This window comes from Equus caballus, chromosome 5 (assembly GCF_041296265.1).
Source record: "Equus caballus isolate H_3958 breed thoroughbred chromosome 5, TB-T2T, whole genome shotgun sequence".
Taxonomy (NCBI): domain Eukaryota; kingdom Metazoa; phylum Chordata; class Mammalia; order Perissodactyla; family Equidae; genus Equus; species Equus caballus.
Window position 1 is genome coordinate 78,588,928 of NC_091688.1, and position 123,705 is coordinate 78,712,632.

The following is a 123,705-nucleotide window of genomic DNA, read 5'->3' on the forward strand; positions in this document are numbered from 1 at the left end:
TTTCAGATCTGACAGATGAGTTGGATTGACCAAGAAAAGGAGAAGAGGAGGATAAAAAAGACACCTAGGTAGAATATTAATTAACTGCTTCAGAAAATATTTATTGAGAACCTACAATGTGCCAGGTATTCTTCTAGGTCTGGGCTAGAGCAATAAATAAAACAGGCAAAGTTCCTGCTCTCATGGAGCTTGTATTTATGAGACCAAAAAAAATTAATTAATTAATTAATAAACAGGAAATCATTTGATAATAATTTTTAAAGATTTCCGTGCTCTCCAAAACAATCTCCTGATTCACTGCAACGCTAATCAAAATCCTAGGAGTGTTTTTTCGTGGAACTTGACAAACCAGCTCTAAACTTTATATGGAAATACATATAAAAAGAAAATCTTAAAGAAGAATAAAGTTGGAAAACTTTTATTACCAAACACCAAGACTTATTCTAAAGTGATAATTAAGACAGTGTGGTATAGTCACGAGGACAGACAAATAGCCTAATGGAACAGAATAGAGTTCAGAGATGAACTCCCGCTTAGACTATGGCAAAGGCAACACTGCAGAGCAGTGGGAAAAGGATGCTCTTTTCAATAAATAGTGCCAGATCAATTGAATATCCACATAGAAAATCAATACACAGAAATCAGTTCTTGTTCAAACCAAAGTAATAACACTCTTAGAAGATAACATAAGAGAATATCTTTTTTTCCTACTTTTTCTCACCAATTCCCCCCAGTACATGGTTGTATATTTTTAGTTGTGGGTCTTTCTAGTTGTGGCATGTGGGATGCCGCCTCAACATGGCTCGATGCGGTGCCATGTCCGTGCCCAGGAAACCAGCAAAACACTGGGCTGCTGGAGTGGAGCGCACAAACTAAACCACTTGGCCACGGGGCCGGCCCCAAGAGAATATCTTTATGAACTTGAAGTAGGCCAAGATTTCTTAACTTGACACTAACCAAAAAGAGAAATATTGATAAGTTGAATGGCATTAAAATTAAGAACGTCTGTTTATCAAGAGACATTATTAAGATGATGAAAAGGCAAGTCACAGAATGGGAGAAAATATTTGCAACATATGTAGCTAACAAAAGACTCCTGTCTGGAATATATAAAGAATGCCTACAAATCAGTAAGAAAGGGGGATTAAAAACCTGGGACAGGCATTTCACACAGGCAAAAAAGAAAAAAACATTATATAAATGGCCAGTAAACATACGAAAAGTAGCTCAGACTCGTTAGTAGTAAGAGAAATACAAATTAAAACCACAATGGGATAATACTTCCCACCTATCAGAGTTGTTGACATTAAAAAAATTAACAATATCGAGAACTAGCTAGGATGTGGAGCAATTGGAGGGAGTGTAAATTGGTACAATCACTTTGAAAAATGGCTTGGCAGTATCTGCTCAAACCAAACACGTGCATATCGTATGGCCTAGAGATTCCACTCCTGGTTATGTACTAAACAGAGAGAGGTTCATAAGCACACCAAGAGACATGTATATGAATATTCCTAGAAACACTGTTTGTAATAGCTGCAGAATGGAAACAATAAGAATGCCTGTCTGAGTTTGTTCCGACTACTATAACAAAACACCATAGACTGGGTGGCTTGTAAACAACACTTATTTCTTACAGTTGTGGAGGCTGGGAAGTCCAAGATCAAAGTGCGGGCACGTTCGTTGTCTGAGGGTGAGGGCCACTTCCTGGTTCAACATCCGTCAGCAAAACAATCCTTAAATAAGTTTGGCATATTCTTAATGTGGAATACTAGACACCAGTAAAAGTCAACAAATCTACCACATGCAACAGCATGAATGAGTCTCATAGATATAATGTTGAGCAAAAGAAGTCAGTCACATGAGAGTACATATTATATGATTCAATTTATATGAAGTTCCAGTACAGGCAATACTAATCAATGGAAGTTACATTTGAAGGAAGGTAATTATTTTATTTCTCCATCGAGAAGTTGGTAACACACTTTGTGAAACTGTGAAGCAGTACACTGAGGATTTTTGTACTTTTCTGTATGTATGTATGTTATAATTCAATTAAAACATTTACTTAAAAAAGGAATGGAAACTGTCCTAATCTCTTTCTCTCCTCAGTGAGAAGATATTGGTGGTTACAATCTGAATAGCAACCTATGAAGAAAAATTAGTAGTAGAAATTACTAAAGTTAAATGTTTCATAAAAAGTGTTTAAAATTTACCTTTTGTGTGATTTAGTTATGTTCACATAATTATTTTGATTTTAAAGTCTCAAGTAGAGAATATTCAGGTGTGACTAAGGAAAAGTTTCGTGGTGTGATAGGGCAGGCTAAGCAATGACGTAGTAACAATGTTCCCTTCCCTTCCTCCACCCTTAAATTTCAGTGGCTTAAAATAACAAAAGTTTATTTCTTGTTCTTCCCAGTCTAATTAGATGCTTGGCAGGTGTCAAGGACCCAGGTTCCTTCTGTCTTCCAGCTCTACCTTCCTCTGGATCTTGAGTTCTTCCTGGACCCTCTTCATTTGGCCAGCCAAGGAGCCAAAACAAAGAGTGTGGAGAAGGCATACTTTCTTTCAACTGCCTTGGACCCAAGATCCCTTCTAATTGTATAATGAGAATTAGTCCCTCGGTCCTATAAAAGACCATGGGGCTGCGAAATGTAGTCAACTCTATGCTGAGGAAGAGGAAGCCAGTTTAGTCAGCCTGCAGCCATCTCTGACACACTTGGAGCCCAAGACAGACCACACGGTCACTATAGAAGCGCTCAGAAAGGTGCTGCTAGGGAATGGGACTTCTAACAGGAAGAGCTACACAATGGCATCTTAAAAATCCTATTGCATTCAAAGATGTAAAAATGAAATTAGAAAAAGGTCTTTTTATGATTTGAGAGAAAGAAGTTATTGTGAGGAAGGTATTAATCAGAAGAAAAACTGAAATGGAGGCACTACTGTATTGGAGGGAGGGATGTGTCAAAGTTAAGTATTTGAAACAGACTATGGGAAGTTAGTCGATTCATGAGATACTGCACAAGTCAATGAGTCTTTAAGGCAAGACAGACAAGACAGGGAGACAAAGCAGGCAGCACTATGGAATATTTTGCATTCTTTGGCTCTCAAGAGTAAGCTAAGCCAAGGCCCTTGTACAAACTTAATCAAGAAGAGTTAAATTCTCACAGGAAAAGTTGAAACTTACAGCCATCTCCTGATGTCTCTGGCATTGGGATCTGTACTTAATGGTAATAACATTGTAACAGGGAAAAACACATGTAGAAAACAGGAATGAGGCTCTGATGTGAATGCACCTTCTGGAGTTGTTCAAAATGGAGCTCTTGAGCCTCTTAGCTTCACTTTGGGAGAAGTCTGGAGAGAGGTTGGGTGGATTTGTGTCAGAGACAGAGAATGAGGTCCGGAGGGGAAGAATGTGAGTAATTTCAAGATAGTTAATTTTAGCCCTCTCATTTAAGAGAGCTTCTGGGAATGAAGCATACAGTATCTGTTATTTCTTATGTTGACCCTAGTCAAAGTTACTGTAAACAGTAACTTCTATCTACAATGTTCCACTGCCCAATCAACTGATGTAACTGCCTGGAAGGAATCTTATACTTGAAACGACAGGTCCTCTTTTTTCTGGTACCCTGCATTAAAGCACGTGGGGCAGAGCAGTTGTAGAATCTGCAGCTTAGACTGTTCTCTCTGACTGTACTAGAAGAGTTGAGACCAAACCCAGGGCGTATTAATTAGGGTAAGGCTAACCTGCTGAAACAAAGACACTTGACATTAATTCAGTTTCGTAAAGAAGGTAAGGTTTATTCCTCTCTCATGTAATAGTCTGCCATGAGTGTTCCAGGTTGGCAGACAGCCCTTCTGGTTGTGATCATTTAGAGCCCCATGTTCCATCCATCATGTTGCACTATCATCCTGGAGCATTATTGCGATCGGCGTGATCCAAACTGGGTCACTATGGGTAAAGGTTGGTGGGAAGAGAGTGTATCTTAAGGTCTGAGTCAGAAGTGACACACTTCACTTGCACCATATTTATTGGCAGGAACTCAGTCATGTGGCTACACTTAACTGCAAGTGGGAGTCACAAATGTTGTCCCTAGCTAGATAGGCCTAGTTATAACTTTGTTTGTGTGGAAGATAGGAAAAATGGATTTGGGTGAGCATCTAGCTGTATCCATTCAGGGAGAAAAGAGAGAGTGAAACAGACCCATTAAAATTATTTTACATATATTATTAAAACAACATAGAGGTGAACTTTGTTCATATCAGAGTTATGTATATATCATTTGTTGTAAAATATTCTGAACTTTTGAAAATTACAACTTTTTTTTTAAAGATTTTTATTTTTTCCTTTTTCTCCTCAAAGCCCCCCCGGTACCTAGTTGTATATTCTTAGTTGTGGGTGCTTCTAGCTGTGGCATGTGGGACGCCACCTCAGCGTGGCTCGATGAGCAGTGCCGTGTCTGCGCCCAGGATTCGAACTGACAAAACACTGGGCCATCTGGAGCGGGGCGCTCGAACTTAACCACTTGGCCACGGGGCTGGCCCCGAGAATTACAACTTTTTTAAAACTACCAATGTGCACTACAATTTCAGAGTTTTATTCCAAATTCTGTCTTATTTTTATATAGCCAAGATTTCTAAATCTATATGTTTAAGATTTTCTGTCCCCTCCTTTACAAAGTCAAATCATTAGTGATAAATAAGCAAACGCTGAATGTTAGGAGAGGTATAGGTACTCTTAAAAAAATGAAGGTAGCTGTTTATTTTTAGAGTAACTATAATGTAATCATCCTGAAAATTTTGTTTTGAAAATTCATATTAACATACCAAATGTGTAGGAGTGTTAGTACAGAAAGTGAGACTTTTGTGATTTAGAGTACATTAAGTACTGAAAAATAATCTCACTTTCTGTTTTTGAGTTGTCACTAACTATATCCTAAGAAAGTTTTCATACGAATCTTGGTGTATGCAAGAAAAGCACATATTTGAGTCTAATATTTTAATAATATGCATGATTTAAAATGGTAAGTCCTGGTTTGCTTTTGGTATAGAGAAGCTGAGTATCTTCCCACAAATAACAGGGGTAAAACTGGGCAGAATACAGAAAAACACAACTACCTGAGGATTCTGGAGACTGAACAAAGGCAGCCAAATTTTGGAGGCGATACTTGGACCATGTGACTAGAACAAACTTTATTTAGTTCCATTGACATATAACACTGTGTAAGTTTAAAGTGTACAACATGTTGATTTGACACTTTTATATATTGCAAAATGATTACCACCATAGCGTTAGCTAAAACCTCCATCCTGTCACATAATTACCATTTCTTTTTTGTGGTGAAAACATTTAAGATCTACTCTCTTAGCAACAATTACGTATATAATACACTATTATCAGCTATAATCATGATGCTGTACATTAGATCCCCAGAACTTGTTAATTTGGAACTGGAATAAACTCCCCCTACCCCTTTTTTTCTTTCTGATGCTTTGTTCCCATGCAGTCATGGTGGAGGCAGGTAGCATAGAGATGGCTAATACTTCATTAGAAGATCTGCCATCTTTCCGGCTAGAAGACTCAGGGGAAGGATCCTGGGCAACCAGGGCTGCAGTAGAGAAAGGAGGTGTCACAGCCATGAGGATGCGCTTGACAGACAAACTGCTACATCTTGCATCCCCTGCCATACCTACTTCCAACTGAAGGAGATTCTCATTAGATAGAGCATTACAGGCTTATAGTTCTTTTCTTTCAGCACTTGAAAAAATGTTATGACACTTATTTTTGGCCTCCGTGGTTTTTGATGAGAAATCTATTGTCATTCAAATTGTTTTCTACGTATAGATTATGTAACGTTTCTCTCTGTCTGCTTTCAAGATTTTTTTTCTTTGGCTTTAGTTTTCAGAAGTTTGACTATGATCTGACTTGGTGTGGATTTCTTTGGGTTTATCCTATTTAGAATTTTTCTCAGCTTCTTCAATATGTAGGCTTATGTCTTTTGCTAACTTCGAGGATTTTTCAGCCATTATTTTTTATTTTATTTTATTTTTAGTCCTTAGCTAACATCTGCTGCCAATCCTCCTTTTTTTTTTTTTTTTTTTTTTTTGCTGAGGAAGACTGGCCCTGAGTTAACATCTGTGCCCATCTTACTCTACTTTATATGCAGGATGCCTGCCACAGCATGGCTTGCCAAGTGGTGTGTAGGTCTGCACCCGGTACCTGAACTGGTGAATACCAGGCCACTGAAGTGGAACATGCAACCTTAACTGCTGTGCCACCGGGCTGGCCCCTTTTATTTTATGTTTGTTGAGGTTATGATAGTTTACAACATTGTGAAATTTCAATTGTACATTATTATTTGTCAGTCATCTTATAGGTGCACCCCTTAACCCTTTGTGCCCACCCCCTACGCCCCTGGTAACCACTAATTTGTTCTCTTTGTCCATGTGTTTGCTTATCTTCCACATAGGAGTGGAATCATACAGAGTTTGTCTTTCTCTGGCTTATTTTGCTTAACATAATACCCTCAAGGTTCAAATTAAATGAATATCTAATAAATATTTAAATAATCTGAAAGAAGGTAAGAAATGGAGCACAGAGAAGCAAAAAAACTGAGATAACAGAATATTTATAAAATAGTAGGCCTACATCCAACCACATCAATAATTACATTAAATGTACATAGACTAAACACCCCAATGAAGAAAAGAAGATTATGAGAATAGGTTAAAAAGCAGAGCTAACCATCTGCTGGCTACAAGAGATGTACTTTAAATATAAAGATGTGCTTAAAATACAAATATGCAGATAAGATAAAAATATAGATATATACACTAATTACAGAGTCCAAAAATAGAACCATACATATGTGGTCAATTGATTTTCAGCAAAGCTGCCAAGACAATTTAATGGGGAAAGGAAAAATCAACAAACTGCTAGAAAAATTTAGGAAAAAAGGAAAAAAAAGAACATCAACCCTTTCTTCACACAATACCCCAAATTAACTCAAATGCATCACAGACCTAAAAGTAAAAGCCAAAACTATTAGAAAATAAAATAGGAGAAAATCTTTGCCGACTTGGGGTAGGCAAAGATTTCCTGGACAGGACACAATAGGCATGAATCATAAAAGAAAATTTCTAAATTAGACTTTATCAAAATGAAATATTTTCTCTTGAAAGACACTACCATGAAAATGAAAGGGCAAACCACAAAATTGGAGAAAATATTCTCTATCATATATCTGAGAAAGGACTGATTGGTATTCAGAATAGATAAAGATTTCTTCAACTCAGCAATAAGAAGGCAAACAACTCAACAACATCTCAAAATAGATATCTATTATGTGTACATGAAAAGATGTTCAACTCCATTAGTCATCAGGGAAATGCAAAGTAAAACCACAACAAGATACCATGACACCCATTAGAGAGGATGAAATGAAAAAGACTGCCAATAACAATGTTTGTGAGGATGTAGATTAACTGGAACTCTCATACACTGCTGATGGGAATGCAAAATGGTGCAACCACTTTGGAAAACAATATGGAACTTTCTTAAAAAGTTAAACATACAATCTATTAATTCTACTCCTAGGTATACACCCAAGAGAAATAGAGACACATGTCAACATAAAAAGTTTTACACAAATGTTCGTAGCAGCTTTATTCACAATCATCTAAAATTGGAAACAACCCAAATGTCCGTCAACTGGTGAAGGGATAAACAGAATGTGGTGCATCCATACAATGGAATAGTACTCAGCACACAAAGGGAATGAACTACCAATACACAAAACAATAGGGATGAATCTGAAGAATCATTAGACTAAGTAAAAGAAACCAGACACAAAAGAGTACATGATGTATGATTCCATTTATATAAAATGCAAACTACTCTATAAAGATAAAAAGCAGATCAGAGGTTGCCTGTGGCCAAGGGCAGAAGGAGGGATTGACTATAAAGGGAAGGAGGAATCTTGGGGATGCTGGAAATGTTCTGTGTTTTTTATTAAGATTGATTTCATAGATATATGCAACTGTCATAACTCATTGAATTGTATATTTTAAATAGTTGCAGTTTGTGGTACATAAATTATTTATCAATACATTTGATAAGAAAAAATGAGAAGGCCTTTTTCATATTATTCTTCATAGCTGAAATCTATTTCTCAGTCAGTAACAATCCTAATTCTGTGGTCCTGGTTCTGTCCTCTGAAACCATGCCTATAAAAGCATGAAAAAATTATTTGTCGCATTACAAGAGTCTCTCAACTATTTGAAAAGAGCCAGCGTATTCCTCTTAGTCTTTTCTTCTCCATATTAGATATTACCCCTCCCCAACTCCCTGCCTCTTTTTAAAGATATTTCTTAAGTCCTTGCCTCTTTAACTTTTCTGTTTTCCCAGCTTTGAACACACTAGAATTTGTCAACATTTCTTATCAAATGAATCATCCAAAACTGAATGCAATATGCTATATACATTATCTACAAAGTCTTGTTCAAGGGAGATCGTATGGCTTGTAGAAGGAGCAAGGGACCAGGGAAATTTGAGTTCTCTGACTCGACCCGTGAGTGAACTAGCTTTGTGATCTTAAGCAAATTAAGCACTGTAGATTTCTCAGTATAATGAGGAAGCTGGAATTATTTATTTGGCCTAAGATTTCATTCATTTTATTCATCCAGAAATGAAAGCACAGGTAAGAAACCTCTGAGAATCTTTCTCAATTAGGAAATATAAATCAACCGAAACATTCTGCTTATAAAGGACTGAGGCTAAAAAAATGACATTTTGTGACTTGAAAACATTATTTAGTTTTGTATCAGATTTGTGTATGGAGGAGTGTACATTTTTCCATTTGCATGTGGATCAATGACCCCTAACTTCTGAAGTTAGAGATTTTCCAGTCATGTGCTTTAGATCATGCAGGTTTGTGACTTGCTATGCAATCTCTGTGAGTTGGAAAAATTCAAAACATATGGCAGCTCAGATGTTAGATTGGGAGAAATAAAAAATTAAAAATTTTCAGAGTTGTTTAGAAGATGCTTTGCTATATGAATTTTTTATGTGATTTGTGTATATGAATACGCTGGGAAAGATGTCACTTGGGAGTGAAGTCTAAGGAAAGATATATCTTCTTTATACTTTAAGTCCTCTCCAGGTAACAGCAGATGTTGCAAATAAAATAGGAATTTGTTCAAAGGTAGAGATTTTAAAAATATATTTTTTCTAATTGCAACATTTGAACAACAACAACAGAATATACCAGTGACAGCTGCTGTTCAAGAGAAATAGTATGGTTTGTAGACAGAGCTAGGGACTTGGCATAGGGAAATTCAGGCAAAATTACTGTATTAGAAATTAAATACTAATTTCTAGGATATCTCCTGATATGGGGAATATTTCAGCTAAATTGTGTAAATGGAACTTTTATCCAGGAAAAAAAATTTCTAATTCTCCAGTATTATAGATCATAGCCTACAAAACAATTTATTTAGTCAAAACTTCCCCAAATGACTTGTGATACAAAGCATTCTACTGGAAAAAGAAGTTTCTTACTGGTTTTGTGTCCCTTCCTACACATGTGGACGATTCAAAGCCTGAACACAGGCTGTGGGGTTTAGCAGAACTTTTTAGAGATAACACTGTAATTTTCTCCCCTGGGGATGGCATGTCTTAAGTGTTCTGTTAATTAAGGAACACATAAAATAGGTGAATAAAGTTCCTAATGTTCAGGGAGACCTTACAATTTGACGGCTCGTCTACTGCACAGTTATCTGAAATAGTTCTGACAACGCACATGAACTTGTTTCACTTTCATATTAATCACTCTCTTATCTTACTTGTTGTTTCCTGACTTACAGGGTTTTTATTTCCCTCCTAATATTCATCCACTTTCTTAAGTCCACAGTCTTCACCTTTTGGAGTGTGTTCCTAGCCAGAAAGCTTTCACCTGGACTTGCTTTAACCCTCATGACTCTACCTACTAGTGGAAGGACAATATTCCTTCTGCTTACATATATAATTTATTCTCCACACACTCGGTTCCATCTCTCCCCATAACACACACGTACAATGCATCTACTCTCTCACCCCCTCCCCCAGGCACACACACACACACACCATTTGTATGAATTCTCAGACATTTTCCCCACCTGTTAAATGAACAAATGTTTGTAAACTGTAGAGTGCTATATACATTTTGTTCTGACACTGGTGTCTCATAGTCCACTAATCTGAGTCAGACAAAGCAAGGTAACGATGCAGGTAACTCTTTCCCTACCAAAGACAACACAACAAATCATTACTGAAACAGTGCCCTCTAGTTGTTGGAATCCCAGTTTTTCTGACACCCCCCCACCCAACCTGTTTCCCAGCTGAGAGCTGGAGAAAGGGGGTCTATAAACTGTCCTGGCTTCAGCAATCAGTCCTATTAACCACCATGAACAGCATCAACTGTTCATCAGCTAGGCTCACTTTCCCGGCTGATTCCACAGCTCCTGCTTTAGGGCTGCCACTGTGGCCCATATCACTGCCTCCGCCTGGGCAGCGTGTCGTTCTGAGGCCAGCAGACCTCTCCCAAGGCAGGCCCTTTCACTCTGGAAGGGTTAGCGGGGCCGGCCCTGCGAACGTCTGTGAGCCTTGCTTAGCTGCCTCTCCCCCACAGCCTGGGCCCTGCAGCTTCCCTCGCTGCTTCCTGCTGGGTCTGCTGCCCCCTGGATGCCAGTGAGTCTTCCTTAGGGTGCATACCACTGTGGGTGAGGGGACTCAACCTCAGCACGGAGCTACTTCTATTCCTTGTGCACTTCAACGTGCCCACGCGTCCTCCAGAAAGCTAGCTCGTGTTCGCAGGCCTGGCGGGAGCCCTGAACAGCCAGAATTTCTAGAGAACATCTTCAGCTTTAGCCCCTTTCCTTCTCTGGTGATTATTAATGCTGGCAACTGTTTTGAGAAAACTGACGCATCTATTTCTCTTTGTGATGGCTTCAGACTCTGGACGGACATGGATACAGCACTCCCAACTTTGTTCCAGGGATCATCAAAAATGTTAAAATATATGCTGTTATATGTACTGTGCTTTTTCAATGCTTTGACATGTTTAAACATGAGATAACCCATGCTTAAATGCATGCTAACTCAACGTGTATCACAAATGAATGATTATCTGCCAGTTGCAATAGCATCTCTCACGACTCCCTCCGCCTTCTTGGAAAGGATTCTAGGCAGATGCATTATTCCTGTTTCTTCATGGTGTTTCGTATTTCTATTATTCCGTCCATACCCCAATCTGTTCCGGATTTTAACTGGTTACTTGTAAGAGTGCAAATCTTATTATTTACCACAAAATTGTATCACTTCTAGAAACTACCTTATTTCTAAACAACATATAAACAATGTTAATTAATCTTTAATCATATTACTGCAAGATCTTGCCAATGATTTTTTTGTATGTAGATAAAAAACTAAAGAATGCCTATTCTTAAAATCTGTTTTATACTCTGATTCCTGATGTTTAAATATCTTTAAAAATGTCTGTCAGTGGCTTTTAAAAGTTCCTTCAGGGGCTGGCCAGGTGGCACAGCAGTTAAGTTTGCGTGCTCTGCTTCGGTGACCTGGGGTTTGCTGGTCCAGATCCAGGCGTGGACCTAGGCTCCACTGCTCAAGCCATGCTGTGGTAGGCATCCCACATATAAAGCAGGGGAAGATGGGCACAGATGTTGGCTCAGGGCCAGTCTTCCTCAGCAAAAAGAGGAGGATCGGCAGTGGATGTTAGCTCAAGGCTAATCTTCCTCAAAAGAAAAAGTTTCTTCAAATAGCCTTTTTTTTTTGCAGATATAATATATCCCATGTTTCCTTAAGACAGTCTTATACAAGATTATATAAGATTCTGGATGCCAGAATCTTGATTATAGTAGTCAGGTAAAGTCTACTGCATTCAGATACTAACCACCTGAAGGAATGTGTTAGTTCCTATTTACCCAGGGACTTTATAAGAACGGCCGAAGAATTTGCTGAGAATGACTAAACCTAGTATACTCTGTAAGGAGAAGTGGGTACAATTTGTTATACAAATCTAAATACAACTACCCATGGAGAATATACACAGGTTACCAGTCTCCATCTGAAAGAACTGGTATTGATTTTTAATTAGAAAATAATTCTGTTCCAGTGTGAAATACTGCTCTTTGTTCCAAAGTTTCTGTTCTGGGATGTTTGCTTCTTACTTTAGGATTTGTGTTTCCACATTTTATACAATGTGTAATTATGTAACTGCACAAAGAACAGCCATTGACTACTGAATCTCTATCACATGATTTCTATGGAAGGTTTATATTCCTTGTATTAATACACTCTGTATGGCTGTGGCTGTGGGATGCTTTGGTTTTGGGTCTAATTGGAGCCCCGTGTCTGACAGTGCAATTAGAATCAACATTCTTGGCTTTGGAGAACAAGATATTTTAAATTCATTTTGGATAAACGAGTCAATTTCTGCCCGAAAAACAAACAATTTCTGCCAGAAAAACAAACAAACCTAAAATACAGGTAGTAGTCTCTTCTGCATCACCATTAAACAAAGTCCTTAGCGGCTGGAACTCAAGGAATTACTTTTCAATCAATTTATATCTTTCATTTTCTTGGTTACATAGAGACTTACTAAATCTTTTCCTAAAGAACAATTATCCTTTGATTTTCATTCATTCATCCTTTTGCTATTTAAGCATCTACTAAATGCTTAGATAGCATTGGACTCTTCCACACAAAATTCTGCATAACTCTCTAAATTTTTCTTTCCTCTTGAGAATCCCATTATACCAGACTAGATTTCTTTCCTTTCTATTCTCAGACATTAATTCTACAATTTTCAGATTCTTCCAAATGATTTTACTTTTTCTTTTCCAACTCTAACAATAGCATAGAACATTTCTGGCTGTCACCCAGAGAAAAATGGTCCTGAAACTTCAACATCTCTTGGTTATTGCTTCTCTGGAGCCATCAGCACTAACTTTTCAATATCTACTTCTCCCGATCAGAATGTAAAAAGAGTCGAGGTTACAAAGTAGAGAAAATTTTGGTTATATTGAATTTATGAGCCAGAACCCATGGCATCAGTTGTATTAGCAGAAATCTTTCTTGTTCCTATGTCACGAACACCTATTATTTGTCTTTCAAACTCTCCCAGTCTTTCTGGAAACCATATTTCCAACCCTCCTCCCCTCAGTTGAAATAAATACACCTTATTGGTCCATGACAAGCCCCAAATGAATCAAAGACCTAAACTTAAGAGCTAAAACTGTAAAACTCTCAAAAGAAAACATTGGAGAAAATCTTCATGATGTTGGATCTGGCAACGACTTCAAGGACGTGACACCAAAAGCACAGGTGACAAAAGAAAAAATAGAAATTTGGATTTCATCAAAATTAAGAACTTTTGTGCATCAAAGGATACTATCAAGAAAGCAAAAAGACAACCTACTGAATGGGAGAAAATATTTGCAACTCGTATATTTGACAAGGGATTAACATCCAGAATATTTTTTAAAACCTCCCACAACTAAATAACAAAAAGATAAATAATACAAAAAATTGACAAAGGACTTGAGTAGACTTTTCTCCAAATAAGATATTCAAATAGCCATTAAGTACAAGAAAAAACACCAATATCATTAGTCATTAGAGAAACGCAAATCAAAACCACAAGGAGATACCACTTCACGTCTTCTAGGATGTCTATAATTTGGAAAAAATGGAAAATAAGCGTTGGCAAGGATGTGGAGAAATCGGAACCCTCCTGCATTATTAGTGGGAATGCAAAGTGGTACAGTAGCTGTGGAAAAGTTTGGTGGTTTTTCAAAAGATTAAACTTAGAGTTACCATATGACCCAGCAATTCCACTCTTAGGTACACATCTAAAGAAGTAAAAGCAGGCACTGGAGCAGATATTTGTACACCAGTGTTTGCAGCAGCATTATTCACAATAGCCAAAAGGTTGGAAACAACACAAGTGTCTATCCACGGATACTGATAAAGTATGATATATACACACAATGGGATATTTGGCCTTAAAAAAGAATGGAATTCTGATACATGCTACTACATGGATGAAACGTTATGCCTAATAAGTCCTCCACAGAATGCCAAATATTGTATGATTCCGCTTATGTGAGGTACCTGGATAGGCACATTTGTAGAGCCGGAAAGTAGAGTAGAGGTTACTGGGAACTGGGGGGAAGATTAAGAGCTTTATTTAATGAGAATAGGCCACCGTATCCTGCGAGAAATATATTAAAAACTGATTATAAACTTTTGGAGACGAAAAGGAGAGGGGGGAGGGGAGAGATGGGGGGCCCGGCGATCCATTGCTTGGAACTCGGCTGAGCCGGGCTGGGGGCCGCCGAGGGCCGGGTGGATAGGCGCTCGGCGCGGAGCCGCCCCCCGCCCGCCGCGAGGGGAGACCTGCGCGTCCAGACGCCCGGGGGGAAGGTGGGGCCCGGGGCGCGGACGCCTCGCGGGGAGGTGGGGCCGGGAGAACGGGTGCCCGCGCGGAGGTGGGGACGGGGTTGCCCCCGGGGCAGGGGGCCCCTCGGAGCTCGCGGGGGCAGCGGCGAGCAGTCGGGCAGCCGACCCCGGGCCCGCGCGGCTCCTCAGCCGCCGTCCCGTCAGAAGCGCCGCGACGCCTGAGGCGGCCCCGCGGCGGGGCGGCCGGGCTCGGCTGAGGGGCCGGCTGCGGACGGCCGCCGCACAGCCGGCGGAGGGCGCCTTGTCTGGGCGGCTCCGGGGCCGCCGTGTTTCCTCCCGGGTGTGTCTCGCCGCGGGGCCGCCCCCGGGCCCGGGGCTTCGGTCTCGCGCCTGCGAGTGTGGGGCGGGCGGCGGGCTTAGCGTGTTCCTCGGAAAACGCCCTGGGGTCTGTGCTTCAGGCGCCCTTCGCTCCCGCTGGAACCGGCCGGCCCGAGGCCCCGGGGCGGGCGGTGGAGACGGGCCCGGCCGTGGGTAGTTTGCTCCCGTGCTTATCCTCTTATCTTTGTCGAATTCCCTGCGGTCCGTTTGTGATGGTTGGTCTTTCCAGAGGATGTTGGTCTTGGCTTCTTCACTGATTACCGATTTCTGGCAAGTCAGTGTTTTATATCTGGGTTTCTGCACTTTTGAAATGAGTGTATTTGTAAGAGTAAAAATGGTAAGGAGTAACGAATAGATCTGAACATTTCATACAATAAGGGTTATAGAAGGTAGGAAAATGCTCAGTTGTTCGACAGAGAAATTATGGAGTCACGGAAGCAATTTAAGGATTTTAAGAGTGATTAGGGCAGAAGCAAACACTTAAAAAATAAAATAATTTTTTCAATATAATTTTATACCACATGCTGAAACTAAAATTTTGTAAAAAAAAAAAAAAATCTAACGTGGAAACTTACTCAAAAAATCTGACTCTAAACCTAAAACTTAAATTTAATTAATTCAAAAATCTAGGGGCTGGCCCTGTGGTGGAGTGGTAAAGTTTGGGGTTCTGCCTCCCCACAGGAGTTGGAAGGTTCTCGGTGAGGACCTGCACACCACCCATCAAGCCACGCTGTGGAGGCATCCCCCATACAAAATAGAGGAAGTTTGGCAAAGATGTTAGCTCAGGGCCAATCTTCCTCACCAACAGAAACAAAAACAACAAAAAAACTAGCATCTCGTACAACCACAAACTCATATTGTAGCAAGTTAAATGTGGCACGATATCTTGTAGGGTCTGTTTAAAAAAAATATATTTATTTACATAATGAAAGTGCCAAATTCATTGTCTTTTGGAACCTTCATGATTTGATTACTTGAATCCTGAACTAGAAAAAAGTTCACACATTTTTAAACTGAACGTTAAAGATTTGGGGGGTAAAATTTTAAATTTCAGAGTTGATGGAAAATTATTTTTATTTAAAATTATTTTTATAACCCATCATTGCTAGTGCATCTATTCCACAATGAATTCTTATGGACCATCTACTATGTGCCAGGCACTCTTCTGGGTTATTGGACTATATTAGTGAGCAAAAAGTCCCTTCTCACTCTAGAGATAGAAAGATAAGCAACTATAATATGATATATAATACAATATAATATATAATACAACATATAATGTAATGCCAGTTATGAGTTAGTGCTATGAAGAAAAGTAATGCACAATGTGGAGCTGGAGGGTTTTAGATAAGGAGTGTTTTCTTTCATAGGGGTACATCAGAACTAAAATATATACATATTGTTTTTATTCTGAACCCAAACAAGTCATATTCTCATTTATGCCAGAACTAGAAAACGAATCAAAAGTTCTTTCGAAAATATTTTCTGTTTATATGGGAGGTTTTGTTGATTAGTTTATGAAATATTATTTTCCTAAAACAGATTTTTGGTTTTATTTTGCCAAGGAAGATTCACCCTGAGCTAACATCCATGCCAATCTTGCTCTATTTTTTAGTGTGTGAGCCACCAGCACAGCATGGCCACTAACAGAGTGGTGTAGGTCCACGCCAGGGAATCAAACCCAGGCTGCGGAAGTGGAGTGCACTGAACTTAACCACTAGGCCACTGGGGCTGGCCTGAAACAGATATTTTTAATTCATAGTTTTATTGTTTTGTTTGTGACTTCTTTTAGAATAAAGAATTTGAACACATAGATGTTAGTCGTAAGATTTTCTACTTAAATTCTGAGGTAGCAAAGCCGTATGAAAGTGGTCTGGGTTTAATTTTGAAAATTTTTTTGGTTTAAAATTATGTAGTTCTCTGTAACTATTGTTCTCCTAGAAAGGGAATGTTTTATTTGTTACTTTTTGGATAATACAGAAACATGGTTTTTATTTATTCTCTATCAGGTAATTGTTTTCAAGTTCTGAAATTATTTACTTTAACAAATATGTTAAAGACTGCATTAGCATATTTGAGTGACTCCCTTCTGCCTCCAACCCTATTATCCTAGGCTTCTATTGTTTGTATAGTCAAATTGTTTTAGACATTTATAGCACCATGCTAATTTGCTTCAATTTTACTAGTTCTTTTTGTTGGTGACTAAGTAATTAATAAATTGAGAAAAATGAAGAGGGCAATTAAGTGAAACACATGGAAGGGGGAAAAACCCAGTAACTAAAACAATGAAAAACCGCACAACATTCTGGATGAGTAAGAACAGTCCTAGGTTTACACAAGTTTAGCACTGGTATTAGTAGCATTTTGTCAAGGGGTGCGTGCGGAAACGTTCCTCCCTCCCCCACGTAGCCCCACATGTGTCTCATCCCCACATCTGGGAGGACTCAAAGTTGAAGGGACATAATTTGACTTGGGATATGGATTTCTCCACGAGATGGCGCTCATATAGTTTCTTTGATTTTAGTTTCTCTCGTAGGGAAAGATTTGCAATGTGTTAACTATCACAGAATAAATAGAAATGTGATTTATGTTTTATGCTTTGTGCATCTGATTTCATGTTTTGTCATAGAGAATTTTCTATCCTGTTTCAGAATTTAGAAAAGAATTGAGATGTAGTGTTGATGTGCAGGGGGAAGAACTGCAATGTGAGGGGAGCAATGTATGTGTCTGTAGAAACGGTTCTGCTGTCTCATAGCAAATTGGAGGCTTGGTTCTGCCCTAGATTTTTATTTTATTCCCAGGTAGCCAATGCTGAATGTTTTTATCTTTTACATTTAAATAACATCTCTGAATGTAAAAATTACCTTTTAAAAAGGAAAGTAAACATTGATATATATATATATATAATGTAATATGAGCGTAAACATACATATATATGTTCAACTTGTAAATTTTATTATTTTGGAAAAGTTCAAACATACATAAAAAGTAGAACATTATAATGAAGTCCGTGTACCTATCACATAGCTTTAGCAGTTATCAACCATTGCCAAGCTTGTTTCATCAATACCCCTTTGCCTCTCCCCCTTTATTTTGAAGCATATCGCTGCATTACATGGTATATTGTTAGAGACACAAACATTCACAATAAAATGCACTATCCTAACTCAAAAATAATGGTATGAAGAAAATATTATAAGAGCCCCAAAGGAATGATTAATTCTGCCTTGAAGAGGGCAAATTCAGAGAAGCCTTTGAAGAAGAAATGACATTTGAGCTATACCATGAAGGATGGGTAGGAATCTGCCGGGTGGAGAATGGAAGAAAACACATTGTGAGCATTGGTGCAGTATCCAGAGAGGTACAAGTGTGATTATGCGTGAATGAATGGAGAACAGAGAATGATGTATTTGAATATTGAGGCACTTTGGAGGAAGCTGCAGAAGATGCAGTGTAAAGGTAGTCTGTGGTTATTCTGGGAATTGATGATTAGAGTTTATATATCCAGAAATATTTTTCTACATCTTTGTAAATAAAATATAAACCACTTTTTCTGTGTTTTTTTAGATTTATGACAAAGCCAGTTTTTAACAATGCTGAAATCAAATGACTCCTCATTTTCTTTGGATAATTTGTTTTTTGAAAAGCTAGATGACCCTGAAAAGTAAGTATGCCTTCAAGAATGATAATATAGCATATTGTTTTAGGGATTTTTGATTTTTAAGCAGTTTTAATTTTATCTCTGGTAAATATACAAATAAGAATTGAGAGAGCAACACAGTGATGTTTAAGGTCTATATTCAGTAAACACGGAATTCAGATGTAAAGGAGTAACTGAAGTTCAACGTCTTACAATTTTTTTTGTTAGAGGCCTTGATGACACCATTTATTACACATAGTTCATCCTAGATTCATGGGCAACTGAGGTGGCCTTCTGTGTTTGCTAATTGGCTTTATCTAAAGGAAAAATAAACTTCTCCAATTGTTAGGAGAGAGAGAGTTTTGTAACTTGCAGTGAAGCACTGCCAAGTTAGACCACCACTTTCCCACCGCGCCTGGGAGATCAGGCGCTACCTCCCTTGAGGTTTTTTTTTTTTATTGAGTTAATGATAGGTTACAATCTTGTGAAATTTCACTTGTACATTGATGTTTGTCATTCGTGTTGTAGGTGCACCACTTCACCGTTTGTGCCCACCCCCCCCCACCCCACCTTTCCCCTGGTAGCCACTAAACTGTCCTTAGTCCACATTTTTAAATTCCTCATTATGAGTGGAGTCATACACAGATTATCCTTCTCTAGCTGGCTTTTTTCACTTAACATAATTCCCTCAAGGTCCATCCATGTTATTGCAAATGGAATGATTTTGTTCTGTTTTGCAGCTGAGTGGTATTCCATTGTATATATGTACCACATCTTCTTTATCCATTCGTCTGTTGATGGGCACTTAGGTTGCTTCCATGTCTTGGCTATTGTAAATAATGCTGCAATGAACATTGGGGTACATAGGACTTTTGGGATTGCTGACTTCAAGCTCTTTGGATAAATACCCAGTAGTGGGATGGCTGGATCGTATGGTAGTTCTATTTTTAAATTTTTTGAGGAATCTCCACACTGTTTTCCATAGTGGCTGCACCAGTTTGCATTCCCACCAGCAGTGTATGAGGGTTCCTTTTTCTCCACAACCTCTCCAACATTTGTTACTATTAGTTTTAGATATTTTTGTCATTCTACTGGGTGTAAGGTGATATCTTAGCGTAGTTTTGATTTGCATTTCCCTGATGATCAGCGATGATGAGCATCTTTTCATGTGCCTATTGGCCATGTGTATATCTTCTTTGGAGAAATGTCTGTTCATGTCTCCAGCCCATGTTTTGATTGGGTGGTTTGATTTTTTGTTGTTGAGTTGTGAGAGTTCTTTATATATTATGGATATTAAGCCTTTGTCAGATATATGACTTACAAATATTTTTTCCCAGTTAGTGGATTGTTTTTTTGTTTCAATCCTGTTTTCATTTGCCTTGAAGAAGCTCTTTAGTCTGATGAAATCCCATTTGAATGTTCTTCCTATTGTTTCCCTTCTCTGAGAAGGCATGGTGTCCGAAAAGATCCGTTTAATACTGATGTCAAAGAGTGTACTGCCCACGTTTTCTTCTAGAAGCCTTATGGTTTCAGGTCTCACCTTTAGGTCTTTGATCCATTTTGAGTTTATTTTGGTGAATGGTGAAAAAGAATGGTCAATTTTCATTCTTTTACATGTGGCTTTCCAGTTTTCCCAGCACCATTTGTTGAAAAGACTTTCTTTTCTCCATTGTATGCCCTCAGCTCCTTTGTCGAAGATAAGCTGTCCATAGATGTGGGGTTTTATTTCTGGGCTTTCAATTCTGTTCCATTGATCTGTGCACCTGTTTTTGTACCAGTACCATGCTGTTTTGTTTACTGTAGCTTTGTAGTATGTTTTGAAGTCAGGGATTGTGATGCCTCCCATTTTGTTCTTTTTTCTCAGGATTGCTATAGAAATTCGGGGTCTTTTGTTGCCCCATATGAATTTTAGGATTCTTTGTTCTAATTCTGTAAAGAATGTCATTGGGATTCTGATTGGGATGGCGTTGAATCTGTAGATTGCTTTAGGTAGAATGGACATTTTAACTATGTTTATTCTTCCAATCCATGTACATGGAATGTCTTTCTATCTCCTTATGTCGTCCTCCAATTCTCTCAGAAAGGCCTTGTAATTTTCATTATATAGGTCCTTCACTTCCTTAGTTAAATTTACCCCGAGGGATTTTATTTTTGTTGTGATTGTGAATAGTATTGTGTTCTTGAGTTCTTTTTCTGTTAGTTCGTTATTAGAATATAGAAATGCTACTGATTTATGCAAATTGATTTTATACCCTGCAACTTTGCTGTAGTTGTTGATTACTTCTAAGAGTTTTCCAATGGATTCTTTGGGGTTTTCTATATATAAGATCATGTCGTCTGCAAACAGCGAGAGTTTCACTTCTTCCCTCCCTATTTGGATTCCTTTTATTCCTTTTTCTTGCCTGATTGCTCTGGCTAGGACCTCCAGTACTATGTTGAATAAGAGTGGTGATAGAGGGCATCCTTGTCTCGTTCCTGTTTTCAGAAGGATGGCGTTCAGTTTTTACCCATTGAGTATGATGTTGGCTATGGGTTTGTCGTATATGGCCTTTATTATGTTGAGGTAGTTTCCTTCTATGCCCATTTTGTTCAGAGTTTTTATCATAAATGGCTGTTGGATATTGTCACATGCCTTCTCTGCATCTATTGAGATGATCATGTGGTTTTTTTTCCTCAGTTTGTTGATGTGGTGTATCACGTTGATTGATTTGCGGCTGTTGAACCATCCCTGTGTCCCTGGTATGAATCCCACCTGATCATGATGTATGATCCTTTTGATGAATTGCTGAATTCTGGTTGCCAAAATTTTGTTTAGAATTTTTGCATCTATGTTCATCAGTGATATTGGCCTGTAGTTCTCTTTTTTCGTGGTGTCCTTGTCAGGTTTTGGTATCAGCATGATGTTGGCCTCATAGAATGTGTTAGGAAGTGTTCCATCTTCCCTAATTTTTTGGAATAGCTTGAAAAGGATAGGTATTAAATCCTCTCTGAAAGTTTGGTAGAATTCCCCAGGAAAGCCATCTGGTCCTGGGGTTTTATTCTTTGGGATGTTTTTGATTGCTGTTTCTGTCTCTTTCCTTGTGATTGGTCTGTTCAAATTGTCTGTCTCTTCTTGAGTGAGCTTTGGGAGATTGTAGGAGTCCAAGAATTTATCCATTTCCTCTAGGTTATCCATTCTGTTGGCATATAGTTTTTCGTAGTATTCTCTTATAATCCGTTGTATTTCTGCAGAGTATGTTGTTATTTCTCCTCTTTCATTTCTGATTTTGTTTATTTGAGCTTTCTCCCTTTTTTTCTTTGTAAGTCTGGCTAGGGGTTTGTCAATTTTATTTATCTTCTCAAAAAAACAGCTCTTTGTTTCATTGATCCTTTCTACTGCCTTTTTTGTTTCAATAGTATTTATTTCTGCTCTGATTTTTATTATTTCTCTCCTTCTGCTGACTTTGGGCTTTATTTGTTCTTTTTTCTCTAATTCAGTTAGGTGTAGTTTAAGATTACTTATTTGGGATTTTTCTTGTTTGTTAAGATGTGCCTGTATTGCAATGAATTTTCCTCTTAATATAGCTTTTGCTGTGTCCCATATGAGTTGGTATGGCATGCTATCATTTTCATTTGTTTCCAGGTATTTTTTTATTTCTTCTTTAATTTCTTCAATGATCCATTGCTTGTTCAGTAGTGTGTTGTTTAGTCTCCACATCTTTGTGCCTTTCTCAGCTTTTTTCTTGTAATTAATTTCTAGCCTTATAGCATTATGATCAGAGAAGATGCTTGTTATTATTTCAATTTTTTTAAATTTGTAGAGGCTTGCCTTGTTTCCCAACATATGGTCTATCCTTGAGAATGTTCCGTGTGCACTTGAGAAGAATGTGTATTCAGCTCTTTTAGGGTGAAGTGATCTATATATGTCTGTTAAGTCCAATTGTTTTAGTTTTTCATTTAGCTCCACTATTTCCTTGTTGATTTTCTGTCTGGATGATCTGTCCATTGATGTGAGTGGGGTGTTGAGGTCCCCTACTATTATTGTGTTGTTTTTAACATCTTCTTTTAGCTCTGTTAATAGTTGCTTTATGAATCTTGGTGCTCCTGTGTTGGGTGCATAGATATTTATAAGCGTTATTTCTTCTTGATGAAGTGTCCCTTTGATCATTATATATCGTCCCACTGTGTCTCTCTTTACCTGTCTTATTTTGAAATCCACTTTGTCTGATATAAGAATTGCAACACCTGCCTTTTTTTTTTTCCTGCTATTAGCTTGAAGTATTGTCCTCCACCCCTTCACCCTGAGCCTGTGTTTGTCCTTGGGGCTGAAGTGTTTCTTGGAGGCAACAAATTGTTGGATATTGTTCTTTAATCCATTTTGCCACTCTGTGTCTTTTTATTGGAGAGTTCAATCCGTTTACATTGAGAGTGATTATTGATGCATGTGGGCTTAATGCTGTCAATCTGTCGCTCATTATCTTGTTTTCCTGCATTTCTTTTCCTGTGTGCTTTAGCCTACCCATTTAATATTGCAATTTCTTATGCTGGGTTTCTTAGATTTTTTCTTATTTATGATTTGTGACTCTGTTCTGTATTTTATTTTAGTGTCTACCCTGAAGTTTGTATTTAGAATCTCGTGTATAATATAGTCTATTCTCTGGTGGTCTCTTACTTACTTGACCAATACTGATTTAGACCCTTTGCTCTTCCCCTCCTAAATAATTATTTTCATTTCTTATTCCAACTCATGTTATGAATTTGTAGTTAGAGTGATAAGATCATCCTTGCTTTGGTAGTTTCCTTACCTTTACCCTAATTCTATAGTTGAATATTTGCTATCCTGTTCTGGTTCTATCCATCGGTCTCCCTAGTCTGTGGATTGTGACCCCTTTCTCCCTTTTTTCTTTTTTCAGGTATGAGAGCCTTCTTGAGGATTTCTTGTAGTGGAGGGCTTTTAGTTACAAATTCCCTTAACTTTTGTTTGTCTGGAAAAGATTTAATTTCTCCCTCATATCTGAAGGAAATTCTTGCTGGATAGCGTATTCTTGGCTGAAGATTTTTATCTTTAAAGCTTTGAATATGTCACTCCATTCTCTCCTAGCTTGTAAGGTTTCTGTAGAGAAATCCGCTGAAAGTCTGATGGGGCTCCTTTATAGGTTATTCTCTGCTTTTTTCTTACTTCCCTAAGTATTCTTTCTTTATCTTTCCTTCTTGCCAATTGTACTACCATGTGCCTTGTAGTAGATCTTTTTACATTGACAAATCTAGGAGATCTGAAAGCTTCCTCCACACACATTTCTCCGTCAATCCCTAGATTTGGGAAGCTCTCTTCAATAATTTCGTTAAGCACACTTTCTGCTCCATTTTCCTTTTCCACTCAACGTCTTACAATTTTAAAAGGAGCAGATTCTTGCCTATTTGGCTTTCGTTTATTTGTATTTCTGGTTTGTTCAAATTATTTTTGGCAAGGTAAAGACTGGAAGTGATGGTCGGAGAGTAGCTCAGGATGAGGAGTGATGATGGCATCTGTTGGAAACAGAAAGGCTGTGTGCCAAAGGCCAAGTCTGATAGGCAACTTCACTGCAGGCAGAGAGTAGGGGTGGAAATATGTGTCACCAAAGGAAATAGGAATGGAGAATAGATAGTCTGTTAAATACTGGCTTTTATGGATTTTCACATGTGAATTGCTCTCAAGTCTAAGTTTTCTATGTATTTGTTCTATTGTGTTATCCTTTTTTAATGAAGAATTGAGTTAATTATTTTATTGCTTCATTTGTTCTTTCATTCATTCAAATATTCAAATATTTATTGAATGTTGAAAGGGATATAAAAAGGATGAAACAGACTTTTACTTCAAAAAAACTGAAAATCTCCTTGAGGAGATTAACACACATATGGAAAGGTCATTAATAAATAATGTGACCATGTAATTCATCATCTGGACTGGGACACTTTTCTTTTTTTTTAAAGATTGCCACCTAACAACTGTTGCCAGTCTTTTTTTTTTCTGCTTTTTCTCCCCAAATCCCCCCAGTACATAGTTGTATATTTTAGTTGTTGGTCCTTCTAGTTGTGGCATGTGGCATGCCACCTCAGCATGGCATAACGAGTGGTGCCATGTCCTTGCCCAGGATCCGAAGCGGCGAAACCCTGCGCTACCGAAGTGGAGCACGCAAACGTAACCACTCAGCCACGGGGCCAGACCCCAGACTGGGACACTTTTTAGAGTGAAAGGGTACATCCAACTGGGACAATGGGTGTTAATCAGGACTGGCCTGGGCAAATTGGAACATATGGTTGCCCTTGTAACAATGCAAAGTCAAAAAGAAAAAGTACAGAGCAAATGATAAGCATATATTCATGCAGTGAAATTTCAGATTTGGAGGGAGATTTGGGCCGGAGTGATTGGGTCAGGCTTTATGGTAGTAGGAGGAGACTTCAGGAAGCTTTGGTAATTCTGGTAGGCAGAGTGGAACAGCAAGAGAAAAAGAATGGAGATGGGAAAATTCATGGTACTTTTAAGGGATACTGTATAGAGAAGTTTCCTGAAATAAAAGATTCACAAATGAGAAACAATGAGACATAAAGTTAGAAGAGGAAGCTGAGGAAGGATTGTGTTGGATGTTAAATTCCCAGAATAAGTATCTTGGACATGACTCTATGTGTGTTAAAAGCTGTGGAATTGAAACAGCAAACATTTGTTGCGTAATATTCCTAATTATACAATGCACTGTGCTAAGTACTACCAATGTGAATGGAAATAAAAACAAAACCTTAGGTATTTACAATCTGGAGGAGGTAGCAGATCTATCTACCTATCTATCTGTCATCTTTCTATTATCTCTGTATTATTTATCTATAGACATACACACAGACATGCACAATACAAAGAAGACTGAGATAAATATTATAGGTTCAAACTTAAGAAGAGGGAAGAGAAAGAATCTTAGGGAACCTGGGAGATTTCATGAAAGTAGTATTTGAGTTGGATTTTGAATGAATATAAGCTCTAATGCCTAGAACAATGCCTGGCACATAGTGCTCAGTAAATAATTGTTGAACGGATTAATGAATGAATAAAACTGTCCATAGGTGGATATGGAAGTATGGTCGGGTACAGGGCAAGCCGAGTAAAGGAAATATTTTTGAGTAAAGATGAGGAGGGATAGAATGCATTATCTATTCGGTATGTAGTAGTTTATGTTGGTTTGGACTATAAGGTACATGTAGGAGAGTTATAACTGTAAGGCAGCCTATGGCCACTAGGAAGTTTGACATTATGTGGAAGCCACTGAAGGATTTTGAATGGAATAATATGTTGAAAACAAGTCCAAATTAATGTGATAGGAGTGTGTAAGTTACGTTAGAGAGAGAAAGCTTGGAGGCAGTGAGGCCAGTGAAGACACTGTTATTCTCAATCAGTCGTAAGTTGATTAGGATAGTGACAATGGAAATACAAGGAAATGATGAATTCAAGAAGCTTTATAAGGAAGATGCACTAAGACCTGGTATGTATCTGGATATAGCGGGTAAAAGATTATATTATGGTTTGGATTCTGGGTGACTGGGAGAATGATGGCGTTTCTGCAAAATAGGGAAATCGTAAGGAAGGTTTCATTTTATGGGGAGGCTGAATAGTAGAGCTAGATGTATGCTTTTTGAATCTTGTTAACATCTTTCTTGGATTTTCTGGAATAGGCTCTGGGCAGAAAAGAGTTAATATATCAGGCCTAAACTGCTGTCCTTGAAAAGGCCTGCTTGCAAGGTTGACCTTTGGCTAGAGTCTGGGAACTTCAATTTTATGAAGGTTCCCACCACTAGCTGATAAGAGTGGCTCACTGTGTATAAACTGTTTATGCAAATAATATGGTTTATACTGAACATCTGCTTTTCTTCTGGGAATCTGGAATTTAGGTTTGTGCCAGAGAGGGGGTGCCTACGTGATTAGCCCCCCCAAAAACACTGGGCATTGAGTCTCTAATGAACTTCCCTTATTGGCAACATTTCATGTATGTTGTCACAATTCATTGCTGGGGGAATTAAGCATGTCCTGTGTTATGCTACCAAGAGAGGACCTTTGGAAGCTTGTGCCTGGTTTCCCCTGGACTTCACCTCATAGTCATGAGTAGGACTATATGCTGAGTCCTGTGATTCATCTTAGGGAATTACTGACCCTGGGGGTGATCTTGGGGACTCTCCAACATAGCCTTAAATTTCAAAAGCTTTGGCCTATTGTCAGACAATCTGTGAGACTGTCAGATAATGTGTTGTAGATTTTTTATTTGGAAAATATAGCCGTAGTAGCTATGTGTTAGGTGCTATGAGAGGCAGAAAAGTAAGACTGGGTCTCTCACTTTTGAGAGTTTAAAATCTTAAATGAAGTGGCTGGCCTGGTGGTGTAGTGGTTGGGTTTGTGTGCACCACTTCAGCAGCCCGGGGTTCGCAGGTTTGGATTCTGGGTGGGGACATACACACTGCTCATCAAGCCATGCTGTGGCAGCACTCCACATACGAAAAAGAGGAAGATTGGCATAGGTGTTAGCTCAGGGCCAATCTTCCTCACCAAAAAATATATAAATAAATAAATAAATAAATAAATAAATAATCCTTAAATGAAGAGATCAGAAACAAATTGTAAAATCCTTGGGACTTGGCATAGACAGTATATGTGGTATTCTTCTCAACTTTATTTTCTGTCACCTAACACTTACCTTTTATTTCTAATGAAGGACAAGTCAACTTGTCAAAAATCAATCAAAACAGCAAGTCAAAAATCTTATCAATTACCGTAGGTTTACAAATTGATTGTTAGTTTCAACTGGTTTCGTGGATTTTCTGTGGTTTGTAGATGGTTTTGGACCAAGAATATCTGGGTTAAGATGTTAATTTGTGATAATGTTTTAGGAATACTCTAGAATACCAGTAATGGTCTCATGTACACACTGATGACCCATGATTAGTTGTGAGGTGTATCATAAGTAATTTGTTCTTTGTAATGGTTAAGATGCTAAAGTTTCAGGATGATTTACTACTTTTTTTTGTGCTGGGGCAGACTTAAGATTCCAGTCACAAGCATTTGAATTGGAGAAAAGGAGATGGAGTTATAGCCATTATTTAGGTAGCAATTCTCACATAGCAGTGTCATTAGTCCTATAACACACAAGGAGAAAAGTTTGAAAATGCTGCTAAATGGGGATAAATCAAAGTCACCACAGAAAGTTAATTTATAGGATGTTTATCTAAGAGCCTTTAGTTGAGTAATGTTTAATTAATAAATACATAGTTTCTGATGTTATATCTTTATTAACATGTATATTTACATTTTTATATTTTATATAGCTATCCAGACAATGAAAAATCCTTGGATTGGTTTCTCCCACCTGCTCCATTGATTTCGGAAATTCCAGATACTCAGGCATTAGAAGAAGAAATAGAAAGTCATAAACTATTAGGTAAATTATCACATATTTGTTGTGAAGCCAAACCCATGCAGCTTATGTCAACATAAAAAATCTAGTAACACATTGCAGTATTAATTCCTTTATTTTAATGGAATAAAATGAGAGAGACTTCTGGTATTGAAAAGAGTGCTCACCAAGTCTTAAAACCTAAAACATTTTCCCTCTCCATACATACAAATATGTACGTATGCGTATTATGTGCACACAGTACACCATCACACACACCTGTTGTTCTATTGTTGTGTGAATTTGTTTCCTCTTACCCTTAAAACTGTCGCTGCTATTTAGTTTGTGCCTTGCCCTTTGCTAAGGGTAGGATCTGCTGGTTTAGGAAACCACATTCCTGAAGTATATTGAGTGAAAAAAACAAGATGCAGAAGGTTATATATAGTTTAATACGATTTTCATAAAGCTAATAAACAAGCACACTCAAACAGTATATGCGATCTAATGTGATATTGTTGGTAAAAATTTTGGTTTGTAAATTGAATGGTAGGTTCATACATGTACATTTTATTATTAAGCTTCATAAATTTTATGTCCTTTGTATGAAAATATATATTATGTATACTCTTGTACGTACCAAATCATATATAGAATATACAGAATGTATATGGCATAGAGTATATTTTTATATATATACACACATAGATGGTAAATCAAATTTAAGCCCTAATAGGTCTCAAAACTCCTCCTAAACCTCCCAAAGATGCTTGTAAAGTCTCTGTAAAGAAACCTTTGAAATTCTGTCTGGTGAAAGCATTCCTTTATCTTGATTTTAGAAGCAGGATTACAAAGTTAAAAGCATTGTATCATGTATTTTAATACTGAATCATATTCAGTAACATTTTATATGATTGGTTTTTGTATTTCTTTGTAAATTTTTAATATAAATTTTAAAATCTTCGTAATTACTATATATTTATATCATGCATAGAGATAAAATACTTAAATATTACAATTATGGTTATTTCTGTGGGTCAGGAATTAAACCTATTTTATATTGTAGGTTTTATATAAATTTCAAATTTAATTTCAGTAATTCTTATTTAATTTCTGAGTGCCCCTCAGTAATATGATATACCATAAGAGTAACAATTACCTGTGTTTCAAAACCAATATGGTATTACAGATTATCTTGTTATTATATTAATACTTTTCTTTTGGCTTTCATATTTACCTAGTAAACTCTTGAAAATTTTTATTAAATTTTTCCATCATCATTTTGAAAATTTGTTTTCATGGAGAACATGTCGTAATTAATATATTTAATTTTTGTAGGTCAGGAAAAGAGGTCAAAAATGTTAACATCAAATTTGAAGATAACTAATGAAAACACAAATTATATTTCATCAATACAAAAATTCCAATTTGCCTTCCCTTCTAATAAATACAAAGAAGATGATCTAAATTTAGGAGGGGCAGCTAACAATGATTTATCACATGTTGCTGGCAAGCTGACATATGGTTCTTCTCAGAAATACAAAAATCACATTGGCACTGAGAAAGCACCTGAGAAAAATGTTCCAGATGATACAAAATTAGTTGATTCTGCAGAAGATAAAGGAAAGTGTACACCAGCCTTCAGAAAAAGGTAATTAATTAAATGAAATAAATAATATTCAGAGATAAAGTTGAAAATTTATGTGTTTATTTAAAAATAAAGTGTGAAGTATGGTAGAATCTAAGTGAGAAAAACATCAACAACAAACAAAGAGTCTATTGTGTACCAGACACTCTGTAACCTCTGGGGTTCTAGTCATAGGTTCTTGCCTTCAGAGAGCTTACAGTTTAATGGGGGAGAGACAGATGGTAAATAACTAAAAATAATTGATTAGATACTTTGTAGTACAACAATTATTTTAATGAAGTATATGGTTAGAGCAGAGGTTCTTGAACTTTTTGTTGTCTCTTTACATTTAAAAATTATTGAGAATTCCCATAGAGCTTTTGTTTATGTAGGTTATATCTATCAATGTTTAATCATATTAGAAATTAAAACTGAAAAAGCAAAAATTTATTTTCTAATTTATTTAAAAATAATAATAAACCCACTGCTTGTTAATATAAATAATGTATTTTTATTAAAAATAACTATTTTCTAAAACAGAAAATAATTTAGTGAGAAGAGTGGCATTGTTTTATGCTTTTGCAAATCTTTAATTTCTAGCTTAATAACAGATAGTTTGATTCTCATATTTGCTTTTGCATTCAGTCTGTTATGATATCATGTGACTTGGAGCCTCTGGAAAACTCCATGTAAACTAGTGAGAGAATGAGAGAGAAAAAGGCAAACAGTGCCTTAGTAGTATTACAAAAATAGTTTTGATTTTATGAACTCCCTGAAGGACGATCAACCATCCTTTAAGAACTACTGTTAGAACATATAACGTGGGGGCCTAATCTGCTCTGCAGAGCAAGGAAGGCTTTCCTGAAAAGTGATATTTAAGCTTAACCTTAAGGAGGAATAGAATTAAGCTAAGTGCCGATAAAGAAGGAGAGTGTTCTGGTCAGAAGGAATAGTATGTGCAAAAGTATGTGCTAAGTAGCAGAGCTTGGCCTTTCCTGAGAAAATTTCGTTTAGTTTAAAGTAAGAGAGAAAGTGGAGAGGTAAGGTATGGAGGGACCACGTCACTCAGAGTCTTGTAGGCCATGATAAACATTTTGTACTTCTTCTTGAGGGCAATAAAAATGTTTTAAAATTTGATAATAGTGATGGTTGCACAACTCTGTGAATATTCTAAAAACCATCAGTCATACACTTCAAAAGAGTGAATTTTATGATATGTGAATTATATCTTAATAAAGCTGTTATAAAAAAATTCATGGATATCAGCCTTAACTAGACCCTTTATAGTGTCCAACAGTCCTACCATTGTTCTAATTAGATTTCTTTCCCATTGTTATGAATAACAAAAGATGCTTCTGTCAGTCCCATCACACGGGAAATTCCGATGGTTCTAGGAGCTCTGTGCCGGGAACTGGGAACAAAGACCAAATGTATATTTCCTATTATACCACTTAAAGGTTTATTTCTGGACTCTAAATTGTATTCTATTGATCGATATGTGTGTCTTTATGCCTGGCATAAGGATATATCCCACAATATCTTGATTGCTGTAACTTTGTAGTTCTGGATAATGACAAGGTCTAAGGTGAGAGAGTAGGTGACTCAGATCACGTGAGGGAGAAAGCCACTGGAGATGAATGCCTAAAAAACTGAGAGGGTAGGATTTCAATGAGTTGTCTACATGAATGTTGATGCCAACCCAGATGATGGCAGAATTTGGGATTGAGAGGAAAAGATTCTAAAGTGACTAGACGGATATATGCTATGAGGAGAGTTACAGGGTGGTATAGCTAGATAGCACAGATACTTCTGTGAGAGAGTGGAAAAGTAATCTAGATTTGGGTGGAAAAGAAGACACAGACTCTCAACCATCGAGTACATTGGATATGGGAGAATTAGCAGTTACCACTTGAATTTTTAAGGAGCAAGAATTTTCCAGGGTAAAGCAATATTTTTTTAAGACTAGGAAGTAAATATAACAATGAGTGAAGAAGTTGAGGACATAAGGGAATTTGTGAGGTGGGAGTTCTAGAGGACCTAGGAAGAATCTGAGGTCCAGAGAATTTAGGTAACTAGTGTGTGGATAGTATTTTTATAGTTTGAGAAACTTATTTCAAACTCTAACTTTAAAGTTACACAGGTAGGAAGTGGAGGAGCTTTGGATTTATGTCCAGGTTTGTCTGGTTCCAAAGTCTGTGCTTTTAACCAACATCATAGTGTATAGCAAGGAGTCATCCTATGGCATAAGTGTTTTCTTTGTCCTCAATAGTATTTCATAATGGGATTCTACTGTATTATCTAAGATTAACCACCTGCTTTTGAATTTTCTGTCTTCAAAGATAGAACTGCTGGCACTGGAGGATGCAACTCTGCTCTTTGTTCTGAAACAGGTTTCTCTCTCTCTAGTTTTTTTGAAGACTGTTTCTTATATGAAAACATGTCATTACGATTAATAGTAAAAATAAGTTGGAAAATATTCTCTATTTGCGTAATACTTATTTGGGCGTTATTCCTTACAGAATTCTGTAAGACTGATACCTGCTGTCATTCCCATTACTTAGTCTATAAGATGTGAGTGTTATATTAGGAACTTTAATGGTCACTTTATACCTTAGGGCTGTTGTGAACAAGTTACTTTGATGGATTGTCTTTTGATCAGTTAAATATAATAAATTACAATCATAAAGATGGTCTTTCTGTGTTTTCCAGAACTTTGCAAAGAAGTATTTCTTTTTCCTTTCTTCCTTCCTTCCTCCCTTCCTTCCTCCCTCCCTTCCTTCCTTCCTTCCTTCCTTTCTTCCTTCCTTCCTCCCTTCCTTCCTCCCTTCCTTCCCCCCTCCCTCCCTTCCTCCCTCCCTCCCTTCCTTTCTTCCTTCCTTTCTTTCTTTCTTTCTTTCTTGGTAAGGAAGATTGGCCCTGACCTACTATCCATTGCCAATCTTCCTCTTTTTTGCTTGAGGAAGATTGTCAGTGAGCTAACATCTGTGTCAGTCTTCCTCTATTTTGTATGTGGGATGCCACCACAGCATAGCTTGGTGAGTGGTATGTAGGTCCGTGCCTGGGATCCGAACCTGTGAACCCTGGGCTGCCAAAGTGGAATGTGCAAACTTAACCACTATGCCACTGGCTGGCCCCAAAGAAATATTTGTTATACTAAAATGATTATTGGATAGTATCTGGGAAGCTGGTGCTGGTTGCTGACAAGAGGCCTCAGTACCTGTCCACGTGGGCCTTTGAGTGTTCTCATGACATAGTAGCTAGCTCCCCTTGGAGTGAGAGATCCAAGAGACCTTGTGGAAGCAACAGTGTCTTTTATGACCCAGCCCTGGAAGTCATGCACTTGTACTTCCACAGTTCTCCAGTCCTGATTCAAAGTAGGAGCCTACAAAAGGGTGTGAATACGAGGAATCAAGGATCACTGGGGCTATCTTAGGAAAGTGAAGACATAATTCAGTGGTAAACTTAACAAGTCTTATTTTAGGAGAATGATTAGCTTTTGTGTTTGATAAATCATAATCTATGGGTATTTTTAAAGGGACCAATTTTGTGCTAGTTTTTCACATTCTAAACAACCGTTACAAGTGTAAACATGTTTTGTTTTGGGTTTTTTTGCAGATTATTTAAAATATCTGACAATATACATGAGAGTGCTTATTCTAACGACAGTGCAAACTTGGATTCTCATACTGGCTCAGTGAAAATTGTCGAAACAGAAATGAACAAAGGGAAGTCATGGAAATGTAATACTAGGCAGAAACCTCAATATTCAGACATTAACGTGTTTACAGCAAGTGATGCTGTTTCTGCTTCTGAAATCAGAGAAGGCAAAGCACCATCTTTTTCACTTGCATCTCAGCTTCATGAATTTCAAGGGAAGTCCTGGCTTTTTCGGTTGGTTTTGTAAAAGTACAAACTAGTCCGTATTTCTTAGCATATGGAAGAATACAAAAATATAGTAAATTTGAGTAGGTTATCTCTCAATGTATAATTTCTGCATTTCTTTATTATTACATTATTTTTTAACTGTGATCTAATGTTTTTTAACTGTTCTCTCAAAAAGTTATGCACATTTTATTGAAGCAGTTTTTTGGGAAAAGTTTAAAATATATCCATGTAAGTATGTAGGATTTTTTTTTTTAGGAGTAACAGAAAATGGTTTAGATTCCTTGAAAGCTGTCACAGAAATCCGTATCCTTTAAATTATTTTACTACAGCAACTTTATATTTGAAACTCTAAGTTTTAAACATTTTGTTTCATTGTCTCTATTAGTTTATTTTGGTTGACAAAGAAAAAGGGAAAAATGAATCTTTTGGGTTATGTAAGAGACCCACTGTGTGTGATAGGTGGTGCTATTCAAAGTGTGGTCTGCAAGCAGGTGCCAGTTTTTGCACTGTTTGTTACCAGTCTGCAGCAAGATAAGTACAGAAATGAGATTTGTATTGTTGGCTCAACTCTTAGCATATTTACTTACAAATTAATACAGATAATTTCTTATGCTTTGGGTAAGGACAACATATTGGGATAAACATGGGTAGGAGAAATGAATGAGAATGGGATATTCTGTGAATTAGGGACATTTTTACAAATTTAGTATTTTTTGAAAGAACCTAATTGCAGTTTATACCTATAATCTGATTTACATGTCTGGGCAATATTTTGAGTACATATGTGTTCTGGAGGTAACATCCTCTTTGCTTCTTTGATACCCTGCATATGTCTATAATAGTGTACTTATTCTATTTTATTACAATTCATCAGCTGTTTATTTCCCTGTGACCTATGAACTCCTTGAAGGCAAGGACCATGCCTTATTTATCATCCTATCTCCAAATACATTTTGAAAAGCAGGCTAAGTGAGGAAGTTATTCTGGCAAAAGAGTTTCCATGAGCAGTGGTAAGGCTTTGTAAAAAAGTGTGGAATATGTTTGGAAAGAACAAGCATTCCAATTTGGCTGAAATGAAAGTTATGATTAAAGGAATGGTAGGAAATAATGTTGGATAGGTGTCTTAGGATCAGATTATTTAATACCGTGAATTCCAAGGTCAAGAGTTTTTGTTTTCGTTTTTAATGAATTTATTAAGCAGTGACGAGAAACCATACAATATTTTTGAGCAGGTCAAGTTACATCATCAAAACCATGCTTTAGGATTATGGAATTAGTGACTAAAAGCTGAGGAAGGTTCTAGAATCCACAAAAGTTATGGCCTAGTTGGCAAAACAAAAAGTGGATTCTAGGTATTGGGCAGTTGAGCTAGAGGAATTGAGGGGAGAGTAACTCTAATCCTGAGGACTCTGGGGACTGAGATAATTCTGAAGTATGATTAGAAAATATTTGCCTGACCACTTTTGAAAGGTTGCCTCCAATGCAGGTAACTGAACTGAGTTAGAATCGGGTGGGGGGTGGACAATAAGAGGGTTATACATGATGATATAATAACTTCAGACATAGCCAGCCTTTCTTGCTTCTGTTCAGCATAGGTCTCAGTCCTGCTGCACTTCCTTCTTTCTGGTGATCTAAATAGGGTGGGAACATGGGAAATTGGTTAATAGTAAACAGTTAAAGTTCGTTTCATTATCTGTATGATGGGAAATTCTTCTTACTCTTGCTGGAACTTGCCATAATATACACTAACTTTTGAAGAATTTTAAAGGTTTTCATGCTATATTAGCATAGCTGAAATGGTCCTATTGTTTAGGTCTTTTTGTTAGTTAAAATGGGGCCTACTCTTGTGTTCATTGATTTATTGTCCAAAGAGTTCATTTGCTGTCAAACTCACTGAACTGTTACACTTTGTTACCAAGTGTGTATTTAAAGTAGAAGATTGAATGCTGTTCATGGTAATTGGAGAGTTTTGGGATTACTTTGACACAACTTATTTTCTGTTCCTTTCGAATAATTTACTGTATTTGAGTCCTTAGGACAATGAAACTGTGGTTATATTGATTCTGCCACAGTACTCTTGTCATTTTCAGTTCTATAGACATTTTCCTCCCTGCTATTCCATATAATTGCAGTGACACTGCTGAGAGTTTGTTGAATGAAAGGAAAAATTTGATATCAAGGGTTGATATTGATGATAAATGTTGTTAGTAGCTGAGTTTTCTCATGAGCTAGAAAACTGATTCTACATCTGCTGTGAATCAAACATTCATTTCTGTGAATGCAAATTGATGTGAAACTACCTAATGAGAGAAAACTCAGCATGATGGCCCACTTGTGGGCTTGTTACAAATAAATATTTTATAGGAAGGGATGTATTTTGAAGGAAAAATGAGATTACTTCAAAAGCTGATGGATTGTCAAACTCAAAATTACATTTTTGTTTGGGCACAAATACTCTGACACGCTGCACAACTGAAAGTAAAACAGATTTGTAAATTATTTGCTTGATTTACTAAATGCAAACCTGTGTCAATTGAGTATTTACTGTGTGCCAGGCACTATTCTAGGTATTTGGGATATGTCCGTTAAGAAAACAGACAATGAATTCTTGCCCTTGTGGAGTTAACATTGTTGAGATGGGAGGTGGGGAAGAGCATAGATCTGAACAGTTGTAACAGTATATAAAACGTCATATAGTATTTTATTTATTTTTTACTGTGGTAACATTGGCTTATAACATAATTTTGGGTGTACATCATATTTCGATTTGTGTGTAGATTACATCATGTTCACTACCCAAAGACTAATTACAATCCATCACCATACACGTGTACCTAATCACTCCTTTCACCCTCTTCCCTTCGCCTCTGGTAACCACCAATCCAATCTCTGTCTATGTGTTTCTTTGTTGTTGTTTTTATCTTCTATTTATGAGTGAGATCATATGGTATTTAACTTTCTCCCTCTGACTTATTTCACTTAGCATAATACCCTCAAGGTCCATCCATGTTGTCACAAATGGCCAGATTTCATCCTTTTTTGTGGCTGAGTAGTGTTCCATTGTGTGTGTGTGTGTGTGTGTGTGTTAGTGTGTGTGTGTATATGTGTATATATATATATATATATACATATATACACACCACATCTTCTTTATCCGTTCGTCCCTTGATGGGCACCAAGGTTGCTTCCAAGTCTTGGCTATTGTGAATAATGCTGCAGTGAACATAGGAGTGCATATATCTTTATGCATTTGTGTTTTCATGTTCTTTGGATAGATACTCAGCAATGGAATAGGTGAATCATATGGTAGTTCTATTCTTAATTTTTTGAGGACTCTCTTATACTGTTTTCCGTAGTGGCTGCACCAGTTTGCACTCCCACCAGCAGTGTATGAGAGTTCCATTTTCTCTACATCCTCTCCAAAACTTATTATTTCCTGTCTTGTTAATTATAGCCATTTTGATGGGTGTGAGATAATATCTCATTGTAGTTTTGATTTGCATCTCTCTGATAATTAGTGAGGTTGAACATCTTTTCACATGCCTGTTGGCCATCTGTATATCTTCTTTGGGGAAATGTCTATTCAGGTCTTTTGCCCATTTTTTAATTGGGTTGTTAGTTTTTTTGTTGTTGAGATATATGAGTTCTTTGTAAATTTTGGATATTAACCCCTTATAAGATATATGGTTTGCAGGTATCTTCTCCCAATTGTTAGATTGTCTTTTCGTTTTGTTGATGATTTCCTTTGCTGTGCAGAAGATTTTTGGTTTGATATAGTCTCATTTGTTTATTTTTTCTATTGTTTCCCTTGCCCAGTCAGACATAGTACTTGAAAATATGCTGGTAAGACCAATGTTGAGGAGTGTACTGGCTATGTTTTCCTCTAGGAGTTTCATGTCTTACACTCAAGTCTTTAATCCATTCTGAGTTAATTTTTGTGTATGGTGTAAAGTAATGGTCTACTTTCATTCTTTTGCATATGACTGTTCAGTTTTCCCAGCACCGTTGGTTGAAGAGACTTTCCTTTCTCCATTGCATGTTCTTGGCTCTCTTGTCAAAACTTAGCTGTCCATAGATGTTGTAGGTTTATTTTTGGGCTCTCAATTCTGTTCCATTGATCTGTGCATCTGTTTTTGTGCCAGTACCGTGCTGTTTTGATTACTATAGCTTTGTAGTATATTTTGAAGTCTGAAAGTGTGATACCTCCAGCTTTGTTCTTTTTCCTCAGGATTCCTTTGGCTATTCAGAGTCTTTTGTTGTTCTATATAAACTTTAGGATTCTTTGTTCCATTTCTGTGAAAAATGTCCTTGGAACATTTATGGGGATTGCATTGAATCTGTAGTTTGCTTTTAGGGAGTATGGGCATTTTAACTTTGTTAATTCTTCCAACCAAGAGTGTGGAATATCTTTCCGTTTCTTTATGTCTTCTTTTTCTTTCAGCAGTGTTTTATAATTTTCAGTGTACACATCTTTCACCTCTTTGCTTAAATTTACTCCTAGGTATTTTATTCTGTTTGCAATTGTAAATGGGATTATATTCTTAATTTCTCTTTCTGCTACTTTGTTGTTAGTGAATAAAAATGTAACTGATTTTTATATATTGATTTTGTATCCTGCAACTTTACTGTATTCATTTATTATTTCTAAAAGTTTCTTGGTGGATTCTTTAGGATTTTCTAGATATGAAATCAGTGTCATCTGCAAATAGTGACAGTTTCACTTCTTCCTTTCCAATTTGGGTCCCTTTTACTTCTTTTTCTTGCCTGATTGCTCTAGCTAGAACTTCCAATATTGTGTTGAATGAGAGTGGTGAAAGTGGGCATCCTTGTCTGTTTCCTGTTCTTAGAGGGATAGCTTTAAGTTTTTCTCCATTGAGAATGATATTAGCTGTGGGTTTGTCATGTATGGCCTTTATTATGTTGAGGTACTTTCCTTCTATACCAATTTTATTTGGAGTTTTTATCATAAATGGATGATGTATCTTGTCAAATGCTTTCTCTGCAACTATGGAGATGATCATGTGATTTTTATTCTACATTTTGTTAATATGGTATATCATGTTGATTTATTTGCATGTGTTGAACCATCCCTGCATCCTTGGAATAAATTCTACTTGATCATGGTGTATGATCTTTTTAATGTGTTGTATTCGATTTGCTAGTATTTTCTTGAGGATTTCTGCATCAATGTTCGTTAGTGATATTGGCCTGTAATTTTCTTTTTTGTCTTGTCCTTATCTGGTTTTGGTATCAGGGTAATTTTGGCTTCATAGAATGAGTTAGGAAGCTTCCCCTCCTCTTCAATTTTTTGGAAGAGTTTGAAAAGGATAGGTGTTAAGTCTTCTTTGAATGTTTGGTAGAATTCACCAGGGAAGCCCTCTGGTCCTGGACTTTTATTTTCAGGGATTTTTTTTTTTTTTTTTTAAGAGTTGTTTTTTATTTATTTATTTTTTTTAAAGATTTTATTTTTCCTTTTTCTCCCCAAAGCCCCCCAGTACATAGTTGTATATTCTTCGTTGTGGGTCCTTCTAGTTGTGGCATGTGGGACGCTGCCTCAGCGTGGTCTGATGAGCAGTGCCATGTCCGCGCCCAGGATTCGAACCAACGAAACACTGGGCCGCCTGCAGCGGAGCGCGCGAACTTAACCACTCGGCCACGGGGCCAGCCCCTTTCAGGGAGGTTTTTGATTACTGTTTCTATTTCCTTACTGGCAATTGGTCTATTCAGATTGTCTATTTCTTCTTGATTCAGTTTTGGGAGGTTGTGTGATTCTAAGAATTTATCCATTTCTTCTAGATTATCCAATTTGTTGGCATATAGCTTTTCCTAGTATTCTCTTAATAATCTTTTGTGTTTCTGAGGTGTCCATTATAATTTCTCCTCTTTCATTGCTGATTTTATTTATTTGAGCCTTCTCTTTTTTTTCTTAGTGAGTCTAGCTAGAAGCTTGCCAATTTTGTTTATCTGTTCAAAGAACCAGCTCTTAGTTTCATTAATTTTTTTCTGTTTTTTTTTTTAGTCTCTATTTCATTTATTTCTGCTCTGATTTTTATTATTTCCTTCCTTCTCCTAATTTTGGGCTTTGTTTTTTGTTCTTTTTCCAGTTCCTTTAGGTGCACTGTTAGATTGTTTATTTGAAATTTTTCTTGTGTGTTGAGGAAGGCCTGTATTGTTATAAACTTCCCCCTTAGAACCACTTTTGCTGTATCCCATAAATTTTGGCATGTTCTATTTTTATTTTCAGTTTTCTCCAGGTGTTTTTTTAATTTCTCCGTTGGTTTCTTCATTGACCCATTCATTGTTCAGTAGCATTTTGTTTAGTTTCCACATATTTGTGGCTTTTCCGATTTTCTTCCTGTAGTTGATTTCTAGTTTCATACTGTTGTGGTCAGAAAAAATGCTTGGTATTATTTCAGTCTTCTTAAATTTATTGAGACTTGTTTTGTGGCCTAGTGCCTGATCTATCCTGGAGAATGTTCCACATGCATTTGAAAAGAATGTGTATTTTGTGGTTTTTGGATGGAATGTTCTGTGTATAGCTACTGTGTCCATCTGATCTAATGTGTCATTTAAGGCCAATGTTTCCTTATTGATCTTCTGTTTGGATGATCTATCCATTGGTCTAAGCAGAGTGTTAAAGTCCCTTAGTATTATTGTGTTGCTGTCTATTTCTCCTTTTATGTCTGTTAATAATTGCTTTATATATTTAGATGCTCCTCTATTGGGTGCATAGATATTTACAAGTGTTATATCCTCTTGTTGGATTGTTCTCTTTATCATTATGTAGTGCCCTTCTTTGGCTCTTGTTACAGTTTTGTTTTAAAATCTATTTTGTCTGATATAAGTGTTGCTACCCCAGCTTTATTAGCATTGTCATTTGCATGGAGTATCTTTTTCCATCTCTTCACTTTCAGTTTGTGAGTGTCTTTAGGTCTGAAGTGTGTCTCTTGTATGCAGCATATATATGGGTTTTGTTTTTTTATCCAGTTGGCCACCCTGTGCCTTTTGATTGGAGCATTTAGTCTATTGACATTTAAAGTAGCTATTGATAAGAATGTACTTATTGTCATTTTGTTGCTTTTTTTCTGTGTGTTTTAGTAGTTCTTCTCTGTTCCTTTCTTCTTCTCTTACTGTCTTCCCTTGTGGTTTGATGGCTTTCTTTAGTATTATGTTTGAGTTCCTTTCTCTTAGTTTTCTGTGTATTTATTATAGGTTTCTGGTTTTTGACTAACATGTGGTTCATATATAATAACCTACATATATAGCAATCTGTATTAAGTTGATGGTCTCTTTAGTTTGACCTTCTGCTAAATGCTCTACTCTTTTACTCCCATCCTCCCACATTTTTTGTTTTTGATATCATATCTAACCTTTTTTTTGTGCGTGCATATCCATTACCCTCTTATTATCAAAATAGATAATTTTAGTGCTTTTGTCTTTTGACCCTCATATCAAGCTTCACAGGTCATTGATCTGCTATGTTTATTGTATATTTTCCTGTACCACTGATTTTACTGCTTTTTTTAAATGATATTCTTATTCCTGTTTGTGGTCTTCTCTTTTCCACTTAAATAAGTCACTTTAGCACTTCTTGTAAGGCTGGTTTCTTTTTTTTTAAACTTTTTATTAAGATTATGATAGTTTACAACCTTGTGAAATTTCAGTTTTACACTATTGTTAGTCATGTTGTAGGTGCACCACTTCACCCTTTGTGCCCTCCCCCCACTCCCCATTTCCCTGGTAACCATGACCCAGTTCTCTTTGTCTATATGTTTAACTTCCACCTATGAGTGGAGTCATACAGAGTTTGTCTTTCTCTATGTGGCTTATTTCACTTAATATAATACCCTCATGGTCCATCCATTTTGTTGAGAATGGGACGATTTTATCATTTTTTATGGCTAAGTAGTGTTCCATTGTATATATATTCACCATATCTTCTTTATCCAATCATCAGTCGATGGGCACTTAGGTTGGTTCCATGTCTTGGCTATTGTAAATAATGCTGCGATGAACATAGGGGTGCATGGGACTTTTGGAATTACTGATTTCAAGTTCTTTGGATAGATACCCAGTAGTGGAATGGCTGGGTCATAAGGTACTTCTATTTTTAATATTTTGAGAAATCTCCATGCTGTTTTCCATAGTGGCTGCATCAGTTAGCATTCCCACCAACAGTGTATGAGTGCTCCTTTTTCTCCACAACTTCTCCAACATTTGTCACTTTTTGTTTTGAATATTATTGCCATTCTAACAGATGTAAGGTGATATCTTAGTGTAGTTTTGATTTGCATTTCCCTGATGATGAGCATCTTTTCATGTGTCTATTGGCCATCCATATATCTTGTTTGGAGAAATGTCTGTTCATGTCCGCTGCCCATTTTTTGATTGGGTTGTTTGATATTTTGTTGTTGAGCTGTGTGAGTTCTTTATATATTATGGAGATTTACCCTTTGTCAGATAAATAACTTGTAAATATTATTTCCCAACTAGAGGGTTGTTTTTTTGTTTCAATCCTGTTTTCCCTTGTCTTGAAGAAGCTTTTTAGTCTGATGAAGTCCCATTTGTTTATTCTTTCTGTTGTTTCCCTCGTCTGAGGAGTTATGGTGTCCAAAAAGATCCTTTTGATACTGAGTCAAAGAGTGTACTGCCTATGTTCTCTTCTAGAAGACTTATTGTTTCAGGTCTAATCTTTAGGTCTTTGATCCATTTTGAGTTTATTTTTGTGAATGGTGAAAAAGAATGGTCAATTTTCATTCTTTTACATGTGGCTTTCCGGTTTTCCCAGCACCATTTGTTGAAGAGACTTTCTTTTCTCCATTGTAGGCCCTCAGCTTCTTTGTTGAAGATTAGTTGTCCATAGATGTGGGGTTTTATTTCTGGGCTTTCAATTCTGTTCCATTGATCTGTGCACCTGTTTTTGTACCAGTACCATGCTGTTTTGATTATTGTAGCTTTGTAGTATGCTTTGAAGTCAGGGATTGTGATGCCTCTAGCTTTGTTCTTCTTTCTCAGGATTGCTTTAGCAATTCGGGGTCTTTTGTTGCCCCATATGAATTTTAGGATTCTTTGTTCTAATTCTGTAAAGAATGTCATTGGGATTCTGATTGGGATGGCATTGAATCTGTAGATTGCTTTAGGTAGTATGGACATTTTAACTATGTTTATTCTTCCAATTCATGTGCATGGAATTCTTTCCATCTCTTTATGTCATCATCGGTTTCTTTCAGGAAAGTCTTATAGTTTTCGTTGTATAGGTCTTTCACTTTCTTGGTTAAATTTACCCCAAGGTATTTTATTCTTTTTGTTGTGATTGTGAATGGGATTGAGTTCTTGAGTTCTTTTTCTGTTAGTTCGTTGTTAGAGTATAGAAATGCTACTGATTTATGTATGTTGATTTTATATCCTGCAACTTTGCTGTAGCTATTGATTATCTCTAATAGTTTTCCTATGGATTCTTTGGGGTTTTCTATATATAAGATCATGCCGTCTGCAAACAGTGAGAGTTTCACTTCTTCATTGCCTATTTGGATTCCTTTTATTTCTTTTTCCTGCTGAATTTCACTGGCCCAAACCTCCAGTACTATGTTGAATAAGAGTGGTGAGAGTGGACATCCTTGTCTTGTTCCTGTTCTCAGAAGGATGGCTTTCAGTTTTTGCCCATTGAATATGATGTTGGCTGTGGGTTTGTCATATATGGCCTCTGTTATGTTGAGGTACTTTCCTTCTATACCCACTTTATTGAGGGTTTTTATCATAAATGGATGTTGGATCTTGTCAAATGCTTTCTCTGCATCTATTGAGATGATCATGTGGTTTTTGTTTCTCATTTTGCTAATATAGTTTATCACATTGATTGACTTGCGGATGTTGCACCATCCCTGTGTCCGTGGTATAAATCCCACTTGATCATGGTGTATAATCTTTTTAATGTATTGGTGTATTTGGTTTGCCAAAATTCTGTTTAGGATTTTTGCATCTATGTTCATCAGTGATGTTGGCCTGTAGTTTTCCTAGTTTGTGTTGTCCTTGTCAGGTTTTGGAATCAGGGTGATGTTGGCTTCATAGAATGTGTTAGGAAGTGCTCCATCTTCCTCAATTTTCTGGAATAGTTTGAGAAGGATAAGTATTAAATCTTCTTTGACTGTTTGGTAGAATTCTCCAGAGAAGCTGTCTGGTCCTGAACTTTTATTTTTGGGGAAGTTTTTGATTGCTGTTTTGATTTCTTTACTTGTGATTGGTCTATTTAGATTCTCTATTTCTTTCTGCTTCAGTTTTGGGAGGTTGTAAGAGTCTAAGAATTTATCCGTTTCTTCTAGGTTGTCCAGTTTGTTGGCATATAGTTTTTCATAGTATTCTCTTATGATCCTTTGTATTTCTGTGGTATCTATTGTGATTTCTCCTCTCTCATTTCTAATCTTATTTATTTGAGTCTTCTCTCTTTTTTTCTTAGTGAGTCTGGCTAAGGGTTTGTCAATTTTGTTTATTTTTTCGAAGAACCAACTCTTTGTTTCATTGATCCTTTCTACTGTCTTTTTTGTTTCAATATCGTTTATTTCTGCTCTAATTTTTATTATTTCCCTCCTTCTACTGACTTTGGGCTTTGTGTGTTCTTCTTTTTCTAATTCTGTTAGGTGTTGTTTGAGATTGCCTATCTGAGGTTTTTCTTGTTTATTGAGGTGAGCCTGTATTGCAGTGAATTTCCCTCTGAGGACTGCTGTTGCTGTGTCCCAAATGAGTTGGTATGGCGTGTTTTCATTTTCATTTGTCTCCAGATAATATTTGATTTCTTCTTTAATTTCTTCAATAATCCATTGTTTGTTCAGTAGCATGTTGTTTAGTCTCCACATTTTTGCCCCTTTCCCAGCTTTATTCTTGTAGTTAATTTCTAGTTTCATAGCATTGTCATCAGAAAAGATGCTTGATATTATTTCAACCCTCTTGAATTTATTGAGGCTTGCTTTGCTTCCCAAGATATGGTCTATTCTTGAGAATGTTCCTTGTGCACTTGAGAAGAATGTGTAACCTGCTGTTTTTGGATGGAGTGTTCTATATATATCTATTAAGTCCATCTGGTCTAATTTTTCATTTAATTCTATAAGTTCCTTGTTGATTTTCTGTCTGGATGATCTATCCATTGGTGTTAATGAGGTGTTGAGGTCCCCTACTATTGTTGTTGATGTCTCCTTTTAGTTTTGTTAATAGTTGTTTTACAAATTTTGGTGCTCTTGTGTTGGGTGCATATATAAGTGTTATGTTATCTTGGTTGAGTGTCCCTTTTATCATTATAAACTGCCACTCTTTGTCTTTCTTTGTTTGTTTTGCTTTGAAGGCTACTTTGTGTGATATAAGTATGGCAACACCTGCTTTCTTATGTTCATTATTAGTTTGGAGTATTATCTTCCATCCCTTCATTCTGAGTCTGTGTTTGTCTTTGGGGCTAAGGTGTGTTTCCTGGAGGCAGCATATTGTTGGGTCTTGTTCTTTAATCCATCCTGCCACTCTGTGTCTTTTGATTGGAGAGTTCAATCCATTTACATTTAGAGTGATTATTGAAATGTGGGGGCCTAATGCTGCCATTTTATCACTTGTTTTCCGGTTCTCTTGCATTTCCTTTGTTTCTCGTCCCATGATTTTTGGGCTAGTAATTCAGGTAGATAGGTTTCTATATTGACTTTCTTCTTATTTGTAATTTGTGTCTTTATTCTTGTTATTTGTTTAGTGGTTACCAAGTGGTTTGTATAAAACATCTCGTAGATGAGATAGTCCATTTTCTGATAGCCTCTTATCTCCTTAGATTAAGCCGTTCCATCCCTTTCCTCTTCCCCTTCTAGGTTGTTATTGTCAGATTTTTTTTTTTCTCTTCCTTCTTGTGTTGTGAGTTTGTGGTTAAAATGACAAGATTATATTTATTCTTGGTGTTTCCCTTCCTTTTATCTTTAATGTTGTACTTAACTTTTGCTAACCTGTTCTGATGGAGAGCTGCAACTTTCTGATTTTGTCTTTCTACTTATCTCCTTTGCTCTAGGTTTTGTAACCCCTTTCCCTTTTTTGATTTTTCAGGTATGAGTATCTTCCTGAGCATTTCTTGTAGGGGAGGTCTTGTGGCAATGAACTCCCTTAACTTTTGTTTATCTGGGAAAGTTTTTATTTCTCCATCATATTTGAAGGATATTTTTGCTGGATAGAGTATTCTTGGCTGTAAGTTTTTGTCCTTCAGAGTTTTGAATATATCATTCCACTCTCTTCTAGCCTGTAAGGTATCTGCTGAGAAATCTGCTGACAGCCTTATGGGGGTTCCTTTGTAGGTTATTTTCGTCTGCCTTGCTGCCCTTAGTATTTTCTCTTTGTCATTGACTTTTGCAAGCTTCACTACTATATGTCTTGGGGTTGGTCTTTTTACATTGATAAAGTTTGGAGATCTATTGGCTTCTGTCACAGGGAGTTCCATCTCTCTCCCCAGGTTTGGAAAGTTCTCAGCCATTATTTCTTTGAACAGGCTTTCTGCCTCCTTCTCCTTCTCTTCTCCCTCTGAGATACCTATAATCCTTATGTTGCATTTCCTAATTGAGTTGGATAATTCTCGGAGAGTTTCTTCATTTCTTTTTAGTCTTAGTTCTTTCTCCTCCTCTATCTGCAGCATTTCTATATTCCTATCCTCCAAATTGCTAATTCTGTCCTCCATATTATTGACCTTACTGTTCAGAGACTCTAGATTTTTCTTAGTCTCCTCCATTGTGTTCTTCATCTCCAATATCTCTGATTGGTTCTTCTTTATAGTATCAAGCTCTTTTGTGACATAGCTCCTGAACTCATTGAGTTGTCTATCTGTATTCTCTTTTAACTCGTTCTGCTAACTTTGGGCTTATTTTATTCTTCCTTTTCTAGTTCCTTGAGGTGTATAAAGTTAGGTATTTTATTTGTGATCTTTCTTTTTTCTTCATATAGGCATTTGTTGCTATAAATTTGCCTCTTAGAACTGCTTTTCTTTTCTGTTAAGGAAGATTGGCCCTGAGCTTCTGTTGCCAATCTTCCTCTTTTTGCTTGAGGAAGATCGTCCCTGAGCTAACATCTCTGCCAGTCATCCTCTATTTTTTGTATGTGGGATGCCACCACAGCATGGCTTGATGAGCGATGTGTAGGTCTGCACCTGGGGTCTGAACCTGTGAATCTCAGGCTGCCAAAGCAGAACTCGCAAACTTAACCACTACACTATGGTGCCAGCCCCATAACTGCTTTTCTTGCATTCCGTATGTTTTGGTATGTTGTGTCCATTTTCATTTGTCTTGAGACTTGTTTTTAATTTCCCTTTTGATTTCTTCTTTGATCCACTGATTGTTCAGGATCATGTTGTTTAATCTCCACATATTTGTGAATTTTCCAGTTTTCTTCTCGTAATTGATTTCTAGTTTCATGCCATTGTGGTTGGAGAAATGCTTGATGTGATTTCAGTCTTCTTAAATTTATTAAGACTTGTTTTGTGGCCTAACGTATGATCTGTCTTGCAGAATGTTCCATCTGCACTTGAGAAGAATGTATATTCTGCTGTTGTTGGAGGGAATGTTCTGTGTATGTCTGTTGGATCCATCTGGTTTAATGTGTAATTTAAGCTTAATGTTTCCTTCTTGATTTCTCTTTATGGGACCACCTATAATGTATATTAGTCTTCTTGATGGTGTCCCATAAGTCCCTTATGCCTTCTTCACTCTTTGTCATTCTTTTTTCATTTTACTTCTCTGATTACATTAATTCCACTGCCCTGTCTTTGAGTTCACTGATCCTTTCTTTCACTTGATCTTTCTGCTGTTGAACCTCTCTACTGAGTTTTTCAGTTCTTATTGTATTCATCAGCTCTATGATTTCTGCTTGGTACTTTTTAAATATTTTCTATGACTGTTGAAATTCTCACTTTGTTCATGCATTGCTCTCCTGACCTCAGTGAGCATTTTGATGTGTTATTTTGAACTCTCTGTCAGGTAAACCACTTACCTCTGTTTCATTAGGTTTGGTTTCTGGAGATTTATCTTGTTCTTTTGTTTGGAATATATTCCTTTGTTTCTTCATTCTCATTGATTCATTCTCTCTGTTGGTTTCTGCACATTAAATAAAACATGCACCTCCCCAGTCTTGAGAGACTGGTTTCATGTAGGAGATAGACCTTGTCAGTCAGCCAGGCTCAAGCTCCTGGTTGCTTCTCAAACCTTTGTGATAGTCCAAGCCACTGTCTTTGTTCTTAGTGGCTCCCAGGAAGCCACTAAATCCCTTCCAGGGAGAAGCTGGAGATCGGCATTTTTGCCTGCTCTCTGTGCACTGAGCCTGGGTGTATACCTCTGGGGTGGGGGAGCATTTCTGTGCCCATCTAAAAACTGCTTCTTTGTGTGGTATAGTCCTGTGAGACTTGTGAATAGAAGCCCCAGTGGCTTACAGAACAGGGTGTTTTGGGGGCCTGTCCCTCAAGTGGGAGCCTTCAAAGTTGGGGCACTAGAGGTTTGGTCTCCCTCAAGGAGAAGCTGGAAGTTGAGGATTTCTTCCCAACTATGTGGTACTTGCCAGGGAATTTAGGGCGAGAGTTGTCTCTGTGTTTCCTGCTCATTTCGATGTGGGTATTTTCTCATTTGCTCAATGTGTAGGAGTCACTCAGCTAGTTTGGGGATTTCTCTCAGAGGGAATTTGTCTGTGTGTAGCTGTATATTCTGTGGATCTATGGAAAGATGGAAGTTCAGAAGCTTCCTATGTCACCATCTTGGTCTCTCCCACTTTATTTGTTAAGTGCTTTCTTATGATGCCAAAATAACAAATATTAAAGCCTCATCATTAAATATTGTCAGTTAATATTACTTTAACTTAATTTTAAAATTAAAAATAACCAGTTTTTAAAATTCTGAAATATTTGACTCCTTAATGTGATTCTAAGCGGCAAAATTTAGAAGTATTTTCAAAGAATTTCCATATTTCAACTATATACAGTCCAAAGCCTTTGATGATGTAAGTATTTTATTATAATAACTTACTTATCTACCTTTTCTTACTAGGTTGTGTGCTCTCTAAGGGCAGGGACTAGATCACATTCGTCTCTATGTCCCCAGTGCCACTCTTAGTAATTGGTACATTATAGAAGCTTAAAAAATATTTGTTAAGTGACTACATGTGATTTTCATATGTGGGTTGGTTTGTATTTATTAGATTTATAAAAATTTGTCTGGAAGCTGAATAAATGATTTTCTTCTAGGTCTAGCATATTTGACAAATAAAACTAGATGGTAAATTATTAATAGTGTTATTTTTTGAGGGTGGTGGATCTAGAGCATGGTTACAATTTTAATAAGTTTAGAGGTAAAAAATGTGTGAACTATTATTCCATAGAGTCTTCCTAAGGCATATTTTCTGACAAATTGCGAATGTGAATGAAAAATTCTATATATTCCATGATTTCCTAAATTTTATTTTTTAGCTTCTTTACACAGATAGAAACTTTGTGATTTGTGCTCCAACTGGTTCTGGGAAAACTGTAGTATTTGAACTAGCTATAACAAGATTGTTAATGGAAGTACCATTGCCATGGTCGAACATTAAAATTGTTTACAGTAAGTATTACATATTATAATAGTGATAATTAATTATAATAATGAAAAGCCATTGATACAAAAGTAAGAAATAAGTTCAAGTTCAAGCCTTAGAAATTATTATTTGGTTTTTCATGCTTTTTAAAAAAGACATATCACATTTGGTCTTATCTGTTACATTAAATTCAAAACACATTTTCCTAGAGTTATAAATAAGAAGTAATATTTAGAATTTGACCTTTACATGTTTCTTTTTAAAAGGACAGACAAGATGAACAAATAAAATCAAACATTTTATAATTCTAGGAATTTCCGTAGGAACCTCTACTCTTCTTTCTTAGGTATATATTTTTTAAAAATTTTTCATCCAAGTAATTTATGCACACAATTAAAAAAATCAATTATCCCAAAAGGACTTATCATGAAAAGCAATAATCTCCGGCCCTACTTTTCTTCACTCTTGGTTACAATTCCCTGAGCAGTCACTTCTTTTTCTATTTTTAGTTCTATTTGATGATTACCTTTATAGCTCTAAATAATATGCTCATATTGTTAACTTTTAATTTATAAATATTAGGCAGCACCTAGATGTGTATTTAACTAATGTTTGTGAAAATAATTTTTAAATTGTACTGACATTCAAAATAAATATCTTATATTGTTATAGTGGCACCAATAAAAGCCTTGTGTAGTCAGCGTTTCGATGACTGGAAAGAAAAATTTGGACCAATAGGATTGAATTGTAAAGAACTCACAGGAGATACAGTAATGGATGACCTATTTGAGATTCAGCATGCCCATATTATTATGACCACTCCAGTAGGTGTTATTTATACTTTATTGTTTCCCTGGTTTATTAGAAAATATGTTTCTCTTTACCAAGGAAAAAAGTTGAAAGAAAATACAAAGTAGAAGAATATATTTGCAATGGAAAAAAACAAATAAAAAGTACCAGTGTTCAGGATATATAAGGAATACTTACAAATCAATAAGCAAAAGACAAACAACCAAATGGGAAGAATAGGCAAAAGATATGAATAGGCAATGTGTTATTGTGAATAATTCAAAATCGTACTTATTGCTTGTATTCTTTTACCCAAGTTTAGGACCTTTGTAGAGATTAAAAAGGGCAATTAAACTATAATTTTGAATAGTTTTGGTTTAACTTAAAAATAAATGAGGGTTCAGTTTTTTAAACACTTGTAAGACAGTCAAATTCTTAAAAAAATTTTTTAATTGTTAAATCTTTTTCAGGATACTTTTAAGATGTCAACTAAAATATTTCCCATTTGTAACATGTCGTGTTAAAAATTTTATTGTTATCCTAATAATAGTTGTTATAATTCCTTATCATTTTAAACCACTTGCATTTCTTCTCTAGGAAAAATGGGATAGCATGACTAGGAAATGGAGAGACAACTCTTTGGTCCAGCTGGTTCGACTGTTTCTCATTGATGAGGTAGTGAACATATTATTCACTTTTAGAGATAAACATAAAAACATGATTAGAATAGAAGGAAAGAAACAAGACATTTCCAAGCACACTATATGTTTGTTTATTCCTTCAAGTGAAAAATGCTTATTTTCTTAAGAAAGAGTGTTAATATTATTGCACATTTTATTTATTTATTTATTTTTGCTGAGAAAGATTCTCCTTGAGCTAATATCTCCTGCCCATTTTCCCCTTTTTGTATGTGAGCCACCACCACAGCATGGCAACTATGATGTAGGTAGGTAGATGAGTGGTGTAGGTCCGTACCCAGGAACCAAACCCAGGCTGCCAAAGTTTCATGTGCCAAACTTAACCATTAGGACACCAGGGCTGGCCTGCACATTTTAATTGATTAGATAGATTTTTATTTTTATAGCTAATGATTCTTTTTTTGATTTCTTTCTTAGGTGCATATTGTAAAAGATGAAAATCGTGGACCAACTCTTGAAGTTGTAGTCAGTAGAATGAAAACTGTGCAGTCTTTGTCTCATACTTTAGAAAATACCAGCAGTATTATTCCAATGAGATTTGTAGCTGTATCTGCAACAATTCCAAATGCTGAGGATGTAAGTTAGAATTTTAGTCTATCAGATTTATTATGACTAGTGAAATAATTTAGTTATTTCAATGTTAGAGAAAAGTGAGGATTTTTTTTTTTTTACTGTAAATCCTCTAACCAATTTAATAGGAAAGTATGTTGTAGAAAGTTATGGTTAGATTTCATAGGTATGGCAATATTAATGCCATAAAATTTGGTTGATCGGGTTTAATAAAACATTTTTGGTGCAAGTTTGTTGTTTGCTAGTATCTAAAAGTCTTAGTTTTATGGGTTTCAGTTGCCTCATAATAACTTGACTAATAATATGTTATGATTATTGTAACCAGCTGGCTCTAGTTGTATGGCAAAGTATGATGGAGAATAAAAGTAGTTAGATGATTACCACCCTCCTCCCTCAGTTCTTTGTGCCTTGCATTATGGTAAGCACTAATGATAGATGCAAAAATGAAACGTATAGACCCTGCCTTTGAGGAAGATCTCATGGTTAATGGTGTACATGGACATGTAAAGAAGTAATTGTATGCAGTATTATACTTTATATAATGAATATGTCCTAATTTTTTCTTCAATTTTTTGGCAAACTTGAAAAATAGTACAGTCTTACTCTATTTTCTAATTCCTATTTACTTCTCAGCCTACTATGATATGACGTTTTTCCCCTATTACTTCTTAGAAATTGTTTTCACAGATAACTGCTATATTGTCTAATCCAATGGAAAATTTTGGCTTTATCTTTAATTTGGCACAATTAATCATTTTTCTCTTCTTAAAATGGCAACTTGTTTTGTTCATATTCAAGAATAATAGAGAAAATTTTAAAGTATATGTAAACAACAAAAATCCAGTGTTTGTCTTTCCAGATGTGTAGATGGAATCATAATGTACATACACTTTTATGGCTTGCATGTCACCTACAAACGTTTTCATGTTATTAAATATTCTTTAATAGTTTTTGTTGTTTTATTGGAATTTATTTATTTAATACCTTAATGACAGGAGATTATTTCCATTTTTTGCTTTTGTAAATAGTACTGAAATTAACGTACCTTTGAAAACATCACGATTCTTTCCATAGGATGGACTTCTAGAGTAGAATAACTGAGTCAAAGGATATATTAAACTCTAAGGACACAGTGCTTTCAATAAATGTTATATTCATTTATACTTCTACCATCAGCCGTTTCTCTGTATTCTAACACTGGATAGTATAATAATGAAATTATTATTGTTATTATTACTTTTAAATAGTTGTCAAATTTCTTGTGTAAAATGGTATATTTTAAAATTTTGTTTTGATTTCTACTAAAGTAAATATTTTTAATGTATCTATCAATTTCTTTAAGTTCTTTTTTTGCAACTTACCAGGTCATGTCCTTTACCCTTTTTTCACATTGGGATACTAAACTTTTTTGATTGATTTGTAAGTAATTATTAAATATTAACACCCTGTAATTCTTGAAACTCTCATCCTCTGTGATAATGACTACTTTCGTGAGTGCTGTTTCTCTGTCTCTCTTTCTTCAGTTTTCCCCTAAATTAAGGTCATCCTACGCCTTTTGCTCATCTCAAACTGTACATTCTTGTGTGATCTCATCCCTACCCATGATAGCATTGAAAATGTTTTGTTATTTCCTTCCTGTGCAAGTAGAAACTTATCAATCTATCTTCCTGTCAAAGCGTTGGTCAGTTTCATAGCAGGGCATGAAGCCTGATTACTAACCAGGCTATGGGAAGGTAAAGATTGCTCATCACAACTTCAGAAATTAACTAGTGACTCTGGCATTGAGTCTGAAATGTGCTTTTGGCACTACCATCTCTCAAGTGTTTATTTTTTGTTGAAGGATTGTCAACCCTTGCCAATCTAAGCCAACCATTCTTGCTACTCTTCAGGCAGTATTTAGGACAACACAAAAGAAGTGTTAGCCATCTCTAGGCATGGTTCTGAAAAATAGCAAAGAAATTACAATGATAGTGAGAAATTCAATTTCTCTGCTAAGATCAACTTTAATTTTACTTTGGAGTCTTAAAAAAGGAAAATAAAACAAAATAAGAATAATTAATTGGAAGTTTACCAAGGTGAAAAGTGGGTATAACCTTGAAATATTGCTGTTGACATTATTTACCAATGTATCAATAGAACAGTGTCAATGTAATATGTAATATTGAAAAAGACTACAGTAGTCTCCCCTTATCTGTTGTTTAATTTTCTGCAGTTTCCCTTACTCACAGTCAACCACAGTTCAAAAATATTAAATAGGAAATTCCAGAAATAAACAATTCATAATTTTTAAATTATGTGCCGTTCTGAGTAGCATGATGAACTCTCACACCCTTTCGCTCCGTCCCTCCTGGGATGTGAATCATCCCTTTGTTCAGTGTATCCATGCTGTATACACTGCCCACCATTAGTCACTTAGTAGCCATCTCAGTTATTAGATCAACTGTAGCAGTATAGCAGTGCTTGTGATCAAGTAACCCTTATTTTGTTTAGTAACGGCCCCAAAGCATGAGAATAGTGATGCTGATAATTCGGATATGCCAAAGAGAAGCCATAAAATGCTTCCTTTAAGTGAAAAGGTGAATGTTCTTGATTTAATAAGAAAAAAAATTGTATGCTGAGGTGGCTAAGAACTTTTATTACAGTATATTGTTATTTTGTAACTATATTATTTTATTACTGTTATTGTTCTATTTTATTATTGTTAATCTCTTTCTATGCCTAATTTATACATTAAACTTTATTATAGGTATATATGTATAGGAAAAAACATAGTATATATACGATTTCGTACTATCTGTGGTTTCAGACATTCACTGGGGGTCTTGGAACAAATCCCCCTCAGATAAAGGGAGATTATGGTACTTCATTGAATATTTTTATGTCTTGACTTTAAAGTAGTCTATAAATTGGGTTATTTTTAGCCATAAACTTTACTAGAAAAAACTTTTAATGTATATATTTGTGTTATGTAAAGATTGCAGAATGGCTTTCGGATGATACAAGACCTGCTGTATGTCTGAAAATGGATGAGAGACACAGACCTGTTAAACTTCGGAAAGTGGTCCTTGGATTTCCCTGCACTAGTAACCAAACTGAATTTAAGTTTGATTTAAGCCTCAACTACAAAATCTCCACTGTTATACAAACATACTCTGATCAGAAACCTACACTTGTGGTATGGATTATTGGTTGCTTATTTTTTAGTGTAATGTTCAGTTTTTAATATGATTAATACAAATATTGTTCATTCATTTTCAGTTTTGTGCAACAAGGAAAGGTGTGCAACAGGCTGCTTCTGTTCTTGTGAAAGATGCGAAATTTATTATGACTGTGGAACAGAAACAGAGGTATATTTTTTCATTTATTCATGAAGGTAGAAAGACTTTTAAGGATCTTCTAGGTAATATGAGAAAACCAGGTTCGTTCCTTAACCTTTTTAAGTTACTTGACCTCACCAAGCCTCAGTTTCCTCATCTGCAAAATAAGGATAATAGTAATTTGAAGGATTAAGTGAGATAATGAATCTTAATGCAACTATGATCCTGTCTTCATTTCACAGCCATATTTCTTTAAAGGTTATTCATATTGCTGCCTTCATTTTTTTTACCCACTTTCAATCCACCATCTGTTGTAATCTATCACTAAAGCTGATCTTGCTAATTGATCCCTCAGGAGCCTCTAACACATTTGACCACTGCCACCTTATTTAAAAACTCTGGACTCTGTGCTTCCATCATCATCCCCTACCAAGTTTCTTCTTACTTTGCTGGCTGCTCATTCCCAGTCCCCTTTTCACCTCTTCTACCCAGCTCTTAAATGTTAACATTCTAGGGGTTCTATCCAAGGTTTGTTCTTTCTAATTCCATTCTCCTAGGTATTTGTATCTAGCACATGGGTTCAAAGAATATTATCTACACGTATATTTGTATATGTCTGTAAATTCCTAAATTTATAGCTCCAACCCAGACCTCCATTCTGAGCTCTAGGTCTATAGTCCATCTGCCTAATTGACGTCGCCAACTGTTTATCTATGGGCATCTCAAACTCAGTATGTCCAAAATAGAATCTTGGTTCTTTCTCTCAAACCAGCTCCTCCTTTAGTGTTCCCCATCTTAATTATACATCATCGCCCTGGTTTCTTATGGCAGAAACCTATCACTGATATCTCTCTCACATTCCTCTCCATAGGCAATAAATTACCAACTCCTGTTTAGTCTTACTTCTAAATATATCTCAAGTATATCCTTTTATCTCCTTCAGCACTGCCACCTCCCTAGTTCAAGTCACTATTAATCTCTTGCCTTTTATCTGATGACCATACATATACTCTTATCCCACTTTATCTAGTTAGCAGTGTGATTGTGTAAAATTACAAATCTAAATATGTCAGTTTTCTGCCTAAAACCCTTTAATAGTTTCTTTTAATTATTTTATTGGGTTCACCTTTGTTTATAACCCTTTAATAGTTTCTTGTTGTCATTAGGATAAAATCCTAAATCCTTAATAAGGCCTGCAACACCTTGTATAATGGAATGTCTAGCTAATTCTGCAGACTCATCATGACCATGCTATGCCTTTACTCACTATAGTCAAGCCATGTTGTCCTCTCTGTTCTGAGAACATATCAACTGTCACCCTATAAAGGGCTTTCTTGCATCATGTTTTCTTTGTCTGGAATGGTTTTTACCTAACTCTTATTCCTCCATCAAATCTCACCTTTAATGTCAGCTTCTTGGAAAGTTTTTCATGGTCCTCAGTTTCCCCTTAGTTACTTTTATAGGTACCCGGCACTTTTATTTCATAGCCCGTATTATAATTGTAATAAATACTCTTTTGTTTAATTGTTATTTTAATATCCATTTTATTCATTAGATTGTAAAGTTCTTGAGGAGAGGAAGACTTATGGTCATCTTACTTACCATTCCGTCTTGGCAGGTCTCAGCAGAGTGCCAGCACTTTTTACTACTTAATGAATGTTAGCTTATTATTATTAATAACAACTTTTGTGAATCAATAAACATATTTAGTGGTAGACCTCAGACTAAAATTGGATTGAATAATTACATGTGGATATGAGCAGATACTGAATTTTCTGACTCATTTTGTAAGGGGTTGGGGAAGTACTTTTCTCTGCTTTCGGTCAGATCAGCTTTCCAATTACCAGTCTATCCTGTGACTTCCTCCTCCGGTCACTTTGTCAACCAAGGATTTGTACTAAACCTAGAAGATACCAATTTAGTTTTCTGACATTCTTTGGCTTTCTATCCATTAAAAAGATGGATTTCATCCACTCAAAGTAGATGAGGTCTGAAATGTAAACAGAAAGGGAGAAAGTGAAATTAATGCTAACAAGATAACAATAGCATAAATTTCTTTCTACCCACCTCTTTGTTTTATACTCCAGAGAATATTTATCATATATTGCAGTCAGTGTTTTACTAGGAACAATAAATGTTTGAATAGAATCTCATTTGTGTGTTCTGCTTTTGCTTCATTCCCTGAGAAAAGCGTAAGTGAAAAGGAATGGAATGCCATTTTTGGTTGGTGTAGTCTAGGGAAAGAGACTCTGCTTATGTCAGTTCCTCTTGAACCAGTCGCATTCTAGCAACTCCTACAAGACTTATTTTTGCCCATCAAGCCCCAGATTCTGTTGCTAAGGTTTCTAAACGTGTCTAACATGCCAAACTTATTTGTACTCTGGTCTTTTTAGCTTTTTATTAAATAATTTTTCTGTTGTATCATGCATTTAAATAACAGAATACTTCCAGATTTTGACATTTCTTAGTTAACTTTCAGAAGTTAATTGGTGTAGTCTCACAGTAAGAATGCTTCCTGAGACACTGGTTTTAATCAAGAAGACTCCCTGACTATTTGTGGCCAGTGAGCAAGCATATTGGGAGAATGTATGCATCCATTAGGTCATTTTGCTGGCATCATTGATAGTTTTCATACTAGCTGCACTTGGTTTTATAACATTCTTGATTTTTAATTTTCTAAATGTTTTTAATAAAGATGGTGTTTCAAAAACATATTGACCAGCTCACTATAAAACTAGTAATAGAGTAAAGGTAAAACTGGAATTAAAAAAAATTGTGAGTATAGAGTAAAGAGGCTATAAGTAGGTATGAGTAATTTGGAGCTTTCTACTTGTTGGGTGAATAAACTAGTTGATCAAGTTGGGCCATGTGACCTGTAGTCAGAAAGAGATGTGGCTATTAAGTAATAAGACCTGTTTTCTTGCTCATAGACTAACTCTGAAGGAAATTTTTAAAAACTTGGAGAATTCTTAGGGCAATAGTGGCGTCATTCACATAGAATAACTATATAGCCTTCTATGTGAATACTTAATTAGCATTTTTGAGCTGAACCTATCTATATAAGCAAGGAACTGAAATAGATAACATATAAGTACTCTTAAAACTAATATCCATTCCATCCTCTCCGTTTTCCCCTGTTCTCTGCTGCATACAAATAAGCTAATCTTGTTTCAGATAGTCATTTTTTTACACAGAGGTGTCTATCATAATTTCTTTTCTCATTTCCTACTCTTACCTAGTTACTCAAGGAAAATTTCTCTCCTTCGATTCTCTTCTTTCTTCACTCTTTGTCCCTCCTCTTTTCTTTCTTTACGCTCCTTTTTTATTCCTGTTTCTTCAGGAGTAAAATGCTGTTAGGAACAGCATGAAGTTAGAGACCCAGATTTGAATTGTAGTGCTGCCAATTTTACTAGCTGTGTACCATTGGACACATTACTTAGCTTCTCTCAGCTTCAATCTTAATCAGGGTTGGATATTTGGAAATCAACTGTCCATCTCACCATACAATTGTGAGAATTAGATAAGGCAACATTTCAAAGACATCTAAAAGTGTGTAGCACAGAATTTGTGCTTAACACTAACATGTCCTTTCCTCTTGCCTTGTTTTCATTACATTATAAATCCTTAAAAAAAATGTGAATGTTATATTAAATAATGCCTGATACTGTCATATCTGCAACAAGGAAATGGAAAAACACAAATTTGGAGGTTCTTAGACATAATTAAGAACCGACCTACCAACCCAAAATCTTTCAAAGTACCCAGGATTCCTTTTCAAATTGTCAAGAAACTCTCTTAACTTCTTCTTCTCTTTTAACCTAACACAGTTTTCTTTCAGTACCGTACCTCAGAACACAATAGGCAACTTTTCTTATTTCCATCTTTTTTGGTTTACTTACTAGTGTTATAGTAGAGGTTTAAAAATTGTTATTCCTTGTAAATATTTTTCAGGCAAATTATGGGAGTAGGCTTGTGTTCTGACTAATGAACGTAAACATTTATGAAGTTTTTTTTCCTGTGGAAAGCGAGTTTTCCAAATTTCTGGTTTAAAAGTGAGCTTTGATGTTACAGCTAGTAAATAAAGAACTTTTTTTTTTTAAGTTTGTACTCTTTTACCAACCTCTCCCTACTTCCCCCTATCCTCAGCCTCAGCCCCTTGCAACCACTTCACTTTTCTACTGTTTCTGTGAGTTTGACCTTTTTTTTAAAAAAAATTCCAGGTGTAAGTGATACCATGCTGTATTTGTCTTTCTCTGTATGGCCAATTTCACTTCCATAATGCCCTCCAGGTTCATCTATGTTTTCACGAAAGGCAGAATTACCTTCTTTTCTAAGACTGAATAATATTCCATTGTATATATACCACATGGTCTTTATCTAGACCTCTCTCGATGGACAGTTAGGTCGTTTCCATACCTTGGCTATTGTGAACAATGCTGCAGGGAACATGGGAGTGCAGATATCTATTCAGGTCCTTTGCCCAGTTTTTAGTTGGATTATTTATTTTTTTACTGAGTTGTAAAATTAGAGACTTCTGAGTTTGAAAGTTTGATATACTTTACTTCTTGAAGATGGTTTTCAAATAATGATATTGTGAAAATATTTTATCTGTAAGCTTCAAAATAATTAATAAAATAAGAATTTTTTGATGTTAATCAGAAAAACTCTCAGTAATTTTATGGTATTTTTAAATAGGTTACAGAAGTGTGCACATTCCATAAGAGATTCAAAACTGAGAGGTAGGTTTAGAGCTAATTTTTGAATAGCATTTTCAGCTATAGATAAAAGGAGTCAATTATTGATGAAATATTAACAGTACATAGCAGATGATATATTTCTGTTGTAGATATCTTAATACATGGTGTTGCTTATCATCATGCTGGTATGGAACTGTCAGATAGAAAAGTAGTTGAAGGAGCTTTTACTGTTGGAGATCTACCAGTTCTTTGTAAGTAAAACATTCTTATGAATATTAAGATATTTTGGAAAATTATTTTTAAGAGGAAAAAAAGCTCAAGTATTCTTACTTATTTCTACTTTTCTTCCAAGAATCTAAAATTGTGTAACTACACGTGTATATATATATATATGCTACAGTAAACTTTTTGACAGTTTTAGTTCTTTATCATGTTACTGAACATAGTGCAATTTGAAAAGTAAGAATTTGTAGTTTTTTGGTTTTAAGATGTGTTATTTTACATGGAAATGTTCCTTTATTCTTTTTTTCTCTAAATTCCCTATATATGAGTTTTTATTACATTTATAAGAATATATCTTTTATAAGAAAATGTCTACCTGAAGCAATAAAGCTATATGGCTTGAAAGTAATATTCCTTCATCTGATGCAGTTACTACCAGTACTTTAGCTATGGGAGTAAATTTGCCTGCTCACCTAGTAGTTATAAAATCTACAATGCATTATGCTGGAGGAATGTTCGAAGAATACAGTGAAACAGATATTCTTCAGATGATTGGTAGAGCTGGTCGACCTCAAGTAAGTGACAGTATTTTACTTTTTGTAACTTATTTTAAAAACAAGGTAGAAAACAAAAAACTCTTTTTATATATTTTTTGTTAAACAAAAGATTAACATTTCATATTTAGATTAGGTTTAGAAATAAATGTAACTGAGAAAATTGACTTTAATGGAGGAATAGAAGTAAAACAAGTCTTGCCAAAGGGGACATACTCCCCATCTCCCACTGAGCTCACATTGGTTGATGAATGGTTGGGTTTATGAATGTGTACACTGTTAAAGGTTTTTTTGGTTTTGAGTTTTTTTTGTTTTTGTTTTGTTTTTTTTAATTCTGAATGGGGATGCTATTGGCAATTTTGGATGGGACAGTTTTTCATTGTGTAGGACTGTCATGCATTGCAGAACATGTAGGATTCCTGGATCCTAGCACAAAATACCTTTAGTGGTCCCCAGGTATTGTGACAGTTAAAAATCAGCTCATACATATTATAGAACGTGGCCTACTCTGACAAATACTTGGATAAAGATGTCATTAGTATAGGTACTAAAGGAACATTTAGGAAAAAGATCTTTTCAAAGAATGTCAAAATATTATGTTAAGTGAATCCATAATTTTTATAGGATAAATCAGATTGTATGTAAACTACACCAAATCTTACAGCTTTTATCCAGTTACTTAAGTTTGTTTTGATTTTACACTGCCAAAATTATGTTATATTGAAAGCAAAGTGATGTTTTTTACATCTGTGCTCTTGGAAAGATTTTATTTTATTTATTTATTTATTTTTTTTTTGAGGAAGATTAGCCCCGAGCTAACATCTGCTGTCAATCCTCCTCTCTCTTTTTGCTGAGGAAGACTGGCCCTGAGCTAACATCCATGCCTATCTTCCTCTCCTTACTATGTGGGATGCCTACCACAGCATGGTTTGCCAAGCGGTGCCCTGTCTGCACTGGGGATCTGAACCGGCGAACCCTGGGCCGCCGAAGTAGAAAGTGCACACTTAACTGCTGCACCACCAGGCCGGCAGCCCCTGGAAGGATTTTAAATTAAATTTTCAGTTAACATTCAAATTCAGAAGCATTTTTAAAGCCTTTTTGACCTGTTGTTTAAGACAGGGGACTGTTTAATATAAAATTAAGGTCTTGAGTTATTGAAGAGAACTGGTGTCAACATGTGCCCCTCTTTACTAAATTTCCCTCTGTGTGTTTTTTTCCAGTTTGACACTACAGCTACTGCAGTTATTATGACTCGGCTGAGTACAAAAGAGAAGTATATTCAGATGTTAGCTTGTAGTGACACTGTAGAAAGCAGGTAATACAGAAAATATTCCAAAAAGATAATGTTAATATGGCCTATATTTTTTCTTTTAGTATATTAAGAGGAAATTTGGTTAGGGGATTTTCTAAAGCCATTTTCTTAAAACTTTTCGATAATCTTAATTAGAAAATTTGTGTCCTTTCAAGAAATTTAGTAGTTAAAAAAAAGACAATGTAATATTTTTATTCGGCTGTGTTTCTTTGCATATGGTAATGTATCCTTGTTATAAAAGGCCAAATTAGTACATCTCTTTACATTTTAAAAAATTTGTTTAGTGATACAGAGGCAATCTGAAACCTTTTAGTAAAGTATTTGATTATAATACTCTTGGAGAAAATAGGATATAATTCACTCCCCACCCTTTTTTAAAGCAATAATATCTTCTAGAGCCATGGAGTAGAGAGAAATCTATACTCTTTTTAAAAGTTGTACTGACTTATTATGGTTTTCTTATATGTGTGTGTATATATATATACATCTATATATTTTTTTTTGATGAGGAAGATTTGCCCTGAGCTAACATCTGTTGCCAATCTTCCTCTTTTTTGCTTGAGGAAGATTGTCTCTGAGCTAACGTCTGTGCCAGTCTTCCTCTGTTTTGTATGTGGGATGCCACAGCGTGGCCTGATGAGCAGCATGTAGGTCCATGCCCAGGATCCAAATGCGCGAACCCTGGGCCATCAAAGTAGAGTGTGCAAACTCAACCGCTATGTCACCAGGCTGGCCCCTTCTCTTAGATTTTTAAAAATTGTTATCTTTCATGAATTATTAAAGTAGCAATGAGTATATTATTCATTTATATTCACTTACATCATTGAATTATTTAAAATATTATCGACCTTTAAAAAAGTAAGAGTTATGACATTGAAATACATATACTAATGCGAATTTTTTTTTCCATTAGTTTGCACAGACATCTTATTGAGCATTTAAATGCAGAAATAGTATTGCATACCATCACAGATGTGAATATTGCTTTGGAATGGATACGATCAACCTTGCTTTATATTAGAGCCTTGAAAAATCCATCTCATTATGGTTTGTTACTTTGATTTGGAAAAGTAGTAATTTTTTCAAGCCATTTGGGCCTTTATTTATGCTAATAGATAACAGTAGATTAAAGAAACTAATATGTAATGAACAAAAGTAGCAACTTTCACAAATACATTTAGAGGCAAGAGTAGACAAATGTGAGAAATCTTTATCTTTTTTAATTTTAGCTTTTCGGTAAGGTTTAAAATCAGCACTATTAAAAATACACCTTTTACAAAAATATTTAACTCAAAAATAACAAAAATGCCTAAAATTATTTAAAATAAGTTCAAGTAAAAAAAAAAAGCCTTGAATTTTGTGTGAACTGGCGTTCACATCAAAGAATATACTACTACTATTACTGCTAGAATTGTTATCTTGCTTCTAAAGCTAACGCACATCTGGTTATGTTGCTTCTAGAGGCTTCTTTCGTGTGGTGTGGGTTATAAAATAAAAATCCTTGGGATTGCTTAAAATCCAATTATAACCTGACTTGTTGCAATGCCATTCTAATGCACACAGGTTCAAAACTTTCAGCTCTCCAAGAAGGGAAAAATACAGTATTCCTGCTCACTGTTATACAATAAAATGAGGAAAGGCCAATTGATATCAAAAGGATTTTGCAACAGTGGTTATTTTCTGTAGATGTTTAAGCCTTGTTTTAATTTATTAAGCTATTTTCCTATTTAAGATTTAATTAGACTACTCTTTTTCTAGGTAGCTTGGGTATAAACTGAACCTATAAAGATGAATGAAGTCCATTCTATTTTACTTTTTATAATTTTTCATAACTTATGCAGGTTTTGCATCTGGATTGAACAAAGATGGAATCGAAGCAAAATTACAAGGTTAGACGCATTTCCTTCTAAAAAATTATATTCTATAAATTTAATGAAAAACGTCAGTTATTATGAAAGTAAGAATACTCTTTTGTAAATTATTTTTTAGAAAGTAACCTTTTGTTGGCAGAAAAATATAGAATTATTTCTTTTTCACATGTAAATAGAGGTTGGCACATGTACTTTTTTTCCAAATTAATCTGTTTATTAATTCTATCAGAATATCTTCCTTTGTGTAATATATTAACTCAGTTTATTTGTTTTTATTTTTAAAATGACCCTGGTCTTTCAAAATGTTGCCACATATTAATTATTTCCTAGTTAAATTTTACTTGAAAATATAAGCCTAACTTGATTATGGGGTTCTTATCCTAATCTGTGCTAATGAAGTATTCCTGTCAAACCTCAGCTTTATTTTTCATTTAACACTCAGTATTTCATTACCTATCTTTTAAAATATCAAAAGATTGTTGAGCATTTGTTAGAATTAGAAATTGTTCCCTCTTCATTGTTTTGACACTCTCTTCCAGTAAAAGAAAAAATGTTAGATCCACTAAAAATGTTTAGCCAATTTTAATTTGTTCTCTACTTGGATATACACATATGGCAAATAAAAATGCAGAGATAAGGATAAAGCGGTAAAATTGTCTTGCTTAAAGAGTAAATATGTTGTTGAAACATGGTGATAAGCAATACCATATATGCTGCTATTGAGAAACAGATCTATAAAATAGTTGTATTATCCTTTACTTATTGACCAATTTTGTAATAGAGTTTTTAAAGCATATATTTTGATTATAATGATCAAATACACACAATAAATCAGACAGCTCATGAGATATCTTGCTATATTCTGATAACTGTAATGATTTAATTTTTGTTAAATTAGGAGGATCACAGTTCATATTTGCCTTATCTTCTGTCATTATAGGGTAGCTAAGTTTTGCATACGAAGAATAGCCAAATTTATTGTATAACTGAATGTAATGTTTTGGTATCCTTGGAGGTCTGCCTTAAGTCTCTTAGGAAAGGTCGTTAGCATAAAATATGCTGTTTCCTAAATTTGGTTATCCTTTCTTGCTCAGTATCCTCCGATAGCTACCCCATCGCTCTTAGAGTAAAATGCAGACTTTCACCAGAGCCCACCAAGTTCTCCCTGACTTGATATTTCCCTGCCTATTTCTCTGACTTCATCTCTTATCGCTTTCTCTCTCTTTTATTCCACTCTCTCCAGACTGGCCCTTTTGCTATTCCCTAAACACACCAAGCTTGCTCCCACTTCAGGTCCTTGTGTTCTCTGTTCTTTATTCTTGGAACACTTCTCACATATTTTCACATGGCCTGCACCTTCATATCATCCAGGTCTTTGTTCACATATCAACTCCTCAGAGAGACCTTCCTGGGCTACCTTATTTAAACCCATCTTTACAGAGAGGAAGGCAAAATGATTTCCGTGTTGTTATTGCTGTTTTCCTGTTCTGGGAAAAGGTCATATGTTTATGTTGAAAATTAGGATGACTGTATCCTTACTTTATATCAGAAATTATGTAGCTTTATATCAGAAATACACATAAGCTTTAGTTAAAAACTTAAAAAACTATCATTCTTTAGGTTCTTTCTCAACTTTATTTTTCTTCATAGCACCTTTTAATACCTAAAACTATATGATTTACTATTTATTTGTATATTGATTGCTTTCTTCAGTAAAATATTAGTTCTATAGAGGGGGACCCTTGTCTTGCTCACTACTGTGAACCTAAAACTTAGAATAGTGCTCAGCATGTAGTAATCATTCTTCTTCGACTGATTAACTTACTGAATGTTCACTTAATAGTGAGTAATTAAGAAAATTAGCAAAGACTTCAAAAGCATTACTTAACCACACACTTAAAAATGTCAAGCTGCCTAAGCAGTGTTGCTTAAACTAAATTATTTCCCAAAGAACCTTGCCTTCTAAGGACTGTGTGTTTGTGAGGGACTACTCTGAGATTGAACAGATTGTGATATTCTCACTCTCTGCTCTGAACTACTTCCAGTCTCCTGGCTTTATAGCACAGAACAGAGAGAGCACTGTAAGCAGCAAGCTACTACAATTGCTCTTATCCCCATCAATCAGTGAGAGTGAACCTGCACTGCTTCCTAGTCAGAGGTTCCTAGGTAGCAATAGTGGCATATGCAGAGATGCTGGAGTAAATGCTAAATGCATCAGCTAAAATAGTCTTAAGTGGCAAGAGAGTGGCAAACTCGGAGGAGGGGAAAGACTAGTGTTTTTGGCACAATCTTTGTAGAACTATTTGACTCTTTATACTTTTTATATATATATATATCTTTGATAAAAGTTAAAAAAAAAAAGAAAAGAAAAAGAAAACCACTTCCATGTTCAAAGTCACATAGCAAAGTGGTTACTTAAACCAGGAGCAACTTACTTAGCCTCTCTATTTTGTTTCCTAATTTGTATGTGAAATAATATTAATACCTACCTTATTGTGTTATTTTGAGAATTAAATGAGGTAATACAAATATATCATTTTAAAAGCTCCAAGTTGCAAATGTTATTTTATCACTTACTGAGTATTATTTTTATTATTTGTGTTATTATTATTAGAAAATCTTTTTAGCATTTGGTTGGGTTCTTTTATTTAAATGAGTTTTTTCCTACCACTTAAGTAGGGACTACAGTTCTTCCTAGAGCAATTATGTACACAGAAACACAACTTTAGCGTATTTAATAATAAATACTGTTTTCTGCTTCTTCCTTATTTTACTAAAATAAAAATATATTCTCTAATTGAACAGAATTATGTTTGAAGAATCTGAATGACTTATCATCTCTGGACTTGATAAAAATGGATGAAGATGTTAATTTCAAACCAACTGGTAATTTTCCATCCTTGTTACTAAGTTTAATGGTTGCTTACTTAAGACTAAATAAAAAAATTTTTCTACTAAAATTTAGATAATGGTAAAATTAAATTGTGATGTCAGTTCTCAAGAGGGTATCAACATTATTAGCAAGATAAATTTATACAGCAGTCCTATTTATAAAATCATAGAACTTCTTTTTGATAGGCATAGAATTTGTCTTCACCAAATCTAAGTGACTTTTAGCAGAAGATTGAAATGCTCAAATTTCCTGGTTGCTTCAAACCTCTTATAACTCTTGTGGATATTCTTTTGCCACTTCTTAATTATTCAGATTGATTATCTGGATGGTTACTTAGGCTCCTTTTCTCTCTTTCTCTCTCTCTCCTTCCCTCCATCTCACTCTCCCTTACTCCTTCCCTCTCTTTTTCATTCTATTTAGAGTATAATAGAAAAGAGAAAGAATGTTTTGTAGATTTTAGCACTCATGATTGAAAGTTTCTTGGGGGAAAATATTGACTTCATTATTCCAAATTAATCCTTTTAAGAAAGAGTACATTACTGAATAAAAGTTGGGAAGTATAGAAAAGTTTTTTTAAAAAATCAACATTTGACTCTTTGTTAATATTTGGCATGTATTCTTCCATTTTTAATGCATTTTTTTATATACTTGCAACCATACTATAGAAATGTATGCTTTTATATCATGTTTTTATTTGTATTTAATATAAGGTTAAGTTTTTAAGACAATTTACTGCTCTCTCAGCCCTAGATTTATAATGTTTTTTTCCTTTCCCCACGGTCCTTATTCTGGTAAACCTAATTTTGTTTGTAAGAGTTTATCTTCTGTGTATTCTAGGATGTCTCAGTAGAGGGTCATGAGAATCACTAAACGTACCTTATTTATCTGTTCTTTAGATACTTCCACTCTCAAGAATCTTGTTCCCACTATCATTCCTTCACTGTGGAACTTCTTGAATTCACTGATGCCATTCCTTCTGCCTTTAAACATACCTGAGAAGTGTTCTGTTTAACATTTTTTCCTGTTCTCCATTGGTGAATACTCCCTGATTAATTTTCCCCTTCATAACACTCTTTTGTTCTGCTTCTTTTATTAATCTCTTTTTTCTGACCTTTTTTGCTTTACTATAGGTTTCTTAAAGTTTCAGACCTTGGACATTTATTCCCAGTTTATGATCATTTCTTTGAAAGGATGATTTACCTTCACAACTTCAGCTCTAATCATTATGTAAATGAATTCAAAATTGTAGTTTTGATCCTGATTTCTCACCTTTGCTCCAAAATTTCATCCTCAGTTTTCTATTGGGAATTTTTATTTACATATATGACATGAAGCTTGACTCCCAGAAGCATATAACAGTTAATTTGACCTGGAATAATGTGAAATGGAATGAACATAAAATTTGGCTTTCAAATACCTGGATTTCAGTCCCAGCCCTACCACTTGCTAGCTGTCACCTCATGCTTACCGAGCCTTAGTTTATTCATCTGCAAAACAGGAATATATTACATATCCTACTTACCTTATTGGGTTGTTGTGATGATCAAGTGAGATAATAAGTGTAAAAACATTTTACTGTAAACATGAGTTATTTCTCTTTTGTCCAAGGTCAGGAAAATATTTCACTGCTTGCCTGTTATTCTCAATAGCATAACCATTTTGCTAAGCCTAGGATTATAAAATATTTACTATCTTTGGTTTCTATTTCATTTATCAGTCATCCCATGTCCAGGTAGTTGTCAGATACTAAAAGGACAATCCAATCTTAAAGCCGAAAATATTCCTTATCACATACTAGGGTAATGTTTCTTAGAGTGCAGTTGGGTTGACTACTTGCTGTCAAAATCAATTGAGGTTGCTGTTATGTTAAAAATGAAATTAATGAATCCTATTCCAGACCTACAAACCTCAATTTTTAGGAGTCAAATCTAGGAATTTATATTTTAAGGCTGTTTCCAAGATGTTTCTTTTGCACATTAAAATTGAGAACCACTGCCTTGGGATTGACGTTTCAGTAAATGGTATAGTGAAAATCAGTTTAGATCTTCATCCCACACACCAGCTTATCTCAATGAATGTTCTGAGGGAGGAAAAGTTTCCAGAGGAAAATAGTACCCGGTAAAACTATGTTCTCTGTCTTTTCTAGGAGATTCATGGAGTTCAATAACATATTAAATGTGCTGAGAAGAAAAGCAATTAAAAAGAGCCTAAATTGGTTAACTTAGGGCTTTTACATGTTTATTTGCCCACGGAAACCTTTTTAAAGGAAGATTCATTAATACTGCAAAGAACACTAGCATTATAGAGCATGATTTGGGAAATGTTGTGATATACTAAAATGAATACTAAGTAGATTTAATGAAGGTATTTTAAAAATGGAAGACAAATGAAGATGTTTTTAAAATGGAAGAAAATAGAACTTATCTAATCTCTGACTGCAAAAGAGCTTTCCAGGCAACTTGAAAATTTCTACAGCATTTCTTTATTTTTAAAAATTTACATAGATAAAAATTAACTGTTTTTTTTGGTGTACACATTACTAAATGATCATGGGTCAAAGAGGAAATTTCAGAGAAAATAAGAAAATATTTTGAATTGACATTTGTAATTTGTGCCTTCTCTCATTTTCGCTAATCATTCTTTATAGAGTTTTATTAATTTTTTAGTTTTTTCAAAGAAACAACTTCTGGTTTTGCTGATCCTTTCTGTGGAATATTTGTTTCTATGTCATTGATTTCTACTCTAACCTTCCTTCTGCTTTCTTTAGTTTTATTTTGCTGTTCTTTTCCTAACTTGTTAAGATGGATACTTAGCTCTTAGTTTTCAACTTCTCTTCTAATACAATCTGATCTACTACAACATATATTTCAATAACATGAATTAGCTCATATGAAAATGGTAAAAGTGAGACTCATGTCTATGCAGCAAAAAATTTGTACTGATGCTACACCATTTTCCCCAGCACCTCACGTAGTAGCGCTGTTAGTCAGGGTTCTGCAGAGAAACAGAACCAACGGTATGTATATATACATACATATATATATATATATATATGTATATATATATATCTGCAATCAGCAACTTGGAGACCCAGGAGAACCAATGGTGTAGTTCCAGTCTGAGTCTGAAGGCCTGAGAACCAGGAGAGCCAGGGGTATAAGTTCCAGTCCCAAAGCTGGCAGTCTTGAGACCCAGGGAGAGCCCATGATTCAGTTCTAGTTTGAAGGCAGGAAAAGACCCAGTCCTAGCTCAAGACAGCCAGGCAAGAGGAATGCCTTCTTAGGGTCAGTCTTTTTGTTTTATTCAGGCCTTCAACTTATTGGAAGGGGCCACCGACATTAGGAAAGACAATTTGCTTTACTCAGTTGAAATGTTAATTTCATCGAAAAACCGTCCTCGCAGACACACCCAGAATAATATTTGACCAAATATCTGGGCACCCTTTGGCCCAGTTAAGGTGACACGTAAAATTAACCATCACAGCAGCTTAACATAAAATACACAAATCTAACTGAACTTAGCTGAATTCTCAGAGGAATACAGTAGTGAACATAATGCCCTTTTACCTGAACTTCCTCTGGGCCCAGATTGGCCATGTGCTCTGACTTGAAAATACATATTATGCAATGCCCAGTCTTTGAACATTTGTCCTTTGTGTTTATAACTCAGCAGCCTCAACTCTTTTTTCACCCTATACTATGAAGCTACTTAAGAAAAACCACAAAGTATTATATATATGTATATGTGTATGACTTTATGAGGAATTTAACATGTCTTTTTAACTGTGCTAGTATTTATATTAGGACTATTATTTAGGTTAGTGTTATTGTTAGAAGGTTGCATGGATGTTTTTAGTTGTTTGCTTCAACATTTTTTTCCATAAGCTCTGTTATTTTCAGTATGCAGTTTTGCAAAATGCAAGATTTTATAGGAAATTCATATACCGTATATTTACAGGAAATAAGTATTTATGTAAATGTACGAGAGTACTATATATTTATTTAAGGCTAAGAATTTTTGTTGGCTTTGTAGTATTTTCATTATCAATGAGTTTGTTATATTTTCTAATTTCCATTATGATTTCTTCTTTGACTTATGAATTATTTAGAACTATATTTTTTAATTTCTCTACATAGGATTTTCTAGTGAGTTTTCTTTCCTAGCTTTTTCTTGTAGTTGTTCTTGACATTTGATACAGTTGCTTTGTGACCAGATAACATTGTATGATTGCAATCTTGAAATTTATTGAGACTTGTTTGATGTCCCAGTATGTGGTCAGTTTTTGTAAATATTTTGTGTGTGCTTATCCCTTTGAGTTTAACCCCTCTCCCAGATAAAGATCTTGTTAGTTCTTTGATGCTTTATAAGAGACACTTCTTGTGTTTTGGTTAGCTGTTTTAGTTGCCTTTAGCAGAAGGCTTGGTTCATAATTATTTAGCCTGCCATTAATGTAGATGGAAGTTGCTTGCATAATATCTAATTACTTCTTTTTTTATGACTTCTTTTTCCTTGATATTACCAATATTTTCTTTTATCTCTTTGGACATTTGTTTTTTGTTATTTAAATTCTTAGTCTGTATGTTCCAATAATTCTGCTTCATAGAGTTTTTGCTTTTTAAATTTGTGGTCATAATACTCGTGTCTCTAGGTATTTATGTCTGTATGCTTGTATTCTTGCCTAAGTTTTCAGCTATTCTCCTTGGTAATGTGTGTAGGAGAAAGGCTCAAAGGGCCAAGTCTTAGTATATGTGAATTTAATAAGGTTTAACCTTCTGAAAATGGGCAGTAACTGCAAGTGGCTGGGAAAGTCATTAAACTGGAATGCAGATCTTACGTCTGTGAAGGAGAGGGGAGGAGGGAAGGAAGGAGGGAAGGAAGAAGAATTTAAGCCTGTAATGCAGTCTTAGGACCATTTGGCAAAGCTGATGGGGAATCTTCAAGTCAAAGTTGCCCATCTGAGGAGTCCCTTGTCTTACAGTCCTACGTCAGTAATTCTGCTGTGCTGAGTCCTTGGTTTGGAGCATCTCATGAGATGTGTAATCTCCATGTGAACATGGTGATTGCTTCAGAGCATAGCAGTTGGGGCCACCAATCAAAGACACTTCTTGTAGTAGGAGATGTGAGAGGTGCATTCTCATAGCCTCTACCTCCCCCTCCCCTACACCCTCCAACTCTGTGACTTTTTACTTTGAAATATACTGAATTTGCTACTATGAGAATATTCTTCATTCAACAGCTCTATTGATAGTAAGTTGCCTCTTTATTTCCTCTCTGCACTTGCAAATCTTTTTAAATTCTTTCCACTCCCATCTTGATTCACTTTTTTCATGGCTTTCTTTCTAGGTTATTTTTATACCTTACCTAGAAAACCTTCGTCCTTAGAAATAAACCAGCAAGTATCAAGTCTTTTCTCAAAACCTTTCATTTTCTGTAGCAGGGAGATACCCTATATTAATTTATAAACATCTAGGTTAAGAGGAGCATCTTTAAATATACCCTAAAGGTTAACGTACTAGTTCCCTTGGTAACCATATTCTTGATATCTCACACACTGATCTCAGAAGCTCCCTTTTATGAACCACTGCATTACCCACATTTTGGCTGAACATATTCACCAGCCTCCTAATTCAGAAAGTGGCTTTAAGCTGGCCTGCCTGCTTCTCTATTCCTGATTCTTAGTTCTGTCTACTGTACCATGTCCTTGATGCCTATAAGTCTGATGGAATGTCAGATTCTTCCCGTCTTCAACAAAACCTATAGCACAAGGATAAATGTTAGCCTTTCCCTTGAGAAGCAGTATGTCATTTTCCTTTTCCCAGATGTTTTCTGTGTGTGTTCACAAGGCTTGAAATTCTTTATGATGTTTTTGACAACTTATATTTGAAACTAGTAACCTTTTAAATGAATTCCATTTCATCACTTACCCCCACTCTACCTATCTCCCTACCCCCAACCAACTTGATGTTCTATTTCCAAAACAATTTATTTTCAAACTCTAATTTAATTAAAATACTGCTTAAGAATTTTAAGTGGTCCTCTGTTATTTTACAAAACAAATCCAAAATCTAAACTCCCTTAATAGCATTTCAAGACTCTTTCAGGGCTTCCATAGTCTATCATTCATCATGTTTTGATAATAAAAATAGGCAATATTTATTTAATGTTAGGCACTGTGCTAAGTATTGTATGTGTATTATTGCATTTAATCTTCACAACAAACATATGAGATACGTACTTCTCTTGTCCACACATTACATTAAGAAAGTGGTCAAGTAGCTTGCACATGAGCACCTACGTAATAAGTGGTGGAGCGAGGATTCGAAGTAGGTCAATTTGACGTGAACTCATAGTCACTATCAAGCCATATTTCTCATTACAGTATTCTAATGATAGTCTGTTTAACTTTACTTTTTTTTTTTTTTTTTTAAGATTTTATTTTTTCCTTTTTCTCCCCAAAGCCCCCCCGGTACATAGTTGTGTATTCTTCATTGTGGGTTCTTCTAGTTGTGGCATGTGGGACGCTGCCTCAGCGTGGTCTGATGAGCAGTGCCATGTCCGCGCCCAGGATTCGAACTAACGAAACACTGGGCCGCCTGCAGCGGAGCGCGCGAACTTAACCACTCGGCCACGGGGCCAGCCCCTTAACTTTACTTTTTTGATAAGCAAGTCTTGATTGTTCTTGAGGTCATAATGGCTTTATTTCCTTTCTGCCAAGGCATATTAGTTACTTTTAAATCCTGCTCAAGAACCCATTTTCCCTAGTAGGCCATCTGACACTGACCATTCTCTTAGGCTTTATTTCCTCTGTACTTAAGTTGAGTATGTAAATATCATTAACTGGATTTTGTCCTCTAGTCTAGCTATTTCCCATGTGGTTATCTCCCTAGCCAACCTGTAAGTTCTAGAGACTCCGTCTTCTAGATTTTTTGGTGTATCTTTTGTATCTGATGCCATTACAGGCACAGAATAGATGGTAAGGAAATGTTTGTTAAACTGATGAAAAAGCAAATTGTTTCAGCTGAAGGGGTAAATGTTTATTTTTTCTTTTCCTACAGAGGCAGGAAGACTGATGGCTTGGTATTATATTACATTTGAGACAGTGAAGAAATTTTGTACAATAAGTGGAAAAGAAACTTTATCAGATCTGGTAAATTAATTTTCACTAGAAAATAAATAATAATATAAAATAACATTGGGGAAACAACTAATTTGTATATCATATAATTTATGAATGAATGAACAGAAAAGAAAGCATTTCTTTTAGTGCTTGTATCTCCCCCCTTATATACCTTTGATCATGAGATATGGAATATTACTCCTTAGAATATATTTTCAGCTGTATCCCTGTATCTGGACTAAGAAAATTTATATGCATACCCAAAGTAGGGATGGAAGCTACCTTTCAACTTATGTGATAATGCTGATTACCTTGGTAGTGGCTACCAAGTGTAATATGTTGAGAAAGATTCCAAGATGATGGATGTGTCATGATATATTAGGAAAGGCTGCTATGAGTGAAAGACAATGAGGAACATGTGTGTTACGTACTTGCAAATCTTCCCTAAATCTTTTGCATCAGAATAACAATAACAGTAGAAATAGAATAGCATTGGTGATAGACCAGAAAAAAAGAACTGAATGTGGATAAAATGGGAGTTAAAACAGGTTATACTAAGATATCAACACTGGGGGCAGCTTTGCTGCTACAGCAATGAATAGAGCCAAAGTTGTTGGTACCTGGTAACTCTACTGGTCCTTTCTCCCTTTACTGGAGACATGAATATGAAACAAGATATTTATATTTATTCTCAAATTTAAACCATTCATTTTAACTTAAAATATTTAAGTTGATTGTTTGTGATAGGCTTGTTATGCTAAAAATTGCACAAAAATTGATGAAAAGTAAAGGCTGTATGAATTAGAAAAGGTGTTAGTTTCATTTTACAGATGTGAGAAACCAAACCACAGAGAGTGCTTTGCTCAAAGTCATCTGGGAGAACTAGGCTCCAGAATATAAATTTTTATAAATATCTAAAGCATTCTTTCCATTGCAAAACTAGCCTCAATAGGGATAGTGATTTGCAAACTATAGAAGGGTAGATAATAATATAATAGTAGTAATAGTAGTAGTAACAAGAGCTACATTTATGGAGTGATTACTCTGTGGTAGGCACTGGGCTGAATATTTTAAATTTTATCTTATTAATCTTTACAGTCTTATTGGTATAGTCCCAGTGTTTAGCACAATGTCTGGCATATAACAAGTGTTTGTTAACATTTGTTAGTGAATGAATGAATGAATCCTTAAAGAAGCAAAATATATAAGGCAAATTTTTAACTCTATTCTGCTAAATGACAAAACTGTGATGTCCCAAGGCATCATTAAAAATAAATAAATACAGAGAAAGAGAATGAGAGGAAAGAAGTAAAGAGTGGACATAATTAAATGGACAAAGGATGAAATTTTATAGGTCACAATGATAGCCAGCTGCAAGGAATTTCTTGATGTGCAATTGAGGATAAGTGAAAAGAAAACACTGAATACTTTGAACAAAGATCCAAATCGGATAACTATCAGGTACAGAAATTAAATATGTTCTAAATAATTTTTAAATAGTTTTATTTAGTTAAAATAATAATAATAATAAAAGTTTTACCTTGTGTTTTTATTTACAGATTTCCAATGGAAGGAAGAATTAAAACAAGAGAAATGAAAGTAAATTGGTAAAGATAATGAATTCATATTTATGAAGTTTTTTTAGTTTTAAAACTTATCTGATTTGTTTTCCTTAATACAAAAAAGAGCATATTTACATAAAAATAAGGAATCAGAATGTGCATGTGAAATTAATTTCCAAAAACTCTCAGAATTTAATTGAAATAGATAATTTGTGAATTTTTTTTGTCAACAAATATTTATTGAGAGTATGTTCTATTGAGGCAAGGTAGATGACAGAAAGAAGATATGCTTCTCATTATCAGGAGCTTTCAAGTTAGCTTGAAAGAGAACTATGTGTATAAAAATAATGGACAATATGAAAACACATGTAATAAATGTCTAATGAATGATAGTGGTATTCTGGGAGAGACAAATAGTAGAAGCAAAACCATGAGTGAAGGAATGCATATATATCAGTGGGATGACCATTCTGCCAAGAATGGGAAGTTTGTATAGAGGAATAGTCATTGGAAGAGTAAACTAAGGTTACATTGTAACTTCTAGTGACTTTTACCCAGTTTGCAATCACAAATACAATGATATTCTTTTCTGCTGTGCCAAGTGCTTGGTTTTCTGAGTATTTAGGTCTTAGTGTTAAATCTTTTGATTTAGATGATGCGATTTCGGGTGAAAACACTTTTTTATGTGGCTCAATAAAACCAGTTAGTCAAAGAACTTCTTTTTTCCTCCTTAGCTAGAGGAGGTCATTGTTTCTCTGGGATACTTCCTGACATCTCATTGAATTTTATGTCGCAAATACCTTCAAGTCTTGTCTACAACTCATCAGGCAGATCTATAGCTTGGACAACAGAAGTTAACATTCTGTTTCTTTGCTGTGTTTCTCTAGAGATTCAAATATCCTTAGAGATCACAGAGAATTTAGAGATCATCTAGCCCAGTTCTCTCGTTTTACAAATGAAGTAAGTGATGCTCAGATGAGTTGTAACTTGCCCAAGGTTACGTTGCTATACTGGGGACTGAGCTAGAACCAGAACCTAGATTTCTTGATTCTCTCAATGTTTTTTCAAATATATTCTATTGCATCAACTATTGAGTCAAATTAAATCAAGATATTTTTCCATAAGCATCTTTTTGGGAATACTGTATTGCAGTTTTAATGACTCCATTTATCTTGACTTAAATTGTGTCATACATTCTTTTGATTGGGACTGTCAGATTTTAAAATTGAGTGACTTTATAATTGTTTTTATGCATGTCATAATTTAGTTTCCCATTATCACCTCCCATCTTTATGTGTCTACTTGAGCATGGCCAGGAAGAGAGGACATGTGTGCGGTCTTTTTTTCATCCAAAGTATACAGCCTTTTGGTGGGTGATAATGGCTAATAATTACCACTTTCGTGTTTTTCTCATCTCTCTGTTACTCTGCTGAATTTCAGATCTGTTCTTTTTCAAGTAGGTGTTAATCCTCTTAATTTTAAAATTTTATCCTTCAAGTTTCTGCCTTTTAATTTAAGGCTATTTTTTATTTTTCATAACTTTAATTCTCAGGTCTTTCATCTTCAGCGTTAGCTCTGTTTTCTTTAACTCGTATTTTTCAATAAACTCAGGATATATTTCCAAATTAGGGATATCTTTTCTTATACACTTGTTTCTTGTTATTAGATTATATAAGTATGTCATGGATTCGTTTTTAAAGGGTCAAAAATAAGATTTATAAAGCAAAAAGTAGAGTCTCCCTAGACCCCCTTTCTTTCTTCCTCAGAAGTAACTATAATCAGTAGTTTGCATCCTTCCAACTTCCTTTCTGTTTATTTGGTACATGCATATGTGCTAGTAAACATATGTAATGTCTACTAGATAAACAAGATCATACTGTAATTATTGCTCTTGTGATATGTCATGAAGATTCTTTCTATATCAATGCATACACATCAACCTCATTTAGTAGCAATGTATTCTATAGTATGAATATATTATAATTTTTAACCACTCCTTTATTGAAGAAGAGTTAGATGGTTTACAAATTTTTGCTGTTACAAATAGTGCTGAAATGAACTTCCTTGTATTTACACCATATTTTTTGAAGATTTCTGGGTGAAAGGATATATACCTGAAGAGATTTAATAAATAATGCAAAATTGCCTTTGAAAACGTTTCTCTGATTTGTAATCCCTACCCACAATATTAAAAGGTTAACTATTTGCACATATCACCCCCCATGCTTGTTTTGTATTTTGAACTTTTGTCAGTGTAAGGAGTGAAAAGTTGTATTTTAAAATTTGTAAATCCCTGATTATTAGAAGGGAATATACATATTTGGTTTTATACAGAAGTTTTAAGTTGTTATAAAATCATACATATTAGTCTTTTCTTTATGACTTCTAGGTTTTGTGTCTTGTTTAGTAAGGTCTTTCCCATCCTGTATTTCTTAGGATTAGGTTCAACTATATAAAACAGTAATGAAATGAATTAACAATAGCTCAAACAAGATAGGCTACTTTTCTCTCACAGAATAGACAACTCAAGAGTAGATAGGCTAAGGTAGATATGGTGGCTTCGTGGTCATCAGTACTTGGGTTCCTGTCTTCTGTTCTGCCATCCCACATGTGACTTCTGTTTTAAGGTCACCTTATTGTCCAAAATGACTGCCAGAGCTTTAGCCATTACGTTTGAGTATCCTCTGTCTTTTCAGTGGACTTCTTGGAAGTCCAAGATAACACTTTTGCTCCTTGGCTAGAACCTAGACTTTCTGGAAGTTCCAGAGGACACTTTGCACCTAGGTACATGGCTATGCCTAAGTGCAAAGGAGACTGGGAAATGTCTTGGTGATAGTGTGCCTAGATTAAAATTGGGATTCTGCTATTAAGAAGGAAAGAGAATGAATGTTGAGTAGGCAAAGCAGTCTCTGCCACACATCCTAAGATCATAGTACTTTTCTTATCATTTCTTCTAATACTATAAAGTCATTTTATTTTTACCTGTAGACTTTTCAGAAGGCATCTGGAATTAATTTTTGTATATGGTATGAGTTAAGAATTTATTTATATTTTGTCCCCAAAAGATAGTCAAGAGTGTTTGATAAATATGTTGTCTTTTTCTCTTTGCCTTTTGATTTGAAATGCCACCTTCTCATAAAATAAATTCCTAAGGGTCTGTTTCTGGACAGATACTGTTAGTCTATTTATTTTGTTGCTGTGACAATACTGTTGTTTTACTTGCTATTCTTTTATTGCATATTTTGTTTTCTGGTAAAGCAAGTCCCTCCTTATTGTTCTTTAAAAAATGTTTTTGGTTATTCCTGCATTTTTCCTTCCTATGAACTTTAGAATCAGTTCAACAAGATCTATAAAAAGTCCTGTCAAAATTGGCTTTATAGAGGGGCTGGCCCCGTGGCCGAGTGGTTAAGTTCGCGCGCTCTGCTGCAGGCATCCCAGTGTTTCATTAGTTCGAATCCTGGGCGCGGACATGGCACTGCTCATCAGACCACGCTGAGGCAGCGTCCCACATGCCACAACTAGAAGAACCCACAACGAAGAATACACAACTATGTACCGGGGGGCTTTGGGGAGAAAAAGGAAAAAATAAAATCTTAAAAAAAAAAATTGGCTTTATAGATTAGTTTGGGGAAGAATTCTTGTTTTTACAATTCTGAAATCTTTATCTAGGAATATGGTATCTCTCTCCATCTATTCAGATCTTTATATGTCTTTCTGTGATATTTTATAATTCGTCATTTATGTTTTATATTTTTGATAGGTTTATTTATCAGTATTTTATGGAGTTTGATATTGTGAACAGAGTCTTTTTTTAACAATGCATAACGTATTTTATAATCAGTTGGTGGTGGTATATAGGAAGGCTACTAGTTTTTGAATTTTGATGGTTTTCTCCGGCTATCTTGCTGAACTCGCTTAACAGTACTAGTAGTCCTAGTAGTTGGTTTGCTGGGATTTCCTAGATAGACAATCATATTATGTAAAGAGTGATAGTTTTATCTTTTGATTTCTAATAGCTATAACTCTGTTTTCTTTAATTTGTTGTAGATAGAACCTCTAGTATACTGGTCTCTAGCTTCAGAGAGAGCAAACATCCTTGTCTTAGTACTGCTTTTAGTGGTGAAGTTTCCAGTGTTTCACCATCAAGGGATTCCTTACATTTTTTGGATTAGGTTCTGGGATCCATCAACCTTCTTCTCACTTGTTTGTAAAAACAGGTTTGGGTTCAGAATAGAGTGCCAGCAACCTATTTTAGTTCACCATTGTCACTAGATCTGAAAGTTGGGTTTCTCCACAATTTATTTTATGATCTTTGCAGGGTTTCCAACTTTTCTTGAATCAATTTTTGTTTATTTGTATGTTCCTGAGATATCATTTATTTCATCCAGCTTGTCAGTTTTTATGACATAAAGTATTTTGTTTTCTAAGAAGTTAAAAATTTACTCTGAGGGTGCCGGCCTGGTGACGAAGTGGTTAAGTTTATGTGGTCCAATTCGGCAGCCTGGGGTACACAGGTTCGGGTCCTAAATGTGGATCTACACACCGCTCATCAAGCCATGCTGTGGTGATGTCCCACATATAAAGTGGAGGAAGATTGGCACAGGTGTTAGCTCAGGGATAGTCTTCCTCAAGGAAAAAGAGGAGGATTTGCAACCAATGTTAGCTCAGAGCCAATCTTTCTCACCAAAAAGAAAAATTTATTCTGAGTATGTAATGTCTCTTTTCTAATTTCTAATATTATTTGTGTCATCTCTTCTTTTTCTTAATCAGATTTGCCAGAGGTTTTTATATTTTGAGCTTTTCAAGCCATTTATTTTTGACTTATTGATCATGTTTAATAGTTCTGTTCATTTTAAGTTTTTTCTTTTGCTTTCTATGTTTTCTGTTTCATTAATTTCTAACTTTATCTTTATTTTATTCCTTCTACTTTCTTCTTTTTGTAGTCTTTGTAAGTGTATGTTTGCTCCATTTATTTTGTTTTTCTTATATTCTAAAAAATATTTAAGACTACAAATTTTCTAGTAAGTACCACTTTGACATTGTTCTATATATTTTCTAAGTCTATTTTTATTCTTTCTAGTTTATACTTTTTCCTTAAATTTCCTCTTTAAGAATTATTTAAAATCATGTTTTAAAATTTGAAAGTAGTAGTTTTTTTAAAAGTCATCCTTTTATTGTTAATTTCTAATTTTGTTGGATTGTAATTAGAAAATGTGGCCTGTCAGAGTTCTGCTTTATGATATTTTTGTGATTTCACTTGTGGCTTAATGCCTGGTTAATATTTACAGTTGTTCTATGTGAATTGTAAATGAATAAATGAATGATGTGTTTCTTGGGTACTAAGTTGTATATTTTGCCATTAAGAAGAGTTTGCTAATTGTGTTATTTAAAGTGAAATATCACCCATTTTTCATGTAGAGGTTTAATAATAAAAAGAAATTTATTATATTGTAAGAGGAAAATGTATTGAAAACATAGCAAGATTATATGATGGATCTAGAAATATGACATCAGGTAGTTCAAGGGAATATATATCCCACCGCATATTTGGAAAAGCAGAGAAAGAAGGAACAAGTACACAGTAAACAGAAGAGTGATGTATTGTCTAATTAGCTGTGGCTTGTGGGAATGACTATAAAAGTTTGGGAGGGGTTCTGCAATAAATGAAGGAACAGATCACATGGAAATTATCTTCTTAGGATTGTACATAAAAGAGTTGTACTTAACCTGTATGTTTTGGACATTTATTAGGTTTCACAGGTCTGTTGGCCCGTATGTCCATGTCTTTTTTGTTCTGTCTTGCCTTCTCTGTTGCCAGATGGAAGGGCGCTGGTTAGGTGAGTCAACTAACTGTCCTATCAGATGCTTTTTGCTTTTAATTCTGTTTTATCTAATATTAATAATACTCGTTTTACTTAATATATATTTTTTGTTCTTAATGTTTGCCTATTGTCTTATTTTAAATATAATTTATACAGGTAGCATGTAACTAGATTTTTGTCACTTTTTAAATCCGATCTCAGAATTCTTTTAAAAGTGAGGAATTCAGTCCATACACATTTATTATTATTACCAATATGTTTGGACTTACACTTATTGTTTGTTTCCGGTTAGCATGATTATTGCTTATTTCTTTCTTTTTTCCTCACATTCTTTTCTTTTGCCTTTTCTGCCTCTTTTTGGATATATCAAGTTTTCTTTGTTTTTGTTCTTCTAGGAAGCTCTTCCTTTAAAATTTACATTGCGTCTGTGAATTTATATTTTTCTACCAATGTCTATAGAAAATGAACATTTTAAAACATCCCCAAACGAGACAGAAACTTTATCACATTTTCACTTCCTTCCTGCCTCTTGCTCTCTTCCATTTTCAGATCATCCGGGATTGTAAGTGCCAGGTTGTGAATTTTAAAATATTTTACTGTGCATTAAAAATTATAGACTTACCTAAGATTTTTTAACTGATTTTTTTCTTTGCTTACTTCCTGCTTTTTGAAGATCTCTGTCTTCCTTTTCCTTAGATATATAGTTTATTCTTCTGGATACATTCTCCAGTAATTTTCTGGGTCTTTGTAAGCCTGAAATGTATTTTGCCCTCTCATTTGAATGAGTTTGACTAAAGCTTTTTTCAGAACTGTCTCTGATACTGTTCTTCTTGCATCCATTCTTGGTAATCCAATCCTTATCTGTGTTAGGATATTTCCCTGAAGGTCTGGCTGTTGTGTCTTTATTTTTTATTTTGCGTAACACTCTGGGGACTCTCTTGGTATGTAAACTTGTATCTTTCTTCAGCTCTGGAAAATTTTCTTCTATAATTTAATTTATTTCTTCTCTCTCCTCTCTGTTCACTCTTCTGGAACTCTGATTGGTAAATGTTGGAACTTCTGACTCTCCACCACATTTTATACTTTCTCTCATATTTTTTATCTCTTCTTTCTTTTTATTGGCTCTTAGGAGAATATCTTAGCTTATTCATCCATCTCACTAGTTTGCTCTTCAGTTTTATCTGCGTTTTCTCAGTGATAAAATTTTTATTTTACTGGATCTCTGCTTGACTTCTAAAATGTGCATGATATTTCTAATCTTCTGAAAATATTAATTATATAAATTGATTATACTTGGAAACATTTTTTCTGTGCACTGATAACTCCATTTCCTCAATTGTCAATTATTTTATTTATTAAATTGTATTTTTTTATGGTGGTGGTATTTTCTCAAATGTTAGGTAGTTCTTCATTGTTTGCTTTTGTATTTGTAAATATCTTTTTGCCTGCCTATTCTGTTACTTACTATCTCTAATGATTGTGGAGAATTAGTTAATTTGCTGCCATAAAAATGTGGAAATATCTTGTAATCTAAGAATAAAGTTTTCTTATCTCCTGGGGGTTTGGTACCTACCTGGAGCACTGCCCTGCCTCCCTGGCCTCAGTGCCTATAATCCCTGCTTTAGCCTCTCAATACATACCACAGCTGCCTAATGTTTTCCGCAAATGAGAGAGAGTGGCAGGGGCAGACTAACCTAACTGCTCAGAATATGGCCTTCCAGTGAATTGCTCAAATGTCTTAAGACCCTCTCTCCTTCTTGATCTTGATTCTTCTGCATGCATTAGGGATAATCTCTTCCAGTTATGTTTTTCTCATAGATTTGATCTTCTTTATAGATCTGATTTCTAACATTCAACTTTCTCATCCACTAATGGCATACTTTCTTGCTTTCCTGTAGTTTTATGGATGGAGACACACATACATAAGCACACATACATGTAAGTCCATCATTTCGTGGAATTTGAAGAGGGATAAATATATAGAAGACTCCATGTGCCAACTTGATCCTTTCTCTAAGTTGTTTCTTTGAGCATTCTTATGTTTAGTCAGAGAAAATGGCTTCAGAATAACTTTATTCTCCTCTCAAGAGAAAGCTATACAGCTTCATAGTACACCTTTAACTCCTCTTCATTTGAAGGATTTCTACTCTTTCTATACACAGACCTTTTCTGAACAATCCTTCCTTTGCTAAGTTGGCCAGGATACGGAAGTCTTTGGGGGGAGTTCTGGTACCATTTTTATTAGTTTGCTAACTGAGGGAGCTGAGATCAGATCTTAAGTAGCTCAACCAGTGACAACAATAATTAGTAATAACTATTTCTTGAATTTTTGCTGTGTTCCAGGCACTACATTAGATGCTTTACATACCTATGGCAGAAACTGCTAGCTGACTATCCCAGAATCTATTCTTACCTACACAGGAAAAAGTCTACATTTACTAGTCAACTTTGTAACTAGATGTGGCCCTGTAATTAATGAGATGTAGGCAGAACTGTGCTAGTCTTCCTAGATGGCTGCTTAAAGGAAATGGAACCAGGTGATAAACAGGGCATCATTTCTTGTCTCCCTGCCCCCTTCCTCCTACATGCTGTGTGGAGTGTATGTGTAATGACTGGAGCTCTAGCAGTCATCTTAGTCCATGAGGTAGCCTGAGAATGGAAACTGTACATGGCAGAGCAGAAATATAAGAGGATTCTGGGTCTCTGGTGACTTGAAGAACCATTATACCAAGCCCTGGACTGCCTAACTATGAATTCCTTTTACAGAGAGAATAAACCAGTTGTATTTAAGCCTCTATAGTCTGATCATGGTTAAACCTAATCCAAACTGAATCAATACCTTATTTCATTTATTACAATGACCTTGATTTAGTTATTACTTAACTACCATGCAGCTCTGCCCCCATGAGTTGAGGTGGCAGAGATACCACCTCACCTGAGGCTGTGAGACTTCTGTTTCTACTGAGGAGAAGCTCAGGTGGCCTTGCCTGGTGGAGAGACAGACAGCCCTGTCAAAGTTCTGTATCTGCTGGAATAAACCCCTGTCCTCCCTTCGGTTCCTGTTTTATTACTGCTTGTAATAGGGTTTCTGACAACAAAGTAGGATGTTGAAAAGTGTCCTGTTTATTAATAGACATATTGCTGTTAAATGCTACTTCAAAAGTTTTATTTTTACTCTAGCAATTCAGTGTATACCCTGCATTTGTGCTTCCTTGGATAGCTTCACAAGGAGTTTTATTTATCCAGCACTAAAAGCACCCCATCCACATTTTTTCCTTCAGTTTCTTCTTTGTTAATAAACTGTGTTAACTTTACAACCATGTCTTAATAGATGATATAAAATAATTTTCAAAAGAATTTACTATAGCCTAAAGAAGTAGTTAATCTATAGTTTTAGCTATATCCACCCATTCTGAGAAATGAGTTGGTTGCTTCTTTCTGTTTTCACATATCATCTGCTAAAACTAAACCATAAAATATAACTATTTTACAGTTTCTTTTTGTATACCTGACTATTTTTGGTCTTATAAGGAGACCCCCAGGAGAGTAATACATGTCTAATAATTCTATTTGGATCCATAGGGTGATTTGCATATCAGTGTCTGGTTAGGTGAGTAAACAGGCAAAGCAGGTAGAAAAGAACCTGGGATATAGTAGGCACGATGGATGGTAACTCCTTTTCTCCCTTCTTACCCTCCACCCCTCAAATTTTGCAGCCAAGCAACTGCTGGTTTCTGATAATCAACTAATATGCTACCAACCTTCATGTGTTGAACAGAATCCTCAGCACCTAACACTATACTTGTCACTCAGTAGGCACTTAATAAATATTTGTTGATTATACAAATTGTATTGTTTTTCTATAACACCTATACAGAGCCAAAAGGCAGAACTGTTTTGGAGGAGAATATGACAATTTTAGATGTGTTGAGATTAAAGAAACTGTCTAAGTGAAAGTACTCTGTAAGCATTTGACATTTATCAATCTAGAGATTATAATCATAATCTTGAGAAGAAATGAGATTTTTGAGAGAAAGAAAGGTTGAGTGAATAGAGAAGAGTAGAGAAATAAGAACTGGACTTATAGAGGTAGGGAAAAAGAAGTCAACAATGACTTGCAACAATAATGAACAGAATCATCTAGTGTCACAGAAATCAGGGCTGAGAGGAATTTTAAGAAGAGACACTTCAGTCAGTGATGTCAAATACTGTGAGATAATAATTTTTAAAAGGAAATTTAAAATGAAATTTCTTCTTTCCCTCAGTCTTATTCAGGCTCAGCTAGGATGCATTCCCATACAAGACTTTGCTTTGACACAAGACACCTCAAAGATTTTCAGAAATGGCTCACGAATTACAAGATGTATGTTACAGGATTAATGGATTTTTCAATATTTTTCCAGTAAACTAGTATACTAGATTTAACACTGGAAACTTTTGTTTTAGGGTTGTCAGATTTTGTGGCTATTCAAGAAAAGAAGTTTGCTGTACTGTTGAACAGTTTGATTTTAACGAAATGTTTTAGATGTAAACTTTGGGAGAACTCTCTGCATGTATCCAAACAGCTGGAGAAAATCGGTAGGTACTGAATACAGGCAGGCAGTTTGTCAGTGTCTGCGAATCATTTTTTATTTCACTGTTTGGAAAATTATTATATGATTCTTTAAGGAAAAAAATGTTTGTAGGCCTAAATAAGGTACTGTAGTTCTCTTGAAAATCTGATTTTTTTGGCTCCTGCTTAAAGGATTCCATTTGAAATCAATTGGAAAACCTAATAAAAATTAATGCTCTTATTTTAAAATTTGTTCTCAAACCAAGAGTGAAATTTTGTTTTAGTACTTAGGTCACTATGTGTTACTCTCTCTTCCACTTTTATGACTATTTTGTTTTGATCTCAATGACAAGGTACAGAGCTAGCAATCCTGGCCATTCCTAGTTCATTGTAGAAAATTATGTCACTTTATATCTTAACTTTTTCTCTTTATTTCAATAACTAGAGTATTAGTAATGATCTTCATTGAGATTCTACAGACAAAAGATTGTGCCTAAATATTTCCTGTCTATTGGGATTTAGCTAAGGGTTTGAACTGAAAAACTCTAGAGGATGCCAATTACAAAGACTGGAATATGACTAAAGGACTCTGGGGTTTTCCAGTTTGGTGCCTTTGGCTTTATGACCCTACTCCTTCTTAGATGGCTAGAACTCTAAAAGGAGAGTTGTTATCCTATGACTGACAGCCTTTTATCTTTACGATTTTATATGCATCTTGGGGATGTTAAAAAATTACCTAGGGGCCAGCCCTGTGGCTGGGTGGTTGGGTTTTTGTGCTTTGCTTTGGCAGCCCAGTGTTTTCGCTGGTTCAGATCCTGGGTGCAGACATAGCACTGCTCGTCAGGCCATGCTGAGGTGGCATCCCACATAGCACAACCAGGGGCACTCACAACTAGAATATACAACTATGTCCTGGGGGGCTTTGGGGAGAAAAAGGAAAATAAATTCTTTAAAAAAATTATCTAATGGGTCATTAGGGATTGTTTTATTATTCCTTGAATGAAGATCTCCAACTATTTTGTGAGGAAGTCCTACATTTTATTTCCTTTAAGTTTGAACTCAGTGGAGTGGCAGAGGGCTGACCAGTCCTGGGAGCTGGGGTGAAGGTGGGGATTGGCTGGTGAAAGTAAGGTCAAAGTGGAGGAGAGATTTCTGATGTAAAGACTCACCTTGCTACAGAAGTCCTGGCAAAGCAAATGCCACACCCATCCACAAGCACAAGAGTTCTGCATTGGGAAACGCATGTCATACAACATTTAGAAAATAGAAGCTTAGAGAAAATTTTGAAATTAGATTAAATGATTACTAGTAAAAGTTTCATTATACTTGAAAAAGTCAGTCATTCTGACTTTCTAGGATATTGTCAGTCTGGGCATCTGTTGCATTCTATCTGTTCCAAATTGCTGAACACTAGGTGTGTTTTTTCACACTTACTCAGTATAGCTAAACAGAAAGAAGCAAATATTGCCCAGCAAAATTCATATACTAGAAAAGTGAGAGAATCCAAACAAAGATGCAAATCTAAGTTCTTATTGATCATAAGGAAAAAAATAATGAATACAAATTGATTTTCAACAATGTTTATAAACTAAAAAATTAAAAGTCAGGAAAAGTTTTGAGGGAAAATGAAAACGAACATTAAGGAATTATGAATATCAATTGCGCCTTAAGTATAGATTATAGTGAATAATGAATAATAATTAAAGATATGAATAAGGAAACAGGAGTGTCATACCCTTACCAGTGAGTAATATGTGTGCCTTAGACAAGGTGGTAATATTTTGGAATTTTATGCTTCTGACAATATTTTCTATTTCAGGATTGGGTTAAATTCATTCATACGAGTGTAAGAATTTTAAACTCCAGTTTCTTAAAGTATAAAGAAAAAGAAAAGGTCCAAAGATGGAAGTGAACTTGATGTATTTAAGGAACAAAATTAAAGCCAGTGTAGCTGGAGAGTAGTCAGCAAGAGGAGAATGGTAGGAAATTAAATGGGAGAAGTAGGCTGTGGTCAAGTCATATAGGTAAGGGAGTTTGGCCATAGTAAGGAACTTGTCACTTTAGTAATGGAAAGGCAGTGGAAATTTTAGGCAGAAGAGTAAAACTATCTGATTTAGGTACAGAAACATAGAGAGAATTCTATCTCTAAAACAGAAATGCTTAGAGAGCCATAGCTTCATGAAGACAGTATTCCCATACCCGATTCGTGTTGCCTTTTTTTCAACCCTGAGTATAACAGTAGGTGTCTCTTGGTACTTGCTCTATGGATGACATATGGTAAAGCTAAGAGATGAGTTGTCATGTAAACCAAAGAGTTCCTCTTTGTTTTAGAAATCAAATGCATGTTTTATTTCAGTTTGAAAAAAAAATGTGAACAGTTGAATGACAGAGCCCAAATAATCCAGCTGAAAACATTTTTTTAAAACTTTAAAAATTAGTTATTAGTCTGGATCTTTAAAATTTCTTTTTTACTAATGTAGTTATTAAATATTTAAGCATAGATATAGTTTAAAATGGATTGTTTAAAAACTGCTATTTGATTAATTTTCCACAGGTATAACATTGTCGAATGCAATGGTAAATGCAGGTTTGACTTCCTTTAAAAAAATAGAAGAAACAGATGCAAGGGAACTTGAACTGGTATTTAATATTCACTTATTCCTAGTGTTATCTGAATTCTATCTAAGAATTCTAAAGCCTAGCTTTTATATCATTATTTCTGCTAAAAAATTGATCTTCCTTCTCTTAGTCGTAAGTATTTTAACTTAAGGTTTTGGGTATTAAACATTATTAAAACTGTTGACTCTAAAAAATATTTTACTGAAAGAATTTTTAGTACTGTGGTAAGAATATAATGATATAAATATTTTTAGATTTTAAATAGACATCCCCCTTTTGGAACTCAGATAAAAGAAACAGTGATGTATCTTCCAAAATATGAACTTGAAGTGGAACAGGTAAATGTTTTCTGGTTTTTATATATTTTGATTGGCTTTTCAGGAATATAGCTGACTTGGAGCTGTGTAGTAAGGTTATTTTTAACACTTTTTATGCCTATCCTTTTTTAAAGATTGCAAGATATAGTGATACTATGGCAGAAATATTAGTGACCATTATATTAAGAAACTTTGAACAGCTACAGACTAAAAGGACAGCACCAGATTCTCACTATGTTACCTTAATCATAGGTGATGCAGATAATCAAGTGGTTTTTAAGCACAAAATTATGTAAGTGTGAAATTTCTATTTGATTTTATTTCTAAGCATATATTATAAAATAAAAATTTTGCTGAGCAAAAGAGTAATAATATCACTGTGGGATCAGTTAAATTACATTTTCCTGACACTATAATGGGGTAGTTTCTGTAGCTGTCTGTTAAAGAAGATATTAACATTGGGTCTGTTGTTTTAGATTGTTATGTTGAGTACTCAAATGAACAGTGTAAAATCTATCGCTATGGTTTGAAACAAATGAATAGATGACCTTTAGAAGTAACTGAAGTCCACTATTGCTGAACTTTATTTTGTTGCTTTTCTCCAGTCATCCACGACCTTGCAACAGTTTGAGTGTAATCTTCCTCCCAGTCACTTAAAAATATATCTTCTACTTCCAAATTAAAATCTAAATGACTATAGCTCCATTGTAGGATCCAGGCAATCAGATCAAATATATAAGAGGTACCTTCCCTTGTACCTAGTTCTCTAGCATCCATTCTATAATTCTTACTTCAGCCTTCTTTCTAACACTATTATTTTTTCCCAGGATGTCATAAGCAAACTAAGGATATCAGTTATAGCTATAGCTAATATTTTTTGAGCACTTCATAAATTCCAAGTATTGAACTGTTTAATCCTTGCATGAGACAGGTGCTATCATTACCTACATTTTATAGCGGAGGAAATTGAGACCAAAAGAGTTTCATCAGTTTGTCCAAGGTCATATAGGTAGTTTATAGCAAAGTCTAGGTTTGAACCCAAGCATTCTGACTCCAGAGCCTATGCTCCTAACCATATTACTGTACTTGTAAGTTCAGGAATGGCAGTGCCTCTGAAATAGGAATCTCCTAATTGTTGCCAGTGTACTGGAAAATACCTTCCTAAAATGTCCCATACAAGGTTCCTGAAGGGACTGCAGTGACTGACAGGATATCCCTTTCACTGGTGACTACTCTCCTGCAAACAGCTATGACTCTCTTATAGAGAATATATCATTGTATGAATCCGTACTTTCTCTGACAACTAAATCTAATGACGGCCTTGACTATATGAGACTAAAATAATAAAATAAGTTCAATCACAAAATTGGTTGCTGGTTTGTTTGTGATATTATTAGATGCAAACTATTTCATAGCAATTTTAAAGATACTATTGAAGTTCTCACAAATCCATGTAACTTATGTATAGCCATTTTAAAGTGGTATGATTTAGGGGCAGATTTATGGGTTATTGATAGCAACTCTGTGATGAGGTGGGCCTGAAATGAGTCAGTGCAACTTGGCATCAGCTGTTGGGTCAACAAGTAGTTAAGAAAATTATGGTCGCGGTAGCTCCACTGATACTCCATTTCTCCCTCCTCAGAATTTGGGGAAAGTAGTTTTCAGTACTGATTTCAGACATCAGATAGGACCTATCTTAGGATTAATTAGCCCTTGAAGATTAATATATTATTTCATTTAGTGTTTGGATCACTATTTAAACAATGTATTACTCTTTTTCAGGGATTCTGTTTTGCTAAAAGCTGGAAATTGGGTTAAAAAGGTTGATGTGAAGAGAGCTCTTAAATCTGAAGATCTTAGCATAAATTTAATTAGTTCTGAATATGGTAAGTTCATTGAATTAATGAAGACATGAATGTAAAAAATTTGGTAAAATAATTTAAAAGTTATTTCCTTTATGCTGGATCAGAAAAACATTATAAATGATATTGTGTCAAAGTAATTTATTTAAGTAATATGAATAATTTTAAAGGAAGCTTCATGTATTTAGGTGTGTAAAGATAGCATGGACTAGGATAACAAAATTAGAATTTTATCTGTTAATTTATAGATTTATTATTTTCCATGATAAATTTTAATTATTGTAGAAACATTGATTTTTATTTTTATGATGATAGATGCATTAATTTTCATTTGTTATATACATTTTTTGCATTTTTATTTCCTGGACTTGTTAGCCCTTCTAGCTCAAAAAGGTATAAAAATATAAGAGATATGAAAACAAATAAATGGTCTCATGTATAGAATTATATGATTTAAATAAGTGCCTGTATACTTTTTTGTTATTCCAGTTGGACTTGATATTCAGCAGAAATTTACAGTCTTTTATTTAGGACCCAAGAGGTTTGGAAATCAAATAATTATTCGAAAAAAATCAGAAACAGAGATTTCCCATTCTGCACATTCAGATGGATCTACTGTCGTAGGATCCAATAAAGGTAAATAGCTATATTTATTTCTCTTTCGCATTAAAGCAAAGAAATGGCTAGGGAGGAGCATCACTGTTATAGTCCGGTTTCACTCAGATTGTGGATACTCTAGAATTAGATGTTTAGGCTTCATAATGATTGCATTAATAATATATAATAGGAATTCTCTCTTATAGTTAATATTTGTCAAATTAGGGTGCTATTTGGAGCAGAAATGATTTGACTAGTTTTTTGATATACATTTCCCCTTTTTCATACCCACTCCATTTTTTTATCATCTTTTTTTTTTTAATTGCTTTTTCTCCCCAAATCCCTCCAGTACATAGTTGTATACTTTAGTTGTGGGTCCTTCTAGATGTGGCATGTGGGATGCCGCCTCAACATGGCCTGATGAGCAGTGCCATGTCTGCGCTCAGGATCCGAACTGGCTAAACCCTGGGCTACAAAAGCAGAGAGTGTGAACCCAACCACTTGGCCACGGAGCCGACCCCTCTACTCCATTCTTAGGGCCACTGTCAGAGGGAGAGTAAGTGATGTATAAGAATTTACAGATTCGATAAGGCAAACCAGGTGACAATGAACTTAAAATTTTTTTTCATTGTGGGACATTTCAGACATACACAGAAGTAGACAGAAGAGTATAATGAACACTCATCTACTCAGCACCCACCTTAAACAGTTATCAACTCATGGCTGATATTGTTTCATCTATACCTCTCTTCAGTTTTCCCCTTCTATATTTTGAAGAAAATCAGATATATTATTTCCTCTGTAAATGTTTCAGTATTTATTTGTAAATGGTAAAGATTTAAGAAAAAAATCCTAACTGCTTTACTCTTATACACAAAAAGCTAATACAGGCAGTCCCTGACTTACGATGGTTCAACTTAAGATTTTTCAACTTTACGATAGTGTGAAAGCAATACGAATTCAGTAAAAACCATACTTCGAATTTTGAATTTTGGTCTTTTCTGGAGCTGGCGATATGCAGTACGATACCGATAGTCTCATGATGCTGGGTGGCAGCAGCGAGCCACAACTTTCAGTCAGCCTCACAGTCACGAGGGTAAACGACTGAAACCCTTACAACCATTCTATAGCCATATACCCATTCTGTTTTTCAATTTCAGTACAGTATTCATAAGTTACATGAGATATTCAACACTTTATTGTAAAATAGGCTTTGTGTTAGATGATTTTGCCCAACTGTAGGGTAATGTAAGTGTTCTGAGCACATTTAAGGTAGGCTGGGCTAAGTTATGATGTTCGGTAGGTTAGGTGTATTAAATGCATTTTCAATTTATATTTTCAATTTACGATGGATTTATCAGGGCATAATTCCATCATAAGTTGAGAAGGATCTATAGTAACTAATATCATCTAGTAGTGAGTTAATGTTCATATTGCTAACTATCTTATAAATGTTATAGATATATCATCTTGATACCATCTAGAAACACCAGATTGGCTCCTGAATCCATTTGATACGTCGCTAGTAGTTTTGACAGTTTCCTTGCTGTGTGGGGTGATATGAGGTTACAGGCTTGTCTTGTAGATTTCTAGCCCCAGACCTGTACTAGGCCTTTTCTCCAAGGATCCTTTGTTTCTTTTCATGATAAATAGTTTTATAATATCACAGTCTGTGTACTAGGGGAGCTCATTGCCACTGAGTTGGATGCCATTATTGCTTGGATGTACAGAATTAGGAAATATGTGATTTTTTTTTGTTTTTAAAGATATACATAATTAATTCATACTTAAATGTTGAAATCAAATTCAGGGCTACAGGGCTTATCCTTAAACTTAATTATCTGTTTCTCCTTTCTGCCATGCTGAGAAATTTGGTTTTCAATGATTCCAAAAATGATAGAATGACACTAATTTTCTTTATTCCCCTTTATACACATAAGAGATAGAATCAGAATAACAACACCAAACTACCACTCTTAATGTGATTATTAAAAATAGTTTAAGATTTTTTTGCAAATATTTTTAGAAGGATCTCAATAGGCATGTATAATCAAATTACTCTGTTTTAAAATCGCTTGGAATAGGTCTTCTATGTGTGGCTGTGCCACCAAGTGTATACGTGTATTCTTTTAATTTTTGTTTTGTATTTAATTTATTTTATATTGTTAGAATAGTTTTTAAGGTTTTTTTTATAGTAATCTAAAATATTTACATGATTCCATAGTCAGATCTATAAAACAAACACTAAATGTTAATGCTTGAGGCACAGGCAGTCTATCATCCAGCTCTTCCTCATTAATTTGGTTCTGTTTTCACTCCCTTGGCCCAGAAAGGGGAGCAGTTAACAGGTATTGGGGAATGTGAGAACAACAACTCCTACCAAAGTACCCTAGGCAGTCATGCTCTGAATGGTATTGGTAGTTCTGATAAATAGTAACTGCAGTGAAGGATGGCAGGAAGAGCACGTATAGAACTGTTCTGTGAGCTCATGAGCACTCACCTCTTCCTCTTTAAAGAACACAGAAGAGCTTCCATTTCTGGGTAAAATGCAGTAGTTTGGGGCAGGCCAGTGGTCCCACAGCAACAACTATAAAAGCCTATATAAGTTATAAAAATGATAATTTTTAGGATATCTGTGAAAGCAGATTGAAGAAACTAAAATTCTGGAGAGGAGAGAACCAATCTAGGGCTGAAAAGTCAAAGACCCGTTGGTTCTTAATTAAAAGCCTTGGCAGGCCATGCCCTGGAAAGGGGTTTATGTGATCAACCCCTCACATGTTTGCCTGACGGAGAAAAAGGAAACCCTCTCTGGTGGAATGTAGCATAACCTGGAATCTACAGACACAATGTCTGTATACAATGAGAAATTAGGAGACCTGCAGAGAGGCAAGACTATACGTCTGATAATTAACTATATAAATAGAGTGAAGCAGCTCTGTAGCTGCTTCAAATAGTGGAGGTTAATATTATAAAGGTGGATTCAAATAGAGGATTTAATATTGTAAATGTGTCAGTTCTCCCCAAATTAATCTTTAAATTCAGTACAATCCCAATCCCAGCAGGGTTTTCTTTTCCTTTTTTCTGAAACAACAAACTGATGGTAAAATTCACATGAGAATTCAAAAGAACAAGAACAGTCAAGGTAAATTTGAAGAAGAAAAACAAAACCGGACAACTTGCTTTACTAGATAGATAGCAAGATGTTATTAAACAATAGATATTAGGAGAGTGTAATATAAGTATAAGATAGACGCATTAACCAGTGGAATAGATGAGAGTCCAAAAGGGTACCTGCAGATATTTATTTATGACGAAAGTGACTGTGCCATGCAGTGGAAAAAGGATGGTCTTTTTAAAAAATGGTGTTAGATCAAGTGGAGTCCATATTGAAAAAATTGTATCTTTACCCTGACCTCACATTCTACACAAAACTTATTTCCAAATATATGGCTTATTTAAACGTGAAAGGAAAACATTAAAACTTTTAGGAGAAAAAATAGATCTTCAAGACCTTGGATGGGAAGATTTCTTAAACAGGACACAAAAAATGCTAACTATAAAAACATTTGATGAATTTGACTATGTTAAAATTAAGAACTTCTGTTCATCAAAAGACACCACTAAGAAAGAGAAAGACAACCACAGAGTGTGAGAAAAAAATTACAATACAGCTGTTATTGGCTGAATTGTGTCCTCCCAAAATTGATATGTTGAACTCCTAACCTCCGGTACCTCAGAATGTGACTGTATTTGGAGATAGTCTGTAAAAAGGTAATTAAGTTAAAGTGAGGTTGTTAGGGTGGGTTGTAGTCCAATATGACTGGTATCCTTACAAGAAGAGGAAATTGGGACACAGACACACACAGAGGGAAGACCATGTGAAGATACATGGAGAGACAGCCATCTGTAAGCCAAGGAAAGGGGCCTCAGAAGAAGCCAACCCTGCCGACATGTGGATCTTGGACTTGTAGCCTCAAAAATTGTGAGAAAATAAATTTCTGTTGTTTAAGCCACTTAGTCTGTGGTACTTTGTTATGGCAGCCTTAGCAAACTAATAGACTGGCAAAGAATTATTACATGTAATATATGAAGAACTCCTGTGTCTATTAAAAAATAAGGTATTAGAAAAATGGGCACAAGATTGAACAGATACTTCAAAATAGAGGATATCAAGCAGTCAAGAACATATGAAAGGGTATTTAACTTCATTAGACATTGAAGGAATAAAAATTAATCTACAATGAGATGAGGATGTATAACAATCATTACTCCCCATCACTAATATAAGTATAAATTCCTGCAACTACTTTGAAAAACCAGCGCTATTTACTAAAGCTTAATGAATGCATATTTATGAGCCAACAGTTCCCCTTTTAGGTGTATACCCAACAGAAGTGTACATATATGTTCACCAAAAGACATATTGTGGAATGTTCATTGTACTACTATCATTAGCCCTAAACTAGAAACCAGCCAAATGAACATCAGCAGTTCTATGGACAAATAAATTGTGGTATATTGACCTATTCGAACTCTACAGAGGTTGGCAAACTTTTTCTTTTTCTTTTTTTTTTGAGGAAGATTAGCCCTGAGCTAACATCTGCCGCCAGTCCTCCTCTTTTTGCTGAGGAAGACTGGCCCTGAGCTAACATCCATGCCCATCTTCCTCTACTTTATATGTAGAACACCTGCCACAGCATGGCTTGCCAAGGGGTGGCATGTCTGCACCCGGGATCCCAGGCCGCCGAAGTGGAATGGGTGAACTTAAGGGCTGCACCACCACCAGGCTGGCCCCACAAACTTTTTCTTAAAGGGCCAGATAGTAAATATTTTAGGCTTGTAGGCCATATGGTCTCCTTCACAACTATGAAACTTTCTCTGTAGCTCAAAAGCAGCCATAGACACTAAATAGATGAATAGGCATGGCTGTGTTCCAATAAAACTTTTTTTTCAATAAAACTTTATTTAAAACATAGGTCGCTGGCCCATGGACCATAGTTTGCCAACTCCTGCTATAGAGCAATGAGAATGAATGACCTATGACTACACAAAAATATAAATGGATTTCATTAACATAACGCTAAGCAAAAGAAGCCAGACACAAAAAGGGTAAAACTGTATGAATCCATTTATATAAATTACAAAAATGGGTAATATTGTTATGAGTTGAATTGTGTCCCCCCAAAACACACATTGACATTCCAATCCCTGGTACCTAAGAATGTGACCTTATTTGGAAATAGGGTCTTTGCGGATGTAGTCAAGTTAAAGTGAGGTCATATTGGATGAGAGTGGACCCTAATCCAGTATGACTGGTGCCCTTATAAGCAGAGGAAAGATACACAGACACAGAGAGGAGAACTCAGTGTGAAGACCAAGACCCAGAGAGAAGCAGCCATGCAAAGACAGAGGCAGAGATTGTGGAGTTATGCTGCCACAGGCTAAGGAATGCCTGGAGCTATCAGAAGCCAAAAGAGGAAAGGAAGGGTCCTCCCCTAGAGGTTTCAGAGGGAAGATGTCCACGCCAACAGCTTGATTTCTGATTTTTAGCCTCCAGAACCATAAATGAATAAATTTCTGTTGTTTTAAACCACCCAGTTTATGGAGCTTTGTTATGGCAACCCTAGAAAACCAATATACTAATCTATGCTATTAAAAGTCAGGGTAAGCAGGGGCTGGCTCAGTCGTGTAGTGCTTCTCTTTGCGTGCTCTGCTTCGATGACCTGAGGTTCACAGGCTTGGATCCTGGGCGCAGACTTACACACCGCTCATCAAGCCATGGTGTGGCTGCATCCCACATGCAAAATGGAGGAAGTTTGGTACAGATGTTAGCTCAGGGCCAGTCTTCCTCACCAAAAAGAAAGAGAGAGAGAAAACAGGTCAGGATAAGGGATACTCTTGGCAGAGGTGACTGAAAGAGGGCACAAGATTGGCTTTTGGGGGTGCTGATGATTTTCTGTTGTATGATCTAGATATTGGTTACAAGAGTGTGTTCAGTATGTGAGAATTCATTGTGCTGTACATTTACTATATCTACATATACTTAAATAAAAAGACAAAAAGGAAAATTTAGTTTTTACATATACTTAAATAAAAAGTTAGACAAAAAGCACTTGAGTTAGAAATGTAGGTTCTGATCTTGGCTCTGATATGTACTGCCTCTTGTGATCTTTGCAAATTACAATTTCTCTGAGCTTTAGTTTCCAAATTGGTAATATGAGGCTAGCAGTATTTCTTAGCAGTATTTCTTGGTATTCAATGCCACTGATCACTTTTTAGAAAATTTTAAGCCTGCCCTTAAAATACGTGCTTAAATAGTTGTGTTTAATGAGCAAATGAAACATGTTTCATGACGCTACTCTTCCTGACTTGCCTTCTTTCTCAAAGGCTGTTTTTTCATAGTATTTTCCTAACCCTTTTTCCGCTCTCTGACTTCTAAATGTTGGGGTTATCTAAGACTCAGTCACAGGCCTCCCTTTTTCTGTCTACATTCTTTTCCTAGGTGATCTTATCCATTTTTGTGACTTTAAATGCCACTTACGTATCAAGAGGTATACTGAACATCTCCATTTGCATGTTTCTTAGGCCAGTAAAATTCAACATATCCAAACTATGATCTCTTCTCCCTTTCTCCAGCCTACATCTGCTGTACGTATTTTCTCCCAGTCCTCATTTCAGTTAGTGGCACTGCCATCTGTTCATCCACCAGGTTGCTCAAGACTGTAACCTAGGAGCCATTCTTGATTATTCCCTTTCCCTCACTCCCTGTCCAATATGTCAGCATGTCCTATCATTCTGCCTCCAAAATATAATATCTTGAAAGTGGTGCACTGTACGTCCTCATTAAGTATCTGTTGAATAAAATTGGGGGAATACCTGCTTAAATGGTTGTGTTAATAAGCAAACAAAATGAAAAAAGTGTATGTGAAAATGTTTTGTAAATTAATAAAGTGCATTCTAAATGTTACCATTATTGATGTTATACTGTATTTTAGAGGGAAGTGCTTTCCATTTTCCTTGTGTTTGGATATAAAAAAGGAAGAAGGGTTTCTGCCTAGCTTTCAATGACCCCCTTTTTATTAGAATTGACTCCCACATCACGGAAGTAGGCTATGTTTGTTCTATTTATATTACATTCTCCTCAGACCTCCATTCTGGCCACTGTTTCCCTGACAGCAAAATTATCAGGAACCAAGGTGACCTTCTTTCATTCAGGCCTAAGTCCAAATTCCCAGAAGGAAGGAAGTACCTTAGTTTAAGAAAGACAGTTTAGAATTAGGACTGCACCGAGATAATATAAACGCAGAGCTGTCAGATGGTGGACTGTGGAAGAGAAGAGTAAAGCAGAGGTACAGAGAGAAGCAAAGGTGAGAACACCTGAGCCAGAGTTCTGATGACGTTCCATTTCTTGGTTTCCAGTCCTTCCTGATGCCTCGCTGCAGTGCTGCTTTTGGATTGTGAATAATCTGTATTCATGTAATACATTCCCCCCACCTACCACCTGTTTTTTGTTTAAAATAGCTTACATTGTTTCTGTTACTTGCAACTGCAGTAAATAGTTGGGATGTTTACTATGCTTCCTACTAGAATGAACCTTTTATAAGGGCAAAAGTTCCCCACGTATTCTGCACAACCCTGTGGAAAACAGAAAAATGCTTCCTATCAGACAAATAATGTTTTATTACACACATGCACATACATACACTCACACATCCCCTTCACAGACGTGTGTACACAATCAGCCCAAATCTTATGAACATCCCAATTATATAATTCAGTTCTTATGTGCAAATTCATATATGCTCAAATAAAGATACACAATTATACCTTTAGATGTAACATACATACACTATCTGCATTTTCTTTCTCAGTAACTGACACAATGACAGGGTCATGGATTTACACTACGAAGCTTGTGACAACAAAATTTAGGCTTTTTCAAATCAATACAAATTTCACTTTTTCTGACCTCTTGTCAGACCATATTATTAAATGATACAAACTGATATTTAGTTCAGAGAATATAGTTGCTAAATGATCGTTTTCAAATGTGCTTGCAAGCTCAACAAATATTTTAATATTGTATATTGTCAAATTATAGGACCATATATAAAAACAAAAGTATGCACATTAGTGTACATAATTAAAAATTCTTTTTATGCTTCCTACAACTCTTTGAAAACATTCTCTTAACAGCAGTTTCTCATATATAGTTATAGTCCAAGAGATAAAATTTTTGTAAAATCTAAGGAAAAATATTTTTGCTGTCTTAAAGATATGGCACTGTGAAAAATACACTTTTTTAGTTGTAAAAGAAATTTAACATTTTTTCAGGCCAATTACCTCTTAATATATGAAGTTTAGGCATTTAAACTTATCCTTTAAATGCATTCGCAGTAAGTATAGGCTTTGTTTAATTGGAAGAAAATTGATTTGACATTAATTCATTTGCATCTGCTCTCCCATTCTAAGTATGAAAATTTAATGTGCTTGAAGAATGCAAGGATAAAAACAGTGCCTGAGCACTTTGGAAGTGTGCGCTTTTAAATACTAATCAAAAGGCAGTCTGCTTTTCTTTATGCTCGCTGGCGTATATGTGCATTAAATTGCAAAATCAAGGACTCCAATTCATCAGTGTGATCCTTTTCTTTTCTTTTCTTTTCTTTTTGAGGAAGATTAGTCCTGAGCTAACATTTGCTACCAATCTTCCTCTTTTTGCTGAGGAAGACTGGCCCTGAGCTAACATCGGTGCCCATCTTCCTCTACATTATATGTGGGATGCCTGCCATGGCATGGCTTGACAAGTGGTGCGTAGGTCCGCACCCAGGATCCGAACTGGCAAACTCTGGGCTGCCAAAGCAGAACGTGTGAACCTAACCCCTGGGCCACTGGGCTGGCCCCAGTGTGATCCTTTTCTTGATAAATATATACCAAAATGATAGGATAGTATTTGACAAAAAATTAAAAGGATATGCTCTCTCCTTTAAAAAGTAAAATAAAGTACGTGAACCTATGATTGTCATAAATCAGGAACTGCAAAGTCAAAGTAATATTTTTTTAGAAATATCAGCTCTAGTGGCTTATGCACAGACCAAATTATTTGAATTTATAATTAGGATATGAGGCTAAGTATGTCAGGGGAACTTGCTATTTCAGTTTTTTTCTGGATTATTTTTTTAAGCAACTGACCTTTGCTCCAGTAGCCATTACTGACCCTGTTAAAATAATTTTAAATATTTTCCTTAAATACATTTCTAGTTGACATTAATAAATTTATTTTACTTTAAGTAATTGGAACTGGAGGCTTTAAAATGTAAGTTAATATAATATGACAAAATTATGAAAATATGCATTTCGGGTTATGATAGTGATGGAGTATGGAATCTGTTTAAAGTATAACTAAGAGTACAGCTTAGGTCAGTTTTCTCTGAGACCATATTTTTCCAATTATCAGTCTGTAAGCTTATGTTTGTTAATAAGACAAATTCAGACAATTCTCAGGACATAGGGAGGGGGGTGGGGGAGCACTTATATTTTCTAAGTACCATTTCTAACAAATATAGTAAAAAGTTTTTGTCACTTAGGTAATATCCATATGCTAGTATTCTATAAACAAACTTGTATACAGTCCTCATTCCTGACAAGACTTGCCAACTCTGCTTTGAAATTTTTGGGCGTCCCCAGAATCTCTAAAATTAGACTCCCAGATTCTAGTTAGTTTTCGCCACTGGGAACAAATGTATGTAGTCACTGTGCACCATCTTGTGGTAATGTTTAGCAATGCATCTATTAGAAGTCCTTGGATTAAGGGACAAAGCAACTCCTTATCCCTTATTGGCAAAATAACAACCCTCAAGACATTTCCTCCGAGTCTTCCCACCCCTAAAACAGTAAATGCCCTCCATAAAGAAATTAAATGCATAATCTAGGGAGAACTTAAGGCAGCTAGTATAACTGCAGAGTGGTTGAGAGATAAGGGTCTGGAATTAGACTACCTGAATTAGAATCTCAAATTTGCTATTTATTATCTGCATAGTCTTGAACATTTTACTTAACCTGTGTATGAATTAATTTTCTTACCTGTGAAATGGAGCTATAATAGAACTGCCTGATAGCCAGACAACCAGGGATGAAGAGACATTTGAGGAAAATCTGAAAAGTGAAATAAAGCCCCAAAGAAGTAAAGAGTAAGTGGATGAAAGAGCAACAGGATAATTCAGGAAAGCAATAAAGCATAATATAAGCTAATTAGTAGCCTCAGAGAAATTAAAGATTAAATTGCAACCATAAAACAGAATAGGATGCCATGAAAAAAGGGCAATTAGAGAACAAGAGTGAGTACAGGGAAGTAAAAACTATGATTGGAAAAAAATAGCTTACCTTGAGGGCCAGAAGATAAAGTCCATACAATGTAAATGAAAGCATAAAGACAAGGAGACAGAAAATGTAGGGGACAAAGGGGTCAATCTAGGAGTCTGGTAGCTGACTAATAAGTGTTCCAGAAAGAAAGAACAAACAAATCAGAAGAAATAATTTGAGAAAATTTTCTAGACTTGAAGTGGAACATAAATCTGCACATCAAAAAGGCTTACTTAGGGCTGGTAGGATAAATGAAAGAAGATCTACAAAGGAGGCATAATTGCAACATTTCAGAACATCATGGATAGAAAATCATAAATGCTTCCAAGGAACAAAAATCGAAGTTGCGTTAGAGTTTTATCAGCAACACTGCATGCTAGAAGGCAATGGCCTTAGAAATTCAAGGGAAAAAGGATTTTCAGTCCTGTATTCTGTACCCAGCCAAACTATTAAGTGTGAAAGTAAAATAAAGATATCTTAATACACTCAAAGATTCAGAAAGTTTAATTCTCACACATCCTTTCTTAAGCAGTTGCTTGAGAATGAACACAATAAAAAACAAAGCAGTTAACCAAGAAAGAAGAAGTCAAAGAATCCAGAAATAGTGGATTCGGCCCAGGTGCTTAATAAAGTTCCAGAATGACAACTCTAGGACAGGCCTGGATTGCATTAGGAGGAGCAGGGAGGGCTCAAGGGGGGAGGGTACCTATGAGGGGGGAATAAATGGGTGAGGTGTTTCCATATATTTGCCTTTATCTTAGAAATATTGAATGAACTTGAACTTCAGATATATACTGCTATACTAAAAGGAAGGCAGTAAAACTTCAGGGAAAACAATATGCTTTTCAAGAAAGAAAAGCACCCCATTTGATTCTGCATTAAAAATATTTTTACTTTTTATATAGCTCTCAAATAAGTCCATTCTCTTTGACTACTACTATTACCACTCTAGACTGAGTTACCGTAATTATCTTCCCTGGACTCCTACAGTAGCTTCTTAACTAGTTTTCTTGCATCTACACTTTCTTCTCTCAAATCCATTCTCTGTGTTGCACTCCATAGAGTCTTTTCAAATTGAAAATTCAGTTATGTCCCTTCTTTGGTTAAAACACTTCCCCACAGCTCTTAGAATAAAAGGTCCAAATCATTAATAGCCTACAAAGTTCCATAGCACCACATGGTCAGTCAGTCCCGAAGCAGCAGTAGAGTGGCAGCTGCTATGTAGTGTTGCCTCATCTCCATAAAATTGGCTGGTGAGGACATGAGACCCAAATAGATTTAGACATCTTATTACTTAAACAAACAGCAAAACACGATCGGCATGGTATCAGCTCCTTGTATCCCTAATCCCTCAGGATGACACTGAACTGGAAGGGCCAGATGACACGAATGGTGGGTTGCTTTGTTTTTGAGGAGTTAACCCTGTCTGCAGCTGGGCAGTTTTATAGCCTGTAGCTGTCCCTGAAATGGGCAGGGTGGAAAGTCCTATGTCTTACTAGAAACTGCCTCATCGCAGCCTCATGCAAAATAGGGAGCGTCTTGCAAGCTAAGGAGGCAGATGAGAAATGACCTTTAACAGCTCCTCATAGGAGACATGCCTGTCTTGACATGTCCCAATGAGGATCAGAGGGCATTCTGTAATAGTTGAGCCTTCCCTAGATGGCCTATGTGGAGACGTGCAATTGCCAGGGTGCCATGATGGAACAGTTCCCCTACAAACTTAGGCTGACCTTTCTACCACTACAGTTTCATCTCGTACTCTCTACTTGCTGAGCATCAGCCACACTGACCTTCTTTCAATTTCTCCAATGTGGCATGCTTTCCTATGTCACAGAGCTTTCGCATATGCTGTCTCTGTCTGAAACACTTTCTCCTACCTCTTTGCCTTGTTACCTCCCCTTTCTTTAGTCCTCAGCCCAGTTGTCACTTCTGTAGGGAAGGCTTCCAAGATATTCCTGACCAGGACAGCTCCCCCTGTTATCATAGAGCATACCTCTCCTTCATAGCACTCAGAACAATTTTCATTTTATAATTACTTGTGTAATTAATTAATATAATACTAGAGATAGAGATACACTAATAATTAGTTTACCACTTAATTTTAAAATGTTTTCACATACTTCATTTTATCTTTTCATCTCTGTGAGGTAAACAAAAACAGGTATTATTTTTAATCTTTGTTTTTTTTCAGATAAGAGCTCCTAGTAGGACTCATGTTTTCTTACTCTAGGGTGGGGTGCCCTGTACTTCAGCACTGTGTTTTTCATGTAAATACATTAAATATAAGGCAGCATACAATAAGCAAGAGGGACAAAGAAAATTCCATAGGGGCTCAAGGGAGAGAGAAATCACTTCCAGGTGAGGTGATCAGGATAGATCTCCATGATAGAGGTGCCATTTGAGTGGCCTTGAAAGTTGACAGGCTTTTGATAGACAAGTGAGGGTCTTCTAAGACAAGAGGTAATATCAAACGTACAAACGTAGAAAGGCTTGAGAGTCTGAATAATGACAAGTGAATGTGGTTTGATGGATGGTAGGGTTAATATGGGTTCTAGAAAGGGAGGCTAGAATTACATTATAGAAGACGTTATATGTGGAATTAATTTTGTTGGCAGCAGAAAGTAACTAACATTTCCAAGTGGGCAAGAGATCTATCTGGTCAGAGTTGAACTTTAGGAAGACTAATTAAGCAACAGCATATAGAATAAATTGTAGCATGGTAGGACTGGATTCAAGGACTGGATTCGTGAGAGATGAGATCATGAACTGGGGCAAACCTTCTCAACTAGTAAGCCATGGCATACCTTGCAAAGTAAAAGGTCGAAACCTTTCAGCCAGTTATCGCTGGAGTTCACCTGTATTGGAGGAAAGTTAGGTATTTTTTAACTTGCAGCAAAGGAGAGCACAGCACTGGCAGAACTGTGGGTCATCTCAGGGAGCTGGGAGGAGCTTATAGGATTTCAGCTTGTACTGGTGCTGCTTAGGAGGGTTTAGGAAAAGCAGAGATCACGTCTAGATTGGGTGCTTTCAGAAAGTGCGGTTTTGGATATTTTAGTATATCTTATCTCGGAGATGGGAGGATTAAAGAAATAGTAGTCATTTGTGTTAGCCAGAAGAGGGGGATGTTTAGTTATTTTTGTGGTTCTTGAGTGTCCTTGTCTCCAAGTTTCAGACATAATTACACCACAGTCTTATCTCTGTCTTCTACTACAGTCAGAGTGGCCTTATCTGACTGTGGTTTATATTCTGCCAACGTTGTTTATGTTCAGTTGGGAACACTATGGTTCAGCTGTCAGTTTCCAGCTGCCAGGGATGTTTTATTACTTTATCAGTAAGCGATACATTGATCTGCTCAGCCCTTACAGTGCCGGGCCAGTTGCCTCATATGGTGAGCAGCCTTATCCATTGGCGCCAGGGTGCTATTTTGTCTAGATGTGCCATGCCTTGAAAAAGGTTGTTTGAGCAACAGCTCCGAAAATGAAGAGTAAAGGACCAAGAAAAATTCTAAAGGTTTTCAAAGGTTTTCGCTATCTCCAACATTTCTAGTTCACTTAAAATCTATGCTCCAGTAAAAATAAACTGATTTGCATTTCTACCATTTGTGATTTGCTGCCTTTGGGTATTATGCCCTCTGCCTGGAACATCTTTCCCTGGTCTCATGTCTAGATCCTATCCATCCTTGAAGGACCAGTTCAAATGTCTCTCCCTTCCCCCACATTACTAGTGAGAACTAAGATCAAGAAAAAGCCTACTTAAAATATAATAAATGAAGAATAAATTAGATATTTGGATATATTAATTCTAATTTAGAGGGGTCAAGCTGGAAGCAATCTCTCCTTTCTATGAATTCATGTAACAAATTTCTTATACCTCTAAACAACTTATTTCTAACATTTATTACCTATGTATGCTGTCCTAACTATTAGCAGTTCCCACTGATGCCATCAAAATGCCATGAGGCATGCTTCTTTCCAGGTTCTTCAGGCATAAGTATAAAGCAGCAGAAAAGTTTCAAAACTCCACCCTCAGTCTTACCTCATTCAGCACAAGAGGTGCTGATATTCTACGATATTTGACTCTGTTTATATCAGGAAGGCTAAGAGAAGATTATAGGTGGCTCGATGCTCCTTGTGAAAAGCTGGGGTGGGGCTTTTGTTATCAGAAATATGTGACTAACTGTTATCAGAAATATGTTTTTAAAAGTTACATATTAAATGGTTTAACATTTGAGGAAGTGTGAAAATCGTAATCTTTTTGTATTGTCTGGAAAGAAAGACTGGATAGAAATTAATTATATTAAATTTATAACAATAGATGTAGTAAAAAATAGGTTTGTTTTCTTGTATTAATTTAGGAATGACTGCCTGCAAAAAACCTGGGAACCGAGAATGTAATCATCACTGTAAAAATAAACAAACCTGTGGACATGACTGCTGTAAGTTCCATAAAACAAATTATTTCATGTTTTAAAAATTGAAAAGTCAATTTTTGATGCATAGTAATGACTTCCCAATTATCTATGTATGATATTTACATTATGCAGCTTATGACAAATAATTTTCTTTTGTGGGCAACATAAAAAAGTAAATATTAGATTAGAGATTTTGAAGAAATTTGGCTTTATATGAACAATAACTAAAGACTCCAGAATTTCTTTTCATAGGTAAAACTGGAGTTGCACAGAAGTCAGAAATGAAAGAGACAACAATTTCATTGTATTTATCTGATTTAAGAAACAGGAATGCTGTTTCCTCTCTTCCTCCGGTTAAACGTCTCAAGGTTAGTTTTAATAGCATTTATCCCTTGTTCTGTAATTAAATGTATGTGAGTATCCCTTTATTCTGTGTATCACTTAGGTAGGTATCCGCAGTGTACTTTAGGTTTACCTGAGGGCTTGACTAGGAATATGACCATTATTCCTAATGCTGTTTCTAAAGGAAAAGATATTATAGTTCTTACTAATCGATCTGTAAATCCGCTTTTGGGACTTAGTTAGACAGCCCCTTCCCTCATTAGCTTTTTTTTTTTTTTTCCTTTTTTAACTAGAGAAGAGGAAATGGAGAGGGATATGTAGGTTGGCTTGGTTCAGCAACTGAAACTAGACATTCTTGCCCTTTCCTGGCTCCATCTGTGCTGCACTGGGCTGGGAAGTCTGAAGCTGATTTTGACTCATGCACCTAGATGAGCACTGAGCAAGAGCCTCCCTCCTACGTGATGAAGGAATGGGAGTTCCTACTCATTGTTAGGCTAGTCACTAGCAGACTTATTTTAAGGCTGAGTCATCATTTCCAGGGCAAAATAATTGATCAGGCCACAGAACAGAGCCAAGAAAATGGAAGTGCCTGTTTCTTTTTTCTAGAGCTTTTATAAGAATGAAGATTCTAAGTCATGAGGCTAAAACAAAGGGAATATTGGGAAACAGGGAGAGGCACCTTCTCTGAGATAATATCTTTTTAGTAACCCGAGTTTTTCTCCCTTCCTTCATTCCTTTTCTTCCATATTCATCGAGGACCAAGAATATGTCAAGTACTATAATAGGTACTAAGATACAGTGATGAATAAGACAGTTTTAGTTCCAGTCCTCATAGAGCTTATAGTTTGGTCAAGGATTCAAATAAGTAAATAGGCTTTTCAATATAGTATAATGAGTGATTTGTGACAGAAGTGTAAGATAACTTGAACTTCGATAGAAAGGGTACTTACTCCACATTTGATATGCCAGGAAAGGATTCCTAATAAACATGATTGAGACCTAAAGGATATATAGGCATAAGCAGGTATGGAGAGGTGGGCACCAGAGCTGTGATGGAGAGGGATAGAAAGTATTCCAGACAGAGAGAATATGCAACAGTGCACAGCTGACATAGAGATAGAGATCTTTTAAAATACCGAAGTAATACAGTATGTCTGGAGTTCTATTACAAGTAGGGAAGTGGAGGGAGATGAGTCTGAAGAGGAAAGTAGGAGCTAGATCATAAAGACCTTTTTGCTATTTTAAGGATTTGACTTTATCCTGAAAGTATTGGGAAGCCACTGAAGGGCTTTAATCAGTGACGTGATCAGAATTGCATTTTATAAAGTTCATTCTGGATGCAATGTAGAGAATGGATTAGAGGATGATAGAAAAGGAACACAAGGACTCATTAGGTGGGTTTTGCAGTAATCCAAGCAAGATGATAGCCTAGTCTAGTGTAGTGACAGCAGCAGTGGAGAGAAGTGACTGGGTTTAAAATATTTTTCAGACATAGAATCAGCTACCTTGGTACGTAATTAGTTATGAGGGGAGCAGTGGAAGGAGTAGTTAAAGATGATGCCCAGGGGCTGGCCCAGTGGTGCAGCGGTTAAGTGTGCACCTTCCCCTTCGGTGGCCTGGGGTTCGTCAGTTCGGATCCCGGGTGCAGGCATGGCACCTCTTGGCAAGCCATGCTGTGGTAGGTGTCCCAAATATAAAGTAGAGGAAGATGGGCACGGATGTTAGCTCAGGGCCAGTCTTCCTCAGCAAAAAGAGGAGGCTTGGCAGCAGATGTTAGCTCACGGCTAATCTTCCTCAAAAAAAAAAAAAAGATGATGCCCAGCTTTCTGGCTTGAGCAACTGGGAAACAAGTGGGGCCTCAGTAGGGTAAGAACTCTAAAGGAAAAGCAAGTTTGGAGGGGTAGAGCCATGATAAGTTCAATTTGGGAAATATTGGATTTAGAGGCCTGCAAGATGTTTAGGTAAAGATGTTCTACAGACAGTTGAATATAACTGAAAATCAGGAAAGAGAGCTGAGCTAGAAATATAAATTTGAGAGTCATTCACATGTAGATGATAATTGAAGCCATGGGAGTAAATGGGATATTTGATTGAGAATTTGTGGAGTGAGAAGAAAAGGCCTAGTAAAGAACCATGAAGAGTATCAACATTTAAGAAGGGCCTGAGAAGGAGATCTGAGTTGAGAACTATCCTGAGTTTCTCATAATTCATTGGTTTTTTGATTTTATGTACCAGCAGGAATTTTGCTGTTTGGTTCGTTGTTTAAAAGGCATTGATGTGAAATTGATAGTTAAACTGGTTTTTTTCATTAATAGATGCAAATGAATAAATCTCAAAGTGTGGACCTTAAAGAGTTTGGTTTTACTGCAAAACCTTCTCTTCCCAGCGTATCAAGGTATAAATATAATGTTAATATCTGAGGTAAAATATGCATCATAAACTCTCTATTCCTCCAAATAATCATTTATTCAGAGAAAGATGGTCACTGGCTGACTTCAAATCACAGTAATTGTTTAGTTCCATAATGAAGTAATGACATCATAAGAGTTTTTTTAATCTTTCATACCCTAAACTTATTTAGAACTCTACAGTTGTAGAATACGTTAACATTCATTGAATCATCTCTTTCCTGAGAAACTACCCGTCCTATGAATCAAGCCTCAGGCACTCTCTGCCTTCTAAACTTAACAGGTGACAAGAGTATACTTTAAAAAGAGTAATCATGTTGGTGTACAAAGTCTAATATTTTCCATTTAGGGGCCCAGTCTATATTAATAACACCTGAGATTTATAAAATATTTTATAATTTAAAAATTGCACTTTTGTGCATTATCTCTTTTGATCTTAACAACTTGGCTCATAAAATGAGGTATTATTACCCCATTTTATAGATGAAATAACTGAAGCTCATATCCCTAGTTAATAAGAAGAAAGCCCTAGATGATAAGTCAGCATTCTTTTCCTATATCATGATGCCCAGGGGGCAGTAGTATATGTCATTTCTCTTCCAGATAAGGGCATTCTATATGCAGGGTGACGTTTAATATACTTGTCAACCAGTACACAACAGCCAGTGGGCAATCAGAACACATGCCAACACTACTTCAAGAAATCTAACTGAAAGTAGCATTAACAATAGATTTTTAAGGCTATTCACAGCAGATAGCTACATATTGGGGGCAGAAAAGATGGCTAAGTATCTGTCGCTTACATTGGTGTTTGCCTATTTTTTTACCCTTTACTGCCCAGGCTGGTGCAGTTTATCGTAGAATTGTTAAGTAAATAAACCACAGTTTTTCATTTATACAAAGAAATAGTTTTCAGTGTCACATTAATTTTAGGGTTTTTTTTTTTTTTTAACACTTTTATGGTTTTATTTACAAAGGTCAGAATATTTAAACATACCTGAATTGTCTGTAATGGAGCAGAGAGATCAGCATGGAATCTGTGCAAAAGTTCAACAACAAGAACCATCGGAATATCAAGACAAAGGTAAATTACTGTTGAGATTGACTTGAGAGAGAATATGATTTATCGTTACTTCAGACTGACAAATAATATTATGGAAAAAACCCAACATCTGAAATAATTATGATTATTAACTTGGCAACATTTTTCTCTTGGGTTATTGAAGCAATTTCAAATTCTTTGGGTCTGTTATTTCAGATGGTCTTGCTATGTCTGCCATAAATTAAAAAAAAAAAAAATCTCTTCCTTACATGGTGTTGACTAATTTTATGTAAAGATAATGTGAGGAAAAGCTGAGAATTAAGGGATCTTGGATACACAAAGTAATAAAATGCTGAACTATTACTTTTATATATCTTTAGAATTATTTAAAATAATCTTCTGTTTATAAAATTAGTACAATTTTACAAAATAGCTATGTGACCTTGGGAAAATTATTTAACGTTTTTGGGCCTCAGTCTTATTTTTAAAATTAGAGTATTAAATTGGGTGACCTTTAATGTCTCTCTAGTTCTTAAACCTATGATTCTTACAATTTCTATGATAATATGAGAAAATAATCTGGTTTGAGGGATATAGCTGGTGCGTAATTTAGATTTGCTTTTTATCTGTGTCTGTCATTAAATTAATGAGATAATACATATAAATTCTTCAGTATTGTGCCTGGTTCATCATTACTCTGGATCCTACCATTAATAGCATCATTTCTCTGGGTCATGCTATTAATAGTCAGTCTGTTAAAACGTGTGAGAAATAATCCTGGCCAGTGAATTGTTCATTCAAGTAACTATATGTAGAAATGGTAAGCTTGGGGTTTTCTGAAAATGATTTCACGTGTGTGGCCTTGGCATCTATTACCACTCTTTCCTTCATGCTGTCGCTTTATGCTTCCTCTAGTCATAATTTAAGATCTTAAGTAGGCAAGGGCTGGAGTACCCACCATCTCTTATGACGCCATGGCAGCCATTAGGCCCAATATAAGATCAAGAAAAGTCTCCTAATCTTACCTACAGTATCAGAGCATTTATCTAACCTGTTCAAAGCCTGAATATCTTTACAACATGGACAGAAGGTATAAGATTGTCAACCCTCTTATTTTTATCTCCCTTCAACCTATAGCCATCTAATGTACTCCTTGACTGCCACTCTGTTCCCTGCTCTTCTCTACACCAGAGTTTATCCTTCTCTCTGCTTACTTCCATATTGTCTTTACATGGTTTTTCCTACTTTTCTTTCCCACCCACTATTCCAAATACAACTTATATTGTGATATAAAAGTCTTATTTAGATACTTTAACCCCCAATGATAACTGTATCTCTGTTTTACCAAATGGACCGCTGTTTTTTTTTTCTTTTAAAGAAGGAGAAGTATAGTATGGTAGTTAAACTCACAGGATTTAGGAGTAATCTGTCTAGGTTCAAATTCTAACTACCATTTAGTAGTTCTGTAATCTTTCATGGTATACTTACCCACTTTGTCTCAATTCCCTCATCTGGTTATATTTTAGAGATTTTGGGATTAAATGAGATAATGTATGTGAAGCTCTTAGCATAGTATCTGGTACTGTTATTATTAGTAATTGGATGTATTCGTTATACTTTTCACACATTAGTCTTTGGTGGCAAAACATATTTTAAATATATTCAAATACTGCACTTGAGAATGTTTTAAGAAAAACATGGCATCCGTATTCCAACTTCGAGAAAGGAAGAAGAAAAACTGCTAGAAATTACGTAAGAAAGCATGTTGAATCATAAAATCTAAATTGTAAGGGACCTTTGTGTGATTTCTCATTTTATGGTAAAAGAAGTCAAGACTCTGAAAGATTAAATGACTCACCCAAAATCACATATGTAATTAATGGCAGGGCCTGAAGTAGATTCCGCATCTCTTGATTCCCAGTCCAATGTCATTTCTCTAAAATGAAATTGACTTTAGTTACCATTGGAGAATTGAAAACAGAACCTATAATATATGAACTCTTTCAACTTTCCACCCTGCAACTATGTATTTCTCTGTGCACCCATTCTTAACTCTCTGTTTGTCTTAAAAGAAGAATTATCTTTTCTTCTATTCAAGGTTTATCTCTCCACCTGTAATCTTAATCTTTCCAATAGAATGGTAGAGGCAGTTTCCCAAAAGGACAGGAAAGATACTCTTAATGAAAGAAGGAGAAGCATGCCAAGCAGACAAAAAACAGACTCACCAGAGTCTTTATACCCTGTATCTCTTATTTTCCATCAAAACAAGAATTCTTGAAAGGGCAGTTTACATTCACTTTCTTACCTTCTAGTCACTCTTCATTGAGTAAAATTTGGGTTCTCCATCACTCCTTTGAAACTACTTTTGCTCAGGCCATTTAGTGACCTCCTAAGTGCTAAATTCAGTAAACTCTTGCCAACTTTTGTTTTCTTTGGTCTTTATAGTATTTGACACATCTGGTCTTTCTATTTTTTTAGAAATCTCCCCTTTGGTTTCAGTTACACCATTCTATTGGTTCTCCTACTACTTCTTGAACTGCTTGGGCTTTTATTCCTGTTGATGTTTCAAAAGGATTCTGGTTTTGCTTCTTTATTCTTACCACTTTATAAACTTTTCTTAGACAATGTCACTCAAGCCCATGTCTTCAATTACTAACCATATTCGGATGATTTCTGAATCTGTATCTCCCATCCAGATCTTTCCGTCTAGCCTCTGACTCATCTATACAATCACCTTTCTGGACATATCCACCTAAAAGTTAACCCATCACCATCTGAACTCTTTTCTTCTGTCTTCTCTATACCTCACTCTGCTCCTTTTCTTTTTTCATTGGCTCAGTGAGTGAAGCCTCTTCTTTTCTAAGCTGCTACAGGCAAAAAAGAGTCATCCTAAATATCTTACCTCATATGTAATTAATCACTGAATCCTATCTATTTTCCCTCCTGAACATCTCTTATGTTTATTCCCCCTCTGTTCTTTCTGCTGATACTCTAGCGTAGGCATCCTTTACCTCTTATTTATTCCAATAGCTTTCTTACTTTTCTCTTTGATTCCAGTTTCATTATCCTCCAATCTATATCTATTCCAAGTGATCTAACAGGCATATCTGATCATGTAAACCTCTTGCTAAAATATCTTCAATAGTTATCCATTGCCTGTAAGTAAAAAAGGTGAACTCCTTAACACGGCAAACAAACTTCTGCATAATCTGGTACTTAACTGCCTGTGTAGTCTCAATGGGCTCTGCCTTCTCCTTCTACTTTGTGCTCCAGAAATCCTGAAACCGTATAGTTCTCCAAACATTGTCTGGTCTCTCATACTGCTTTACCTTTCACATGTCATTCTCCCTTCATGGAATATCTTTCCTTTCCCTCTTGGCTTGCTCCATAATCACAGCTCTATCAAGCTCAAATTTCAATATTACCATCTTACCATGTTACCATCTTAGAGGTGTCCACTCTGACTTCTATTGTAGGTTTAGCAGGTCCTTTCCCTTTGCATTCCCATTGCACTTTATACCTACTTCTATTTTTATTAGATATCATGTTGTATATGTAATCAATGTACAAAAGTAGAATAATGTGAATTGGAGTTGTAGGTAGAGTTGAAGGATAAGGTAGGATTTAGATAAGTGAAGATGAGGGTAGAGGATATTTAAAGTGAAGGAAACTCAGTGCTGTATTGGAGCAAGGTTGTACTGGCTTGTGAGGGATGATTATTAAATTTTGGGGAATCTTTAGGCCATTATTAAAAGTTTAATTATATAAACTTTCAATTAAATAAATTATATTAAAAGCAAAGACTGTAAATGTTCAAAGCTAGTCATCTCCTAATTATTCTACTACATTTTACTGTTACCTGTGTTCTTTAGATTATTTGCATTTATATTTATGTCTGTATAGTCTAAATACTATATAATCGGGTACTACTATGCATTTCTTCTTAACTTTGCATTCAGTGATGTCACATTGGTAGCTTGAAATCAACCATAGTGGGAGTATTTATACCACGGAAATCAGCAAACACTACAGATCAGGGCTTGCTTTATTGTTTTGTTTATTGTTTAATCTTAAGAAAGTGTTAGAGAAAATGTTAGTACTGCAGATTAAATTTAACAGTATTTTGTGTCTGTAGCCTTTACATTGTGAATAGCACAGAAAGCCTGAGGGAATATTCTAGTATTTGAAAACTATTATCTAATTCAGCAAAGAAGTTGCTTAGGGTAATGGATGAATGAGTGAAGTCTCAATATATGTCTTTGTTGTTTTACTTTCATCTTACTTGTTGAAGTCAACAAAAAATACTTATTTGAGAACATTCATATGTCAGTTGCAACCATAGGTTGACTACAGATACAAGAGTTTAGCAAAACTCAGAACATTCACTGAGAATCAATTAGATATACAGAATTTGTAATTAAGCATGCTGTATATTTTACTGTTATTTGTAAATTGTATTATACATCCTTTACATATAATAAATACATATAATAAACTTATATATATATATGCATACTTTTTTTTGAGAAGCAGTTATTAAGTATTTATTAGCATACTACCATGGAAAACTGCACAAGAGAAGGCATTTAGTCCCCATAACAATCTTGTAAGGTAGGTACTGTTATCATTTTCATTTTGCAGAGGAGAAAACTAGGCTCAGAGAATTTAAATTACTTGTCTAAGATCATACAACTAGTAAGTGAGAGAGGTAGTCTGACTCTAAGCCCAGGCTTTAAACAATGGATAACACTGAGGACTTTTCAGCAGGAGAAAAATTAAGATATATTTTGGACAAATGTATTTTATAATAATACTCCAAATTAACTTGTAAGGAGAAGAGCAGGAAGGAGGAAGACAATTTTAGAAGCTATTATGATCCAATCTTAGAATAGTGTTATTCTGATATAGGAATTAAGAGAGAAAATTAACTTGGTCTAAAAACATCCATTGAAAATTAAATTTAGTGCAACTATCAGTATATGTAATTCAGTAAACAGAATTGGTTGAACACAGTATTCAACAATGCTTGACCCAATGCTTTTCAAAACTACTACTCAAGACCTCTGTTTGTTTAATAGTTGAAAATGTGTTTGATATAGCAATAGATAATGACGCTTATGGTTTAAAAACTGTCTATGCTTTTTTATACATACACATGTCAGATTTTTCCAGATGGAACTATTCTACAATTTCAAATGAGAAAGCCCCTCAAACAGTGCTCTTCAACAGAAATTTTAATGCATCTGGAAACCAGAATTTGACAGATGTGGATAAAAGCAACTCTTCATTTTCAGAAGTTTTGAATGTGAACTTTGAATTGGGAAATGATGTTTGGGATGATTTTGATGATGAAAACTTAATAGAAGTTACTAACTTTTCAGCTGATACTGAGAAGACAAAAACATCAGGTAAAATTGTATTTTAGCATGGAATAATTTCATGAGAAATTCTTTGAATATTTTTCAGTTCAGCCTCTGGGACTAATTTTATTGCCTTTTTTATATGCTTGCTTAATTAGCTTTGATTTGTTAAGATTATAATGTGACCCTTCCGTAAATAGCATTTCCGTCCCCTAAGGACAGAGGTGAAGGTTATTCTATGATGATGATGTAGCAAATGAGCTTTCTCTATTCTATTGCTGCCCTATCTTGTTAAAGGCCCTATTCAAATTCAGATTGTTTGTTGAATTTTCCCTCATAAAACAGACTATCCAGCTCTCCGTTCTAAGATCACACATGGTCTGCTAATGTTTATGAAGGACAGAAATATTCTTAATATTTTTAAAAGTATTCATCTGCTAGCAAAGAAAATAAAAGATAACTTTTATTTCTCGTAGAAATACTGCCTTTTCAAGTATAAATAAACAAATGGGAAAAGATTAGTTTCTCCTATATTGGATATTGTATTTAAATCATATAACAACCCCAAAATAATGGGACTTATTCACTGAGTAACTTGGTAAATTCATTCTCTTTCACTAAAACAGAGAAATGCAAATCTTGGTAAGTATTTGACAAGATAGCTCTCATGATGGCCTGATCAGTCCCTCAGAGTTATAGTTGCCTCTTAATGTATCCCACCGCAATCTTCTTTTTAAAAAAATAATTTTAGGGGAAACAGAAGATGAAATACTGTTGTTTCAGGCTCCTAAGAATTTCTCAAAGAGCTAAAACTCCTTCTAGGAGGAATAGGATTTGACCACCTTCACAAAATAGGCCAGGAAAATCTGTGACATGGGGTCAATAGGCACAATTTTCTGTATCACTGAACAACTACTAGTCCCTACCTCAAAACTAAACGTCATTGTGTACTGCAAGTGAAGAGGCGATTTGTACTGATCCTTTGAGGTAGCCTCATCCTATGAGGGCATAACTTTGGTGCTGGGAAAATCAGTTTCAATAAATACCATTTCTCCCCATGTATAGAGCACTTTAAATGAACTTAATTACATGCAGACCATTAAACATATTGAATGAATTTCGACTTGATCATTTATATGAATTAAAAATAAATAAATAAATAATAGTGGTTGGGAACCTTTTACTGTAGTGACTAATAAGCTAACCTGCGTGTCTTGTAATTTTACTCCCTTATTTCTCTATGCAAATTAAATTTTGATTATTGAGAAGAATTATTCATTCCTTCTTCAACCACATCTTATCTGTTGGAGAGAGCCCTTGTGGAACTTATGAAAAGCTCCATTCAGCCATTTCCTGGCATTTTATTTCAAAATGTTCTCTCTTTACATAGGATTTGGAAACACTTTGAATTCAAGTACCAGGGGAAGTAAGTTATCCCTCCAAGAGTCAAAGAGCAAATTCCAAAGAGAAATGTCAAACAGGCAAGTTTTAGAACTTTGGTTTGGAATACTTACAAGTTTATATCCTCCTGAGATGTAATTGGAGATGGGGATCAAGTCATTAGATGTCAGAGAAGCTGTAAGGTATTAGCTATCCTAAACTCTCTTTTAATCTTAGAGGTGTATCTCTCAAAAGGTTGTTGTCAGACCACCCGCATCAAAATCACCTAGGGGTGCATATTAATAACGCACATTTCTGGTCCCCACACTAGACTTACTGAACCATGGTCTCTGGGGCTGGAGCCCAGGAATCTTCGTTTTTCACAAACCTTAAAAAGTTAATAGGAGGGGCCGGCCTGGTGACATAGCCGTAAGTTCGTGCACTCTGCTTCAGTGGCTGGGGTTCACCAGTTCAGATCCTGGGTGCGGACCTATGCACCACTTATCAAGCCATGCTGTGGCAGACATCCCACATATAAAGTAGATGGGCATGAATGTTATCTCAGGGCCAATTTTCCTCAGCAAAAAGAGGAGGATTGGCAGCAGATGTTAGCTCAGGGCTAATCTTTCTCCAAAAAAACCAAAAAAACAAAAAAACTTAATAGGAATTTGATAGGTAGAAAAGAGGAGGGATTTGACAGGTAAAAGCGTGTGTAAAGGGATAAGGCTTGAAAAGGCATTCTATGTTCAAGGGTCAGTAAAGTATGGTCTGTGTGGCCACAGCTTTAAGACTGAGATTGCTGAGGTCTGATTGTGAAGAGCCTTGAATGCCATATTTAGACACCTATACTGTGTCTAGTAGGTCAGGGGTCACAAACTCAAACTCCCCTCAGGATTTAGTGGGCCAGGACCAACTGTGGAGTGTCCCATCTGAAGGGTGCAACCACTACTCAGCTCCAACTAGTTGTTGCTGTGAAAGAAATGAGTGTCAAGTGTCAAATTTTTCATTTTCAAAAAAAATCTAAGAATCTAAATCTTCATGTGATTCTCCTGACTTTTAAATTTTGACAACTAATTTTTAAAAATGTGATATAATCTGCAGCACATCCCTCAAAAAAATAATGTCTGTAGGCCGGAAGTAGCCTAGGGGCCTCTAGTTTTTGACCTCCATAGTAGGCAGTGAGGAGACATCCAAGATTTTTGAGCAGAAGATAAACAATTTGACAAGAAAAAAAATCATTCTAGTGATTTGTATAATGATATGTATGATATATGCAGAATGAATTGTAGAAGGTGGGACCGACAGAGGCATGGTGGCCAGTGAGAAAGGCAGGCCATATAAGATGAGGCCTAAACCAGGGCAGAGGATGGAAATTGAGAGGTAGAGTTGAATTTTTGAAACATTTCATAGATAACGTAGATTAGATTTAGCAATTGATAGGATATTGTAGTTGAGCAAGAGGGAAAAATAAATGGCAAGTGAGTAGATGGAGGTGTTATCTGAGAATGTAAGACACATAAGACATTTGGAAAAGAAAACAATCATTTTAGAAATGTTCAACTTGAAGTATTTTTGCAGAAATACACAGTGCATTTGGATGTTGGACTTGATTAGAAGTCAAGGGAGAAAATTATACCCACAGTCAAAACTTTCCCAAAGAGAGGAAATACTGACAACTTTTTATTCAGGGTCCAACTTACTTAAGGATTATTTATTTCTCCTGCTTTAAAAAATACTACATTTGTGGTGTCTTTTGGTATTTTTGCTATTATTTGGTTATTCTACTGATTATCAACATCACAGAATCATAGATCTCAAGAGTATTCCAGAGCTGTGAAGGGGGCTTCATTTAAGCATCATTTAGTCTTCCCACTGCTGGATCCTTGAATCACCATCCAACATCACAGACAAGTAATCATGCCATCTCTACCAAGATAACTCTGGTGATGAGTAGCTCATTCACTCCAAAATTCTTGTTCTGTGTTTGGATCTCTCAGACCATTCAATAGCTTTAAAAAATATGTGCCTAAAAATTTTTTTTATTTCCATTCATTGGTTCTAACTCTGAGTCATACAGAATAAACAGATTTTTATTATTATTATTTTTGCTGAGGAAGATTCACCCTGAGCTAACATCTGTGCCAGTCCTCCTCTATTTTGTTTGTGGGTCACCACCTCAGCATGGCTGCTGAAGAGTGGTGTTGGTCTGTGCCCGGAAATTGGGCCTGGGCACCTGAGGCGGAGTGCATTGAACTTAACCACTAGGCCACAGGGCTGGCCCCCAGATTTTTGTTATTTGATACTTAGAAATATCAAAGTAGAACAAAGCTGTGGGTGGAGAGAAGCAAAAAATAGGTAGGAAGTAGGAGGATACAAGTGGGAGGATAACAAGGCACTGGAATGGTTTTATGTGCCACACCTTTAGAAAACTACAAATAATTTTGAGAGAGTTTAAAAGTGACTGGCAGAAGATAAGTGAGTTTAGAAAGGAATCTCATCAAGAAGCCTCTGAGAAACTGGTGCCAGAGGTTGCTGCTGGGAAGAAAGCCTGCAGGACCTGGGGCTGCGGGGTGGGAGGGAGCCCTGCTTCTCCTTTTGTACTCCTAATTCCCTACCATTAATCAAAGACAAAAAGATTTAATTCTGTCATTCTTAATTGTATCATTAATTCTATCAATACATGTGATTCTCCTCTACCCCTGCCTGCTGCTTATTGCTCCTTGCATGGCTGTCACATTTTAGCCTGTTAAGTGTCAGCTTAAATTGTCATCTCCTCAGAAAGACATTCATGACTATCTTTTTAAAGTGGGTTTATGCCTCCACACTGTTATTTCCTATAATATCACTCAGTTAATTTCCTTCGTATCACTTCAGGATCTATCATTATGTGTATTTATTGTTTCCGCATTGTCTGCTTCTCTACTAGATGATAACTCCCTGAGGATTTGTTTACCACTTTATACCCAGCTCCTAGAACAATATTTGCCATATGGTAGTGAATGATAAATGTTTTTTAATGAATGAATTTAATACAGAAGATTAAAGGTGAATTCTAGTGTACAGTTGTACATGGGAAGATAACTAGAGACATCTATCTACAGTGAGACCAGAGTAGGGAAAGGAGATTAAAAGTTAAGCAAGTGGGATTTAGAAAAGATTTACAGACTGCTAGCTGATAGACAATTAAGCGTAAGACTCAATTTTAAAGAAAATTGTTGAATGATATTTCTGTAGGTCCTTAAAAATATTATTCTTATTTAGTTTGAAATATATAAGTTTTTGTTTTGTCTAAAGCAAAGGAGATATACCAAGTTCTCCATGAGTCCAAGAAACAGAACATCATTTTTTTGGTAATAAACATGACAAACTTTAATTATATTCTCCAAAGAATCATTAATAATCTAAATTAGAATGGTTTGTTTCTCTTATTTGCCATATTTTACAAGTAATTCATTTTGATTTTTAGTTTTGTTTCATCACATGGGAAGCCACATGTATCAAATTCTTCTATGTTCAAGTTTGATGCATCCTCCATGACAAAGTCACCTCAACAAGCTGGAAATGCAAATATTGTAAGAAGATGCACTTTGTTTTTCTTTTAATTCTGCCCGAATAGTTAAACTTTCAATGATCGCTGGGTTTTTTTTCCCTCAAAATATAGGTCCAATTACCAGAAAGAAAACAACAAAGTCTGTCACCAGAGATTGAAAAGCTATGCTTCCCTCACTCTGAAAAAATATCAAATTCTTCAAATTTTGTTAAGAAAGTGGATTTCTTTATTAGGAACAGTCAATGTAAAAAGGAAATTGAGTTCAGGTAAGAACTCTTTAAAAAATTTCAGCATTCCTTTTTACAAAGAATTTCAGCATTCCTTTTTCCTGGTTCATTTTAAAGATCAGAACCTAAATATTTTATTTACTTAAAGACATTGAAATTTCAGACCCCTGGTGAGTTAAGCTCCTTTAGATAATTCATAATATCAAATATCTCAATTTTTTGAGAACCTATATGTTTGATGCTTTTAATTAAAACATTACATTGTGTTGATAAACTTTTTTTTACTGATTTGAATACAGTATGTTGATAATATAAAGTTAAAGTCACTTGAGAAATCCAAATCAGATCAGCTAATTTTTCAAAAGTTCAGGTTGTATTTTAGCCAACCAGTTCTTTCACAATTTTACAGTATCAAAGAAAAAGTCAGATTAAGTGTAATCCGTGCTCCTACTGCTGGTCATTTTTATGGGTAACTCTGTAGCAGTTTCCCTCTCCCTCTTGAATAGTCAAAGTTTATAGACCTGTTTACACATTGATTAAATTACATTGCTTTCCAATAAGTTTAACAAAATATCTAAGAGATTTGATCCCTCCTTTTCACGGTTTATAAAGTCTAATTTTTCCCCACAGACTTCCTACAAGGTTATGCATATTGAAGTTCATTTGATATATTAACCTCTCAGCAATCTTCAAGTTTATCCATTTTCTATTTATTATTACATTATTTATTGTGTATTTTAAAATAAATTGTTAAAAAAATAGTTATTTTTACATTTACTTTTTTCCCCCAGTAGGTATCATCCTGATGATGAAGCTGATGAAATGAAGTCTTTTCTGGGAATATTTGATGGTATTTTTTAAAATAAACCAAGAAAAACCTTCTTATATTAATAAAACAAAATATAAAGACACCTAATTACAAAGCATGTTTTCTATGTTTTAAAAATTAGTTCATAATTGTTCAGATTTTTTTCTCTTGGATTTGATCAGCTTTGTTGACTGTTTTGCAACAAAATATTTGGACTAGTTTATTTTCCCATTATATTGTAACTTCGTGAAAAGTAACTTTTATGGTGGCTTTGTTTCATAAGTTGATAATTAAGTTGCACTTAGAAATAATTATTTGGTTATTAATTGAATTTCGGTTGGATTTTGACAGGAACCAATTTAAAATTTCATTTTTATATTTTCTTAACAAGAATAAAGGTATTCTTTGAAAGCAAAATAGCACTAGGTCAGTGAATCTGTTTATTGTGTGGATTATTCACCAATATTGTTTGGTTTTACTAGAGATTTTTAGGAATTCAATAGCTGTCTGAACCCATTGTTGTATAACTCGCAACAACAATAAATGAAACACTAATCAATATACACTGTTACTTTCCTTCGGCTTGTTTTTCAAAGTGGTGAATTCTAAAACTTTGTTATATTGACTTTTACTATAGCGAAAACTGTGTTGCCTTATTTTTCAATGAATTATATCTCAAATTTATTTATTAATAAGTAGTATATAGGCACTCTAAACAATGTTTATCATCTAATTTATTTATAGATACAGTGTGAACTTGAAGCCCACTTACTTTTGGAAATTTTTTAGAAAAACTTTAGAAATTTTTCTTTAAGCATAAAGACCTTAGAGACAAGTAAAGAAGAAGGGAAACTTCTAGATGAGATTGTTATTCTTATTATTAGTAAACATTTATGAGGCATCTTAAGTATTAAACTTAGAGAAGAAGCCTAAAACAAAACCAAGAGGCTTTGTTTCTGTGTTGAAAAATAAGGACAATCAGTTTCTTTATTTTAGTCATCTTTACAATTGGTATGTTTCTGAATCGGAATCAATCATGCTGCAACCTTTAAAGGTTATTAAACATCATTAAAATGAAAAATTGTTGCACTGCAATCTGCTCATCTTGCATACATAGACTTCGATTCTAAAGAAATAGCAGTTTAATTCAACAAGACTTACTGTGTTCTGCCAAGTGAAAAGCACTGTGCTTGGTACTGCAAAGGATGCAAATGATGACAACACTCCTTTTGTTCTCATGAAACTTACTTTACATTCTGGTAGAGAAATTAAGACGTATAATAAAGCAATAATAAAATATAGAATACATTAGCGAAGTGAATCTCAAGTTTCAGGATGCATTGGAATCATCTAGGGGCTTGTTTGAAAACAGATTGCTGGGCACCATACGCAGAGTTTCTAACTCACTAGGTCTGGAATGGGGCCTGAGAATTTGCATTTCTAACAAGTTCCCAAGTGATGCTTATGCTGCTGGTCCAGTGAACACGCTTTGAGAATCACTGCAATAGAAGTTTAAAGAGCTATGGGAGTTCATAGAGAGAATATAATCCTGACCCTGGGGCCAGGGAAGCCTTTATAGAGAAGTTCAAATTTGAACTGAGCCTTCAAAGATGAATAAGATTTTAATGGACAAATACACGAGAGGATATTCCAGGCAGAGGAAACAGCTTGAGCAAAGCTCCAAGGGAGGAAACTATTTGGTGAATAATAAATAGATAATTTTAAACATAGGTGAATGTTGTAGGAGATGTTTGAAATGTATCTTGAGGTCAGACTCTTGAGGACTTTAAATGCTAAGATAAGAAACCTGAGCTTTATTCAGTAGACTACTGTTTCCCAAATTTGCCTGATCAGAAGAAACATATGGGTAATATATTAAATATATAAATTCCTTGACTTTACCTCAGAGCTACTGATTCAGAATCTCTAGTGGAAGGTACTGGGAATTCTATAGTTTTAACAGGCACTCCAGGTCACTCCTTATGTTTAGGCCAATTTTGGAAACATTTGGCAAATAATAGGCCCACTTCATAAGTAATCAAAAGAATGGCAAATTGCCAGTATTATCATAGACGTGCCTTAGTTTGTGCACATTTGCCTGGAAAATTATGTGTACGTTGTACACTGGTAACTCAAAAACCCTGTTATGTATAGTGACCACTTCAAGGAGTCGAATCAGTGGGTGTTCTGTTCACAAAGTAAATAATAACCCTAAGGTTTCCTATTTTGTAAGCTAAGTTTTACATATATTGGGTTTCTTCGTTCATGCAGAATGAACCATACAACAGAGCTTTTGTAAAATCTTTGGTAGGTTAAATTTTTTCAAAAGTTGTTTTCATTTGAAAAGGTCCTTAATGGGCTGTATTTTTCTCACCTGTAATGATGGCATAATGGCACCTACCTCATAGATATGGAGTGGGAATTTAGTAAGCCACTGCATAGGAAGCTCTTAGTTCAGAGACTGATGCATAGTATGTGCTCAATAAATGGTAGTTGTTTGTACTAAAAAAAAGGGTCCTTAACAGCACTTTGAATAACCCAGGGTGGGGGGGGGGGTGAAGTAAGGCAATATTCATGTGTCGTATCTGAGTTGCACTAAGTTGCATAGGACTTGGCAAGTGAACTCTTGACTTTCCACAGATGTATGTATCATCTGTAGAAAAAATTTTATCCTAGACTTCCCTCCTACAAACACTTCCTCGTGCTTTCAGATAGATCCCCTCTACCCCACCTCCCCTCACCCCTCACCCCTCTTAGTTGGTTTATGGTCAGAGCATACAAGTCTATTTTAATATTACCTTAAGTAAAATGTAACTAGAAAATAAATCTGCAAATTCTATTATAATACATTTTAAAGCCAAATAGAAATGATTGCTGTATTGTTTACTCTCTTAGGTTTTGGCACAGTTTACTCCTTGGTAGAGTCATGCAAAGAGTCTCTTTACTGTACTGTTTTGCCTCCTCAAGCACAGTAGGGAACCACTCTTTGAGGACCCCTAGCCTAGAGGTTACATGGATAACATTTACCGGTAGCATCCTAGATAATAGGTGTCTGTATTTAAGAACTTTTACTTCTGTGGGACTAGAGAAGGCGCTAGTGGAGAGGAATTCTGAGCAAAGAGGAGTAAACTAAACTAAGCTTAGAATTAAGCTAAGTAAGCAAGCTAAGAATTTAGTGTGGCTTTTGGTTAGTTAGTGGAACAAACAAAACAAAAATGAAAACCCTGGCACTTCTTATCTGTTGGCGTTTCAACTCCTGGCTGCCAGAAGTTAAAGGCCTTGCTACTCAAAGTCTGACCTGAAGACCAGTAACACGGGAAATTCCTGGGAGCTGGTTGGAAGGTCTCAGGCCTCACTCCAGACTTCTGAGTCAGAATCTGCATTTTAACAAGATCCCCAGCTGACTATGTGCACATTAAAGTGTGAGAAGCATTCTTTTTAAGGTAGAAAGGAAAGGAAAGGAGGCAATATCAGAATTTTAAGAGAATCCGTTCCAGAAGCCAAGCATAAGAGTAACG

The 123,705-nt window shown here is 35.5% G+C and overlaps 1 protein-coding gene across 1 annotated transcript; it reads left to right on the forward strand.

The window, feature by feature from the left end:
- Positions 1-14,348: 14,348 nt before the first annotated feature.
- On the forward strand, positions 14,349-120,750 carry HFM1 (helicase for meiosis 1). Its single transcript, XM_070267302.1, has 39 exons — positions 14,349-14,482; positions 18,404-18,500; positions 27,795-27,907; positions 29,198-29,510; positions 33,102-33,356; positions 33,625-33,674; positions 48,286-48,356; positions 48,823-48,955; positions 49,602-49,753; positions 50,316-50,393; positions 50,834-50,992; positions 53,961-54,161; positions 54,245-54,333; positions 58,999-59,042; positions 59,150-59,251; positions 59,652-59,797; positions 60,997-61,091; positions 62,002-62,135; positions 62,930-62,977; positions 65,765-65,845; positions 72,908-72,999; positions 74,324-74,430; positions 74,529-74,576; positions 84,619-84,716; positions 84,800-84,931; positions 87,460-87,545; positions 87,779-87,862; positions 87,976-88,133; positions 89,624-89,727; positions 90,193-90,339; positions 105,014-105,094; positions 105,323-105,438; positions 107,728-107,807; positions 108,798-108,904; positions 114,025-114,270; positions 115,613-115,703; positions 119,069-119,174; positions 119,264-119,418; positions 120,171-120,750. The coding sequence occupies exons 2-39, from the start codon at positions 18,430-18,432 to the stop codon at positions 120,238-120,240; spliced, it is 4,443 nt and encodes a 1,480-aa protein (XP_070123403.1). The 5' UTR covers positions 14,349-14,482; positions 18,404-18,429; the 3' UTR covers positions 120,241-120,750.
- Positions 120,751-123,705: the final 2,955 nt, after the last annotated feature.

Bases quoted from the DNA above. Each gene is read 5' to 3' on its own strand.
- HFM1 (XM_070267302.1), top strand. From the start codon at position 18,430: ATGCTGAAATCAAATGACTCCTCATTTTCTTTGGATAATTTGTTTTTT. The intron at 54,334-58,998 runs GTATATTTTTTC...ATTTTTAAATAG, and splicing joins ACTGTGGAACAGAAACAGAG to GTTACAGAAGTGTGCACATT. The intron at 61,092-62,001 runs GTAATACAGAAA...TTTTTCCATTAG, and splicing joins AGTGACACTGTAGAAAGCAG to TTTGCACAGACATCTTATTG.